The sequence below is a fragment of the Globicephala melas genome, chromosome 16 (genome assembly GCF_963455315.2).
Source record: "Globicephala melas chromosome 16, mGloMel1.2, whole genome shotgun sequence".
Classification (NCBI taxonomy): domain Eukaryota; kingdom Metazoa; phylum Chordata; class Mammalia; order Artiodactyla; family Delphinidae; genus Globicephala; species Globicephala melas.
In genome coordinates this window covers 61,044,673-61,187,506 of record NC_083329.1, presented here as the reverse complement: position 1 = coordinate 61,187,506, position 142,834 = coordinate 61,044,673, and positions in this window count along the sequence as shown.

Here is a 142,834-nt window from a genome sequence, read left to right as displayed (position 1 = left end):
TGCTGTGGGTTTGTCATATATGGCCTTTATTATGTTGAGGTAGGTTCCCTCTTTGCCAATTTTCTGGGGAGTTTGTATCATAAATGGGTGTTGAATTTTGTCAAAAGCTTTTCCTGCATCTATTGAGATGATCATATGATTTTTATTCCTTAATTTGTTAATATGGTGTATCACATTGATTGGAGTATATTGAAGAATCCTTGCATCTCTGGGATAAATCCCACTTGAGCATGGTGTATGATCCTTTTAATATGTTGTTGGATTCTGTTTGCTAGTATTTTGTTCTGGATTTTTGCATCTATGTTCATCAGTGATACTGGTCTATAATTTTCTTTTTTGTAATATCTTTTTCTGCTTTTGGTATCAGGTTGATGGTTGCTTCGTAGCATGAATTTGGGAGTGTTCCTCTCTCTGAGATTTTTTGGAAGTTTGAGAAGGATCGGTGTTAGTGCTTCTCTAAATGTTTGATAGAATTCACCTGTGAAGCCATCTGGTCCTGGACTTTTGTTTGTTGGAAGATTTTTAATTGCAGTTTCAATTTCATTAGTTGTGATAGGTCTGTTTATATATTCTAATCCTTCCTGGTTCAGTCTTGGAAAATTGTACCTTTCCAAGAATTTGTCCATTTCTTCGTGGTTGTCCATTTTATTGGCATATAGTTGTTTTGTAGTAGTGTCTTAAAATCCTTTGTATTTCTGTGGTGTCAGTTGTGATTTCTCCTTTTTCATTTCTAATTTTATTGGTTGGCGTCCTCTCCCATTTTTTCCTGATGAGTCTGGCCAAGGGTTTATCAATTTTGTTTATCTTCTCAAAGAACCAGCTTTTAGTTTTATTGATCTTTGCTATTGTTTCCTTTGTTTCTATCTCATTTATTTCTGCTCTGACCTTTATGATTTCTTTCCTTCTACTGACTTCGGGTTTTCTTTGTTCTTCTTTCTCTAGTTGCTTTAAGTGTAGGGTTAGATTGTTTATTTGAGATTTTTCTTGTTTTTTGAGGTGAGATTGAAATGCTATAAACTTCCCTCTTAGAACTGTTTTTGCTGTGTCCTATAGATTTTGGGTCATTGTGTTTTCATTGTCATTTGTTTCTATGTATTTTTAAAATTTGTTCTTTGATTTCTTCAGTGATCTCTTGGTTATTTAGTAGCGCACTGTTTAGCCTCCATGTATTTGTGGTTTTTACAATTTTTTTCCTGTAATTGATTTCCAATCTCATAGCATTGTGGACAGAAAAGATGTTTGATATGACTTCAATTTTCTTAAATTTTCTGAGGCTTGATTTGTGACCCAAGATGTGGTCTATCCTGGAGAATGTTCTGTGTGCTTTTGAGAAGAAAGTGCATTCTGCCACTTTTGGGTGGAATGTTCTGTAAATAATTAAATCTATCTGGTCTATTGTGTCATTTAAAGCTTGTGTTTCCTTATTTATTTTCTGTTTGGATGATCTGTCCATTGGTGTAAGTGGGGTGTCAAAGTCCCCTACTATTATTGTATTACTGTCAATTTCCCCTTTCATGGTTATTAGCATTTGCCTTATGTATTGAGGTGCTCCTATGTCAGGTGCATAAACATTTATAATTGTTATATCATCTTCTTGGATTGATCCCTTGATCATTATGTAGTGTCCTTCCTTATCTCTTGCAACAGTCTTTATTTTAAAGTCTATTTTATCTGATACGAGTATTGCTACTCCAGCTTTCTTTTGATTTCCATTTGCATGGAATATCTTTTTCCATCCCCTCACTTTCAGTCTGTATGTGTCCCTAGGTCTGAAGTGGGTCTCTTGTAGACAGCATATATTTGGGTCTTGTTTTTGTATCCAGCCAGTCTGTGTCTTTTGGTTGGGACATTTAATCCGTTTACATTCAAGGTTATTATCAATATGTATATTCCTATTTCCATTTTCTTAAGTGTTTTGAGTTTGTTTTTGTGGGTCTTTTTCTTCTCTTGTGTTTCCCACCTAGAGAAGTTTCTTTAGCATTTGTTGTAAAGCTGGTTTGGTGGTGCTGAATACTCTTAGCTTTTGCTTGTCTGAAAATGTTTTGATTTCTCTGTGGAATCTGAATGAGATCCTTGCTGGGTAATCTTGGTTGTAGGTTTTTCTCTTTCATCACTTTAAGTATATCTTGTCACTCCCTTCTGGCCTGCAGAGTTTCTATTGAAAAATCAGCTGATAACCTTATGGGGATTCCTTTGTATGTTATTTTTTGTTCTTCCCTTGCTGCTTTTAATATTTTTTCTTTGAATTTAATTTTTGTTAGTCTGATTAATATGTGTCTTGGTGGGTTTCTCCTAGGGTTTATCCTGTATGGGACTCCCTGTGTTTTTTGGACTTGGGTGACTATTTCCTTTCCCATGTTAGGGAAGTTTTCCACTATAATCTCTTCAAATATTTTCTCGGACCCTTTCTTTTTCTCTTCTTCCTCTGGAACCCCTGTAATTCGAATGTTGGTGCCTTTAGTGTTGTCCCAGAGGTCTCTGAGATTGTCTTCAATTCCTTTCACTCTTTTGATCTTTATTTTCCTCCTTGGCAGTTATTTCCATCATTCTGTCTTCCAGCTCACTTATTCGTTCTTCTGCCTCAGTTATTCTGTTATTGATTCCTTCTAGAGTATTTTTCATTTCAGTTATTGTGTTGTTCATCTGTTTCTTTGGTCTTTAGTTCTTCTAGATCTTTGTTAAACATTTCTTGTATTTTCTCAATCCGTGCCTCCATTCTATTTCTGAGATTCTGGATCATCTTTACTATCATTACTCTGAAATCTTTTTCAGGTAGACTGCCTATTTCCTCTTCATTTATTTGGTCTTGTAGGTTTTTACATTTCTCTTTCATCTGTGACGTATTTTTTTGCCGTCTCTTTTTTTTTCCTTTTTTTTATGAGTGGGATTTTGTTCCTGTCTTGCTGGTTGTTTGGCCTGAGGCCTCCAACACTGGAGTTTGTAGGCTGTTGCGTAGAGCTAGGTCTTGGTGCTGAGATGAGGACCTCTGGGAGACCTCACTCTAATGAATATTCTCTGGGGTCTGAGGTTCTCTGTTAGTGCAGTGGTTTGGACTTGGAGGTCCCACCAAAGGAACTTCGGCTGGACCCCCAGCTTGTGAACCACGATGCCGCAAGCCGTGTGGGGTGGCAAAAAATAAAAAAGGAGAACAATAGCAAAGTAAAAAATAAAAATAGACTAGGAAACTAACAAATATGTTAGAAAAAACATAAAAATAAAAATATAGATGAAATAACAACTGGAAGGTAAAACAGAACCACAATAGTAAAAAAGAGGAGGAGAAAAAAAAAGGTGGAAAAGGCCTTGGCTGTGGAGGGCGGGACCTAAGCAGGGACAAAGTTTGGGTGGTGGGCGGGGCCTATGCTGAGGACCCACAGGGCTGGAAAAGGCCCTGGGGGGTGGAGGGAGTGGGGCTTAGGCTCAACAGAACAGAAGGGGCCCAGGTGTGCCTCCCACCTCTGGTCTCAGAGGGTGGAGGACCCCACCTGGGAGCCCAGCAGGCTTCCTGAGTTCGAGTGGGCGGGGCAAAGCCCTCTGCTCCCCTCTGGCTCCTCCGGTTCCGGAGAGCCCCTCCCACCTGCCTCTCTGTTTTCTCCTGGCCTCCCTCCTACATCCCCAGGACCAACCCGGCCCAGAGGGGACCTCTGAGGGCTAGGACCAGGCCGACTTCCCCTGCCGACTGGGCAGGGGAAATGCTGGGCCTGCTCCCCCTTGATCCGAGCCCCTGAGGGTCCCTCCAGGCATGGGAACACTTCCCCCATCTCAGCCACCCCTCAGCGGCGCAGGTCCTCTCTGGCCTCCACTTCTCCTCCCCCCCTCAGTCCCTCCACGTCCTACCGGTTCGCTTGGGGGTTCTTTCCATTTCCTTGGACGTCGGAGTCCCCCACCTGCGTCCCCAGGCGCCCTAGTTGCGGGGAGACACGAACTCTGCGTCTTCCCACACCGCTGTCTTGACTCCTCCCACCCCCATTACATTTCTAATTGGCTATTGCTGGGTGTATAGGAGAGGTGTGAATTTCGATGCTATCTTGCCTCCAGCCATGCTGGTGAACTCTCTATTTAGTTCTAATATTTTTCTGTGGCTTAGAAGAACTTTGAAGCAGTCACGCCTGTCCCATATGGGACAGGATGGGCCTTCCTTAAGAGCCGAAGGCTCTGTGTACCTGGATGGCAGTAGTTGAATGCACTGACCCTGTAGGGCTGCTGTGGGGACTGCTGCGTGAGCAGAGCTTTTGAGCAGATGGCCCTTAGCTCCCTTCCAAATCTAAGCTTTTACGAATCCATAATTCTGGTCCCTGTGTCTGTTTTCATGCACTGTCTCTCCAGTTGCATGCTAATTGAGGGCAAATTCCCCTCCCTCCCTCCCTCCTTTCCTTCCTCCCTGTATTTGTTTGATTTCCACATACCAAGCACTGTGCCAAGTGCCAGGAAGGCAGGGAAGGAGATGTTGAGGGGATGGGTGCAGGTATCAAATGCTTCACATCCTTGGGAAGCAAGCAGTGTCACTTAAAATATTCTCAAATGAATTTAGAATGTGGTAGAGGCTCTTCACGCCCAAATGACTGGAAGGGCAGTATATACTCTGGGAGCTCCTCCCCCAGTCTGTCCCCTTAGGGGTTCTCAGTTGGGATGGTGGTGACAACAGCAGTTTTGTCCCCCAGGGGATAGTTGGTCTTTTGCCATCACATCCCAGGCTCAGCTGAGCACCTGGCTCAGACGGGCACTTAGTAAATGTTATCAAATAAAATGAGGCATGAAAGACAGGTTAGGAGCAACCCAGGGGTCCTGGGCACTCTCGGAAGTGGCCGCTGGTTTTCAGGATGAGGTGTCCCCCAGGGTGTGCTGGCCAGTGAGCCACAGGGCGCTCACTCCCTTAAGTCCACTCCATTCTGGGATGGCTCCAGCCATCTGAGAAGTTCTCAATGATGGGCGAGGGCTTAGACACGTTCAATTGTCTAAGGGCCACTTGTGACCAATGGCTACCATATTGGATAGCACAGGTTTAGACATTAGATATAGAAAGTCCTAGTTTCTTCTTTATGGGGACAAAACCTGTCATCTAGATAAGATGAGTCCTTCCCAAGGACAGAAGGGAGTTTTTGGCTACAGCAGTAGAAACCAAACAGTTCAGTTCTTAACGAGTCTCTGCCATACTGAGACCCAGTGTCTTCTTTCAAAGACCCCTTGGTCTAGAGAAGGATATGGTCACACCACTAATGCAGGTGACAAGTGCTACCTTAGAGGGATGTGGCCGGGCTGCAATAGAGTGACTCAGAGTAACTCCACATGTGGGTGATGGTGAAGTGGATGCCTTGAAGATTCACTAGGAATTGGCCAGGCAGAGACAGGGTGTGTGTGTGTGTGTGTGTGTGTGTGTGTGTGTGTGTGTGTGTGTGTGTGTGTGTGTGTGTGTGTGTGTGTGGCGGGGTTGGGGGGGTATGGACCCTTCAGGCAGAGAAGGCAGCCTGAGCAAAGGTCAGGTGGCCTGAGTCCAGGTGTGGCCTGTTCCTAAGAGTCCTCAAAGAGGCTGCCATGGGAGCCCTGTAAGAGCTGGGCTTGGAGGGGTTGGGAGAGGCTGATGGCGACAGGCTCTGCATGTTTCTGTGGTGGGCTTCCCTCTTACAGCCTAGTTCAGAGCTCTGCTCAATAATGCGGGGGAGGGCAAGTGGGATGCTGAACTTGGACTGGGGTGGTGGGGAGGGGATCAGTTTTGCTTCCAGCCATCCCTGCAATGTTTCTTTCTAACAACAGGGGGCAGGACGACCTCAGGAAACGATACCCATTCTTGGGGTTTTAGGCAGCCAGGTGAAGTCCTATATTAGATGAGACCTTTCAAATGTCAGTGGACATTTACTGAGCCTCAGGCTTCGTGCTGGGCTCTGAGGGCACTAAGACAAACCCCACCCGTTGCAGTGTCCCAGGCCACATGGACTGTGGGGACTGCAAGACAGCCATGGTCAGTTCCGCCAGGGTGGAGGCCGGAGAAGTAGCCCAGCTTCCTGAAGGAGGCGACTCTTGAGCTGAACCAAGATGAGAAGTTGCCCTCTTGGCTGCCAGGGTTGGGAGACATGCCATCCCAAGGGGACAGAGCACGACGCATGAGGTGTGGCAGAGATGGCAGTGTCTGGTTGCTGACGGCAGTCCCAGGTCCTGGAGCGTCAGGTACAAGGGGCAGGGGTGCTGGGACCAGCAAGGCGTGGTGCAGCTGTGGGAAGCACTCTTGCAGGGCCCTGGAGCTGTACTAAGAAGCTCCTTCCTGGTGCAACAGGGAGGATGAGACAGAATTTTCTTAAAAAAAAAAAGTTTTCATTATGAAAATTTTCAAATATATACCAAAGTAACGTCATATAATGAACCCCCATGTGCCTTCCAACAATGATCACATTCTTCCATTTTTTCATCTTTTCTCCCTCCAGATTAAATAAAAACCTTTTTATGAGAGAAAATTTCAAACACACACAAAAGCAGGGAGCTAGGATAATGACCCTCACAGACTCACCACCCAGCTCAACAGTGAACAATTTGCCGAGCTCATGTCCGCTCTGGCCCGACCCCCCTCCCCCACTCAGATTACTTTGAAGCAAATCACATATCATTTCATATATAACTATTTTGGGATACATGTCTAAAAGTTAGGGACGCTTTAAGAATATGTAATTGCACTACCACGTTCACATCTGAACAAAGTTAATAGTCATTCTTTGATTTCATCCCATACCCAGGTCACTGATGCTGCCACAGTCACTTCTGGTTGACCTTGTAACACATCCTTAGGTAAAGGTCACTCTTCCCCCATACTTCCCTCCCCACCCGCCACCCCACAGAGCCCCTGTCTGTTATCAGGGTGGGTGACAGAGGGCACTGGGGCGTCCGTGGAGCATCCCTCTTTCTGGGCGGCAGCCATCAGGAGGGCTTGCCGTTGGGAGCAACGGGCACACAGAGCTCTTGCCTACCTCAGATTGCAGATCGGAAAGCCAGGTGTGTGGGGAGCCTCCGGGGCTGGAGGTTAGTGAGCCCATGGTCAGGCCCACTCTGGCTGACACGGTGTGAGTCTCGGGCCCTTTCTGGGCCCCGGTTTCTCCAGCTATGAAATGAGGCGTGGTGCCTGCCTCATGGAGTGGCTGTGAGGCTCCAGGGAGGTCACCTCTGGAAACTCACAGGCAAACTCTGAAGTAATCTGCCTGGTGATGAAGAGGGCGTGGCTAGCTTTATTCCTCCGTTGCCTCTGGATTCTGGGGCCGAGATCTGCTGTTCCTTCCCACCCCGAGGTCAGGTGGGTAGAGGGGGCTGGGTGCGTCCACCCAGAGACCCTGCACGGCCGCCCTCTGGGGCTGCAGCCCCACCTACTCCATGGACAGGTTTCTCAGGGGGAGGCCTGAGGATCGTCTTCCCCACGTTAGTTCCCTTTCCTCATGATAATCACCCTTCCGTGCAGCTCCTGCCCATTTAACAGTTCCACTAGTCCCAGCCCTCCTACCTCCTACCTGCCCTGCATCCCAGGGAAGCCCACCTGTCTTCATTAACCAGAGATTTTGGCTGCCAGTGTGGTCCAGAGCTGGGGCCTGCGAGGAGCGAGCCCTCCTGACCTATAAGCCGCCCAAGGCCCGTGCACCCTGGGCTGGAGCTCTGGGGCCAGTGGCTTGAAGGAAGATGAACACAGCCTAACTGGTGTCTCTCTGTAGCCCGGTGGCCCAGGGAGACCAGGCAATCCATGTTTATCGATGTCCGAATCAGACTCCTGTACACCCAAACCAGCCCGAATCGTCAGGGCTGCTCCCCCAGAAGCCTCAGTCATGGCTGCCCCAGGGCCACAGGGACATTAGGGTGCTGCCTTATTTGTTCAGTAGATGAAGAGATAGATGACATAGATGACCACAGGTGAGGGACTTGCCCAAGGTCACTGCCTGCTGGTGGTACAGTGGGCCAGGGCCCAGGTCTTCTGCTTTACTGCTTGGGTTCTTCCCTTTACAGTGGGCCACCCAGACATGGGAGGAGCTGGGCAGGCTTGCCCCCCACCCAAAGATCCTGGTGGGGCTCTGCGGGGCTGGACCCTGCTGGCAGACCTGGGGCTCTTAGAAGACCCTGCAACTTCAGAACCTGGGGATCCTTAGGGCTCACCTAGCCCAGCCCCATCCTCATATAGCAATTGTGGAATAGGGCACAGAGAGGGGAGCCATCTGCCTGGTCACCAGGGCACTGAGGATCTCCCCCTCTCTGTCCTCCTTCAGAAGCACCTGTAGGTCGAGGGAGGGAGACAGCCGCCCCCGCTGCCTCTGGCTCAGCCCCCTCCCCCTCCTCCTGCAGGAAGGACTAACAGGATAGCATCTTTCTCCCCCTCTAGGTATCGGACCCACTTCAGTGCTCCCCCTGGACCCTCCCAGCTCAGCTTTGGGGTGGATGTGGGCAGCTGCTGCCCTGGTTAGAGTACTGGATGGGGAGTCCAGAGACCTGGATTCAAGTTCTCTCTCTGCCCATTGCTGTGTGATCCTGAGTAAGTCACTTCACTTCTCTAAGCCTTCGTGTTTTCACCTGAACGATGGTAATAATTCTACCAGCCCTGCCTTGATCAAGGGGGTCAAATCTGAAAGAAAACACTAGACAAATGTAAGGGGTGGGCCTGTTCTGAGCTGGCCAGAGAGAGGCTGAGAGTATCAGTGAGTGTCCAGAACATGGTTCCTTCCTGGGCCTCTGAAGACTGTGAATACTGACTCCAGCTCTGTTGCTGATTTGCTGTGTGGCCCTGGGAAAGGGGCCTAACCTCTCTGTGCCTCATAAAAACATGGAGATCAATGTTTCTCCATGCTGTGGTATTGACTTCCTGGCAGCAAGGGGAAGCTAAATACAGAAGAGCTTTAAGATCCTTGGAAGAAAGGCCATCTATAAACGTAAGAGATTATTAACAGCATCCAATAATCATGCTGTCTGCTAACAAAAGTAATGCCGCCCTAAAGTCAGGCAGGGAAACCAGCCCAGTCAGCATGGAGGCAGCTCCTAGCTGGTCTTCCTCTCGGGCTCTGAGGGCTAATAACCCTCTGTGTTTATGTGGTGCTTTGCCTCCTCAAACCAACGACTAATTAGTCCCTCCATGGGCGTGCCCAGGAGGCAGGCAGGAGGGGCATGGGGTGATGAGAGCTGAAGCTCTGGGAAGGGGGGTATAGCCTGGCCACCCAGCTGGTTAGGGAAGGGCTGGGTTGGGAACAGAAGGATCTTCCGGTTCTCAGCACCTACTTCTGCCGCTGGTGAAGTGAGCAGCTGGGCAGAGAGCTTGCCCTCTCTGGGCCTCAGTTTCCTCACCAGAGCTGCCAGGGCAGGAAGGGGTGAGGTATCATGGGGTACGTGGCCAGATCGCCTGCTGGCTTGCCCACCGCCCTTTCCTCTCTGCCCACCTTGATGCCAGGTGCCAGCACCAGGAGGGCACCCAGGGCCCCTGCAGCTGTAATTCTGAACCCGGGGTCCCACCGAACATCCTCTCTATGGCCAAGTTCTCTTGGTGGAGCCCAGGAGCCAGTAGGCCTGCCGGGAGACTCTCTGAGCCTCAGTTGCCTCATCTGCCACGTGGGGTTGTAATTCCCATCCTGCCAGCTGTGGATGTCCAGACCCTGGGCTCAGTGAGCAGGGCGGGCATTATGACCGGGCAGCCCTCCCGCAGGGCTCAGCCCCTCCAACCTGGACCGAATGTGTGAACGTGAGGCTCGGGTCTCTGCCTGTGGGGAGATGTAGCCGCCTCCGTCTTCCCTGCCGCTGTCTTCCTCTCATCCTCGCTGAGGCCTGCGGGGACTTTCCTGGGGTCCCCAGCTCCTTTACCTCCTCTCTCTTTAGATGACTGCTCTCATTCTGTCTGCCTTTCACCACACAGCCTATTTTTAACTTTCAGCATTGTGGGAGGGGAGGAAGGGCGCAGGCAGGGTGTTTTTTTCCTCTCCTTTTTCTTTGTCTCATTTCTTCTCCGGCCCTCCTCCCGGGGTCCCCGCCTGTTCTGCCCTCCCCGCAGCCCTCCTGTCCTATCCTCTCGGCCTCTGACTCCCAGCGCTCTGTCCTTCTCCCCCCAACCAACTGCTCCCCCCTCCTAGGGCCCCCCTTCCCCCAAGGCTTCTCCTGGGTGGGAGCAGTTCTCGGGTAGTGCCCCGTCTTGTCACCGTCACACTTGACTGCTGGTGGCTAATCTAGAGGCCCCTTTGTGGCAGCAGCTGACACAGTGATCGCTCCCTCCTTCTGGAAACCTGGTCTTTTCTTGGTGTTTAAGACTTTGAATGCTTCTAGGTCTCCTCCCCCTCTTCTAGACAAGCTTTGTGGGTGCCACTCCATCCCTGCCGTTAGCTGCTGGTGGTGGTGGTGAAGCAGGCAGCTGTGGAGGTCTCTGCCCAGTGCCCACCCACCTTCTTTGGCCACCAACACGCGGATTTTCCTTGGACCCCTCCCACCCCTTACCTCGTCTCAGTCCCTGTCGTTTGAGTAGGTCTGATCCAGCTCTGGGCTTCAGAGACACATGTGTGACCAGGCCTGGCCAGTGGGAGCCCATCCTGGGTTTTACCTGGACCGGGAAGGAGGGTCTTTCCTCGTGGCAGGAATGTGGGATGTCGAGTGGGAGCTGCCAGGGTGCCTTGGCCGCCACAGGAAGAGGCTGCCTGAGGAAGACGTCAAGGGGGAGGAAGACATCAAGGGGGAGGAAAACAGAAGCACATGATGGAAGGAGAAGAGAGTCCCAAGCCCTCAACTGAGCACCTGGACCCAACTGTTTCTGATGTTTCCATCACATGAGCCAATGTATATTTTTTTCCTAAAGCCATTCGGAGTTTTGTTTTGTTTTGTTTTGTTTTGTTTTTTGAGGTACGCGGGCCTCTCACCACCATGGCCTCTCCTGTGCGGAGCACAGGCTCTGGACGCGCAGGCTCAGCGGCCATGGCTCACGGGCCCAGCCGCTCCGTGTCATGTGGGATCCTCCCGGACCGGGGCACGAACCCGCGTCCCCTGCGTCGGCAGGCGGACTCTCAACCCCTGCGCCACCAGGGAAGCCCCGGAGTTTGTTTTTTGGCACTTGTAACTGCAAGGGTCCTGACTGGCCCGCTACCCTGGCTTCTTGTCCCAGTTCACCCCGTCCCACTCCCTGACCCTTTCCTAGGCTCCCTCCCGCCCTATGGCTGAGAATCCCCACACCCTCGGCCCACACCACACTGCTGGGCTTCAGCATGTATCTTCAGCTGCCCTGACGCTTTGGATGCGAAGCCTTGCAGAGGCACTTGAAATGCAGCCTGTCCCAAACTGGACTCATGCTCTGTCCATCTTCTAGGACTTTCTGACTTGGGGATTCATGCTGCCTTCATTCCATCCATCCACCCATCCATCCTTCCTTCCTTCTTCCCTCTCTCCCTCCCTTCATTCTTTCATCCATCCATCCATCCATCCACCTCCTCCTCATAGCTACAACAATGATGATGACAACAGCCCATGTTTAGGGAGGGCTTACTTGGTGCCAGGTACTGTTCTCATCAAGGTACAGGTACTCATTTAATCCTTAAAACAAGCTTATGACACGTTAGTATTCTTATCACCGTCTAGAGATGAGGAAACTGAGGCAGAGGGGTTAAGTGATTGACAGTGAGGAAGTGGAGAGCCAGGTTTCCCTGTTGCTCAGGACCGTCCTGGGAGCTGTCTTGCATGTCCTGGGCACTCTGGGAGTGGCCGCTGGTTTTCAGGATGGGGTGTCCCCGGGGGTGCTGAATGCCTCTGCCCACAAGGCGCTCACTCCCTTAAGTCCACTCCATTCTGGGACGGCTCCTGCCATTCTGGATGATGGGTGGGGGGCGTGTCACACACATTCGGCCGCGTGAGAGCCTTTGTTTAGCTCAACACCTCTGCCCACTTACCCTCGACAGTCTGAAGGCCCCCACACTGCTCCCTCCCCGACGATTCAGGGCAAAGAGCCTGGCCCTGGGGGAGCTGGGGGGCTCCCGGTGCCTGCTGCCACCCCTCACGCCAGGTGGTTGCCCCCACGTAGAGACCCATCTGCGCATGCACCACGGGAAACCATGGCTGGGGATAACTTGAGGGGGACCAGGGACCTGGAGCCCACCTTGTGGTCCACAGTGATGAGTCTCTGGGCATCTGGTGACTCCGGGCTCCTGTGGGACCTGGGCGAGCACGGGCCTGAGGCACAGGGCAGGCCTGGGAGCCGGGGTCCTGCTCTGAGTCAGGCCATCCCGCCCCGGCCGGCAACACTGCCTTTGGGCCAACACCACTGTCCCATTTTGGGGAGGAGATAAGGATGCTGAGTACGTGCTGGGGCTGCCCAGGAGGGGCTGAGGCAGAGGAGGAGACCCCTTCCTCTGTGTGTGGGGGATCTGCCAACACCCGGAAGGGCTCTGCCCCAAGAGGCCAGCGTAGTGGCCACAGAGGTGCACCAGTCACATGTCCCTGTGAGGGACACGGTTGGCGCACCACTCCCGGCACTGCATCTTCAGGACCTGCTGCGGCATCTCACCCAGCCTTCCTCTCCCAGGCTGCCTACCTGGCTAATGGCTGAGCACGTCGAGGGTACTAGACCTGGACCTCGTTTTCCCAGTGCAGGACCCCTCCATTGGGTGGTCTTTGCTTGGAGATCCCCTCATCCCGGCCAAGATGGTCCCTGGGCTATGCTGAGTCTGGGGCTCAGTTTCCTTGTACATAAAATGGGAAAATTAAAACCCACCTTGGATATTTGAGGATGACCCAGGAAAACATATGGAAAGTGCCTGGGACAGCGTCCGGCTCAGCGTGGCTTTCCCCAGCCATCTGAGCTGCCTCTCCCCTCCCCTCCCCGACTGAGGGTCTGGCTCAGGGCTGAGCACCCAGGAGATGTTTAAAATCCAGGTGTTGAAATGTGGGGAAATAGCAGGAGGGGGCTGCCCAGGTGGGCTCTGCCTCGGAGCCAGTGATAGTTATGTCAGCTCTCAACGGCACTCAGCACACACTTCTGAGTGCAAAGCTCTGCGGGGCTGGGCGGCTGGGGTGCAGCCAGGGAGAGGGGAGCAGGGAGGCGGTGGGGGAACGAGGGAAAGAAGACACACAGACGCAGAGGGATAGAGGATGAGAGAGAGAGGAGATGAGAGATACAGAAAGAGACCCGGAGGGAGAGACTGGCAGAGAATGAAACAAAGACAGAGCGATGGAGAGAAATTCAGAGTTTAGAGAAGCAGAGAGCCAGGAGAGAGGGCTGCACGCTCAGGAAATGGAGAGAGAGAGAGAGAGAGAGACAGAGACAGAGACAGAGACAGAGACAGAGAGAGAGAGAAAGAGAGAGAGAGAGGAGAGAGAGAGAGAGAGAGAACGAAGAGAGAGAGAGAGAGAGAGAGAGAGAGAGAGAAAGAGAGAGAAAGAGAGAGAGGAGAGAGACAGAGAGAGAGAGAGACAGAGAGAGAGAGAGACAGAGAGAGAGAGAGACAGAGAAAGCGAGAAAGAGAGAGAGAGAGGTGCCGGCCAGGTCCCCTGGCCCCTGACAGAGTGAATCTCCAGAGGGCCAGTGGGAGACTTCCTTTTGAGTGAAGGCCTTTTGAGGCTGTCGTTTTCCTGGTCAAAGGCCATACCCATTCATGATCCTAACAAGGGCTGGCGAGGGAGCCTGCAACCCAGGGCTAGCAGCCGAGCAGTGGGCTGTGACCTGATGGATGGGGGCTCTGTGGGCCCTGGAGCTTCGTGGCAAGCGGGGCTACCAGCCCCTGAGAGGGGCCACCCCTGCCACATCCCGTGTCCTCTGGCCATTCAGAGAACACCGCTGAGTGCTGGAGCCCTGGTGGGAGGGCTGAGGTGGCGCACAGAAGGGACATTTGTGAACGTACACAGCCAGCTAGCCCCGCGGTGAAGGGAGAAGGAGGGGGTGAGTGACCAAATGTCTGAGTCTCTCTGGGATGGGAAAGTCCCCTCTCATCATTCTACCGCCTCGGCTTGGGTGCCTCCAGGGTCAGGCAGCCTCCCCCACCCCCAAACAAGAAAGCCTGCTCTGATGCTGAGAAGGGCTTTTCTAGGCTGACGCTTTCCCTCTGGTCTTGGCCGTGGTGTGTGTGTGTGTGTGTGTGCGTGCACACGTGTGCTGGGGTAAGCTGTAAGCTAGCACATGAGGTCACAGGGTTGCCTGTGGGGAGAGAATTCTAGGAACTTTTCTCCACGCCCCAAAGGGAAGCAGGAGTGTGTCTCTTTGGATCCCTTATTTGATCTCAGCCCTCTATCGCCCCAGAGAGACTTCTGACAGATTTGTTTATACTGAGATGCTAGGAAATTACATTGTAACTTCCTCTAAAGAGGGCAGTTTTTAACCCAAAGGGACACTTCACTTATGGTGGAATGACAGGCAGTGGGAAGCTGGTGGGGAGAGATTTAGATGGGAGGTGCTCTCTCTGGCTCCCATTTCCCACTGGAATCTCTTCCTCTTTATCTTAACTGGAGGTTCTTGGCAGGTGGGGGCCATTTCTTCTGTTTCTTCGTTGTCCCCCATCAGGGTCAGTGAGCCCCTCCGCCCTCACCCAGGGGCCTCCCTGTGAGTGGCAGCGATGGAACAGTAAGCACAGCCTTTGTACCCATGAACCACATCACCAAGCAAGACCCCAACCAAGGTATGAGTCCTGGCTGTGGGTGGCTTGCTGTGTGATCTTGGGCAAGTCATTGCCCTCTCTGGGCCTCTACTGCCCACCTGGGTAAGGCAGGGTTTGGACCAATGGTCTTTGAAGGCCCCTCCAGCTGTGGTGATCAAAAGTTCTGGGTCTCTGACCCTCCTTGGGTTGCCAGTCAGCACCTGGGCTAGGCTCTGAGTGCGGCAGGACAAGGTGGATGGACTCCAGATGACCCAGTGGCCCTAGGCCAGCCAGGCAACCAGACTCCTCCATTCAGAAATAATGGGCCAGATCTTAGAGCTGGAGGCCTATAGATTCTCTTGTCTGCCTCCCTTGGTGACAGACAGAGAAACCAAGGCCTGGGTACAGGGGTGGCTTGCCCAAGTCCCTCTGCATATTAGCCTTGGGTAGGAACTAAAAATAGGCCTCCTGCAGCTCTGTGCAGTCAGTTGGGTCTTAGGGGTAAATCCTAGTGGGTTCCCTGATAGAGGTGAAAGCTAAGGTAGGCTCCAAAGGAAAGTGTGAGTGGAGAGTTGTCTTCTAGGGAGAGGCTCCAGGGGAAGGGAAAGGGGTTGGATTGTTTACCTGTCCTTGGCCTGTGCGCCTCCTGCATCCTGGGGTTCTAGAAGCCCGGGAAATGGCTGATGTCTGAGTTGGCCATTCTGCACCTGGTCCCTGGTGTGCAGTGACGGAAGACACCTCTCCCTGTGCTGTGGGCTGCCCCTGGGCCAGCGGCTGGACTGGGCTGGACGCGGCTGTAAATCACCCATGGAGCCGGGCTGGTGGAGATGGTTTATGCATCTCAGGCATCTACCCTGCAACTCAGAACGGGCAGTAACACGTCATTTTAACGAGGTTGCAAATTTCCTTGTCACCCGGGAGTTTGACAGACATGGCCACCACCATCTGGCTTATCCCAGGCCCCTCCAGGGAGTGGATGCAAAAGGCAACGGGGCCACGGGCCCAACTAACCAGACCTGGGAGAGAGGTGGACCTGGCTTGACTTTGGGCATGCCACCCACTTCCCACTTTGCCTCACTCTGCTCTCCAGGCAGCTCTCCCCTTTGGCAGCTGACCCCACTGTCCTTGAATATGCTGTGTGGATTTTCCTCTCCAGATCTCCACTCACAGTGCTCCTGCCACCCGGAGCACCTCTCCTTTCCTTTCAACTATCCAGATTCCTCTTTCAAGGCCTAGGTGAAGACCTCTGCCTTCAGGAAACCTCCTGTGGCCAGCCCAGCCATAACCCTTAGACCTCTGGGGAGGTGATCCCCATTTGCTTGCTAACGCCAGTGGCCAGGCTGGGGGCTGTCTGGAGCATGAGGACACAAGGACTGGGGAGGCTACATCCAGGCGCAGCTGGAAAGAGGTGTGTGATTGATTAGTGATGTCTGCCAGGGTCAGGGAAGAGAAGACTGGGCCCTCAAGTTTGCTTCCCTGCAGATGCACCTGGGCCATGTGGCCATTTATCTTAACAATTGCGCACGTGTTGACGCTAAACTTCTCTCATTTCTTTACCCTCTGTCTACCCAAGGGAGACACGAGTTCTTGATAGCAGGCACCCTGCCCATGCTTTCTCTGTGTCCCTCATAGTGCTAGGCACACGTGAAGACTCAACAAACCCTAGACAGATGGAGGGGCAGTGAGTAAAATGCTGTCATTTTCCCTGGAGCTGGGAAATAAGTCATAGGGCATCAGAGCCATTTACAGAGGAGAGACCTGGGGGGCCCAAAGTGGGAAAGCATTTTCTCAAGATCCCAGAGGGAGTGAGTTCTGGAAAGGTCTTTGCTGGGCACTAGACGTTGCTGTATTGCTGAGGGGTGTTTCTTAGACCGGTGGGGCAGGGCCCAGCACCCAGCCAGGCTTCGGGACCCCTAGGCTGCCTCCCTGGCCCCTGTAGATGCTCCTCTTTTTCTCATCTGAGACTCTGGGAACATTCATTAGTGCAACATCCTCCCACATGTGGGAGCCACACCTGTCATTATCCCCATTTTACTGATGGGAAAATGGAAGGAGCGTGGGGTTCATGGCTGGACCCCAGGGCCCAGCCCACCCAGCAGGTTGGTGGTGGCTGGAGTGGCTCTGGTTCCAAACATAGGTGGTCTCAGCTCAGGCCTGTCCCCAGGCTGGTCAAAGAGGCAGGTCTCCTCTTATGGACGCTGATGCAGAGGGTGAGTTAGAAAGCCACTTACAGGCCATTAGTTCTGAGCCCCTTGTGATCCAGATGGAGAAAATGACGCCCAGAGAAGGTCAGGGGTTGACCCCAGGCCACACAGCCTGTCCATTCCTGACAACCAGGTCTCACAAGGAATGCAGAATAGAGGGTGAGCCGAGCTGTGTGCCTGGGCCCTTGCTGGGGTCTCACTCTGCCCAGACCCTAAGACACTGAAGAGAGGGACCCGCAGAACTGCTCTGGCAGCCTGCGCTGGCCTGCGTGGCACTAGTACACGCCTTGCTTTCCTACCAAGTCAGATACTTTGACATCCTTCCCATCCTGTGAGGGTAAGGAGAGCAAGCCCTAGGCCTGGGGAGGCCAAGCAGCACGCAGACCAGGCTACAGGCCTGGGGCTCAGAAGGGATGCCTGGGGCACCCGGTCTCTGAGCCTTGCTACCTCATCCCCAAAATGAAGCGGGATCAGGGCACCTCTGCAGGTTAGTCCAGCTTCAAGTTCTCACTATGGTACAAATGACTGAGAGTAGAACCTTTCCTGAAGCCATGTTGGCAGGAAGGGGGAGGGAGAGGCTGAAGGCGGGAACAGGGTGCTGGGGTTCTGAGATATGGGTCATGATGTGGTCCAGAGAACAGGTCTGGGGGCCAGACACTTCCCTGCTTCTGAGCTCCTCCCAGGCTGGCCTTCCTCTTCTCCCTCCTCTCCCTCCGTCTCTCCTCGCCTCCTCTGTTCTCCTGCCGCAGCTGTTAATTCAGTCCTCCCCTCAGCGTGGAGCACCATGAAGAGCTGGCCTTCAGCCAGATTTGCATTGGTAGTTTATTGATTTAATTAAACAGGGGCTGTAAGCAGCGCCCCCCTCCGTGGAGTGAGCCGGGCAGGGGCTGGGCCGGGCACCTGCGGGGCGGCTGACGGGCACTAGAGACCCAGGGAGGCTGCTGATATCAGGGCAGCCTGATTCAGGGACCTGTGCTTCTTGTGACCTTTGTCCCTTTTGGACTCTATCAGAAGTGACAACGCAAGTGGCAGTGACAGCTTAATCAAGCCCAGAGCCTCTGCCAGAGAGACGGGGCCTCACTGGACAGCGGGCAGAGTGAGCCCCGGCCCCAGCTCAGCAGCACCTCCTCCTGCAGATGCCCCGCCCAGCGCCCCGGGAAGGCTGTTCTTTTGTCCTCTAAATGGAGCCGTGGTTCCGGAGGCCTGTGGCGTGCTCCCCGTGCCCAGTCTTGCCTGGCATCTCCAGATGCCATCGTGGAGCAGGCATTTGCTGTGTCTGCAGAAGAGGCAGGAGTGACTTTAAATGACCTCCACGCTCCCCACCCCTCCCTGACCAGGGAGCTCTGGCCAGGGGGACCGTGTGGCCTTCCTCCCAGCTGCCTTCTCCCGGCCTCCATCTTTCGGGATGTAAGTAAAGTTTGGAGTCAGCATTATCTGAGGTCACTTCTAACTCCTTGGTCGTCCTTCCTCTTGTGCCCAGGGAGCTGTTCTTATGCCACGAGTGCTAGGCACTGGGCTGGGGGATTCTCACACTTCCAGGGTCAGCCAGTCCTCATTCCAGCTTTGGAAAGTGGGCAGCCTCATCCCTACCTTAGAGATGAGCAACTCAGGAAAGGTTGAGTTACCTGCCGCAGGCCACACGGCTCCTAAGTGGCAGACCTTCTTGGCTTGAGCCCAGCCAGTTTTAGGAGGGGTGACCATGATGTTGATGATGAACAACAATGATGTTGTTCCCGTGGCATCCTCCCCCCCCATTGCCACATCAGCCCCTCCAGTCAGTCACAAGACACCTCCCTCCTCCCCAGAGCTGGAAGAAAAGGTCTGCGTCAGGGGAACAGGAAGGACCCTGGGGGACAGAGATGCTGCAGGCAGGCAGCCTTTGGTCCTGTCCTTTGGAGAGGAAGATGGAGACCCTTGTGGCCCAAGTTGGCCACATTTCCCACAGGGAGCCAGGAGGCTGGGCAAGGGGTGGGGCTCTGCAGAGTGGCATCTTTGCAGGAGTGGGACTGTGTGCAGGGGACAAGCCTTGGTAGCTCAGAGCCTGATGGACCTGGCAGGGTCCTTGAGGCCCATTGCCCAGATAAGAACACTGAGGCCCGAGGTCACACAGTCTGGGTGGCAGGCTCCCAGGAAGAGTCCAGCCTGGACTCTGCTGACCCTCCCCCCATGTATAGCCCTAGCCACCAAGAACAAGGTGGGCACCAAGCGGGTGCAGGAGGGCAGGCGGGCACAGGCACCTGCCCCACAAGCCTGTGTCAGCAGCATCTGTCTCATGAGTTCACAGCCACTGGCGAATACCTGTTCCGTCTCCCACCCTGACACCTTCTGCCACCCCACCTGCTCTGCCTCTCTCTATAGCTTTCTCAGTTTCTCTGTGTCTCTGATTCTTTCTCTCTCCTCCCTTGCTCATTCTCTGAGTCCCTCAGAATTGGTCATCTCTGCCCCATCCACTGGGCAATGCCAAACTCTCCAGGGCCCAGGACCCCGGGGGAGGTGTAGAGTCGAGCGTGACAGGCCAGGCTTGGGGACTGCAGGGCTGGCGGCTTTGCCATTCCCTGGCTGACCACCCTGAGCTTCCATCTCCTCATCTGTAAAATGGGAATAATAGTTCTCACCTCAGAGGGCCATTGTGGGGCTGAGGACAGTGCCCGGCACCTTCCAAGGCTCCCTCTTCTTCCCAGCTGGGTTCAGGGTTACTGCCACAGTCATCCAACCTGCCCATTCCCCAACTTGGACGTGCCCAGGACTCCTGGGCAGCCCTGAGAAGGTACAAATTCCCAAGCCCCATTCTCCCAGCTCACTTGTGCCCAATTGGTTCCACCATGCTGTAACCCTGCCAAGTTGTCCCTGAAAAGCTGTCATCTACCTCTGGTGTGTCATGATGGTTAACAGGGTTAGGCTAACAGACTGGGGTCCTGGGGCCACGACTCAATTCTCCCAGCCTCAGTGCACGTCTGTAAAATAGGAAGAACAAAGCACCCTTCACAGACTTGATGAGAGAGCTCCTGTAAAGCCCTCGGCATAGGGCCTTCTGCGGACATCAGAAAGCTCAACAAATGGGGCTGCTTATTCTTGCTGAACTCCGCCAGGGGCAGGGAGCTCAAATCACCCCCCCCCGCCCGAGACTGCTCAGAGAGCTGGGATGGGATAGGAGGGGGAGCCCATTCTAGATGACGCCTTGGTGTGTTGAAATGTTTCAGGGCCCCAAGGAATCCTTGCCTCTGCCTACTTGTCCTTTTTCTCCTTCCAGAAGCCTCCCCCACCTGCCCACGTCGCTGACTTCTTCCTCTGGCCTCTTGCAGCGTGACTGCCTAAGCCCACACCTGGCATCTGTTTCCTGCTGGTTTGCTCATATGCTCTCTCACCTGGGATGTCGCAAAAGCCTCCCAAGTGGCTGTCCTGGCTCTCCCCTGCCCTCTCCACTCCATTCTCCACCTTCATCTGGAAAGATTAAAAAAGAGCATTTTATTGGAGCATTTCTTTTTTTTTTATTTTTATTTTTTTAATTCATTTATTTATGGCTGTGTTGGGTCTTCGTTTCTGTGTGAGGGCTTTCCCTAGTTGTGGCAAGCGGGGGCCACTCTTCATCGCGGTGAGCAGGCCTCTCACTATCGCTGCCTCTCTTGTTCTCTGCGGAGCACAGGCTCCAGACGCGCAGGCTCAGCAACTGTGGCTCACGGGCCCAGTTGCTCCGCGGCGTGTGGGATCTTCCCAGACCAGGGCTCGAACCCGTGTGCCCTGCATTAGCAGGCAGATTCTCAACCACTGCGCCACCAGGGAAGCCCTGGAGCGTTTCTTAGTATAAAGTGCTCAAATCTTATATGTGTAGTTCGGTGGATTTCTGCATGTGTATACGCCATGTAAATGTCCCATCGACTGACATACAGCCCAGCAGGTTCCCTGTGTCCCTTTTCCAGTCAATAATCTCCCTGGAGGTAACCAGTATTCAGACTTTAATTCCCAAAGTTAATTTCATCTATCCTCGAGCTTCGTTTAAATGGGAGCACATAGCATACAGTCCTTCTGTCTGCCTTTCATTGAGCGTCATCCGTGAGGTCCAGGCACACAGTTGCCCGTATCAGGAGTTAGTTCTTTGTCATTGCTGTGTAGCACTTCACTGAATGGGCGTGTCATTTCACATTATTTCTCCGCTCTCCAGTAGATGGACATTAGAGTTGTTTTCAGTTTTTGGCTGTGATGTCCATTTTTGTACACATCCATGGCGGTCATTGGCTTTCATTTCTCTTGGGTAAATAAATACCTGTGAGTGGAAGTTAGATCATCACACAGGCATGTGTTTCGTTTCAGTAAATACTGCCAAACAGTTTCCCAAGGGGCTGAACCAATTAACACTCCCACCAGCAGTGTATGAGCCTTCTGGTAGTTCCACATCCCTGTCAACCCTGGGAGTTATCATTCCTTTTTCATTTTAGCCATTTTGGTGGGAGAATGATGGCATCTAAATGCAGCTTTAATTTGCATTTCCCTAATGATTGATGAGGTTGAAAACTTTTCACATGCTTATTGGGTAGCCAGAGATCGTCTTTTGTACACTAAGTCTTTTGCCAGTGTTTTGTTTATTGGGTTGTCTGTGTTTTTCTTGATGTGGAGATTTTTTTCTTTCTTCCTTTTAAAATTCTGTATTTGATTAATCTATTGGTTATATGCACAGGAAATGTGCTTTTCTATCTTCATCACCCACTTCCCATCCTCTCAGAACCCCTCGCCTTGCCACCACTGAGCCTTTGAATGTGGGGTGCCCTCTGACAGGTGGAATCTCCCCCTCTTCTCCGCCTCACTGGGGCTTGCTTTTCAAGACCTAAATCAAACTCCACCTCCTCTAGGAAGTTGGCCCCTCTTGCTCCCTGCTCCATAGTTAATATCCCCTGTGTTTTGTATACATCAGAGCCCGTAGCCCATTGGAGGCAATAGATGTATGCTGAGGGGCACCTGGCTTCTGTGTGCATCTCTGGGGCAGGATGGTGTCTTCTTTGTCACAGCTGCCCTATACCTCACACGATGCTGGTTCTCAATCAACTCTTGTAGTAGGTTTTCAAAGGTAGGATGGAGGCATAGCCCAGTTTGCCTGCAACGGTCCCAGTTTATACCTATTGACACAGCATGGTTATGATAGCCCCTCCTGGAAGCCCTGAGGGGAGGGGAACAGGAGGGGGCGCTAAGGGAATGATGGGGAAGAGAACATTTGTTTCAGGGACAGACCTAGTCTAGTGCTGACCTGCTGCCAATATGTTATGTGCTCTCAGGTAAATCTCTTAACCTCTATGCCTCAGCTTCCTCTTCTGTGAAATGGGGAGAATGAGTCTTTCATCCCGTGTCTCACCGGGTGGTTATAAGGATAGACGAGATGCCAGATGAGCGTGTGATTGGAGCACAATGCAGATGCGCCGAGAAGCCACTCCTGCCCTCGGGGAGCCTCTACCTGGGAGGGGAGATGTCAGGCACCCCAGCCCCGCTGCAGTCGTGTGAGAAGGGCGGGGCCCTGGGAGAGGGGCACTGAGCACGCTCAGAGGCAGCAGAGGCATGTCGCAGTGGGGGCAACCTGGCGGGATATTAACATCAGTTAGATCCAGGTGGTGGCTAAATGTCCTTTTTTGATTGTTCAAAACATTTCATAATCATAAAACATTTTAATTAAAATATGAAGGCATAGGTCGGGCCCCTCCAGTCCTGCGGGTGCGTGTGAGGAGCCCCCCTCTGTCGCTCCTTGGAGCAACACCTGTCGATGGGGCCGGGCACCGTGAGGGGCTGCCACCTGCACCACGTGTAGGACTCAGCTCTGACAAAGGAGGACCCACGCCCTGTGTGATTAGTCCGCACGCTCCCTCTGATGCCGCCTGGCTGAGGACAGGTGTGCTTGGGGTTGAGGGACAGCGACTCCATGCCCGGGCGCTGCTGCCAAGAGCCAGGTGCCAGGCCTGGGGAGGGGACGGAGGTGGGAAGTGGCAGAGGCGAGCTCGGCTGACTTCCAGGGTCAGAGTCAGGGTGGGGCCCCTTAGAGGTCCCAGTCTCATTGCACAGATGGGGAGACCGAGACCCAGAGGGCAGACAGGACTTGATCCACGTCACATGGGAAATTCTAGGGGCCAGATTTCCCCACTGACTCCAATTCCCACCTGCCCCACGCTTGCCGGGGCCAGGAGGCATTTTTCCGAGTTCTGCTCAGGTTTCAGAAGCCTGACGCTACCTAGTAAACCCACACACGTGGGGCGACCTCTGTGTCTTGGCGCTGGGCGTCCCTGAACGGAGAGCCTCGGGGTCATGGGGAGTCTGGGAGGCCGAGCGGGCCGCTGCGGTGCTGGCGCTGGTCACCTGGCTTCCGGATACGATGATCAGCATCTCTCCCCAGCTCCCCAGTCAGGGCCTAGAGGTTGGTGCCCTGAAATCGGCCACAACGGTAATCCTGACACCAGGGAAATCGACGAGTGGTCCAAGGCAGAGTGGTTCCCTGCATGCTGAGCTGCACGTTTACCAGCACACCACTGCCTGGGCCCCATCCCCCTCCAACACGCAGCTCCACTTTATCTGTTCTTTACGCTGGGTTCTGGGTGAGATTTCATTTGGAGGAAGGTTTAAAATTTTTTTTGAAAATCATTGTTTTGAACCATTCTGTTCGTTTTCATCTGTCCTGGGTGTGCCAAGGAAACCTACATGTTATGGACTAACCTGGGCTAATGTGTGTGTCCTGAACTGACCCTGATTCTGGGCTATCCTGGGCTAGCGGGTGTTCCAAGCCAGCCCAAGTACTCTGGGCTACCAAGTGTCTCTGGGCTAAGCCTGGCTAGTGTGTGCTCTGGGTTAATAGGTGAGCCTGGGCTAAGCTGTGAGCGAGCTCCAGGCTAGCCTGGGCGGACACATGTATTCCGGCATAACCTGTGGGTTCTGGGCTACCCTGGGGACTTGTTCCAGACTCACCTGCAGGGCCTGAGGGGGTCCTCATTCCTCTCCTGGAGACAAGCACAGGATAAGAGCTCTGGTCCCAGTTTTCAGTGGTGGGAAAGAGGCCCTCAGTTTTCCTTCTGATAAATGAGAACGACCAGAGGTCAACAATGAACTTGGAGCTCGGTGGGGAGCAGTCACCTCAAAGGGCCTCAGGAGGACCAGAGCCAGCCTCCTCCTGGGCTCGTGGGTGAGGGGGAGGCCCGGCCACCTCCTGTGGGGGGCAGGCAGGACTGGGCTGGGCGGCTGAGGGACAGCGGGGCCGTGGTGGGCTCTGCGGAGGAGGACAGGCAAGAGGAGGGCTCCCTGCCCTTCCCGACTCTTCCTGCAGAAGGAAGGCGGGGACCTCATTTAAGACTTGACTCCATCCGCAGCCTCACCAGGAACCATACCCTCAAGGAGACCTGGCATTCATGCACAGCTCTGTGCCAGCCAACGTCACCCCGGGCCACCCATGGTTTTGGGGCATGGAGGATCATCTCTCCAGTTGACAGATGAGGCAACTGAGGCTCTGAGAGGAGAAGAGTCAGGACAGAGTCCCAGGTGCCCCTAGCTTTGATGCCAGTTCTTCCTAGACTCTGTGGCACCTCTCAGAATGCCTGTCCACGTGACCTCCCTCTGCCCTTGGTCCAACTTCCTCTGCCTCCCCCGGGGCACCAAGGCCAGAGCTACTGTGTCCCCTCTCTTGGTAACTTCCTTTCTGCCCCAGACTGAGGGCCTGCTTTCTTGGGGCTCTGCTGGGCCTGCTGGGAGAGAATTCCCTCCAGCATGTGTGCCCTGTGGGTGCCGCCACATCGTGTTGGCCAGATACAGTGACAGCAGCATCATTGCCCCCAACACCACTGAGAAGGCCAGTGCTGACCTCAAAGTGCTACCCATACCTTGAGTTAGGGACACCCCTCAGCCATCTTCCCCATTGGGCACATCTGTCCTTCCCACCTTCCTCCAATCAAATCCACTCATTCCATCCGTCCTTTAGTACCTAGTTCCTGAGCCCCTCCTGAGGGTGGGTGCTGTGTACGCCAGGCAGATGCCGCCCCTGTCCGCCTGCAACTTGCAATTCCTGAACCCACTCCAGCCTTGCTTCTGCCACTCCCTCTACGTGCAAGACTCTCTCCTCATCCCCTCTTCCAGGAAGCCTTGCCTCACATGGCCCCCTTGAAAACAGCTCCCTCACTCACTGGGTGCCCTCCTGGCAACCCCAGATCACTTCCTAGGATGGATGGGTCTGGAAACAGTCTGGTCCATGTGAGAGTTGGGTCCACTCCAGGCTGAGATCCTTCAATCCATCCCCTCTTCTGGGAAGGCCAGCACTGCTATCGAGGCCACAACAAAGGCCCTTCTCCCATGTTGTCTGGGCCGGCCAGGGCTGGCACAGGGGTCTCTACACCCACCAGTTGTGCAGGACAGAGCAGCACCTGGGGACCGTGGAGAGACAGGCCATCTGAGCCTTGTCTTTATGGGTGGGACTTTTTGCACCCAAATCACCAGCCTGACCTAGTGTTTCTGTTTCTGGTGTCTCATTCACCCCTCATTCCCCCTGTTTGGCCAGAGCTAGGGATGGGTGGGCAATCCTTTATGGAGGAGTCCAGGGTCCTGGAGGGTGGGCCTGCCCACCCTCACCCCCAGCTCCCACAGAAGAGAGGCTCCTGGTAGCCCTCAGGATAAAATCCTGACCGCCTCCAGAGGCCTGTGAGGTCAACAGGGTCTTACCCCTGCCTGACCCTTCAGTCTCGGCTCATAGCACGCACCCCACCTCTGGGCCCGCTCCCCCGTCCTCAGGCTGCCTCCCCAAGCTCCCCCCACCAAGGCTTTCCCTTCACCTCTCCCTATCTTCTCTTCCTCCGGAAAACACAGCCTCAGCCTTGAAGGGGAGGCGGCACAATGACTTCTGAGCTCGAGGTCGTAGGCCCCCCGGGGGGAAGGAGGGAGAGGAGGGCTGCGGGGAGGCAGAGCCGGGGAGGGTTTGGAAAGGCAGAGAGAAGGTCCGGGAAATGAAGTTTGGGCTGCGTGGTAGAGGGCTCTGGATGTCAGCACAGACAGGGGTTGCTTCATTCCACTGGGAGCCATTTAGGGTTGATGAGCAGGAGACGGACATGACAGGGCAGGCCTTGGGGGTCACTTAGTGGCTACGAGTAGGAGAGGGGCGGACCCGGAGGTGCAGACTAGGTTATGTCCACGCTGGGGTCTGAACATGGATTTAGGTTTGGGGGTGACCTTGGGCTTCAGTTTCCTTTTCTGTCAGGTGAGTAATCATCCTAACCTTGTGGAAACAGACCGTTTTACGTGGGCCTCGACCGGCCTCATCTTCTCTGGACACCATGGCCTGCAATTCTGACACTTGCCGCTAGGTGGCAGCCAGCTTCCAGGAGCCCCACCTGCAGCCCCAAGCCTGGGCTGGGGGGCTTTCCCCCTAAGGGGACTGGGCTCAGAGCTGCCTCATCCCAGCCCGCTGTTTTTTGGTGGAATCGTCTCTCCTTACCCACCCACCATCTCCAGTCCAGACGGAGGCCTCGGGGGCCTTGGGGCCCAGAGGGGAGGCCATGAATGAGAAACTTGCTGTCCACACTGCCCATGTGGGAGCCTCTCTCTGGGACGGCTCTGTGCCAGGCACAGAGAGCAGGGGACAACTTGTGTAGGGTTGCCAGATGTAGCAAATAAATACACTATTTGGGACATAATTATGCTAAAAATTATTCATCATTAATCTGAAATTCAAATTTGTCTGGCAACCCTGGCCCTGTGGCACCGGCCATCCTGGGGGACAAGCCTAGTCATTTCACACATCCGCACTGAGCACAGGGCTGAGGGCTGTCAGAGAGGGAGCTGACACAAGGTGGGCCAGACCCAGCTTAGGTCACAGTCACCTTCCCCCGGATGCTTCTCCATCTATTTGTCCACCCATCCATCCAGCCATCCATCTATCCGCCCACATCTCTGAGTCACTCCTTGAGGACTGGCTAGGCTCTGAGGACATAGAGACTACCAGCCACCGTCCTCACATTCTCATGGGCTCTAATTCCGTCTTCCTAGTTCCAGCCCACCTAGCTTCTTTCTGGAGCCTTTGCAGAGCCTGGTGGTGGAGCCAGATGGCATCCACCATTCCTGCCTGCGCTGAGGGCTGTGCCCACCATTCTGGCTGGACACATACACTCCACTTGCCCCCTCGCTGGACTGGGGTGTTCAGAGGGCTGGGGTGGCTCGGAGTGTTGGCAACTGCACCTTCACCGGGTAGTCGTGCGCATGAGTGGCGCCATAACGATCAGGGAAGGGAAGGGGGAAACAAGGGCTGAGGGAAGCCCATTCTGTGGGCAGGTCCAGAGGAGGGGCCGTCCATGTGGAGACACCGTCTGTCTCTCCTCACCTCCCCGGGGAACAGGGGGCTCAGGACTCAGAAGGCCAGCTCAGGGATGCTTCCTGGAGACCAGCCTCATCTCCTGCTCCCACGATGAAAGATGTGGAAACTGAGTCCCAGAGAGGGGCAGTGAGTGACCCAAGGCCACACAGTGTCCTGCTCCCGACTGAGCGTGTTGCCCTGTGTCCTCCAGTCTCTGATCTGCTCTAGCTCTCGGGCTCCATGAGGCACCTTGTGTCCCCAGGAGTCCCCAGCAGGCCCTAGACTAGGCCATCTGCAGTGATGCAGCCTGGTGCCTGAAGAGCTGTCCTCATCAGCCCTCCTCACCGGGAAGAAGATTCATGAGGCAGGTGAGTTAGTTTAAAGGAACCTGCAGTCTTTTTATCACCTTGATGGCTACAATGGATTTTGTTTCAGGGAGTAGCTGTAAGACTTTAATTAAATCAGGAACTCAGGCCCCGCCAGCTTCCTTGCTGCTTATCAGCTTCTTAAGGCCGTGATTCATTACCCGGGATTATTTTTTTTCATCCCTGAAATAATCTTTAAAGGCCTTCTATCAGGGAGATTAAAGCCCTAAGTCATACACGCATGCGTGGATGCTTTCTTTTCGTCGGCACACGGTGGCGTAGAGCCCCCCAGAGGACTGGACCACGTGCTGCCCTGGCTTCCTCGGTGCCTGGGGACCCTCTGCTGTCCAGGCCGGGGAGAGGAGCAAGTGGGTGTGGCCCCCTGGCTGGGTGGGGTTTTGGCTGGGGGTGTGAGTGCTGGGGTAGCCTGGGTGGGTGGGAAGTAGGAGAGAAAGGAACTCAGCATCGGGCTTCCCCTTTCACCAGGGACACCTGACGTCCTGGGTTAGAAAGGCCAGGCCTGTCACACATCACCCGCTACCCTCACCAACAAAATACAAAGGAAAGCAAGGGACAGAGAGACTGACTGAGCTGCTCTCTCGACCTGCGGCTTACCTTTTCCTCGTACTCTTCATCCTTTGCTTGGTGATTTTCTCCTTCTTTCATTTAACAAACATTCACTGGCCCTGCAGTGGGTCGCTGTCTCTTCTGGGTGCCGTGCAGGGCAAGATGGATGAGAGACCTTTTAGGGATACAGACAAGTAGTGAGTGATGACACTACATTTATTTCTCTCTTCGTCTCTTTGCCTCCAGGTCCCCCCTTCCCTGTCTTTCTCTGTCTCTGTCTCTCAAACCAGAGAAGCAAGGCTCTCTTTTCTAGTGAGAGGCAGGATTGTTACCGGAGGTAGTGGCCCTGGACTCATCTCGAATTGCTCACCGTGACTCTCCCTGGGCCAGCTTCCCTGGGGCAGAGTGGTCTAAGCCCAGGTTCCCAGGCCCTTGAGGATGAATGAGGTCCTTGGTTCAGCCTCTAATGGGGATAAGGGCAACCAGGGGCATGGAGAGAAGAGGGCAGCCTGCCTGGAGGATGGGGCGATGGGGCCTCGGGTCAGGCTGCAAAGAGTTTGGGCCTGGAGCATAACCTGCCTTGCCCTGGCCCCCAGGCTCTAACTCCTAGGCCTCAAGTGCCTGTCTCATCTCTTTTGGGGGTGAACTATGAGGTGCTGAGACTCAGCTCTCGACAGACTCTTCCCATCATAGCCCTTGTCCACTGCCAAGTTCAGTGAGTTGCTGGTCACACCACAAGTGTCATGGCTTTGGAGATGCCACAGTTTGTGCAAAGTTGCTTCGAGTCACAGGTGCTGGCACGGATGGCAGGCTCCCTTGGCCTGTGGCTTTTGTGTGCGTGGGGGCAGGTGGGAGCCCAGGAAGTCTCACGTGGAGCTTCCGGGTAGGTCTAAACCGGGACTCGAAATCACACCACACCTGCTGCTTGCTGGCCTGGGAGCAGCCCCAGGCACCAGTGGCAGGAGTTGATCTGCAAGGGGGTGCACGTGTGAAGAAGAAGTTCCATGTGTGGATGTGGTGGACAGGGATATGGGGTGAGGGGACCCAGGGAGCTGGGAACCTGGGGTGGGTTGCCGCCCCTGCCCCTAGCACATGACTTTCCTTCCGTACTCTTCCACCTCCAGGCCTTGGCACAGGCTGTTTCTGCACATCTCCACCCCCATGTCTACTGGGGTCATCCACCCACCTCATGCCGCAGATCACCCAGATGAGGCCGCGTTTACCCCCCCGTGCACTGTGCGCACCCCCAGAGGCCTGAGCGGCACTGGAGTTGATTTGGGCAGGGACCTGGTGGGGCTGTTGGCCTCACAGGGAGGACCGAAGCGATCGGTTCGCTCCTGGGCCCCTCTGCCTGGCACAGCGCAGACCCGTGATGAAAGTTTGCCAAAGGAGAAGACGCGTCGAGGGAAGGGTGCGGGTTCCCTGAAGGGATCTGGAGACACAGAGTTCCCAAGAGGGGCTGCTTTGGGTCCCTGGTGATGCAGCATGGCCCAGACCTGGGGCCAGAAGCGTCCCTAGTCCACGTCTGCCCAGAACACAGAGGTCTCTGTGATGCTGAGAACCAGCCAGGCTGGCCCCAAGAAGGGATCAGATCTGACACCCCAGCTCCTTTCTCGTGGGGCCACAGGTGTGGCTGGGGCATGAGCACACGGGAGAACCCCCTTCCCTTCCCAGCCTCCCCAGCTCTTCTTGGGGTGAGGTGGGGCTGCAGGTGGAGCTGGTGAGCTGGCACGCTCCGGGGGCTGCCACCGCTGTGACCTGCTTCACAGTCACGCTGGCCAGGCTGCTGGACATTTATATTTATATTGATTAGTGTCACACATGAGGCCTTCATTTTCTGAAACGAAACTCAGAAATGTATGCCGAATTTTTCAAATCCAGGCCATCCTGGTTTTCTGTAACATCAGCTCCCAATAGTGTGTGTGTGTGTGTGTGTGTGTGTGTGTGTGTTGTGTATGTGCACAAAGCCCCTGGATTTTATTAGAGAGTGATTGAGTTTCAGGGGCTCTGGGCTGACCTGTGGTTCATTCAAAAGTTGGGGGTGAAGGCTGACCATGGAGAGGCAATTAGCTCGTAATCTCTGGGAGGGCAAAGGGCTCTCCTTGTAACGATAGCTTCTGCTTATCGGGCACTCAGCGAGCCCTCTGTGGGGAGTGTTATATGTGCATCGTTTCTGGACTGTATAACAACCTTGTGGCATAGTTGTTGCTGCCCCATTTTATAGATGAAGGAACAGAGAGGCCAGGGTGCTTCATTCGCTCATTCACCCATTCATGCACGCACGCATTCATCAGAATCCTTATGGCGGGCGCACTGTGTGCTGGGTCCTTGCCGGGAAGTGAGGGAACTGGCCTGGAACCCAGCCCAGCTGGGACTAGACCTGGTCGTTTGCTCTATTGCAGGCCTTTCCCTGCGTCACTCCTGCTCAGAAGGAGGTGCTGCAAAGGTGCTTGATAGAAGCCTGAGGATTGGCTGGGTTCACAAACCAAGGAGATGACAGTGCAGGGAGATGGGGTCCTGGGGGTGCTGGTCTGGTCACAGCTCAGAGACAGGGCCACTTGGGACTGCCCGGAGATGCTTGGAATCCAGCCCTGGTCTGGTCCCAGCCCCGAGCCACCCTCGCCTGCTTCACTCCCACAAAATCCTGCCTAAAAATGGAAAAACTCAACAGTCCCTTATCTTTCTGCCTCTCCTGAGCCCTGATTCTCCCCAGTCCTCTCGGTAGCTGCCCAGGCCCCTTGGTTCCTGCCTTGGATACAGCACGGTTGAGGTTCTCAAGACCTTTTTGTCGTCTTGTGTTATATCAACACAGCAGAAGCAGCGGCAGCAAGGCCGATACAATAACAAAGCTGCTTATTTGTGTCAGGTTCGGTTTCATATCCCTGATCCCATTTTGTTCAATGACCCAAGGAGGGAGGTGCTTTTATCATCACGCCCATTGTCAGCTGAGGAAACTGAGCAAGGACTTTCTTTTCCCCGTGGGTGTTTCTGTGCCAAAATTTGGCCAGAATTCACTTGATACGGGGTGGAGGGCAGGAAAGCTGAAGGCGGCAGAGGCTTGTAGCTGGAAGAGCAAACTTTTGCAGTCACAGTCTTGGCATTGAAGCCTCAAGTGCTCTGGGGCTAATGAGAGCGTACCCCCCCCCAACCCCACGTGGCTCTTGTGGGATGAAGTGAGATGCTGTGTGTGTAACGCCGCCGCTGGTACAGTGCCCGCACAGAGTAGGTCAGGATAAAAGAGGATGAGGAGAGAGGAAAGGGGGCGAGACAGTGACTCCCTTGCTGCAGAAGCTAAGCTAAGAAGCGTGGGAAAATGTCCCCGGAAATTCCTGGTCCCAGCTTTCCCAGCCAGAGGGAGGAGGCCAATGGCACCATGTGCTAGGCCTGGAGCTAGGGATGTGGGGTCAGATACCCTCCCTGAGGTGTCTTTCTGCCTTTATGAAATGGGACAGGCTGAGCCACCATCGTCCGCCTTTCCAGGGCCTGTCAGCAGCTTGAACTATGTCACAGATGTGAAAGCTCTCAGAAAAGTTCCCAGCATTGCTCAAATCAGAGGACGATTGGTGTTTCCAGTACTACCAATAATTTACTCTGTTTCACCTCTCAAATGATAGAGACTCCTGCCAGAGGAAGCTTCCACCCCGAGATGATTCATCCCCACACTGTGAGCTCCCGCAGCCTGCTGCGGCACCATTCCACCCGCACCCCGCACCTCCAGCCCTCTCTGCTCCGAGGATCCGATCCTGGTTGTATCTTTGGGACCCTGGGATCTGGTACGATGGCTCCTGGAAGCCATGACACCACCAGCTTGCTGGGCGACTGCTGTAACCTCAGGGCTTTTGTCAAACGGCTGGGGTTGCTGGGAGGGTCCAGTGTGGTGGTGTATGGACATAGAGGCTGGCATGTAGCACACAGCGGGTGCTTAAGAAATAGTACGCCCCCCTTTCTCGACTCCCCAGCCCTAAGTCTTCCCCTTCTGGAATATCAGCTTCTTCATCTACAGGATAAGGTGGTTGGAACTTGAAAGGATGGCAAGGCATGAGGCCATTCTCGGGGCTACCCCACACTCTCCAAGGGGCAAGGCAGACATCACTAATCAACTGGAAGCAGCCACAGAATCCTTCTTAACCTAGGATCCAGGAAACCTCAACCAATCAGTTCATGCAGGGTTTGAACTTCTGAGGGCTAGAACAGTCTTGATATGGGAAGGCTCAACGATTCTACAGGGGAGAGGACCTAAAGCTTGCAGTGTGACAAGAGAAGAAAGAAGAGGTGGAGGGGAAGGGGGGGAGGAAGATGATAATCCCTCTGTAAGCATAAGACCTGTTGCTTCCAGAGGGTGCCCTGAGATATAAGAGGGCCTGCCTGGCGGGCAGGTACAGGTTGGGGGCAGGGAACCCCAGGCCTTGGGCTCTGCACCCATGGCCCTTTCCCAACCCTGGGCTCCAAACAGGCTCCAATGCAGGTCATCACCACCATTCTTTACTGAGCGCTCACTCTTGCCACGCCTTGAGCTGGGCATGTGGGTCGCGATCTCACTAATCCTCACAGCCCTCTGCATCCCCATTTTACAGAGAGGCAGAGGCTAAAACACAGTGACTCGGTCGCCAAGAGTTGCACAGCCAGACAGGAGCAGTACTGGGAGGGCCCCCGTCTGCTCCTGCTGGATTTGCTCAGGCCATTAGCCAGGTCCCTGACATCAAATGAATTCTATAATTTGTAAACGCAGCTGAGTGGCTTTTACAGAGGAATGTCGGGAAGTGATAAAAAAAATATCTTCGATAGATTTACGGAGCCGCTGAGTGCCAGCATCTTGCCCCCTCCCGCTTTCTCCAGGACCCACATGTGACCGGAGAGGAGGCCCAAGAAGTCTTTTGTGGCCGGGCCTTCCATCGATTTCTACAAGACAGGTTTACGGCAGCCTGGAGACCAGGAATGCAACGCAGGAGGGAGAGGGCTGTCTCGGTCTAGGGCTCAGGCAGGAGTGTGACAGGCTGGCAGGTGAAGTCTGGTGGGGTGCTAGAAAGTTCTCTGGATAGGAGGCCAACAGGTGCCTTTCTGTGGCTGTTTCTCCCCCTCCCCTTCCCCTGCCTCAACCCCATCCCCAAAGCACTGAGCTTGCCTTTGCACAGGCTGCCCCTGTGCCTGCCCCTGCAGTGCCTGCCCCTTTTTCCTAGGTCACCACCCTTCAGACCCTTGAGGCTGAGCTCACCCCCACCCCGGGGGGCATCTGGGTCATGTTTTCTCCAGCCAGTGCCTTCTAGGCCCCTCTGTTTTCTCCAGCACATCAGGGGTGCTCCATAACAAACAAGCTGCCTGATGTGGTGAGCTCCCCAGAGCTGGGGGCATTCAAGCAGAGGCTGCAAGAATGAGCTGAGGGGCAAGGCGATTAAGCTGGATGGCCTCTAAGACTCTTCCTCATCCTCTTTGGTTCCAGCCTGGCGCCGGCATACACGGAAGCCACTGAAAGAGTCTGCCAGGAAGCTAGACGGGGGTTATCAACTTGGTTTGCCCAAGACTAAGGGATTTCCAAGGATGTGGGACTCTCAGGGCTAAAATCAGGAAAGACTCTCTCTGTTCCTCTTTCTCTGGCAGGTGGGCAGAGAGACGAGGGACCTGCCCTCCACCAGTTTCCTGGGTGTTGTCTGCCCCAGCTGTCTGTCAGGCTGTCCCCAGCCAGGCCCCTGGACACTGTCTGTCACCTGCCGGCTTCCTCCTGCCCCGGCTTGCCTGCTCCCTGCAAGGCGGAGGTGGAGAGGGTGCAGACTGGGGTGGGCTGAGGTGGGAGACTCCCCCTGTTCAAGTCTGCTCTTTACAGCTGGAGGGCAGACCTAGAGTGTGGAGGCCCCCAGGCCCCTTTGGAGAAACGGAGCTGCCATTCAGGTGTCAGTCCTCAGTGTGGCTGGGCTGGGGCCCCGAAGCTCACCATAGCTGGGCTTCAGCCCTCCGTGTGGCCTGGCGCTCAGCAGAGGCGGGGTGGCAGCAGATGGCCCCGGGAAGGAGCCAGGAAGCTCAGACCCTGTGGACCTCACCACTGAACTTGCATAAACCACCGCCTCTCCCTGAGCCTTGGTGTCCTCATGGGGGTGGGAGCAAGTCCTCCCTTCCTGCCATTTGCTGTGTGGCCCGGCTGGCAGGATCTGTAGCTCTGACACCTCAGGGGATGCAGGGGCTGATTCTTAACACGAACACCCTATCACAGGCCTGATTCTTACGCAACTTAGCGGGGGGTGGACCCACAGTCTTGTTCATCACACACACACTGAGCGATATGCAAATTCCCTCATGGCTTCCACATCCGGCTCTGCACCCACCCACACCCACCTCCAGGCGCCCACATCCCCTTCAGCCACACAGCCACCCCTTCAGACACTCCCGTGCACCTTTATAGCCCTCCATGCCTTCACACCCTCATGCACACACACATCCACCCCACCCCCGTCCCCAGAGCTACCTTCCCAGGGAAGGTGGGGAAGCAACAGAGAGAGATGACAGGTCAGGACGAAGAACTGCTGGAGACGCTTTGCTCTGCAGCACGGGTGGGACTCAGAGATTTTGGGGAGCAGCAGGGTGGGGAGGTGGGTCAGCAGGGCACCCACGCCCTGTCCCCTCCGACCGAGCCCTGCGGTGGTGCCAGGGGGCCCTGCTCCCCACCTCACAGCCTGGTTCCCGGCAGCGGCTGGGCGCTCTCAGCTCCACATCCCTGACCCCAAACTTTAAGCCTCTTTAAAATGCAGGAGGAAACAAGGTGGGAGAGTGGAGGTGACTGGTCCAAGGTTGCGCAGAAACCAGGAAGGAAACCAGATCTCCCCTCAGAGGCTACGAGATGCACTAGAAATGTGACACGCAAAGGTTGTGTAGGAGACTGCAGGAGGGCGGGCTTTCACCTGCTGGGGGCACCAGAACATTTTACTCACAAAGGCCAGAGGCTCCTCCAAGGGGCCATAGATCCAGGGGCCCACTGGGAGGAAGGTCAGGCGGAGCCGGGGGCCCGCAGCTCCGGCTGCTTCTCCCTCGGTGGTCTCTCCATCTTCCTCCCCTCTCCCACCTCCCGGTCCTGCTTACCTGTTCATCTGTCTTGCTCTAGACTCTTGCTCTAGCTCTGGCCACAGCCTCAATCCAAATCCCAAAGAGCCTTGTCTGGGGCTACCGCCCCACTGGGCCGCCCTTGATGATAGACCACGTGATCTGCCCCAGGCTGCCACGTGTTCACTCCCGGTCCAATCAGTGCCATCTGGTGGGTGTGGGCAGGACCATTACAGCTTGACGGGGACATTGGGTAAGGCTTCCTGGAACAGGGAGTCAGGGCCCTATCTCGAAGGAGAAGCAGGATTCCAAAGAGTGGTGGAAGTTCTGTTCGTAGTTCAGGGGATGCTAGAAATGTCGGCTGGGGAATGGCCCGCCTAGAGGCCCTCCGCAGCCATGGAATGAGTCAGAGCGAGTGCAGGGTGAGAAAGGCGGGTTGAGGGTGCAGATCACGGAGGATCTGCACTGAAGGAGTGGAGAGGGAGCCAGAGTGGCTGACAGGGACAAGGGTTGCTTGGGAGGTGGTGGAGGATTAGAAGAGGGCTGTGCCTCCCCAAAGCAATGAGGAGGGGTAGCAACGTCAGTTGCTGTAAAGGGGCCCAGGGTGACAATTGGGAAGCTGCTGGTGACCCTGGTCAGAGAAGCTCCGTGTGTGTGTGGGCACGGCCTGACTGCAGGGGTGAGGAGTGAGGGGAAAGTGAGGGGTGGAGACAGCAGGCATAGATGCCTTTGGAGGTTCATGGGTGAGAGAGGGCCCTGAGTCCTGCCTGCTATGCACCCCTGAGATGAACAGTGGGCTTGCTGCTCAGTGCCTGGCTCTTCTGCGGGAGGAAGGGGGGGCACAGGAGACAACAGTGCCAACAGCAGCCGTCAAAGCTCTAGGGCTCATGCTGCATTAACAGGTGGCATCGGTCCGCTCTGCTCAGACCACGGCCCGGGGACTTCTTCCTTGGACGGGCATGAACAAACTGCTATATGTCCCCTGGAGGGCAGTGGTGGTGCCCGGGCCACAAACACTGAGCTGGGGGCAGGATGACTGAAGGAATTCTGGAGTTGGAGGGGAACATGATGATTGCTTTCAAATGTCTGAAAGTCTGTCCCTTCAAGCAAGAGGAATTCTACCTGCCCAGGGCGACTCCTGAAGGCAGAGCTAGCTCCAGAGCTGGGGAGAGTCAAGAGGTAATTTTCAGCTCAAATGTGGAAGTCTCTAGGTCAGCAGTGTCCTCCATTGGCTGCTGGGGGCACAGGGACAGCTGTGAGAGTCCTGTCACTGGCAGTAATGCAAGCAAAGGATGCTGCTTTGTCATACTTCTTGCACATCCGAGGTACCCAAAGAATATGTGGTCCAAGGGACACCCAAGAAATTCATGACATGATCTCTGCTCTTGGGGGCTGATGGCATCATCTGGGAAACTTGACTGGGACAAAATACCCGAAAGGAATTAGGGGAACGTCAAGGAGTGTCAGGTCCATTCCATGTTTCAGGAAGAACTTGGGCCCAGTTAGAGCTGTCCTGCACTGGCACAGGCTGTCTCGTAGACAGTAAGCAGCCTGTCCCTGGAGGAATGCAACTGGGATGGGGTAACCTTGGGCAGGGGGTGCAGGAAAGGGATTCCAGTTTGGGGCATGAGGAGGGAGTTGGATGACCTCTGTGGCTCCTTGAGTCCAGAGCTCCTTGGCAGAAAAAAACATCCACAGAACTCTGAGAGGCGCGCAAGGTTACCGAGGACAGAGCAGAGATCCCAATATAGCTGGCGGGAGGAAGGCGGCGGCGGGCGAGGGGAAAGTAGGTCCCCTGAACAAATGAGGTGGGGCATGAAATTAACGAGGCTGGAAAGGGCTGAGCTCAGGGACTCATTTTTAAAAACTGCCTTTTAGCAAGAAAAATGAGGGAGAGAAGTTTGGGCAATGGAGATGTAATGGAGGTTGTGAATGCATCTATCGGCTGCCAGCCAATTGGCCAGAGAGAGGGTCCTCCTGGAGAGCAAGGAAGAGGTGCAGACCAGTGGGTCTGGGGTGACTCCTACATGCCATGCAGGGCAGAGAGGAGCTGGTGATGGAATGCGGGTGACAGCAATGTGGGCGACCACCTCCTACCCGCACTCACAAGGCTCTATAGCCGGGCCATTGTGTCCCCTGCCTGCCCTCAGGCACCATGCACTGACATACTTCTCCTATCCCCGACCTCCGCTCAAGCTATCTCTTCACTTGGCCGCTTTCCTTCTGTCCAGTGGGGGGGTTTGTCCTGAATGACCTCCAAGGATCCTTCTGCTTGGCCTCTTGAATGGTGGGTAGAGGGGCTGCCCGAGTCACTCCCTGGGTGACTAAGTTGCCTTCACCCTTGTCTCTTTGGGAAGAGTAGATGCTGGTGCTTTGGGGCCTTGCCTACCCTGCTCTGTCCCAGGGCAGTTGGCCTGTGGCTCCCTGGAGACAGAGGCTCTGTTGGATTCTTTCTGGTATGCCTGGACCCTGGTCTGGCCCCAAGGGCAGAGGGTGTGCTGAATGGATAGATGGATGGATGGGTGTGGAGGATTGGGGGGAGGGTGGCTGGCTGGCTGGATAGATGGAAGGAGCAATTCAATCGGACCACCTGTATGCCATCTGGCAGAGGGCACAGTTAGCTGTGTTAGAAGGATTCTATCCTTCACTGGGTGGGGCGCGTGGAGGGAGAGGAGGAGGGGGAAGCAGGGAGGAGGTAAGGAAGGAGGAATTGGATAATCGAGCTCAAATCTGAACTATGGGCCCCGAAGAAGAGGAAGGCTCCCTTCCTGTCTCTCCCCAGGTCAAGGCACCACGGCTGCTGCCACTGGCCTCTGCCAGAAGGGGGCTAAACTCTAGGAGCAGGGGCCAGGAGGGGAAACTAATTAAGAATTGGCAGGCTTGGAGGCCCAGGGAGGGGAGGAGAATCACACAGCACAGGAGAGGGGCAGAGGGGAAACAAAGCCCCCATTGTCCTGAGCTTTCTTAAGGCACTGCCATGGCTCTCCTGGGACAGCGCCACTTCTCTGAAATCCCACACCTTCTTCTTTTAGGCAGTTCCCATGAACCACTCTCTTCTCCAGGTGTGGGAGGGCTGGAGTGGAGGCTGGTTCGGGGGACGCTGAGCTAAATCATCCCGACTGCCAGAGTCCCTCAGGCTTGGTCGGCAGAGCGGGCGGAGTATGTGGGACAGCTCTCTGTTCCCACTGTACTGGCCCTCAGGAAACTCAGGGTCCCTGGACGCCCCTGCTACATTCTCCTCCCTACCGAGGTGTGGAGATAGAGGTGGTGGGGCTGGAAAGGGCCCCTAGAGGCTGCCCTTTATCTGGCCAGGGGGATGCCCAGGAGCCCAGGCTGCCCCCATGCTGTGCTGTGGGCCTGGGGAGGATCCTTCTGCTCCCTGGCCCAGCCCTGCTGGCCGGGCTCCCTCCTGTGGCCCTGCAGAGGTGACAAGGCCCTGAAAGAGGTACAGCCAGCTGGACTCCTCAGAAGCTGTCGCCAGGACCCCACGAGGCAGGGGGCGGAGGTAGCACAGAGGCAGCAGAGGCCCTCCTCCAGGAAAGGAGATGATCCTGGGAGGTATGGGGGAGCCTGGAATCCAGCAGCCACTTCACACCTTGCCTGTTAATTGCCAGATTGATTTCAGATCCCAGTCTCCAGAAAGACCCCCAAATCCATCCCTCCACTCCTCCCTTCTCTGGGCTCAGGAGTTATCCTTAAAACCACAGCTGTCCCAGCTGCTTTGGTTAAGCCCCCTGTTGAAGAGCAGGCTTCGGGTTCCAAAGCAGGTCCAGGGTTCTGTGTAGGAAAAGTTTTACCCTGAAGGGAAGCATGGTAGCCCATAGGGTGTGATTGGAAGGGTGTTAAGAAGGCCCTTTTGAAAGAAACTGGGTCATTTGTTGAGACGTGGATGGACCTAGAGACTGTCATACAGAGTGAAGTAAGTCAGAAAGAGGAAAACAAATATCGTATATTAACACATATGTGTGGAATCTAGAAAAATGGTACAGATGAACTGGTCTTCAGGTAAGAAATAGAGACACAGATGTAGAGAACAAACGTATGGACACCAAGGGGGGAAAGTGGGGGTGGTGGTGGTGGTGGTATGAATTGGGAGATTGGGATTGACATGTATACACTAATATGTCTAAAATAGATAACTAAAAAGAACATGCTGTATTAAAAAAAAAAAAAGAGAGAAGTCCCTTTTACCCAAATCCCCATCTTACAGAGATGCCCTGATGTCCATAATTCCACCATTAGGAAGTCATTCCTTTGGATGAATTAGGCCAACATCATGTCCATAATTCCACCATTAGGAAGTCATTCCTTTGGATGAATTAGGCCAACATGATGTCCATAATTCCACCATTAGGAAATCATTCCTTTGGATGAATTAGGCCAACAGTCCAGGAGTCCAAAATGTGGAGGCACAGGAGAAGGAACAGAGAAGGCTGAACTCAGGCCCAGACCCTGGTGATGGTTGCAGGCGAAGGGGCCACCAGGAGCCGGGTAGGGTCAGTCTATGCAGGGCATGTTATTGTTCCCCAAGGAGGTACATACCAACTTAGTAGGTACATCGAATGGCTGGGCAGCCACTGTGTCCCAGTCCTGAGCCAAGCACAGTGACATTCTCTAATGTCAGCACAGCCTTGTGAGAGGGCACTATTAGCCCCATCTCCTAGTTTGGGACACTGTCGTGCCCAAGGTCAGGTGACTCATCCAAGGTCACATGGCTCTCACACACAACTGGGACTCAAGCTTGGGTCTGCTGCATTCCAGGAACTACTTCAAGTCTGAGGAGGCTTCTAGGAAGTCAGGAGAGCTGGACTGAGGTGGACGTGCTGAAAGGCGGACCTGAGCTCAAGCACTCCGCAATGCCAAGAAGCCAAGACAGTGAGGCTCTTCAATCCGTTGATGTTACAAGCCAGGCACACCCAGCCTTGGGCTTCTGGCCTCAGCCTCTGTGACATCCTGCGGGGGCTCAGAGCCCCACGGGTGGGAGGGGCTGGAGGCAGCTCTGCAGCCTCAGCCCAGCTTCGGCTCACAGCTATTCTTTCATGGCCTTAGAGATGCGGGCTCTGGGCAGGGCCACTCTAGGTCAGCTCTCGTACTTGGGGAAATGACATCATTGCTCATCCCCTCTTTGCGTGGACCTGATTACTAATACAGCACTCTGTGTTCCCACAGCCATCAACAAGGGCCTCTTCCTGGTAGCATCACAGATGGACAGAGACATCCTCCCCCAGCCCCTGTGCCCAGTAAGTCGCTGGGGGAGCTCCCTGAGGTCAGCATGTTCCTTTCAAGGTGTGTCCTTACTTTGCCAGCCTGCTCTGTGTGTGTGTGTGTATGTGTGTGTACGTGTGTGTACGTGTAAGTGAAGCAGCAACTGTGAAAAGTTTGGTGCAGTTCCCAAGGGTCTTTGTTCAGCCTGTTAGCCTCATGAGAGCAGGGCCATGTCTGTTTGGACCCCTCTCTCCCACAGTGTGCCTGACATGTGGTAGGTACTCAGTAAATATTTGCTGAGTGAATAAAGGGCTGAGTGAATGAATTAGAACTCTGATCCCCCAGCTCAGGAAGGCGAGGACAGTGAACTCTTCCTCCCTCTCAGAGGGAAATCTCTGGGTGACGACCTCAGTGCTTGCTCGGTCATGGCTGTGCTGTATGGCCCTAGGTGAACAGCTTGATATCTCTGTGCTCAGATCCCTGGGAATGGTGCTCACTGGGGAGAATGGCTAATGACATACAAGTGTTGGGGGGATAGAGTGGACAAGAGGATTCTGCCTTTTGTAGAAGGTGCCTGCAGTGGGAACCACAGGGGAATTGGGGGCCTCTCTCCCTCCCCCAGGGCAAGGCTGACACAGGTTAGAACACAGCAAGATCCTGAGGGGTTGGGGAGGAGGAAATCCCGGGCCTGGCACAGTGCCAGCACATGGACAGGCACTGGGACTAGGGGGTCCAGAGCAGGCTGGATTGGGGGCTTGGCCAGGGCTTGGAGTCAGGGGCTGGCTCTAGCAATGGCTGAGGGCTCACACTGGATCCTCAGTGAAGAACTTGGTCAGGGCCTGGGCTGAGTTCTCAGACAGAGTCAGAGTAGAGGTCGGGCCTGGGGCTGATTTTAGGACTTCAGCCCAAGGCTGGATCAGAGGCTCCCTCAAGTAGGGACAGGGTCAGCCTGGGGCCACAGCATATTTTCTCTTTGATGGGAGTTGCTAGGAGCAGCTCTGCTGCCCTGGCCTCATTTTCTCTAAGCAGCAGTCAGCTGAGTGGGTGGATACAGGAGGTTTTCTGAGGGCATTGGCCTTCGAGGTGTCTTCCCTGTCCCAAAGGTGTTCTCAGGGAACCTCAAGGCTGCCCAGGGACCCAGGACCATTTCTTCCTGTGTATGCATTGTGACGGGAAGTGCAGGAGAACTGCCCCGCTAGCACTGACTCTCCAGCAGCTGAAGGGGATGGCATCATGATTTCCACATGTGCACAGCACCTTACAGTTTATAAAACTCCTTCCTTTCCAGCACCCTTTAATCATCTTCACAGAGACGTGAAGAAACAGGCATGCCAAGAGATGATGCTCATTTTACAGATAAGGAAAATAGAGGCCCAGAGAAGCTAAGAAGCTTGCCCAAGGCCACTCAGGAGGTAGAGGCAAAGAGGCAAAACAGCAAAAGTCTCTAACTTCCCATCTGGCGCGCTACGGCACAATTGCCTGATTGCTGCCTGGTCCTGCGTTCCCTGCACGGGATACCATCCCCAGGCACTCACATCCATGGCCCTGCTGCTCACTGATGCCCTGCAGAGTTTAACAAGGCGTGCCTGCCCTGCAGCCCTTGCCACGTCTGTCCAAGTTGCCTCAGTCATCAGCAAGTCATATCGCTGACATCATGACCGCATAAAATTAATTTATTTAGTTAAGGAAGGTGTTAATTAAGATTTCTCCTTTATTGTGTCTTTGCAGACAGCTCTCGGGGGCTTCTGAGTTGTCAGTGCTGGTGACAGCAAAAGCTAATGGTATCACAAGTTATTAATAGAACAATTAAAGAGGGGGAGGGGGCAGGAGCTGGGGCGGTGGAGGATGGGAGGGAGGGAGAAGGTTGGGGGAGGGGAGAGCACGGTCCCCTACTTCCTTCTCCATAAGTGGGCTTCCCTCTGCAAGTCCATCCCATTGCAGACATTCCCTGGAAGATCTGGGGTTCCCTGCTGGGCCCTGTGGTGTTCAGATGTGTTGGTGGAGATAAGACTATTCTGAGATGGTAAGTGGACTGCGGTCCTAAAGGGAGGCACGCCTGCAAGAGCTCAGCCCCAGCCCATTGCTGCCCACGCTACCTCATTCCTGGTGTTTGCCTTGAGGAGTGTTTGCTCTCACACAAAGAGGTCTTTCTTTGCTTGCTTGCCCCCCTTATCCCATCCCTGAGCATCTTGGGGTGCAGATAGTGACTGGGTTGGCTCTGGATCCCCAAAGCTTAGCACTGAGCTCAGGGCGTCATGGGAGGTCGGCAGACGTTTACTTCTTGCTGAGAGACCCTGAGGTCTGGGGAGGGAACTGTGGCAGAGAGACTCCCCCAGCCCTCCATCCCCTCTCAGACCCCTCAGCCTTGCAGCCCCGGAGTTCAACACCTGGGGAGTGGATAGATCTTTGCTGATGAAGGTGTGGGCAGCCAGGTGTGGGGAAGGCTTGCCAGGGTTAGGGTAGTGGGGTGGTTGGGGAAACTTCAGTAAACTCTGTGCAAGGACCTCCCTCCCCCACCCATGGGAACAGGTGGGAAAAGAAGAGATTTTTTAATTTTTAAAATTGTTTTTAATTGTTTGGCCATGCCGTGCAGCATGTGTGATCTCAGTTCCCTGACCAGGGAGCGAACCCATGCCCCCTGCAGTGGAAGCGTGGAGTTTTAACCACTGGACTGCCAGGGAAGTCCCAAAAAGAGGTTTAAAAAAATTTTTTTTTTGGCCACGCCATGCAGTTTGTGGGATCTTAGTTCCCTGATCAGGGATCGAACCTGGGCCCTCGGCCATGAAAGCACTGAGTTCTAACCACTGGACCACCAGGGAATTCCCGATTTTAAACTATTTTAGGTAAACAGCGATGGCTGTAAGGAAGCCATTTGGTGCAATGGGAAGAACACAGCCCAGGAGCTCAGACCCCCAGGTCTGTCCCTGACAGGCTCTGTGACCGCTCTCTGGGCCTGAGTTTGCTTGTCTGTGAAACAGAGTGACTGGGCTAAAATTGGCAGAAGTCCCTTCTGATGCCCGATGCATCCCACAGCTCCCGTATCCCATACAGTCACTTCTGGAGAGCACCAGCCGCCTTCTAAGAGGTGTGCCAGGCCCTTCTGTGGTTATCATCTTGAATGCTTATAGCGCCCTGGGAGGGAGATACTTGTATTGTCCCCCATCACAGTTGGGAAAATTGAGTTTAAGATGGGAAAACAGAGGCTAAGTGACTTGCTCAAGCTCCCAGGTGGTCTTCAGTTTAGGTCAGTGCTCTTTCCAGAATATCAGACCATCTCCATTGATCACCTGGGGTGGGATGGGTACAGAGGAGACCACAGTTTAGATGTTGGCTGACTGGCCAGGGCAGGTAGGGTTGAGGGAAAGGAAGACAGAGCACCCTATGTGACTCACTAGGCCCAGTTGTCAGGCTACTGGAGCCTGGCAGAGACAGGCCTGAGACCATCGTGGAACCAGACACAGCCTGCCCTGTAAGGTCCAGCAGCCAACCACCTGAGCTGCCTTCTCTCTGTCCTTCCTCCTCTCATCTCACAGACAGACTGTCATTCATTCAACATACATTTATTTGGGGGCTGGTCTGACAACTAAAGTTGAGTTCGGACTGGTTGCTGCCCTCAAGGAGCTCAACACTTAGTGGGGAGAAGCCCCCATAGACAGATAATTCCACGATGGATCACGGGGGTTGGGATAGAGGCAGGCTCAGGTCTGTTGGAGGCTCCCTGACAGGATGGGTCACTTTCCTGAGGGAGGTGGTCAGGGATGACTTCCTTAGAGGAAGTTACCCTTGAGTGAAGTCTTGAAAAATGAATTGATGTTCACCAGGTAGAGGGGTAGGGACTGTGAGATGGGCCAGACATGTGGAGGGAGCTGTGTGGGTAGAATTCTGCAAGTATGAAACTACTAGATTGAAGCCTAGTAGGAAGAAGGGGGCCCAACATTTAGGTGACTGGGCTCAGAGCACACAGGGCATCGCGTGCCAGCTTATGGACTCTGGACCTCATCTGGAGGGCACTGGGGAGCCACTGAGGGATTTGAGTAGGAAAATGGCTTCTGCACCCTGATCAGATCACCCTGCCACTTTCCTGTTCTGGGTACCAAGGACACTGTTGAGAGTGGGGATGAGGGGGGTTAGTTTGGGTTCCTCCAGAAGCCAAGCCTGAAGCAAGTATTTAAATGCAGGAATGCTAGTAGGAAAAGAAAGGCAGTGAGACCACTTTTGAGCCAGTTACCATGTAGGTGAGTGGAGCTGGGGAGCTCTCAGAGCTGGAACAGATCACGCTCCAGTGTTGGACCACCCAAGGAGGGAGGGAGCTGGGGTGTTTATCCACCAGCTCCCATCAGTCATTGGCTGAGAGCTGCTCCCAGGAGACATCAATTCCCTGGCATATCTGGTCTTCCCTACACAGTCAACAAAGAGGACCCCAGCTGTGAGAGAAATCCTCAGGCAAAGAAATGAAGATGCTGGCAGTTGGCAGTTGGGCCAATGTGCTCTGAAATGGTAAGGATGACAGCACATGGATGGGGCACCAACAGCATCTGCTGCCGGGGCTGAGCAGGAAGAACTTCCTAGAAAGGAGGGCAGAGGTTAGTTTCCACTAAACCTCAGTCATCAACTGCCTGGTTGAACAGATCCCAGGGTCAGCCGCTGATGGAAGAACTGCCTCCATGTTCACCTTCACCAAGACATCAGCCTGGGGGCTTGCTCTCAGGACAGGAGGGAGGGGAAAATTTGGTCCTAAGCTCCAGCTTTGGAGAAGTTGATCTGAGTTCAAGAGCTGATTGCCATTTATAAGTTGTGTCCTTGGGCAAATTACTTAACCCCCTTGAACTTCAGTCTTCTCTGAAAAAGGGGAGATAATAGTACCTATACATGGGATTGTTGTTATCAGTAAACAATGAATGGGATATATTTAGCCCAGTGCCTTGAGTACATGACGTGCCAGATAAATGTTTATTATCATTATTATATTATTATTATTCCAGTGATACATAAATAAGGGAGGGACAAGATAAAGCCTTGCAGAAAACACTGCCATCTTACCAGGCCAGAGCAAGCTTTAGTGGCCCATGTTCTTCTTGGGAGTGAAAGAGCAGATTCCCATAGCACTTCTGGACTTTGGGAGCTCAAATTGAGCCATCGGCAAGTGACCTTATATATCTGTTAATGTAGATACTGGCTGTGACAATCACTTCTTTGTCCATGACACCTGTTGTCTCCTCAAAAACTCAAAGATCAGCTTCAGACATTATCTTGTCATCATTTTATTATCTTTAGACTGTCCCTGAAGCTGACTTTGAAGATGTGGAGCAGAGGAAGGAACACTGGACAAGGAGCCTGGATTCTAATACAGGCTCCAGAATGAATGTCAGATTCCTCACCTGGAATGCGGGACTAAAACCAAATTGTCTCTGTCTCCAACTAGCGTTGTTTAAGAATTAAATAAGATTATGAGGGGAAAAAAGGTCATGAATATGGAACTGTTTTGAAAACTACAAATCACCATCCAAAGTCTTTACCAGTGGCAGAGAACTGGGACTACAGCCAGGTGACTTGACTCCTGACCCTAGGCTTTTTCAAAGGGTCTTAGTAATCACAGACACTGGAGAAGCCACAGATGTCATCAATGCCACACCGAGGATGGTTCAGCCGGACCTCTGGGGCAGGCAGCTAGGGAAGAAGAAGGGTACCTAGGAAACCCTGGGCCTTGGAAGAGAGGCTTGAATTTCTTGCTCAGGGACATCAGTGGGGGATCCTCTCAGCTGGCTCTCAGAGGATGGGGAAGGAGGAAGATGGGATTGGCAGTTATTAAACCAAGAGGTGGTGTGGTTATCTAGGAAGAGTTATAGCCAACTGGGGATAGGTTTCCTCATTTCCCTATGGATGCAGGGACCTCTCAGGATGTGGCTAAAGGGCCTCCTGTCCACACCCCGTCAGTGAGGCCCAGGGAAGCTGGCTCTGGCCAGGTAGGCAACACTAGTGGTCTGCTGGAAGCCATGCGGCTCCCCCATCTCCCTGACCATAGATTGACCCACCCTGGGATTGGCTGGGATCTAGCCTTTGATCCCAGCCAGAGTGAACCCAGCTCTAGCCCCAGGTCAGTCTTGGTGTTCTGCAATGGGAGATCACAGTGGGCTGGAGAGGACATAGGGCTGGGGATGGTGGCCTAGAAAGAGGGTTCTCTGCTTACACAAGTAGCTCTAGACCCATTTCCAGAGAACCATTCAGGGAACCATTTTCACTTTTGCTCAGAGAAGGAAGGTTACAGCCCTAGTGGGGGCAGAGACAGGAAAGAGCTCATGCCCCAGCTTGGGATGTCTGGGTGGGACGTATTCTCTAGAAGAGGCCAACAGTTTTCCACAATGCCAGGGGGTGGAGAATACCAGGCTGATGCATCATCACTCTCTCTGAGCTCCCTTGGTCCCATAAAAAGTACCAAAGTGGACAAATTTGCCATCCTTCCTGGACCCCACTTAGAATACCATAGCCCTTGCAGGGCTGGTTTGCACCCTGGGGGTATTTCTCTGTGACTTCTTAATTGAAGAGATCCAAGATATAGAAGGAGGATTCTTAGTGCCATTTAGAGCCCCTCAGCCTCCTGAGAAAGTCCTGTATCATGGAATCCCAGGTCTCAGACATGACTGGTTCAGGGCCAGGGAATACAGTATTGAGAAGATTTTGCTTAGGTGTGGGTACTAGTTTTCAGTTTTAATCTGTATTCAGGGACCCAGTCAAACTGATTCCCTGATATTTTATTTTATTATTTTTCAATGCATAAACCTCTATAAGGTTGGCTCATTTGTAGTTTAGGTAAAAACCTTCAGATCTGTGGCTTTTCCCCTTTTTCTCCTATGGCTTACATCCACTTAACACTCTGAATCCAGAATATGCTTTGTGAACTGAGATTAGGAAGGAGGCCAGTTTGGAAGGACGAGGGCCGCAGCAGCCAGAGGCTCAGGGGAGGGGGACCTGGGAGAGGAGATTCAGGAATGTAGTGGAGGAGGCAAAGAGAAGGTATCGGTAAGCAAAAGAGTAACAGTGAAAGGTGAATCATCCAGTGGGCTGGGAGAGGGAGGGGTGACAATTGAGAGGAGAAGGGAAAAAGAGAGAGGAGAGAAGAAAAGAGGAAAAGGGAGAAAAAAGGTGCAGTAAAATGTGGGGAAAAAACATGGGGGAAAGAGAGAGGCAGAAGAGAGGGGGATGAAGAAGGTGAGGCAGGGGAGGGGAGGTGGAAGGGAAGTGAAAGCAGGGTAGGGGCAGGGACATGGAGGCCCCAGATCTGGAGTCCTTTTCTCTGCCAAGCATCTGCACAGCAGATAAATACCATACAGCTGGGCTTTTTTCTCTTCTTAATTGACTTATTTGAATCTGTCCTCACTTGACAAATCAGGCCATTTATTATTAGCGATGACAGGGATAAATATCACAGGCATTCACTTTACATCTGGGCCCCCTGATAATAGAAGTCAACACAACAGCCTCTCTCCCCGCTGCCTCCTCACCTCTTCTCTAGGGCTTCTTGGCAGGGAAACTGAATGGCCAGGAGCTGTCTGAAGCTGAAAGCACCTACAAACAACCTAGTGGGAAGCTCACGGGTGGGAACTGTCCACGATCAGAGTGGTGCTGAAAGCCCACTGCACCCTGTGGCTCCAGGGGAAGGCTGGGTGGCTGGGAGCTGTACCTGACCTGTATACTGCTGAAAGCATCCACTAGTGCCAGAGGGGTCAGAGATCTCAGGGCTGGAGTGGCAGGAGTGCTCCTTCTTGGCATAGAACACATACTTCCAGCACAGAGTGAACAGTGGCTTAAATTTACCATGCCTGGCCCTGGTTCTAAACACCTTGGATGATTTGAAGCACGTCCTTCCCTTCTCTGGGTCTCAGGCTTCCCACCTGTAACATGAAGAGCTGGATTAAGTGTCCCCTTAGGGCCCTCCAAGCTCTAGCCCTTTCTGCTACTAAAAGCCTTTAACAGATTCCCTCTGCTTATAGGATCAAGTTGTAAATTCCTTGACCAGGCCCTGAAGGCCCTCTCTGATCCCTTTCTACTTCCTCACACTATCCTCATTCCAGCCAGAAGAGGCTTCTTTCTATGCCCAGACACAATCTTCTTTTTCTCCCCTGAGCCTTGGCCATCTCCACAGCTCGACCCTCTCCTCTGGCTCTCTCCTTTCTTAATCTCTGAAAGAGCTGACTCTCTGGGCCCCTCATTAAGCAACCATAGCCTTACACTTAGTGTGATTCCAGCTTTTTGTGTCAGAGACTTGAGAGCAGGCCTATGTCTCATATGGCTCTACAGGGCCATATGCTGACTCAGACTTACGCTCTGAGTCAGCGATCAGCGGCTCACTGGAGTTTCTCATGACTGTGTGAATGGGTCATGGGTGACTACTTGTGGTACTTTGACCCACCAAGCACTTTTAATAAAACCACTATTGGTCTTTCAAGATTATCAATGAAGGAAGAGTTAGCTGAGGCTTGTGTCCCCTTCTCTGAGAGAGAATCCTTCTGGGGCTCTCACTCCATGTCGGCCTCAGTGGGCAAGGTTGCGTTCATGTAGACACAGGACCCTGCCTCCTTTCCCCCTGAGGTGGCGGAGACATGCCAGATCATGTACACAAGTCTTCATCTCCCTGTTTGCTCAGAGCCTTTGGGAGTTGACCCAACATCCTCACAGTTATCATGGCTGCATCAGTTTTAATCTTAGGAACATTTCAGGGAGCTTCCTATTCACCCACCCCACTGGGACAGCCCAGACTGTTCCATGGAGAGAGGCTCTTTCTTTGGAACTCAACCTTGGAGGGTCCACCGTGATTTTGTTTGTGGAGATAGGAATGTGCTTGTACACTGTTGCAATACAGATGAGTTGCCTCTCCCCCTGCCCTCTGAAAACCAAAGGGCTTCCATCTGTTGAGGTGAACAAGCAGGTGGAAAGGTGGGAAGAAAAGAGAGGTGACTCTCTTTGCTCCATGAAACCCACGAGGAACTCAAGATGGCCCAAAAGTGGGCATTTTGCATCCCTTCTCCATTTCAGTAGGGAAGGCAGAATCATTTCCCGTGGGTCTAGGAGACCCTTTGGAAGAAATCACTCTCCTTCCTGCGTCTATTATCAGCCCAGACACCAAGGCACTGGTGTGTGACACTCTGCCCACTGCTTGGTAGAGTCCCTGAGGCCATGATTGGTAACTGGAAGTGCTATTTGGGGACCACCTGGCAAGAAGTGGCTTAGAGGGGAGAGCCATGCTCGTTAACTGATATGATTTTGTCTCACTGACCTGAGCCATATGTTTTGTGGCCTCAGTTCCTACAGAAGGAGTGGGCTAGAGCACTGCCTTTCCCCCAGAAATACTGGCATCTTTTCAGGACCCCAGGGTTCCCCCATGTCACCTCATAATATCGGATGTGAAGAGGCTTGGAGATGATCTAGATTCTAGATCAACTCCTTCACTTAAAGATGGGAAAACTGATGCCCAGGAGATGGAAACCAGTTGCCCAGGTCACCTAGCAGAGAAAGGAGCCCCTTCAATGCTTGGCTCCGGTCCTGCACTCTTCCTCCTCGTGCGGGAGGTGTTTGCATCGTAATAGACTTGTGGAGGCGGAAGTGCCTCTGTGACCCCTCTAAATGGTGGGACTCCAGGCATGGTGACCGGTGGTGAGACAGCTGCTGGGGATACATCCTGAGGGGCTGGTGCCTCCTGCCTTGTGGAAAATGCCCATGACCTCAGGCAGGAGAACTATACAGGGAGCAGGGACAGCAGGATGGCCCTTTAGAAACTGCTCTTAGGGCTCCGAGCCCTCCCAGCCTGATGTGGGTGGGAGGGCTTCACTGTCTCTGCACCAGGGGATGGGCGGCTCTGGAGAAGCTAATGAAGCTGTCTTCCCACCGACGCGCAGAGACAGCGACGGATGGCTCATGGGGAGAAGGCAGGTGTTGGCACATGGCCCATTGGGCAGGGTAGAGAGCAGCATGTCCCTCAGTGTCATTGTGGGTCACAGTGACTGCTGGGTCCCCAGGGAGGAGATGTGTGGGCTCTGGGGTGCAGTGACAGGGATCCCCGGGAGAGCCAGTGCCTCCCATAGCCCCCTTTGTGTGACAGGTAGATGAATGTCAAAGTTAGAAGGGACAGAGCAACAATATAGTCCAGACTGCTTATTGTCTAAGTGGAGATGTACAGACCCAGGGAAGAGTAGTGAATTGACCAAATTCACACAGCAAGCCAGGTGTCCCAGGTGGTCCGGGAGAGGGAGAAGAGAAAAAGATGATTCTGTCCTCACCTGCTGAGGGTGGGTGGGAGGGTATGGTCCCAACTTCTTGCCCAGAACTGGAGGCCCTGATGATCTGTCTGCCCCTTCTCTTCCTCCTCACGCTGCAGCCGAAGCCATCGGCCTACACCCCACGAGGGCAGGTTGTCTTCCAAGCCCGCTCCTGTCTGTCTAATAACCTATGGGAAGCATTAACCCAAATGCCTTTTATAGTAGCACTTTCTACTTGGCATGTGGAACTAAACCCTGCACAAGCCCCCACTGGAACAGCATCACCCCCTCCATTATTATTCAGGGAGAACCTCCTCAGAGAACTGTCTCTTCCATGGCAGCCATTCCTGAAATTATTGGAAGCGTGACTACTCGAGATGCCAGAGGCCCGCTTTCCTGATGTGTGGGGGACAAGACAGGCCCAAGAAGGAGAGAGAGATTGAAGGAGAAAAGGGCAAGTGAGTCCTTGGCCTCTCTAAGCTCAGAGCAGTTTTACCACAGTCTTAGTCACTGGGAACTTCACTTTCCACTGGTCCAGGTGGTCAGTCTGGCCTGAGATGGGCCTGTGGGGTTTGGCTGAAGAGACGGGAGAGAGAGCAGTCCCCAGCTGTGGTGGCTTCCTTCACCTCTGTTAGGGGCTCCCTCTCATTCAAAGTGCTCTGGTGGTCATTAGCTCACCTGGCCGGTGCCACTGGAGCCCCAGGAGGTGATCTGGGAATCATTAGCTCTATTTCCTTGATGAGGACACTGGGGTCCAGCCAGGGAAATGACTAGCCCAAGGAGACAAGTGGGTGAGTGGCATTCGGTCACTTATTCATGATGACATATATTTCTTAAGCACTTACTATGGCCAGGCCCTGTGCTAGGTGCTGGGAATATGAAGGTGAGCAAAGCAGACATGGTCCCTGCTTTCAAGGACCTTTCAGAGACCCCAGGTTCCTGCCTCACTGGGTCTCTGGCCTCTGGAAGGACACACATTGACCTCTGTCCTGAGAGTGTGCCCTTGAAGCTCAGGGTCCAGATTTGTATTTTAGAGCTTGTCTTCCTGCCCCTGGGGCTTTCTTTCAGACTCATCTACAGCATCCTTGAGGGTACCACTTCCACTCTCTCTGAAGCGTCCATTGACCCCCTGCCAGTACTCTGTCTTCAGCTCTCCTCCTGCCAGTGACCCTTACAGCTCTTGAATGAAGGATAGGAAGTAAAGACGCCTCCCATCCCTCCAAATTCCTGCTGCCTCAGGCAGATGAATGGAGACATCCAGCCAATCTAGGGTCAACATTTCCTAGGGTTTGGGGAATGAAGGGGCCCTCGTTTCGATGCCACTGCAGCCTCTTCCCTCCCACCCTCACTCCGTCCTCCTCATCTTCAGCTCGCTAAGACCAGATTTGTCTTGCAAAGTGGCATCATTATAAACACATCAGCCTCCTCTGGACGTCTGCACCCGTTCCTGCCAGCCCATCCAGGCTCGATTACTTCTGAGGCTGTCTGGGGTAATTAAGTGACATTAGGACTCATCCCCCGCTGTAATGCAGTGCTCAAAGCCCTGGGCTCCTGTGACCTGGGAGTCACAACTGCACCAAGGCCTTGTCTGCCTAATGCACTGCGCTGTGATTGTGGCTAATTACTCCAAAGACAGGCCTCATTAGTGGCGGGTTTGTGCTGGAAGGTGGGGAGCAGGCTGCCACTCTCACCTCCCGCAGCCCACCAGGTCACAGCCTGGTCTCCCCTCTTCCCCTGCAGGTCTGGCTTGCTTTGCTCTGCTGTTGGGTGAGATTAGAATAAGGCAAGGGCATTCCCAAAACAGGGTGTACAAGGTCATAGACTGAGCTCCAGGGCCTTCAAGAACTTTCTGACTGCCTTATTCAGCTGAGGCCCAGAGGGGGTTACTGACTTACCCAAGGTCACACAACACAAGTGAAATGTGCCACCTTTCTTAACCTGCCTGGCTTAGAGGTGAGGATGGACTAAATGAAAGTATGCATAGCCAGGACCTATCTGGGTCCATAGTAGTGGGAAGAAGGGCTCAAGAATGCCCAGGAGAAGGGCTTCCCTGGTGGCGCAGTGGTTAAGAATCTGCCTGCCAATGCAGGAGACATGGGTTTGAGCCCTAGTAAGGGAAGATCTCACATGCCACAGAGCAACTAAGCCTGTGCACCACAACTACTGAGCCAGTGTGTCACAACTACTGAAGCCTGTGTGCCTAGAGCCCATGCTCCACAACAAGGGAAGCCACCACAATGAGAAGCCCATGCACCGCAACGAAGAGTAGCCCTTGCTCGCTGCAACTAGAGAAAATCTAAGTGCAGCAACAAAGACCCAACACAGTCAAAATAAATAAATAAATAAATATTTAAAAATCTACAAACAATAAATGCTGGAGAGGGTGTGGAGAAAAGGGAGCCCTTTTGTACTGTTGGTGGGAATGTAAATTGATACAGCCACTATGGAAAACAGTGTGGAGGTTCCTTAAAAAACAAAAAGTAGAACTACTATATGACCCAGCACTCCCAATATTGCTCATACACCCTGAGAAAACCATAATTCAAAAGGACACATGTATCCCAATGTTCATTGCAGCATTATTTCCAATAGTCAGGATGTGGAAACACCCTAAATATCCAATGATAGATGAAAGGATAAAGAAGATGTGGTACATACATACAATGGAGGATTACTCAGTCATAAAAAGGAACAAACAAAATTGGGTCATTTGTAGAGATGTGGATGGACCTAGAGTCTGTCATACAGAGTGAAGTAAGCCAGAAAGAGAAAAACAAATATCGTATATTAACACATATGTGTGGAATCTAGAAAAATGGTACAGATGAACCTATTTGCAGGGCAGGAATAAAGACGTAGATGTAGAGAACAGACATGTGGACACAGGGGGGGAAGAGGAGGGTGGGACAAATTGGGAGATTAGGTTTGACATAAATACACTACCACGTGTAAAATAGATAGCTAGTGGGAACCTGCTGTATAGCACAGCTTGGTGCTCTGTGACGACCTATATGGGTAGGAGCAGGGGGAGGGAGGGAGGTCCCTGAGGGAGGGGATATAGGTATATATATAGCTGATTCACTTCATTGTACAGCAGAAACTAACACAACACTGTAAAGCAATTTTACTCCAACTAAAAAAAAAAGCATGGACAGCTCCTACCTTGATTTCTTGGAGCCATGAGCTGCCATGTAAGAAATGTGAGTATGCCGAGACTGCCATGTTGTGAGGAAGCCCAAGCTAACCATGTGGAGAGGCCACATTGTACATAGAGGTAAATGGGTTCTAGAGATAACCCTTCCCTGAGGTAACTTCTCATAACCATGGCATGATGTTGGGGGCACATCCCCAAACTTGAGGCTGGCTTTGACTTAGAGGGCGTGAGCAGTTCCCTTCACTTTGTGACTTGATGGGGACGAAAAGTCCTTGAATTTTCAAAATGTCTCACCCCTTCCTAGACTACCAAGGAGACAGAGACCCCCAAAGAGCTCATATCTTGGCATTAGAGCATCACATCCAGAAGGCTCCTCTGGAAAGGCAACATCGTCATGAGGGGGACTACATGTAGCAGGAACTAAGGATTGGATTAGATAGACTTCCCCAAGTTTCTAAATACTGGGCCCCCAGGACAGGTATGTGTTGAAACGTGCAGAAGAGAGAATACCCCAGCCCACAGTGGTCTTCACTCATCTGTCTTACCGTTGTTCTGACCTGGCCCCAAAGTCCTGCCACTAGTCCCCGTGATACCTAGTACCCTCCATCCTTGGCAAACCGTTTCCCATCGGTCCCTCAGCTGCCAGGTGTGATCGTTTAAGGGGGACCCTCAGGAAGCAGAGGGGACATGACTGGATAGACAGAGGAGCCAAGCCCTGTGCAGTTTGAGGGGGCTTCACGGGGAGGATTACCAAGAGGTTTCCCAAGGCAGTTGAAGCAACACACATTTAATCACGTCTTACTTTCCCTGGGGTTGAGCCTAGTTCTGTTGTAATAGGCACTGAGTAAGGAGCAGGGAACCAGACACATGAGGTCCCCAGGGCTGCTATGGCTCCATAAACATAAGTTGAGCTCCCAAGACTTCTCACTCAGGGGCAACTCTCCTGTCCAATTCAGTCCAAACTCAACCCAACTCAACAAGCTCACCACCCTCCATTGGCATTCATTGTAGCTTAAATCCATCTTTTACGCTCAAACCCACCCAGCTCTACCCGAACCAACCCAACACCAAACCTGAGGGGCTTAACTCACTTTACTGATGAAGGGATAGGGGCTCACTTGCCCAAAGTTCCACAGTGGGCAGAGCTGGGGCTAGGGCACAGCCCTGCTGCCTTCAAAGCCTAAGCAGACTTTAGGCTTTGAGGCATCGTCCCCTCCCCCTGCCCTGGGCATGGAGAGCTGCTCTGAGTGTCTATCGATGTTGTGGATTATAATTATTAATTGCCTTGGGTGACAGTGGCTGTGGGCAGTCAGCGTCACCAGGGAAACCAAGCTGAACATTCTCTTTCTTCTCCCCATCCCTTTTCATACCTGCTCTGCAGCTCCCTGGCTTCCAGGCACCCTGGGCCCTGTGCCAGGCTTGCTGACGCTGAGGAGTCCTTTCCCTCTCTGGGCCTCAGTTTCCTCACCTGTTAATGGGGTGGTGCTGAAGCCTAAGAGGAATGACAGGTGGGAGATGGCTGGCACACAGTAGATGCTCAATAAATGTTGGTTTGTTAAAAGAGCACAAGGCTCCTTCCCTGCCAGCAGGGGCGAGGCCAGGATGGGGGAAGTAGCTCCTCCACCATGCAGCTCTTTTCACTGCTTCTCCCGAGGACCACAAATCATCTGGAAAACCATCTTCAACTCTGCTATTTCCTAGCCAGTTCACTTGCTGCTTCCACTTCTGACTCGTAGCATCCTCTGACTGTACAGCACCTGAGAGTCATCCTGTCCAGCCTCCAGATTCTAGTGAGACCCACTCCTGATTTAGCAAGGTGCCATCCTGGTACTTCCCTGGTGGCGCAGTGGTTAAGAATCTGCCTACCAATGCAGGGGACACGGGCTCGAGCCCTGGTCCAGGAAGATCCCATATTCCGTGGAGCAACTAAGCCCGTGCGCCACAACTACTGAGCCTGCACTCTAGAGCCCATGAGTCACAACTACTGAAGCCCGCATGCCTAGAGCCTGTGCTCCGCAACAAGAGAAGCCACTGCAATGAGAAGCCCGTGCACCACAACAAAGAGTAGACCCCTCTCGCCACAACTAGAGAAAGCCCGCATGTAGCAACGAAGACCCAATGCAGCCAAAAATAAATAAATTAATTAATTAAAAGAAAATTCCTGGTGGCACTGTGCCACCAGAAAGGTTAGGGACGTGCCATCCTCGGGGGTATGGAATCCCTAGGGAATCCCCATCTTCCTTTGCTGGGCAGTCTTGGTCAATTCTCTCTCTCTCTGGGACTCAGTTTCCCCCTCTGTAAAGTGATGGGGAAACCCCAAGGGTTTCAAACTGTGCTCTGCAGAGCTTGGGAACTATAACCAGGGAGAGTCGGGGGCAGAGCCAAGGGGCTCTGGGCCCCAGCCTATGTGTCTCGGATGCTGGATTCTGTTTACTGTTATATTGAAGAAACTCTGCAGTTACGAGAGGTTTGAGAAATACCGCTCAAGTCCAAACCTCCTGGTGTGCAGACAGGAGACTTGAGACTCCGAGGACTTGCCCAGAGCCACCCCAGTCCTGGTCAAGTGCTCTTTCCACACCATACCCAGGCCCTCCTTTCAGGCCTGTGACCTCCAACCCCAGCCTGTGAGTCTAGCCCCAGGTCAGCCTGAGCATCCCAGACCGTAATGGACACCTCTCCCAGGCAGTCCCACACTGTCAACTGATTAATAACGACATATTTGAGATGGTAGTACAAATTAATTTTTGAATCACGCCATTAATGTGTAATTAATTTCTTTGCCCTGGGAAATGAAGATATCCCTGACGAGCATGTTATCTCAATCTATAAAAGGGGAGAAACGCTGAACAGGCAACTCCATTAATGCAAACATTGATTTTTTTCCCCCACTTCTCCCTCTCTTGTGTGAGGACTCTTCCTCCTTTATCATCCTGCCCACTTTTTGGGGGGCAGCATCCATTTTCCCAAGGAGGGGTGGGGCCCCTTGGAAAGGGCTGCCTCTTGATACCTTCAGCGGTAATCAAAAGATCATGTGTGCTCACTGCAGCCAAATAATGTCCTTATTGGATGCTGTTAAGGATACGGTTGCTGTGGAAACACAAGATCTCGACCCTCCAGGTTTGGATGCCAAACCTGGAACATGCATTTTTCTGCAAGCTGCTGGGGGCCTGGGAGTACTGGGAGGAGAGAGGCAGCTGAGCTTGGAGGTTGTGCTGTGGTCTTCCACACCGGCTCCTCCTTTAGAAGGTGGCTGCCTATTTTAGGAAGTCCTCCAAGATTAACACTTTTCCTTGTGTCACCCACTCTTCCCCTACCTCCACCACACCTCACAGTGGCATGTTTCCCAGGTGGCCTGGCTCTGGGTCTCCCACATCAGCCTCCTTCATGCACTTCCTGGACTGTCTGGGTTTGTCCTCCCTGCTCTAACATTCTGAGCTGTGTGACTGTAGGCAAATTACTTAGCCCTCCTGTGCCCCATTTCCTCATCTTTAAAGGGGGTGCTAGTTGTCCCATTTCTTAAGCTGATTATGAGAATTTAATGAGTTAATGACTGTAAAGTGCTCACACAGTGTCTGGCCTGGGGTGAGTGGTGATCAATGAGAGATATTACTATGCAAGCGAGGGCTGAGGGTCTACCAGGGGCAGGAACAAAACTGGAGTTGGATCTGACTTGGGTCTGTGTCCCGCCTCTGGCCCCCTCGGCCTCTGGGCAAGTTGCAATCTCTCTGACCCTTGGTTTGTCTTTTAAATGGGGACAAAGCCGATTGTACAGGCGGGTGACTGTGCCTCTTGTTTCGTTGGAACAGTCCTGGTTTGCACCTGTCACCCTGGCATACTATTAACAGTGGACTGGCCTGGCCCAGAAGTTGCCTCATTAGCTCAGATTCCAGGCCCCCAGGGGCAACCTCATGCAAGTCTCTGCTCTGAGGTCAGAGACAACAGGCCTAAAGGCGAGACAAAGGCTGCTCACCCCATGCCTGGCTCCACACATCAGCTCTGGTGGGGCCCCGTGGCCCCTCTGACCCAGCTCAGCTCCAATTAGTGTGCTGGGAGAGAGGCCTGGCGGTGGCCTCCCGGCCGCAGCTTCCTGGGGTTCCCTGCACACCTCAGCTCATTCACATCCTGGCGTCAGCCCTGACCCAGAGAACTTGGCCGTGCCCAAGTGCCTGCCCTGCCCCCCAGCTCATTAGTGCCTTTTGGACCAAGGGCATTCAGATGCACATGGCCCTGTGACAGTTGTCATCAGGCTGCCTGCAAACACGCCTCTTCTTAGGGCTGCATATGGGATATTTGTTGTTCAGAGGACCACATACCACCATTCAGAGCCTCAGGCTCCTTATCTGTAAAATGGGTAAAAAAATCCCTGCCTGGCTTGGATCAAACTTTACAACGCATGAGCAAGGGCTCTGTGCTTGACATCCCCATGTCCCTGAGAAAGGTGGCTGCGCTGAGTGACTCCCAAAGCACTTGTCTGTGAAGCCAGCACAATGCTGGTTCCCTTTTAAACCGTTGGCTTCTGTAATGAAGGTCCAGCCTCTCCAGGAACAACAAAACCCCATCCACTCCTACGTGTGGGCAGAGAGGTCACTCTCGGGGGCCAGGAAGCCGAGGTAGCCGTTTTGGCTCTGCTCCTGACCTGCCAGGAGAGCTTGGGCCGGTGCCTCAGTCTCCCCGATGCCAGCTCTGCCCCTCTCATGGTTCTTGTGAGTAGCTAGACAAAGGCCGAGGTTGCCTGAGGGCACAGCGGAGACCAGAAAGGAACACAGGCGGTGCACTTTCCCCGAGGCTGGGGACCTCACCCTCTTTGCCTCAGGCTCCTCTTTGGCCAAATGGCACTGAATACCCATCCTGTAGTCTGTGAGGATTAGCAGGGATGATTAGAAGGGTGTGAAGGGCCTGGCTCACAGTAGGACTTGGAAAGTGTGACTACTGCATTGTTATTGTTTTTCACACTGACAAGGTTAGCTACCCAAATGAGGGACATCACTTTTATTTTACAATCAGCTGTGTGCCTCCAGGCTGATTGTTTGGTGCCCTGGATTGGAAGCACAGAACTCCTGGTCCTAAACCTGGCTTTGGCCCTTAAGTACCCTCATCACATCCTGCCTCCCTGGCCCTGGCTGAGGGGGAAGGGGCTGGGGTTCAAGGGGATGAGGCCATGGAGACAGGGTGGGAGGGGGAGCTCGAGGTCAGCCCTTGGCTTCATGTTTCCTTCCCCAACCCAAGAATAGTTTTCTCAAGTGAGAGAGTAGCATGGACATATATACACCACCAAATGTAAAACAGCGAGTGGGAAGCAGTCGCATAGCACAGGGAGATCAGCTCAGTGCTTTGTGACCACCTAGAGGGGTGGGATAGGGAGGGTGGGAGGGAGACGCAAGAGGGAGGACATTTGGGGATATATGTATATGTATAGCTGATTCACTGTGTTATAAAGCAGAAACTAACACACCATTGTAAAGCAATTATACTCCAATAAAGATGTTTAGAAAAATGCTAAAAAAAAAGAATAGTTTTCTCAGGCGACTGGCCCCAGATCCAGGAGTAGGCAGGTAGACTGAGTGAGTTCACTACCCCGGTGAGTGATTATTTTCTTTGTCACTTGCAGCTGGAACCAAGTTTCAGTTTCTGGGGGCAGTGGCTCTCTAGGGATTCTTGAGAGCCTGGGAACTTCCCCAGGGGACGCGTTCAGCTCTCAGCTGTGAGCCCTGATAGTTCTCAGGCTCTCACAAGTCCCCTCCCTGGGGGTCTAGGGTGAGAGGGGAAGGGGGCAGAAAAGGCCTGTGACCTGTGGTCCACCCGAGGTGTGAGTGCAGGGGAATTAACCAGGTTGGTCACAAGGGGATTATGGATGGGCGCGGGCTCCTCAGGGGCACTGGCGCTAGAGGCTAGGCTGCTGGGGGCAGGGCTGGTTCAGAGGGGTCCCAGTCAGAGAATCTCACTGATGGTTCCTCCTTCTCCCCAAGCCCCCCTTCTGGGAGAGCAAAGTCCTAGAACTGGGAGGCTGAGAGTGAGCTGTGGGGAGAACGGCCCTAGAGGAACCAGGCCCCTGGACCCCTGGCAGAGCAGCCTTGGCAAGGAGGCAACTTGGTGAGCCAGCCTGGTGGTGGGGGAGAGCCTAGGCTCCGGGGGTCAGAATCCCTGTACTTCTTAGAAAGTACAGCTGCACTTCTTAGCTGTGGACCTCGGGCAAGTACTCAACCTCTCTGACCGCAGTTTCTGCACCTGTAATGTGGGGCTAGTGGTAACTACGTCATAGGACTGTGGCGAGTATTAGATGGAATCACACATATACGATGTCTCACATGGTGCCCAGCACAGAACCAACTGTGCCTATGTCTTCCTCACACCTGTTCTGTGATGTTATGTTGGCAGCTTGAAATCAGCCATGGTGGGAGTATTTACACCAGGGAAGCTGGCAGACGCTACAAATCAGGGCATTTCCATCCCCTCCCTTCGACTGCAGGTTGTGAAACATCAGTGTTCCTCTGAACCAGAGAGCGGAGGCAGCTGTGAAGTATCTCTGCCACCAGGTCATTTGCCAGCAAACATCTGCCCGTCTGAGGCCAGATGGAGCTGCACCAGCTGCCTGCCCAGAACAAACAATATCAAGGTCGACTGGTTTGTGTTGGGAGCCCTCTGAGGATCTCAGGTCCAGAGAAAGGTGGAGGTTTCCCGGGACCCTTCTCAGGTTTTGGGGCACCCCCCAGAGCATTCTCATACAGCCTTGGGATAGCTGGAGGGAGCTGGGGTGGGCATCATGTCCCTTTAACATTTGGAAAAACAAAAGTCTCAGAGGTCAGGTAATTTGCTTGACATCATTCAATTCAATTTTTAAAAACCAGCACCCAGTTGAAGAAAGTGTATGGTTCCACCACCCCCAAATTTCCCCTTCTGCTTCCTCCCTGACATTTCCTTCCCCACAAAGTGTGCCACTATTCCGGCTTCTGTCATCTTAGTTTAGGCTGATTTAGGACTTTATATAACTGGAATCATATAATGTGTTCTCATCTATGTCTTGCCTCTTTCCCAGCATTCTGACACTCACGTGAGCCTGCTGTGTATGGCAGTATTTCATTCATTTTTCCTGCTGTATACTATTTCACAGTGTATCTACTCTTCATTCATGGACAGGTGACTTGTTTCCAGTTTTAAGCTACTGCATACTGTTGCTTGGAATATACAAGAACAGAGATTTTGGAGACCATATGCACACAGTTCTGCTGGGTGTGTGCCTGAGAGTAACATTGCTGGGTGTGGGGATTGTTGAACGCAGTTTTGATGCAACAGATAGTTGTTGAGTCCCTTTGGTGTATGAGTTCCTGAATGAGACTCCCTGGACTGGATAAAACTCCTCTCTCAAAAAGCTCCCAGCCTGGAAGAGGCGGGTGGTGTGTAAGGAGGGTGGAGTGGGGACTAGACACATTCAGCAAAAACCAGATCTGAAATGGAGGTGCCAGCAGAGAAGAAAGAACAAGAGCCCTGGGGGTTCACAGTGCAGGGGCCACCTGTCTATGTGGGGATCTGTGTGGGGAAATGGGCAAGTCTGGAGGAAGAGGCATTGGGAGGACTTGGGAAAGATTTCAGACCACAGAGATGAGGGGCTGGCTTCCAGGCAGGGGACTGCAAGGGAATGGTGTGGAGGCAGGTAAACCGAGCGAACTTGGAGAAAAGTGAGTGTCGCCTTCTGGCTGGAGAACTGGGTCTGGGTGGGGCAGAGCGTGCTAGTTAGGGTCTGACCGCTGATCACGAAGGCCTAGGAGTTTGGGATCTGGGAGACCACTGCGAGCCTCTGACAGGGGAGTCTACTGGGGAAGACTGTTGGGGGGGGGGTTATGTCTGTGGGGGGATGCTGGATGCAGGGAGGGGTACTAACAAAGTCTGAACCCGGGAATGGACGGAGTGGGGAGGATGGGGGGAGAAACAAGAGTGATCGGAGCGAGGCCTGCAGAGCTGGACAGCACGGCCTCTGTCTCCACCAGAGCCCAGGCTGAAGGTACCGATTCTTCTGGATGAACGGGGGTGGGGCGGGGTGGGAGTGGGGATGGGCAGCTTGCATTCAGAATCAGGAAGCTGGGCCCCAGTCCCAGCTCCTCCTCCCCCTTTCTGGGTGATCCTGGGTGAGTCCCTCCCTCCCTGGCCTCAGCTTTGCATCTATTACAGGGGGTGGCACTGACTGATCCCTGAGGCCTGGCCTCCTGCAGCCCCTACCCCGGGCCTCCCTCAGAGGGTGGAAGGCGGGCTGTGGGATAATTAAAAGGATGATGGATGGGAGAAGCCTGGAGGAGCCCAGAGCGCCAGACAAGTGTAAGGGGAAATTAGTAGTCACCCTTTTACTTAGCACGTGATCTGGCAGCCTCACGATTTACTACAGGCATTATTATTAATGACATTAATAATGACGATGACAACACCATCCACTGCTTGTACCAGGTTTTTGTTTTCATTCGAAACATACTCTCTCCATGATCCTCACCCCTCCTTGTGGGTGCAAGGTTTTACAGCCTAATGTACCAATGAGTAAACTGAGGCAGAGAGCTGCTGTGTGACTGATTAGACAAGGTCAGTGAGTAAGTCAGGGAGGGAGCCCAGCTCTATCCATTCCCAGCCCAGGGTTTTCACCCCCAAACCAGCTGTCAGCTCTCACCCTCTCTCGTTTGATTCGAGTCCTGTAGTCCTTTCCTGTGTGTCCCCATCAGCAGCTGGGCTTAATCTGATGAGCCCTGGACTGGGGGGCTGACAGGCCTGAGTTGAAGCAACCTTCTCTACTTGCTGGCTGTGTGGCCTTGAGCAAGTTGTGTCCCCGCCACCCCAGGCCTCAGTTTCCCCATCTGCCACACTGGGGCACCTAATCCTGCTGGTGTCGTGGTGAGGGTTAAGGACGTTGTTGGAAGTTCAAGCTCGGGAACTGGATGCTGTCCAGGCCCCTGAGCTGCACCCATGTGTCTCTCCCTCAGGTCAGAACTCAGCACATAGGGGTGGAGGACTGTTTCTTCACTTGAGCTGGGCTGAAAAGTCACCCATGGCCTTCAGTGACAATTTTGCAAAAGCTCCCTTTGCATGTGCAAGCAAGGGAAGCAAGCAAGCATGTGTGTGTGTGTGTGTGTGTGTGTGTGTGTGTGTGTGTACTGTCTGGCCAAGGCCAGTGGTAGTCTTATACTACATGAAAGGTCCCCAGGTGACAGCAGTATGACAGCTGGTCCATGTTGGGACCCTGGTCTGTCCCCGACTCCCTGCCACAAGCTGAGTGATGAGTAAAGCGAAGGCTGACCCTTTTCCCTTCAGACCCCTGGTCCCCAGCCCACGTGGTGAAGCAGCTGCTTCCAGCTCCTTGGGGCTCCAGGAAGGAGGAGGAGCTGTGCCCCTATAGTGTCACCTGCGCAGACTCAACCCCCTGGCTGCACACCCGAGCAAGTGAGAATCACGGAATATGTTCCCAGCTTCTACTCCCCTGGTCTCCCCTCCTCCTGTTCTTTCTCCACCGTGAGCTTGGCTGGCTAGGGTACCTGTCCCTGCTCACAGCCCTTCCGTGGCTATCTGCCTGTATGCCCCTGGCAGCCTCTCCACAAACCGGTTCCTCTCTCCCTTTGTGCTCTGTGTGCCAGCCACTGGCTTGGGAAGACCTCAATGGTTCCACGTTCCCTCCTGCCACAGGGCCTTTTACATGCTGTTCCCTCTGCCTGGAATGCCTTTCCCTTTGCCTGGAATGCCTTTCCCTTCTCCCCAGATTTCAACCACTCACCCCTTATTCTTTATATCTCATCATATATGTCACTTCTTCTGGAAAACTTTTTCCAATTCCCTCCAGAGGCTGAATCATTTCATACTCCCCATTTCATATTCTTATAGCTCTTGTACTTCTTTAGAATCCCTGTCCGAATTTGTACGTATCTGTTTATTCATTTAGTGATCATTTCTCTAGTCCCTGTCTCCCGCTAGAGTGTCCACTCACTGTTGAATGCCTGGCATCTAGCGCAGTGCCCAGCACCAAGCAGGGACTCATCTGGCCAGCTGGTGAATGCTTCAGTGAATGAATGTGGTGTGTGTTACTCCAGCTCTTCAGCTTGGAAATTGGGGCATAATGAGGTGATATCGGTTGGCCAAAGTCTCACTTATTAGAGCCAGAAAGTTGCAGTGCTTGGTGCCACCTGGTTCCACCCCCTCCCTGAGGGCAGGATCCCTGCTCACAGGTACTAATCTCTGCTTACCTGCTTCCAAAGACAGGAGTTTTACTCCCTTGAAGGGCAACAGAGGAAGCTGGTGGAGGTCCTGTGTTATTCATGCATCAGTCCGTGAGGTCCGGATGTCCCTAAAATCTCTCCTGTCCTTTGTGCTGGATAACTGGGACCTGCTGCCCGGGAAGACTGTGCAGCAGACATTCTGGCTGGCCCCTGAAATGGACACAAGATTCCACGAGTCCATCTCCAAGCTCAGCAGAGCAGGGGATTCCGGGACCCCACCTGGATTCACTCTTCCTTCCATGCCCTCTTCCTAATATCTATGCATCTCTCAGGGCTGGTTCAGGCCCTGCCTCCTCTAGGAAGCCCTCAGGGCCTGCTCTCTCCTGTGAGCTGAGCAGTCTGGGGCTTTTCCTGTGTCCTATGTGAAGGAGGGAATCAGAAGGAAATGTAGGGACCAGCTTGTCTAACCCCTCATTTCATACATGGATTTGCAGAGGACCAGGGAGGGGAGGTGACCTGCCAAAGTCATACAACTGATTACCTGCTGATTTGGGTCAACGATGCAAATTTTGTGGGTTTTAGAATTTCATTTTGTTAGTTTCTTTTTTTAAAAAAACCATCTTTGAGGATGAGGGAAAATGAACAACCTCAGGAAATGTGGTAATAGACATCAAAACCTTTTTTAAAAGAATGTATCCTTTCTGGCCTAAGGATGCAATTTGAAATGGGTGCAAAGATTTATGTACAAGGATGCTCATCACAGCCTTGTTTATGACGGCAAAAAACTAGAAATAGCTTAAAGGTCCAACAGAAAGATTGGTTAAATAAATTATGGCACATTCATGGGATGGAATACCATACAGCCATTAAAAATGATGGCCCAGTAAAAGAATATTTAACGACATGGGGAAATGTTCACAAGATACTGTTAAGGAATAAAAAAAGCAAGTTGCAAAACAGCATGCTCCATATGCCTCTGACTTTGCTAAAACCATTATTAAAAAAGAAAGCTTAGGGCCCCTGAGGTTATTTATGATACTGTTTCACTGCCTCCAAGACACCAGCCTCATTAATTCCTATTTCAGTGTGGCTCAGCGGAAAGCATGAGCATTTAATGTCTGGAGGTCTGATTCTGAGTCTAGTCTGTGCTACTTATTCACTGGGTGACCTTGAAGCTATGGGCCTCAGTTTTCCTCATCTATAAAATGGGGATAAGAGTCCTCCATTTGAATGATGTGGAAAGGATTTCAAAGATAATGTGTGTATGTGTGAAGGGCCTTGGTAAACCATATGGAGCTGTATAGATATTGAGAATAATGGGTATATTATTCCCTAATTAAACTGAGGACTCCATGAAGGCCACACGAGGTACCATTCCTCCCTGTCACTCTGCAGCCAGCACAGTGCCTTACACACTGATGTGCACAGAAATGTGGGTGGACCCACCTACTGAAACCCCAGGCTCGCCCCTCCACACCTTCTGGACATCTCTGTATGCCCTGGGGCTGGGCTCAGCATCCCCCACGGGGAGTGAGGTTGCAGCTGTGGGTGCGTTGAGTGCTGGGGGTTATCTGGGGGTGTTCCCAGCACCCCCATTCCCCAGCCCTTGCAGGACCAGGGAGTGGTCACTGTCTGGTACAGAGGGTGTATCAGGAGTGGCTTGGAGGCTAGGGCCCAGCCGGGAGACCATGGTCCTCAGCACCCCCGAGTGCTTTAGCCCCCTTCTCCGACTCCTTGGGCTGTGAGCAGTGTGGGTGTTGCTGGGCTACAGGGGTACCTGCCTGCCACCTCTGGGGGCCTTGGGCCAGACCCAGTCTGGGCCTGCCTCGTCCTGACTCCTACAGTGCAGGACGGGTCAGCCACACCTCCCCTCTGAGTTTTGTGAGCCCCAGATACAGGATGTGACCTGCCCTGAATCATGCAGTTGCTGACTGAACACCAGATCCCAGGCCCAGCTCTTCCCACTGGCACTCCCCTCCCAGACCCTCAGCAGAGGAGGGACTTCCAGGCAACTCAGCCAGAAACCAGGGGTTTCTTGTGGGCGCTCAGAGGGCACAGCTGGTGCATTCACATTTTCTTTTTGCATTCGTTCTCTTTCTACACGGAGTTTACATGTTTCCACTCTGTCCTGGCTCCAGACTAGAGGCTGGAATTGTTTTTGTTTTTGTTGTTTTTTGTAGAGGGATGGACAGTTAAAATCTTTCAGGCACATGGGAAGAAAATGATTAAAGGGGCCCGGTGTGGTGACAAGATGCTATAGAAAGTGCTGTTGGGCCCACCCAGGGCCCCTTTGTCCAAAGGCCCACCTCTTTCCCAGCTGCTGTTCAGTGACCAGCGCCTACAACTCCAGAGACTTCCAAGGGCCAGCCAGGACTGCTGATGACAGAGCTGGGAAGGCAACAGCCCCTCCTCCTTCCAGTGCCTCTTTCCAGTGCCTTCCCACGGGAGGACAGGAGCCTGGCCTCTGCCTCAGGCAGGATAACTTTGCTGAGAGATGATTTACTCTCCAGAGCCTCCCAGTCAGGCCAGACCAGTCCTTCCCTGAGACCCTTCCCTCCCCCTCCTATCCTGCTCCAGCCCCTCACGCGGGTTTTCCTGAAGAAGCATCCCCTCTGTAATCTTGTGCTCCTGAATCCCTGCCTCAGGCTGTGCTTGGCGGGAAGCTGACATGAGAAAGATGGGGACAGAGACATGCCGCATCTAAATATATCTAAATATAACCGCGTAAACACTACCCATGGAGGCTCTGCACTTCACTAGAACAATACCAAGGCATGTTGTTTTTGGAAAGAGAAAATAACTCAAATGTACCAGAAAGCCTAGTAAAGACTGGATTGGAAGCAGAGCCTAGAAATTCACTGGTTGAACACACCTGGTGGGAGCTAACACATCTATGGCAGGTGCCCACACGAGGAGGACCAGGTCTGATGGTGTGTGTGCTGCACGCGCAGAGAACACCAACTGAACTCTGGCGTGGCAGGTCCACGTGGCCCTTACTGGACTCTAGCCCGTGGAACAGGAAGTGCTAGGCTAGACTGCATCCAGCCTCTGGTGGTCACTCGCCCAGCCAGCACCCCAGGGGCTCCTTCCAGATTGTGCTCATAGAACCCACAGGGAATCCCCCTGGTGGATCAGGGAGTGCCAAATGGAATCCTTTTGGCCTGGTCACTACCCATTACCTTTCAAATCTCAGCATCCTCCGGGAAGCCCACAGGGAATGCTCCATTCTTTAAGCATGTCCAGCCCCAACTCTCAGCAGGCTTCAGCTGGCTCAGTTATGAGCAGCTAGCAACAGGAGTGCCTGGAGGAGAGGACACTTTTTGAACTCGTCTGTGTGTACACTTTTTGAACTCATCTGTGTGAACTCATCTGTGTGTACAGTAGGAAGTAGTTACTGGAGAAATATATACCTTTCAGGGTGGGCAGACTTGGATGGTTCCCCAAGCTCCTATTCACCCTCCAGGTCACAGTGTAGATGTTACCACATATCAGTCACCATCCTGTGACCACCACACGTGTAGCATCTGTTGCTTTGAGGGCTGGAATTCTGTCGGTCTTGTTCTCTGCTCTGGGGAGCCCCCGTAAGTTGGGGTTCTTGCAGGAAACAGACGGCACATGCCTAGGGGTTATTTGAGGGGAGTTTAGCGGGAGCGGTGTGGGCTGAGGAAAGGCGACAGGGGTGATGTAAGACCTGGCTATCCACCGTGGAAGTATTTCCATGGTGGCCTGAGGGGCAGAAGGAGGAGAGGTTGCACACCTGCAGAGAGAAACTGTGGGCGCAGCAGGCCTGGGAGTTACCACATGGGTAGAGGGCCACCTGGGGCCACCTGTTGCTAACTGGCTGTCCAATCCATTGTGGCCCGGTGGCTGGGGAGAGAGTTCTGCGGTACGAAAATATACCCCCCTGCTCCTGGGGCTGGGGTGGGGCAGGCGACTTGGGCAGCTCAGACTGAATGAACCGAGAGCTCAGAGTGGTGCTGAGTGGGACTAGCTGGAAATTATCTGTTAGGTGGAGGCAGAAGCATCCAGGAGTGGGGAGGAGGCTGTGGCTTGGCCCAAGCCAGTTATGCACATGGAAGGCCTGAGGCTCAGAGGGCAGGAACCGTCCTCGGAGACCTGCCTTTCTCACTCCCAGGCTCGGACAGGGCACCTAGGCCCACAGGCTGTGCCCTCCTCATGGTGGCATCCCCCAGCCTCCCATAGTCTCCCAGTTTCCCCATGTGGCTCTGACACCCCCATCCATCATTGGGTAAAAATCCCTGGCTTTCTTGCATAACCAATAGGTGCTTTGTGGGAAATTACCTAAGTTATAATCCAATTACACAATAATTACATTGGGATGGCTCTGTAACTACAGCATTAATTAACTTTGATGGCTCCCATAAATTATGTGGGAGATTGATAGTGGGGAGAGGGTTGGTGCAGTCTAGTGGGTGGGAAGTGGGCTGGGAGTCCTGGAGGGGATTGGGGGTAACGAGGAGGGGGCAAGAGATACAGAGAGGCGATACCTCAGACTGGGTGGGAGTTAAGGCAGACAGGGGACAGTTTTCTGAGAGCCGAACTGTGAGCTGGGCAGGAAGTTCTGGGCCCTTTGAGAGTGGTAGGGGGTCATGGAACCAGCTCCCTTCTGGACTGCAGAGGTCAGCTCCCTCTTCTGCCTCCACGAGAACACCCTCTGTCTTCCCTCGACGGCCCATTTAGGCTGAGCACGGCATCCCTTTGACTTCCCCCCAAAAAACCCCTTGTCCAAGTGTTGCACTAGTGAGCAACATGGACTTCCCTGGAGATGTTACAGAGGTGACAGAAGTCACTCCCTGGGACCTACCAGCATGACTCTAACCAAAGAGATAGGCAATACCAGTGTGGGCTGGAATGTGGAGCAGCTGGCTCTCTCCCTCCCAGCTGGTGGGCTGTGAACTTGAACAACTACATTAGAAAACTGTTCTGCGGTATCTACTGAAGCTCAACACGGGCACGCACGGGTCCAGCAATTCCACCCCTGGGTGTATACCCCACAGAAATGTGTACATGTGTTCAAACAAAGACTGTTCAGAGTAGCACTAAGCTGTCAAAAATGGAAACTACCCAAATGTCCTTCCATGTAGAATAGTTAAGTGAACTGTGGACTGTCCATCCCATGGAATACTCTACAGCAGGGGTCTCCAACCCCTGGGCCGGGGACCGCTACCGGTCCTGTTAGGAACCAGGCCACACAGCAGGAGGTGAGCGGCGGGAAAGCAAGCGAAGCTTCACCTGCAGCTCCACATCCCCCCCATCGCGCTCGCGTTACCGCGAAAAACTGTCTTCCATGAAACCAGTTCCTGGTGCCAAAAAGGTTGGGGACCGATGCTCTATAGCAATGACGATGATAAAACTGCAGCTACGCGCAACAACAAGGCTGAATCTCTCAGACAGAATGTGGGGTGAAAGAAGCCAGAGATAAGAGCACATTGTACGTTCGCTTATGCAATGGTGAAAACAGGCAGAACCAATCTGGTGCTAGACACCAGGACAGTGGTGTCTCAGAGGGCAGGAGTTAGTTGGGAGGGCCCGGAGGGGCTTCTGGGTGCTTGCCATGCTCTGTATCTTCATCTGGAATTAGCTCTACAGTGTCTTCACCATGTGAAGATCCATCGAGCTATAACCGTGTGATTTGTGGGTTTTCTCTTCATGTGTTACATTTCAATAGAAATTTAAAAGAAAAGTCGCATTACCTAAGTCTTCTCTCCCCAGAGGCCCTCCTCTGTCTTGGCACTACTGGGTCCCACGGTTTGTCTTTATCTCCTCTTTTCCCCATGCAGAGTCAGCCCCTGAGCTTCCTCCCCAAAAGCCTGCCTCGCCCCCTGCATTTCCCCCAAGACCTGGCATTTCCACCCCTAATTATGGAGAGCTTTTAGCCTCACCCAAGCCCTGCCCCGCCCAATTCAGCTCCACCAACAGGCACAACACACCACAGCACGGGAGACTCACAGACGGGGGACTCACGGACAGGACCCAGGCTCCATGGGAAGGCAGTTCTGTGGCCACAGTTTGTACCATTAACCTGTTCCTCGGGGTCTCATTCCTCACCCCAAGGGGCAGACCAACATATTTTTTCCAGCTAAATACAGTGCTGTCTCCAAGAGGAACTGCCGAGAGAGTAAAAGTGTCTCCTCATTCCTCTTGTTTTACAGAAGGGCAGACGCAGTCCCCAAGAAGGTGAGGCCTTGGCAGAGATGGGAACAGAACCAGGGTCTCCTCACCTTCCGCCCAGTGCGCCTTCTCTCCAGGGCCGGGGCCATGCGTGGGGCGGTAGTGGGGTGTGGGCTGCAGCTGTGGCTGCCCAAGCTTTGCATACGGGGAGGAAATGCCCCGGCGCCCACACCCAGGCTCATTCGTTTGAGGGGTTGCATCTGCAGACATGCACTGCAAATCTTGGATAGTGCGGACACATGGGCAGGCAGGAGAGCTGAGGAAAGGTCAGCGAGCCAGACACGGGGCACTCCAGACGCCTGGCCCATTAGTTCGGGACTCCGAGCCCTGGAAAGTTCCCAAACTGCAGGTAGGCATCATGTTTACATCAAACTGCAGTTTCCTTCCTCCTGATCCTACAGCAAAAGGGGATCTCCTGGGCCTCACTGGTCCAGGGCTGGAAAGAAATCAGGAGAGGAAACGAAATGAGGCAGCACACATGTTAGCCTTGGGATTAAAAGGGGACCTTCTTCTTAGCCTCTCCTCACTGATTGCTAAATTTTGTAAGCCTTCGGCAGTGGTGTGCTGCTAAATATTTAACAACTGGCTCTCTAGGAAAAAAATAAAAGAGAGAAAAGGAAAGAAAAAAGAAGAAAAAAAGCCCTGCTTTGCAGTATTTACTGATTTATATGGTGTAAATGTCTCACCATGGCCCATTTCCCGCTATCAGCCTAAGGTCAGTTGGCTCTCAAAATTTCTGAAAATTTAACAGTTGGGGGAGCTGGCTCCAGCAGGAAGCCCTGGTGAGGGGAACTGGGACTTTCACATGCCACATGCTAGTAGGTTTGGGAATCTGTCTGCAAGGCCATTGAAAAACATGCAGCTGTGGCTAGATGACAGCCTCTTAGGTCCTAGGGCACGTGGTGGACCCTTTGCTTCTCGGGCATTTTGTCTAGCTTTGCCTGAAGTATGAAGGAGTTGCCAGTAGGACTGAACACAGAGCATAGAATATTCTTGTGAAGGAAAATGTGCCAGCAGAATTAAAAAGCCAAAGGAAACTTAGTACTCATCCTATTAAAAGCACCCCTTTTCAAGGTATTAAAACAGTGATTTTTAAAAAATACTGATCTTTCATCCCTTACATGACAGAACGTATCACAGCTGACAAAGCACAAAGTACCTTCACATGAATTATCTTGTTGGATCCCCAAGAAGCACTATAGCCTGACTAGTCCCGCTTCCCGGGTAGCACAGGAAGACCCTATACTTTATCATCCAAACCAGGAGAGTTTTGTAACAGGCAGGGGGTACTCGTCAAGCCAGGACAACAGGAGTGAAATGGGTCCTTCCCATACACCCTGTGGGTGAGGTTGGCTGACTTCCTCAAGGTCACACACAGCAAGCCGGATGGGGTGCTACTCTGGGCTTCACAGAGGAGCAGCGACCTTGGGGTGATTAAGGGTGGCTTGTGTGTCTCCCCAGATCTAAAGACTCCTCAGCAGTCACTTACAAGGGGTGTGGGCACTCTGCTCTTTGGAGCCTTTCCTGAGAGCCAGTCCTGAAGGGTGGTGGCACGGAGTGCCTGTGGTGAGGCGGCAGCAACGGGGTGCGAGGACATAGGAAGGGGAAGGCAGACTCCACCAGCTCGTTGTCCTTTCTCTGCACTGAGTGGTTTCAAACGGGAGCCCTGACTTTGGAAAGCTTGCTGTGCAGGCAGAGGTTGGGGCGGGAAGGGGCAGGAAGAGGCTGCTTGTGCCTTTCCTGTCCTCTCTATCTGGCCACATAGACTCTCTGTCTACACCAGCCTGCCGCCTGGTTTGCAATGGGAGAAGCTGCCCCAGGGAGCAGCCTCTCCCAACATGTTTGCCTCCTGCTTTGTGCTGGATGGGGAGGATGGGGCATCCTTACAATGGCCAGGAATAAACAGTCTCTGTCAGGCCACTCTGCACATCCCAGTTTGGAACCCAGTCCTCGTCCTGCAGGGCCACATCAGCCAGGAGCCCCAGCATCTCCCCTAGGAAGTCTTCCCAGAATGCTTCCACTGGAGGAAGAATAAAGCCCCCTTCCCTGAGATCTCAAAGCCATGGTTATGCCTTGTTATTGGGCTGGAATGTGCCCCTGTCTCTCTGTCCTTCTAGAGGGCAAACCCCTATGCAGGCAGCCCCTCTATCTCATTTAGTGCTCTCCCTTCCAAGAGCCCTTTGCAGAGGTGGCTCTCAGCAAATGTGCAGGAGTCAGACTGGTAGAGTGAGCCTAGGACTTGGTGTGACACAGACCTGTTCTGTGCCACTTTTCATAACAGTTAATTTAGTCAACACTTGCTGTATGCCAGACACGGACTTCAGACACGCCATGTATTAACTCAATTAATCCTAGCTACCTAGGGCACTAGGTTATTTTTTCCCCCATTTGTTAGATGGGGAAACTGTGGTTCAAACTTGGGGAAAAATCTAGTGTAAGGGTGTGGGATGCAGAGCCAGATGACTTGCATTTATGGTCTGGCTCTACTGCCATGGGCAATTAACCTCTCTGTGCCTCAGTTTCCCCATGAGTCAAATGGGACTACTAATAATTCCTTTCCCTGCCTCTCCCAGGGTTTCTGGGAGGATCAAAGGGGATAATGGATGTGGACGCTCTCTGTAAAGCCCAGAATGCTGTACAAATATCAGGCATTAATATGTGTTGACTCGAATGCCCTCTCTCACAGTCCCTCTGCACTTCAGAATCATGGTTCTTCCAAAAACCAATCCCCTGGGATCAGAACTGGCATTTCTTAATCCCCTGAAAGCATGGAGGCAATTTGATGTCCACAAAAGACTTCTTAGGAGAATTCGATGACCTGATTAAAAAGGAAGTTTTGGGGGCAGGTGTCTATCTCGTAAAAAACATTGCCAAGGCCCTGTCTTCAGTAAGGCTGTCCAAGAGGGGGTTGCTATTCCTTTTCGGGGGGTGGGGAAAGTATTTTTAAATTACTAAATAATGGAAAGATTAGGAAATGCAGATTAGCTGAAACATGAAAATTAAAATATCCTATAGTCCCACTACCCAGAGAGAATTATTCTGAGTTCCAAGTGAAGTTTCTGGTGTATTATGATACCAGATAGAGCCAGGCATGCAGAAATTCCCAGGTTGTGATCCCCTAACCCACGCTCCACGCTGAGTTCCTGACCAAGAAAGTCATGTCTGAGAAACAACAGCTGGATGGGACTCCAACTGCTACTCTACTCATAAATTTATTAATAGATCTGGGACTCTGATAAGGGTTGGGATGAAGAACCAGGCCTGGAAGACTTAGAGGGGCTTTCTGCTCCTTCCCTCTGAAATCTGAGATAGCTGTCTCTTCAGGGCAGGACCAGCCTATCTTCCGAAGCTGGGACAGGAATGGAGGAAGCAGAACAGTGGATTCACACACTAGCGCTTTTCAGTGCCATGAACTTGCCCTCTAGTGAGGGTGGCCCCTCAAATCCTGGGCTTGGACCATTCCTGGTAGAAACTCCTCTTCCATTATGGGATGTAACAGAGGAAAGGCAGTGGGAGGAAGGGCCAAAGCATGGGAAAGTGTGGGAGTTCCCTTCCCAGCAATTGCCATGGTTATTATTGTGGATAGCTGTCCAAAGTCTATTTTAATTATTTTCCTGACAAAAATATATTTATACATCATTTTGTCTTTTAAACCTTAATTGATTTTATTTTTAATGGTTAATATATGCACATAAATAATTCAAACAACACAAAAGAGGATTGAATGAAAAATAAATTTCCTTCCCATCCCTGTCCCTCCAGTCCTTATTCTCCTTCAAAGGGGCCCCCCATTGTTACCAATTTCTTGAGTCTTTTGAAAGATGGCCTAAAGATGTGAACATCTATACGTCATTCCTCATGGGTCATCGTATTCCAGCGTAGGGAGGTCCCAGGATTCATTTGACTAATCCTTCATTGTCGAAAAACTAGGCATTTATTAATAACTCTTCATCAGCATTTACATAAGCATCCTTAAGGCATTTCTTTGGATAAATACTTAGGAATAGGATCACTGGGTTAAAAAGTGTGCACATTTTAAAGATCTTCAGATCTTCCTGTTCAGTTACTCTCTGGAAGTATGTGGCAGTTTTCACTCATACCCACAATGTTCCATCACGATGATATTTTCCTGACATCCAACCAACACTGGGTTTAGAGACTCTTTGCCAGTTTGCTAGGTGATAAATTGCATCTTATTATTTTTTGAATTTGTGTTTCTTGGATTATTAGTGGAGCTGATGATTTCTTTAAATTTCCTTCTAGTCTATTGGCCATCAGTCTTTGAATTCTTGTTTTTATTTTTTTGTGTGTGGTACGCGGGCCTCTCACTGTTGTGGCCTCTCCCGTTGCGGAGCACAGGCTCCGGACGCACAGCCTCAGCGGCCATGGCCCACGGGCCCAGCCGCTCCGCGGCATGTGGGATCCTCCCGGACCGGGGCACGAACCCGTGTCCCCTGCATTGGCAGGCGGACTCTCAACCACTGCGCCACCAGGGAAGCCCTGAATTCTTGTTTTTTTCCCAGTGATTTGAAGAGCTCTTTCTAGTAAGACTATTAACTCTTTGTTTCTCATATTTGTTGCAAATATTTTTCCCAGTTTGTCTTCTGCCTTATGACTTTGTTACAATGTTCTTGGGAGAATATAATAGGATTTCTGGTTATATAATATCTGATATAAAGTGGAACTTTTTCCTTTCGCTGAGCATTAAACAAGAAAAATGAAATTGAAGGGAAACAAAGAAGATTTAATGCTGACTTAGGACGGACACTTCAGCTGCAGGACTCTCCAAACTCTAAAGGGAGTTACTGTGGGCCATTCACAGTCTCTGTCTGGGTTCATTAGGCTAGGGGTGGTGAGAAGCAGGAGGAAGTAAGGTCGAGGCTCCCAGCGGACCCCCCCCCCCCCAGTTCTCACCCGCTCCAATAGCCTGTCTTCAGATTGTACATGTAAGCATTTAGCCCAGCCTCTGGCTCGTAACATGCACTTAGTAAACAGTAGTCGTTTAGTTGTCCATTCACTGGACAAATATTTCTTAAGTGACAGTTATGTGCCAGGCATTGTTCTAGGCCCTTAGGACCCTGGAATGTCTTGTCCAAGACAGACACAGGTCCCTGTCCCCTGGTGGAGCTGACATTGTAGAGAAGGGAGAGAATTGTTCCTGCTGTTTGTTTTTGAGGGTTCCTGGGTGGGGACAGCTCAACTCTGGAAAGGAATTTAGAGGTTACTTAGTTCAATCTCATGGGCCAGATGGGGAAACTGAGGCCCAGTGACAAAGTGACTTGCCAAGGTCACAGAGCCAGTCAGTAGTACAGATAGAACTAGAGTTGAGGTCAATTTAGGCCAAGAGTAGCTCCCAGGCACCATTTTCCTACAGGAAGGTAAGTGCATTGTTATGAATTAAACCACCTGACACCCACTGACTGTGGCAGGGAGTGATGGATGGTCAGCTGGCAGTGGCTGGAGGTGAGGCAATGGCCCTGTTCTGGAGGGGCTATGAGGCAGGAACGGGAGGTAGGACAGAGACAGACCCTGGCTTCCATGAATTTGGAGAGATGCCCACCCACCATCCTACTTCTGGAGGCTGAGAGACAGAGAGAGAGAGAGAGGCAGGACTAAGCCGGGGGCTGAATTCACTGCCATGACCAGCTCCACCTAAGGTGCTTGAACCAGGGACCATGGAGATATGGGGACCCGCCCAGCTCAGCCACACCTCCCATCGCCAAGCTGGAAGTGGCTGCAGATCTGGCCCTTTACTGCCCGCATCATTCTTCTGTTGGGCCTCTGGCCTTTAGCACCAGAGGAAGCCACTCTGGTGGGGGTCCTTGGCCCGTCACTCTTTAAGGACACTCATGCACCCAGCCTGCCTGGCCTCTATCTGAGGGCACAGGGCTAGGTCCCCTCCCCAGGTAGACGGGGAGTTGGGAGATGCCTGGGCCAAGTTCCCTGACTATACATCCTCAGCGCACCAGATAAAGGGATGGTTCCTAGCAGGGGCTTGATGAATATACTGATTCATTAATAAATAAATGATGATAATGATGTTTGGTGAAGAGTCTTAGCTCATAAGGATAGGAACATGGAATGGTTTAATTTTTTCCCCAATAACTGTGCTCCGTTACACGCCAGCCCGGAGTAGCGAGCTCCATTAACCACATCCTTCTGACTTGACTGTTAAATAGCCTCACTCCTGCTGTTTGAAAGCCAGTTCTGTTCATTTAAAACCTGCAGCTCCCATTTAATTCAATATTAGTCTAGTCCTCTGCATTTTTGGTATCTGGGAGGGAAAACACCCCCTTTCTTTCTAGATCGCCATCTCCTCTGCCGTCGGTGGTGGTAGTGGTGGTGTGTCTGCTGCCCCGGCATGTCATGGAGGGCCCTTCGGGAGCTGGTTCCCCGCTGCAGTTTCTCTGGTGTCAGAATGTGGGCCCTTTCTGACCTCTCTTCTCAGCTGTGGGCCTTGGACATCGTTCTCTGGCCAGCAGGATAGCCCCGTCCTGCTATCTCCATCCATTATCATAGTAATGACCATCATTCACTGAGTGCCTGGCACTGTTCATACCTGAGCTCTCTTTCTGGTGACAACCCTGTGAGACACCTGTGTTCATCCCCATCACAGCTGAGAAGATGGAAACCCAGGGAAGTGCAGCACTGGATCAGGGCCACTCAGAACCCAGATTTGTACACCAGTCTGTCGCCCCCAAGGCCCTTTGCTCCTAGAAGCCTGAATGGCTGAGCACGTGGCTGCTTCTGCACGTCTGAGAGGGCTGGATTTTATCGGGTCCTCCGGGAGCCATGATCTGCCCCCAATGCCCTCATTTCCCAGGAGGGTCAGGAGCGAAGGTTGTGGGCCTGAGACTCATTCTATCCTAAAAACAACAGAACAAAAATCGGACCCTCTGGGTTCTGTGCCAGAGATGCCATGGGCACATTTAGGCTAGAATGAAAAAGAATTTCCCATCCAGTGGTTTATCAGAGCTGAGGCAGGGGTTGCTGGGGGCTTTCTGGGCCATGCCCAAGACGCCCTGGGGTCCTCACTGCTTCCCCTCCCCACCAGGAACTCCCAGTGTGGCCCAGGCCGGGGAGGGGCAATGAATCAGGGGATGCTGGTGTGGGGACAGCAGGGAGTAGCCCAGGCATCCTCCCTGGGCCCCAGCAGTCCCGAGAGCCTGCCTCACAGTGAGCCGTGGGCTCACTCCTTTAGTGCAGCTTAATTATGCCAGTAGGACAGGTCTGCTTCGGCAGACGGGAAAGCCTTTCTAGGGGTCTCCTGGCTTCATGGCTGATGTGTGCAGGCCTCACTAGAAGCTCCTGACCAGGCTCCATTCATTATGGCGAGACAGGTACAAGAAGACCATTTTCCAAGACAGACACAGGTCCCTCCCCATGGGCTTCACTATGGTCCCCCACCCCTACGCCAGGGTGAGCGCAGACCCTCCGGTCAGCCTCTGGCTATCCTCCCCCTACTCATGAGTAACTCCTGGAGCATCTTTGCACGGAGGTGTCATCGTCACAGGGGGTGGATAGCCCCAGGAGGGCCTGGGGTTGCAGGCTGAGGTCGACTGGCAGCTCCCCAGCCTTTGTTCGCACTGAAAATGTCTAGTTTGAGTTCTGCCTTCACACCTTGAAGCAGGCTCCTGTGTACACACCTTGATTCACTCAGCATACCTCTTGCTCCAGCCACTGCTGGGGTGACCTGTTCTGCACAAGTTTGGCCAGCTTCCCCCAGGTGCAACCTGCAATGACCCCCTTACTCCAGGTATGAGCAAGGCCACTCGCCATGCATGGGATACCCGCAAAAACCCATGTGGCACTCCTGCATATGCAACCGCGTGTGTGTGTGCGTGTGTGCATGTGTGTGTTTAAGGGGCAGTTAACACATGTAGGGCAACCTGTGACTGCTGGGAGTTGGGAGCTGATGGATAAATATTCCCTGCGTTTATTGCACTCTGAGACAGTTGTGAACCATCTCATAAGGCTTCTCAGATGGAGCCCCAATCATCTGTAGCAGTTGCCAATCTGATAACACAGCATTTAGCATCTCCCTCCTTCCCTGGTTTGCTCATTCTGTTCCTTCCACCTGCTCCCTGGGACCACCTTCCCCCAAATCACCTCCAAGCAAGACTTGCCCCAGGTTTTGTTTCCAGGAGAACCCAGACTAAGTGGCAGACTGGCCTTAGAAAGCCAGCCAAGCCCGAGGAAGGCACCTGGAACTGGGTCACTCGTCAGTCAGCCACAGGAGCTCATGGCTGCCAAGTGGTGGTGAATCCTCTGGCTTGCAGGAGCATCACACGTCCTAAGATGCCCAAGAAATTACATGACAAGGTGGCCCAAACTTCCATGGCACCAAAAATGCATTTCTCTCAACTCAGACTTACGTTTGCATATAGCAATCTCTAAGAGCAACTGATAGAGCTAGGAAAAACTCGGATCAGTGCAGTAAGTCAGTGCTAGCCCTGCACTACAGCCCCACTCAGCGGGCCTGAAGGACAGTGTTGAGGGCAAATTCTCCCATGGGCAGATCTGCATGCGGTGCACGTGGCCATCCACTCTGTAGGAGGGAGACAGCCTGTCATACACATATACATGGACTCTTGGGCAGTGGCAAATAGCTTAGCTGGTTGATCAAGGTCACAGAAGGTGCAAGATTGGATGACTGGGTACCAGGAAGTCTGGGAAAAAGTTACGGATGGACCTATGGGATGAGCTGTGGCCCTGCCCTTCTTGACAGCCATGGCTCTTCTGGGCCACATCGTTGAGGAGTTGGTGACAGGCACGGCGAGGGGAGCTGATGTTCCTTCAGGAAACCCTCTTTTGTGCAAATGGGGAAACTGAGGCCCCGAGGGGGCAGGCAATGTGGCAGCAGTGCTCAGATGAGGAAAAATCACTGACCTAGGAGTCAGAAGACCCAGGTTTGTATCCCAGCCCCTTCACGTGCTGTCTGGGCCTAAACTTTCCCGGTCTCTGAAATGGAGATCGTTGTCTCTGATCTGCCTAACGTGAGCAGGGTCTGGGGCCTGATGTAGTTTTGTTTGCATGACCTTGGCAAGCTGTCAAATGCTGTGTTGGCTGAAGCCTGACAGAGGGCTGAAATCAAGAACTATGGACGCTCAGCACAGTGTTCTTTCCTCTACCCTGGAGGCCTGGGCCCAGGAGATGAGGAACAGGGTGAGGAAGGAGGAGATAGGAGCTGATGGGAGATGAGCCCCGGGATGCTTGGCCTCCGTGGAAAGGGGCTTAGTTCCCCGGCCAGTTCCCCGAGCCACAGGGACCTCAGGAAGTCGTCCCCCTAGCCCAGGGCAGAGACAGAGGCGGGGGAGGCTGGAGCCCCAGCCATGTGCCAGAGTGAGACTGATGCACAGGCCTGTCCTCAGCCCCCAGACTCCTGCTCACTAAGTAAACACCTGGCATCAGCTCATCACTCACCTCCTCTAATTAGCTCATCGCTCTCCCTGCTCTCCATCTGTCTTCACCTTGCTGCCATGGACTCTGGCGTGCAGTTATTTTTGTACTTCCCAGTAAGCACACCGGCTGGCTGGTCATTGGGGACCAGTGCAGCCTGGGCAGAGCTAGAGTTAGGGCTGGGGCTTGATCACCTCCGCCTGGAAGTCCCCGGCCTGCCTGCAGGCACTTCCGACCACTCCTCTGCCCCACCCTCCAGGGCAGGAACTCCTGCCCCACCCTTGGGAGCTGAAAGGCTGGGAGTGGGGGCATTGCAAAGCACAGTTCAATCTAGTTCAGGTAGTATTTATTAGGCACAGGCACTGCGCTAAGCACTGGGGATACCTCCAAAATACCCTTGGGGGAACGCCCCGTTTCCTGGAACACAGATGTTCAAGAGAAACTTCAGTTCATATGAGATGTGCTCCATCATCCATGCAGGATGGGGCAGAGGGACTTCACCTAGTCTAGGGGCTCAGGAACTCTCCCAAGGACAGGCACATGGGCAGAGCGTACAAGGATGAGGGAACTCTATCAGACAAAGATTCCAGCTGGGGAGTCCTGAGACCTGAGTTTCAGGGCCCAGTGACCGTGGGTGAGCTACTTCTCCCCTCTGGTTTCACTCCTGTGACACTGAGAAGCATGAAATGGGCTTCTTCCAGACAGACAACAGCATCTCACCAGTGCTCAGGTGGGGTGGGCCTGCGAAGTTCACTTCGTCTTCACCCCATCTCACACGTGCAGAAACAGGAGGTCAGAGAGGCTCAGACTCATCCTGAGGCCGCACAGCTTGGGCAGCGCTAGAGCTAGGATGTGGCCATGCTCTTCCTGACTACAGAGTCCCTACTCTCTGTATCCCCTGCCCCGACTCTTCCAGCCTGACACCGGGCAGCAGGCCGTGTGAGCCGGAGAACAGTGGCCCCTCCGGTAGGAGACACTCAGCACCCCGCCTATTAAGGGGAGGGCCAGCCCTCTGCTCTCTCCTGGCCATTGTCCTCCAGAAAATTAAGTCATTCCACTGGGCCCTGTATGCCTTTTTGGAGCTGGCTGTTCCCAAGATCTGAGCCAGACTGCAGCTGGAAGTCTGTTATTATTCATTGAATCTCTCCAGGGCGGCTGGGAACACGCCTTTTAATTGTCTCATCTCTGTCCATCCAAGAAAGAGACTAAGGGGCAAGAATAATCAGTATCTCATTATAGAGCAGAGCCTAGAAAAGGAAGCTCCTTAGCCAGGGCCCTCCACCCCATCAAAGAGGCGCCCTGGTCAGGAGAGGAGCAGGCTTCTTTCTTCAAGCCCTGCAATTCGCATGCCAAACTCTTTCCACCAGCCTCAGCAGGGGGACTGCCCAAGGCATTTGGAGTCCAAATGGTCATGAGACAGGGCTTGACATATTTGGGAATGGAGGCAGTGGTGGGGGGCACCAAAAGGGAGGTCAGAAGACACTGATATATGGGCCCCAAATCTTACTCTCTGTCTTTCACTGCCCCAGAGAGTATAGAGAACCTAGAACTAGAATTTAGAGATTATCTTGTCATCTATCTGTCCATTTATCCATCCACCCACCCATTCCGCATCCATCCATCTGTCTGTTCATCTATCCATCCATCCATCCATCCATCCATCCATCCATCCACCCACCCACCCATCCATCCAACGGGCTAGAGAGACACTGGCATTTGTCAAGCATATCATACTTTGCAAAGCAACTTCCCTTCTCTCATCTCATTAGATCTATCTCCACAACTGTTTGGTCACGTTTGACAAATGCAGAAACTGAGGCCCAGAGATGGGCAGGGGTTTGCTCAAGGGGAGACAGTACAGAGTAGTTTCCAGGATGGTGGCTCAGCCCGAAGTCTCCAGGCAGAGTCAGGTACAAAGACCTGAACCATGGGGCAGGTGGGGGCTGAAATCCAGTCCACGCTCTGCTCACCAAGCGGGAAGGAGCTGTGTCTGCTTGGAGGAAGGGGAGTCTTTTTCTTTGCACAACGGCACCATCATCTTGCCAAACTCAGACCTCAGCTGAGGAGCTTTTTCGAATTTTCATGAAGAAGTTGTGTGGGCTACTGGCAGCCCTGAGCTGATGGGTCCTTAGCTGGAGGGGAGGGAGCAGCAGACTGGCCCATGAGGCGGACCTTCCCTTCTACCAGAGCTCAGGAAGGGGCCGTGCCCCATGGTGCCATGGCTTAGCCCACTCAGAGAGGGAACAGTCTCTCCCTCCCTCTAAGCCAGCCACTAACCTCATGCTAAATGGCAGCTTCTAGCTGGCCATTCTTTGAGGTCACATGCTCTTTGGGGAGTGCCAGCTGTTTGGATTGCTCTGGTTGGTAATTTTTTTTTTTTTTTTGGTGCTTGTGTTTTGATTCGGTTTTCGGTCAACTTTTTGGAAGTAAAATTTATAGACAATAAAACGCACCCACAATAAGATAGAGTTCTATGAGTTTTGACAAATGTGCACACTCACGTAACCACTACTACAGTCCAGATAGAGAATATTTCTATTACCCCAGAAAGTCCCCTTTGCTCTTTGCAGTCAGTCTCCCCACCCTAACCTGGTCCCAGAAAGCAAACTCTGATCTTCTTTCTGTCACTAGTGACTAGACTTCCCTTTTCTAGGATTTCACGTCAATGACATCATGCAGCATGTACTCTTTTGTGTCCGGATTCTTTCACTTGGCATATTATCTCGGAGATCGATCAGTGTTGTTTCATGTATTGGTAGCTTGGTAGTATTCCAATGCATGGATATACTTCCATGTATTGATCCCTTTACCTATCAGTAGACATTTGGGTTGTTTTTAGGCTTTGGCCATTATAAGCAAAGCTATGTACAAGTCTTTGTGTAGACAAGTGTTTTTGTTTCTCTTGGCGAATGTTTAGGGTTGGAATTGCTGGGTCAAGGACAGTTATATGTTTGGACTTAGGAGAAATTGTCACACCTTTTGTGAAGTGGTTATACCATTTTACATTTTCACCAGCAATGTGTGAGTTCCAGGTGACCCACATCCTTGCCAACACAAAAGGTAGGGTTGGCTTTATGGGCTGTGCAAGTATATAGTGATATCTCGTGGTTCTCATTTAGGGGTCTATTTTGAGGACCCACCCTTTGTCTCACCCACCCCTCCCTCCTGACTGTGAGATCCTCTGGGACATAGACTGACACCCTAGTCTCACCTAAGACACCAGCAGGCAGCTGGGCCCAAAGCAGGATGCACACCATCCCTGCCCTGGCTGGTTCACAGGACAGTTTTGAGCTAAGGATTCAGCGAGCTGAATGGAGTACAATCACTCTGGGGACAGTGATGCCAGCACTAGCAGGAGCTCACGATGCACTAGTGCGTGTGAACACCTCACAGCCCTCCTCACTCCCACCCCACCCCCTTATCGTGTCCATTGTGCAAATGCAGAAACCAACCATGGCTCAGCCAGGCAGAGGGGCACCAGGTCTGTGTGCCCCCAAAGCCCGCACTCGTGGCTGTAACATGAACCACTGTGCCGCAGAGTCACCCGGGACCAGCCAGGGGGTTATCGCCGTCACGGTCAGCAGACAGACCGTTGCTGGCATGTGCACACACCCGTGTTCCTGCCACCCCTCCTGCCAGCTCATCCGGCAGCTCTGGTCCCTGGGGCTCGATGCCACGTCGTCTGTCGCTCCATTATCCTAAGCGGCCTCCCCGATCCCATTACTTCACTGCTGTTATTATTTATTCATCAACGGAGCCCTCAGCCTGCGGATGGGCACTTACCTTGATGTGCCTGACAGCGGGTCAGGAGCCCCACTAAGGGCGTATTAATCACCAGCAGCGCCGGCAGGGAGCCTGCTTCCCCGGAGACAGGAGATCATATTGCAGACACAGAGGGGTCTGTCAGCACGTCCATTTTCCCATGGAGGAATCCACCGCCTGGCGTTTTGGAGCTGGATGAGCCCCAGAGAGCATCTGTGGAGGCAGGGAAACTGAGGCTCAGAGACAGGAGGGCATTCCCCAAGACCCTACGTCTCACTGAAATGCTAACTGCAACTCTCTCCATATACAAATGCACAGTTATTATAACTCCATTTACAGGTAAAGGGCTTTACAGTTTCAATCTATTCTCCTATTGGATGCTAATAATAATCCCTCGAGATCAATAAGGGCTTTTAATCAGATAGATAGATCGATAGATAGATAGAGATGATAGATGTAGAGATGACATAGATATAGAAACGGAAGCTCACAGAAATTAAGTGACCTGCTGAATGTCACTGAAAGCTAGGACTGAGACCCAGGTATCCAGGATCTGGCTTCAGCCAGGAAATGCAGGATGTGTACCTTGGTCCTTCTCTTTCCTTCTGATCCTCTGTGAACAAAAGAAGTCTTTGATTGTCTGGAATAGAATCCCCTCGGGAGCTGGGTCTTGCCTCACCCCGGGAGGCTACAAAGGGGTTTCTGCCCAGCCTTGCCCTGCCCACTGCTGGGCTCTTGGCCTGTCATCTCCAAGCTCTCGGGAGGAGGTGGCTCATGGGCCACTGGCTGGACACCTGCTGGACACACTGGTGTGGCTGGAATTGGAGATGACTCTGCCTTTCACCAGGAAGCAGATACAGACGGCATTCGACACTAAAGACAGAGCTGCCTTGGGGCGTGCAGCATCCAGGAGCCATGCCAACATCAGCGAGCTCTGGGTCCCCTCAGACTTTCAAGGAAGTCTCCTCTGAGCCCCTGATCACAGGACTCTTGCCCCATCTGAGCCCCTCTATCCCTGACTGAGAGTCTGGTGAAGTGACAGATGGAGATCGCCTCATGGCAGCCCACGCCCCTGCTCTAAAGCATTCCATGGCTCCCCATTGCCCTCTGAAAAAGGGGTGGCAGGGTCCTGGTAGGTTAAGGCCAGCTTCTGTCACTCCCTCTCACATATAGTGAAGGAAATCTGGTATTGAGGAGCTCCTGAGCCTAGAACATTCTTTGAAGAGTCTTTTTTTTTAAATATGCATTTTGTGGGAGATGAAACTGAGGCTTAGAAAGGAAAGATAACTGACTTAAGGCCATGCTGCTAGGAAGTGTCTGATACAGGAATCACACTCATGCACTCGGGCCCAGACCCCAAGCTCTTTACCCAGCTGAAGGAAGATGTGTGGGAGAAAGGACAGCTACGTCCGGGGTGGCTCCAAGGGCAAAGCTAAGAGCACAGGATGGAAGTGACAAGAAGCTGATTTAGCTTAAGCTAAATAAGACCTCCCATACTGTCTGAGTGTCCAGGATAAAAAGGGCTGCTTGCCAGGGAGGTGAAAAGGAGCTCCCCATCACAGGAGGTATGCAAGTGGGTAATTGCCAGCCATCTGCCGAAGTGTCATGCAAAGCCTCTGCCCAAACATCAGTAGATGGCTTGTCCAAAGCCAGCCAGAGAGTTTATTGGGTGATATTCACTGGGAAGCAGTCCAGCTGACCAGTCTGGTTTCTAGAATCACCCCACCCACCACTGGGCCCAGAGTTCCCACCATCTGCTCGTTCATTTGTGCATTCCTTACTCAACAACCAGAACTCCCTTATCAGACCTGGGGGAGGAGATTGCTGTGGACACGGCTCCCCTCCCACTCCAGCCATTGGCATCCCTCCCTTCCCCCAAAGGCGGCCAGCACCACCCGCCAACTCGATGAATGCCAGCTGAGAAGATTCAACATGGGGCTGGGATGTGGGGGGCACAGCCCTGATGCAAGGAAGTTGCAGTCCAGCTGGGAAGGGGCGGGAAAGGGGAAATGACTGGGGAGTCCCTGGATACCAGTCGCCTTGCTTTAAAGCCAGCTCACCACCATGAGAAGAGTGCCAACAGTAGCAACCAGCACTCACTGTACCCCTCGGTGGCTCTGCAAGTCACCGCACAGCCACATTGCAACAACACAGGAAGTGGGGGGGGGCTTTTATTAGTCCCCTTTTACAGATGAGAAAACTGAGGCTGTCACTGGCCCAAATCAGTTCCTAAGGAGTGGAGCTAGGATCCATCAGCAGGCTGTTGGAGTGCAGAGCCTGAGCCCCTAGCCTAGCAGGCAGAGTGAGTGTGGGGGCAGGCAGGAGATAAAACCAAGGTTGCAGGTGCCCAAGGAGGCCAAGTCTCCGTGAGGCCAGGGCTCAGGCTCTCCTAGAGGAAGGGGGCCTAAGCAGGACTTCCAGAACCTTCGGAGGCACAGTGCAGACCATGAAACCAGCACCCACTCTGGAGACAGCCAGACCAGCATTGTTCTTGCCCTTTACTTGCTGTGTGAGCTCAGTTGAATCACTTCACCTCTCTGGGCCTTAGGTTTGTCCTCAGAAAAACGGGGCCAATAATGCCCACCTCCTGGTTACTGTGAGGGCGAAATGAGACTAAATGACAGTTTCATGGCTCCAGGAGAGACAGGAAAGGTGTGCCTCCCATTTCAGGCCATGGTCCCCACACAGGGGTTTTCGTCCTCTTTGTGCTCCCAGCTCCTACCGAGTTGAGGGCCTGGGCCCAGGCTGGGCTCAGTGGCTGTGCTTAGGGGACAGGGCAGGGAGCCGGTGGTGCATCTGGATGATTTTTCCTGCAGCAAGTTATTTTCTGCTGATCTAGGTCAGCCTAGCCAGGGGGCAGCATGAGCTGCCTTTCAGTCCAGCGGCAAAGAGCAGGTAGGCTGGCCCATCATGGGACTGAGGTCCTGGCTTGAAACTGCATCCTGGCTCCTGGTTGCCCAGAGAGGGGAGGTCCAGCCGGGACCCTGAGATCATGGTCTCAAAGCTAAGGACAGAGCCTTTGGGGCTCCTGACTCCTGGTGGCCCCAATCCCAGGGCTCTGACCCAGGCTTGCTGTGTGGACTTGATGAGTCCCTTCTCCTCCCGGGGCCTTCAGCATCCGATTGCCATCATGGTGAAGGCTGAGGAAGGTGAGGGGTGATGGAGATGTGCAAAGGGTAGACCCCCAGGAACTCAGCCCAACCTGCACGCCCGCCCCCGGCAGCTGTGTGATATTGAGCAAGTCACTTAATCTCCCTGAGAATTAGTTCTACCCACAACATGGGGATAGGATCTGCTTTGTCTTCTTCTCTGAGCTATTGTGGGGCTCAAATAAAGGGAAAAGGTCAGCTTTACTTGGAGCCCCTCAGCTGGATCCAGTCCGGGAGACAGGGGTGAGCTGGATGGGGCTCCTGGTCTCATGGGGTTTGCTCTGGGTATGGATGGTGGAGCCACACTTTCAATGGGGGCTGTGGGGACCCGGGGGGGGATGTTGGTGGGGGAAGATTTATCTAAATGAGAGTATCAGGGAAAGCTTCCTGGAAGAGACATGAACAGGATGGTGGGCAAGGTCATGGTCAGGCATGTGCAGAGCTGGCAGGGAGGCAAATAGGAACAGCAGGATCCACAGAGTATCAGCACTGGGGCTACACAACTGTGACCCCCAAACCAGCAAGCAACCCAACAAAGCAACGCTGTCCCTACCCTCCTGGAGCCTGCATTGTGACAGGGGAGACAGACATGAATGAAATGCTCATCAAACATTGCAGTTTTATCTGAGGGGGCAGCGGGGAGTAACAATGATCTCCGAGAGTTTCCTACATGCCAGGCACTGTGCCAAGCACTCTGTACGTATTACCTTGTTTAGTCTTGACTATGGCAAACACAGTCGGTGTCTATGGAAGAGGAAACCGAAGACCAGAGAGGTGAAGTAACGTGCCTGAGGCAGCACAGCTGGCAGGCAGCAGAGCAGGATTGGAACCCAGGCCGTCTGACTCCAGAACCCCCACTTAATGTAATCACTAAGCTCTTCTGCCTCTATGTGCTTAACATGGCTGATCTCTCCCTTGTGTTTCTGGTTTCCCCCTTCCCTCCCCCTCTTTGACCACCAGGATGATGCAACAGAACAAAGTCAATTCCTGAACGACTTGGGGCAGAAGCAGCACGTTACAGGTGTAGCTGGAGACCTTTGCTAGATGGCGCCCCACCTTCTCCCCAGACTCCAAGAGTCTCCACGCCTGGCAAGGAGGAGGGGAGGAGAGTGAAAGGGCAAGACAGGAATCGCTGGGTCCCCGAGGACAGGTCCTGCTGCTGCTTCCCTGCCTCTCCTACCCCCACTTCGTGTGAGAACTCCCAGGGCAGAGAGGATCTGTGCCTGCCCTTCCCCCTAGCCACCTGGTGGGACCCCCAAATTTCCCTCTGCCTGGCATCACATGGAGCAAAAGAAATGTCTGTGTGGAGTCTCCAGGGCAGCATGGGAAGTGGCAGGGGGCCTGGAAGGGCCGTGGGCTCAGGCTGTTGTGATGCAATGACCATGGTAGGGGTGGCAGAGGCTGAGATGGCACTGGAATGAGGATGTGAGAAGTGGACAGACGACAGTCCTTCCCTGACACTGAAGCACTGGGGGACCCACCCTCCATTCCCCCACACCCAGGCCCTCCCTGGATTGTGACAGAATGCCAGGGCAAGCAGAAGGACCCTGAACTGCCGCATATTACGTTTCAGATTCCTGGCAGAATGGGGGCTTAGAGCAGAAATTAGGCTTAGTTACAGAAAAATACAGTCACATTTTTGTGCCCCGATTTTACTGACTCAGAAGCACTGTGAAAGAGACATATGGGCCACCATAAATTTGACCTCAATGGGGAAGTCAGGCAAGGCTTCCTGGAGGAAATGATTCTTGGGCTGAGTTCTGAAGGAAGAGTAGGAAAAAGGGGTGGAGAGAAGATCATTCCAGGCGGGGGGGAACAGCATGTGCAAAGGCCCTGTGGCAGGTGGGAGCTTGGTGGGAGGGAGGGAATAATGAGATGCAAACTTCCTATTGATCCTACCACAAGCCAGGACTCAGCCAGTGCAGCTCCTGGCAGTTAATGTTGGGATCCAGGGGAGTGGGACTCTCAAAACCCTCCTGTCCATGGTCTTTCATGTACTCAGACTTTGTTTTTGCCAACTCTGGCACTCCTGACACCTGCACCAGACTCAGAACATAAAGCAGCAGGGGAGGAGTCCCAGGGGCATCCTTACTGTCCTGCTCAGGAAGCCGAGACCAGAGAAGGCAAGTCAGTTGCCAAAGGCAACCCAGCCCACCACCGCAGAACAACTCCTCCGCAGAGCTGAAGCTCTGGCCTAGAGGGACAAGCCTCCTGCCACCAGGGAAGAGGACAGGACCTGGCTGTTCCCCAGCCCTTTCCCAGGCCTGAGAAGCTTCTAGTGGTCAGAGTCAGGAGGATATGGTGGCAGTGACCCTGCAGAGATGTGGGCCAGCCAGAGTTCACAGCCACCCAGCTGTGCTGGTCACAGCCCCACAACCACACGATGACCACTTCAATAGTCAAGAGAGCTGAAAGGGAAGGGCAACCCAGCTGAGTCTGATGCTAGCTCCTCCAGCAGAACCCCAGCCTGGCCCTGGACCCCATGGGTCCCAGCAGACTCTGGCCCTCTGGGGTTATGGAGGGCAGTGAAACATTCAAGGTCAGCAGGAGGCTAGAAGCTCAGAAGCCCAGACCACCAGAACGGCTCCACCCGTGTGAGAAGAGCCAGCCCTACCTCCTCCACCAGCGCCTCTGCCCTCCTGGGGCCCCGGGGAGCAGGTGGTCCGTCCCAGGGGAGAGGAGAGAGGGTGGGGACCCAAGCATCAGCCCCCTGGGCTTGCCTGCTAATTATGCATTAGGAGCTAATATTAATAAAGGCTCCAGGAAAGGGAAAAGATCTCATCACCAGATTATTGCACATGAGGGAAATATCAGGCCCCCAAACTGTCTCCATCCCTCGCCCTTCATCTCTAAGCAATCTGCTGCTTTTATTAACTGACTGGATTTTCCCAGGCTGAGGGTAGCGGGGGGCAGGGGGAGGGTTGCAGGGGGAGGAGGTACAGGGAGAGGTAAAGCAGGGAAATTTGGAACAGACTTTGGGAAGATGGAAAAGTACACAGGACAGATGCCTTCCACCACTGCTTCCTTGATGCCATCCACCGGCACAGCCCAAGAGCATCCCTGGGGATGGAGCCCACAGCTCTGCCCAGCCCCGGCTCCATCCTGCTGCCTCCGGAAATGGGCCCCCTCCATCCGCTCTTCCTCTCTCCCTCCTCCCTCCCCTCTCAGCGCCGCCCCCCCCCACTTCTTTCTCATCTCTTCCTCCTCCAAGAACCACAGTCTGAGTTTCCTTCCCACCTGGATCCCACCCCAGTGGCTCCAATTCCTTGAGTTACTTAAAGTGACGCTGAGGTTCAACTTCTAGGAATTTTTCCAAAAAATGAACCGAGTAAAAGCCATATTGGAAGAAATCGAAATCTCCATCAAGAGAGGCTTGTTTGCTAAATTACAGTACAGCCATACACTGGGACTCTCTATATGTAACAAATAAGGAATAATCTACAAGGTACATTGTTGAGAGAAAAAAATCAAGGTGCAGAATGCACGCATAGCATGCCACCTTCTGTGTTCAAATACACACACGTCCCTATACATACATAGAATAGGACTTAATTCAGTTGAAGTTTGTTATGGAGACAATGTTTGGAGGAAATGCTTGATGTGGTATCTGTTACGTGGTAGATGCTCCATTCGTGTTTGCTGTTGCTGACATTGGACAACTGACTCCAAAGTTCCTTCCCATTCCGCCTTGATGCCTTTCTGGAAAGGGCATTTTCACGGACAACCCTTGAGAAGGTCGTGGGTTGTAAGTGAGCGGAGACCAGTAGAGGTTTCAGGGGGGCTGTAGGAGGGCGTAGGCTGGTAGAGCCCCTCAGGGCTCCGCTTGCAGCCCTGGATGGTGCCCAGTGGTCCCAGGGCCTCAGGAGGCAGACACGGGAACCAGCACAGGACCTGGTGCAGAGGAGGTGTTTGCAGCGAAAGGAGGGAATACTGTGCATGCTGCTTCTTACTAACTATTTTTACACCAATGCAAATGGAGGCTTGTCAGGCTGTGTGACTCATCTCAGACCCACCCTGAACCTGGTAGGGGCTGTGGGTTCTAGACTAAAGAGGCCTTCATCTGGCTCTGTCTCCTGGAGTCCTTGCTATATATATATATAAATGAGCCAAAGATGACCTCCGTGGACTGGCCCCTAGGTTATTTATCTCTTCCCTGCAGGCCGAGATCTGCTAGCTCAAAAGACTGCCAGTGCTCATCTCAAATTGCTACACATCCAGCAGTTTAAAAAGTAGCCCAGATGAGCAGATTTTTAACTATTTAGGCCCTGCCTAACTAGCTTTGACTACCCCACAGCGGCTGGCCACTGATAGAACAGAGTTCTCCGACCCAGAGAGTCCCCGTCTTGCTACAGAGTGACAGCACCCAGACACCAGAAGCCCTCCCTCCTGCCCCCCTTTCTCCCCAGGAGTTCCCTCGTCCTCTTCGCCTCTAGATGGCGGTCCCCTTGCCACAAACTTTGGACGGTCTCATGCTGTGAAGGGTTTCCCTTCTCTTGCAACCCCGTTCGAGTACCATTCAATAGAGCCTGTGTTACTGCTCTTCATGGTTATGCAGTTGTGAGGCTTAATTTTATGTGTCAACTTGACTGGGCTAAGAGACGTTCAGATAGCCAGTAAAACAGTGTTTCTGGGGCATCCTTGAGGGTGTTTACAGAGGAGCTTAACATTTGAATCAGGAGACTGCGTAAAGAAGATCACCCTCACCAATGTGGGCAGACATCATCCTATCTTTTGAGGGCCCAAATAGAACAAAAGGTGGAGAAAGTGTGCATTTTGTCTCTTTCTTCTTGAGCTGGGACATCCATCTTTCCTGCCCTTGGACATCAGAGTTCCTGGCTCTCAGGCCTTCGGACTTTCACCAGCAGTCCCCCTTTGCAGGCCTCCGAGCTCTGACTGAATTGTGCCACCAACTCTCCTGGTTTTCTAATTTTCAGGCAGTAGATTGTAGGACTTCTAGGCCTCCATAACCACATGAGCCAATTCCTATAATAACTCTCTTTTTATATCTATATCTATATCCTACTGGTTCTGTTTCTCTGGAGAACCCCGACTAATACAGTCTTTTCCCCTTATCAGCCCCCAAGTCCCTCAAACTCCCATCAGCCCCTCTGCCTGAGGCCAGGCTGGAGCCAGGAAAATCCAGACACTCCTCCTCCATCGGCAGCTGCCTGGGCTGCCAAGACAGAGGAGAAGGGAAGAGAAGAGGCAGAGAGGGTAAATGACACATCCCAGATACCTGTCCTCAGGGAAGCATGGTGGCCCCATTGTGGGAAGCAGCAGCTACTGAAGAGGCTCTGCTATTCTGCTCCCTGGGGAAGACAGAGCGGGGGGCAAAGAGAGGAGGAGAAGGCTGTGGGCACAGGGAGAGGATAAATTGCATGCCACGTGGTGCGGCCAAAAATTTAAAAAAATAAAAAAATTTAAAATAAAATGAAGGGCAAAAAAAAGAAAACATTGCAGGAGAATATGTGCAGAGTGATCTCACTGATATAAAGAACCAAAGCAGACAAATTAAACATGATGGTTCAGGTGAAACCACAAAGAAGGGCAGGAGCAGGCTGGAGACCTCTGGTGGGGGGAGGGGAGAGCAGTTGGGGAGGAGGATGTAGGGACCATGTAAGGCAGGGATTCTCATACACTGATGTGCACACGGGATCCCCCTGGAGTCTTGTTAACAAGAAGATACTCATTCAGAGGGTTTCTGGTGGGGGCTGAGGGGCTGCATTTCCTACAAGCCCCCAGGTGAGGCGGATGCTGCAGGGCCGGACCACACTTCAGGTAGTGAAGCCAAGCCTGGTAACCATGATGGTCTAGCCCAGGGTCACTCGACCCTGTCAAAACATCAGACTCCCTCAGGAGCTTCTCCAAAGCACTGATGTACGTTGGTGCAGCCATTATTGAGAACAGCATGGAGGTTTCTCAAAACACTAAAAATAGAGCTACCGTAGGATTCAGCAATCCCACTTCTGTTTATATATCCAGAGGAAATAATATCAAGATCTCCAAGAGATACCTGCACTCCCATGTTCACTGCAGTATTAGCACAGTAATACTGTGAATATGGAAATATTCCATATGCAGTATGGAAATAACCAAAGTGTCTATTGACAGGTAAATGCATAACGAAGATGTGGTCTCTATCTGTATCTATATGGTGGAATATTATTCAGCCTTAAAAAGAAGAAAATCCTGCCATTTGAGACAACAGGGATGAACCTGAAGGACATTACACTAAGTAAAATAAACCAGACACAGAAAGACAAATAATGCATGATCTCGTTTATATGTGGAATCTAAAAGGGTCCAACTCATAGAAACAGAGAGTGGTTTCTAGTTGGTGGTTTCCAGAGGCGCAGGGGCAGGGAGGGGGGAATGGGGAGATATTTATCAAAGGGTACAAAGTTCAGTCATGCAGGATGGATAAGTTCTGAAGATCTAACGTACTACATGGTGACTATAGTTAGTAATACTGTATTGTATACTTGAAATTTGCTTAGAGAGTGGATCTTAAGTGTTCTTACCACACACACACAAATGGTAACTGTTAGGTGAGAGAGATGTTAATTGGATTGATTATGGCAATATTTCGCAATGTATATGAATCATCGTGTTGTACACCTTAAATATATACAATTCTTATTTGTCAATTATATCAAAATAAAGCTGGGAAAAAAACAGTGATGCCAGGCCAGTTAACTGAGCATCTCTGGGGGTGCAGCTAAGGCATGGACATTTGTCAAAAGCTCCCCTGGTAGTTTTGTTGTGCAGCAGGTGGAGGGCCACTGTTCCAACCCTGGAGCTAAGGGGTGGCACACCGATGTTCATTTCATTTTCATTCTTTCGGTTTTTGTGTATGTTATCTGTATTCCTTTGTATGTACGAAGCATACAGAAAATAAAAAATAAAATTTAAAAAGAGTGTGAGGTGAAAAAGCTGAGCTGGGAGATAAGGGAGGAGAAAGAGCAAAGAACCCAAAAGGATTCCTAAAAATGCTCTCCCCCATCAACCATGAAGCCTGTCAGCCCACTGGGCCTGTCAGTCAGCACAGCAGGCTGTGGCCGTGTTGATGGTTAGCCAGCTGTCAGTTCCAGGGTCAGCCAAGCAGCAGCACAATTGTCAAGCAGTGCGTCAGTCCGTCAAGCTGGCAAGTCGGGCCGACTATTACTGAGTGGGCCGCCTGTCTGCTTTAAAGTCAGCCAGCAAATTGGGCTGTTAGTATGGTGGTCAGTCTGGCAATATTTTAGTCATTGCTGTCAGGCAGTCCATTAATTATGACTAGGTCAACCCTACCGTCAATCAGTGCGTCTGCTGCCTATTGCTGTGAGGGTTAGTGTGAAAGGCCCGCTGGGACGTGGAGTGGCCAGGCATCAGCATGTCGACTGGTAGTCAGTCAGGTAGCTGGTCAATCATAATGTCAATGAGTGAGAGTGTGAGTCAGTCATAGGACAGTCAGTGATAAGACAGTCAGCCCGGCAATCAGTGTGTCAGATGGACATTCTCTGTCAGCCAGTTAGTTGGGGAGACAATGCTTAGTCGGGGAATCCCTGAGTCTGTCAGGCAGAATAGTCAGGTGGTGGGTTTGTTAGTGCAGAGCCAGTGAGATGGGCAGTTAGGCAGCCCATGAGCCTGCCAGATGCTGTATCAGTCGGTGAGTCCACGAGACAGCCTTCCGTCAGTCAATCCATATGTGTGTCATCCATTCACCAGCAGCCAACCCTCGAGTCTGTCCGTCGGACGCTCACTGTGTCTGTCCGTCACTGCCTGTGTCAGTGGGTCAGTGGGCCGGGTGACTGTGGTCAGGCGGTCAGCCAGCCACGCCGCTGCGGGACAGCTGCTCCTCTCCGCCCTGAGCCCGCTCCACTAAAGGCCACACAGGCTTGGGGAGAACGCCGAGGCTCTGCCCAAAGGTGACGTTCTGTTACTATTATTATCTGAGAAAACTCCCAAGGCTCCAGAAAGTGGAAAAGGCCGTCAGTTGACTGCTCTCCCCTTCCCTCTCCCCTCCTCTCTCTCCATTAATGAGGTTCCGGCCACAGAGAAGGGGCGCTTACCCGGAGGCCGGAATTGGAGGAGGGGGCAGGCGGTTGGTGAGGTGTTCCAGTCAGCCCTGGGCCTGCTGCTCAGGCATCCCTGCTTTGACTGCTGGATGGGGGGTGGGAGGTGTGAGAGGGGGTGTCCTGACCAGGAGCTCCTTCCCCTGGGGACTCCACATCCTCCCACCCAGACCCAGGAGTCAGCTGTCCCCTCTGGACAAGGGGGGGGGCAGGGGCAAGTAGCTACACTAGCCCTTAGGAAACACAGATTTCATGTCAGCTCATGCTCTTATCTGCTATGACCCAAAAAGAAAAGAAGAAATATCGTTGCTGAATCTATGTTTCACTTCCATGGAAGTTCCATTTACACTGTCTCAGGTAACCCCCACAACCATCCAGCACGACAGCGTTATCCCTTCATAGATGCGGGCAAGAGGCTGGGAGAAATGAGCACTGACCTGAGGGCAGTTCTGACCAGGTGTGTCTGACTCCAGAGTCCACACTCTTCCCTTTGCCAGGCCGCCTCTCTGGGGCTGGCTGGGGTCTCTCTGCTCCAGGTTTCCCTCTCCCCTTTTTCCCATGGGGCTGGAGGGGAGATTTCTCTGTCTCTCGTGATTTTTTGCTACTAGAAAACAACTCTGCTCTGGATTGGTACTTGGGACCCGCTACGTTTGGGGCCAGACTGGGAGAGACTGTAGAGGCTGGATAGCAGCATTCCTCAGCTGTGGGTCGGCAGTGCTTGGCCCACTCTTTTATATACTTCTAAATTTGTGGAGCTAGAAGGGAGCCTGGAGCTTGCCTGGGCTGCATCTAGTCTCACTGGAGGCAGGATCCCTCCTGCAGCCACGCAGTCAGCATCTGATCCGTGCTTACACATTCCCGGTGACTGGGAGCTCACTACCTAAGGAGGCTTTTCTATTGTGGGACAGCCTTGGTCCTTGGAAAGTCCCTCCATGTCTTAAGCCCAAACCTTTAGGTCTCAGTTCTTCATTCTGGTGCTGCCCAGACCAACCGTCATGCTTCTCAAGAGGGCTGGCCCTGCTACCCAGACTTGGAGAGAGACCACGGGATTCCCTCCTTGTTCAAGGCTTCAATTCTTTGCAAGGGAAAGGGGCAGAATGCTGGAAAACTGTGGAAAGTACAATGTTCTTGGGGCAGTGCAGTAGACTGATGGTGTCAGTGGCCTGAATTTGTCATGCCTTGCTGTAACTATGGCTTTAAGTAGCGCTCTCCAACAGTGACCTGCTCTGGCCAGTGGGGTAGTAACCAACTTGACACAAGCCGAGGCCAGTTAAAATGCTCACTCGGCCCTGCTTCTTCTCTTGGACTCCTGTCACCTCCATGAGAACAAACCCAGGCCAGCCAGCAAGACGGATACAAGAGACACACAGAGCAGAGCCCAGGTGTCTGGGCTGAGGCTGCCCTACAGCAGAAGCCCAAGTGGATCCTCACCACAGACTGAGCCCAGCCATGTTGGTCAAGCTTAGTTCAGATCAGCTAAACTCAGAGACTCAGGACACCTGGAGACTCATGAGAAATAAGTTCTTATTTTAAGCTACTAAATGTTGGGCTGCTTTGTTACATAGCAATAGCTAACTAAGAGAGTCAGCCAGCCAACACTGCTCAAGTTGCAATCCTGCCTCACCCACCCTTTCCTGGCAGCGTGTCCTCAAATAAAGTATATCACCTCTGTCAGTCTCAGTGTTCTCATCTGTTAAGTGGGCTACTAAGCCTGCTCTTCCTCCTTCAAAGGAGACAGCCAAAGAGATCAAAGATATGGAAGTGCATTGCTAACTATGAAGGGCACAGGGAAGGGACTTGGGCTCAGGTGGGCCCCAGGGGCTGGCCTGGATGGGCTGGTGTCCCTGCGGCTGCCTGTCAGAGCTCGGCGAAGCAGAGGGCACTGTGCTATATTAACCCAGCTCATCTCCCTGGTCAGAAGCAAGCCTGGCAGGCTGAGTGATGGGGCCAACTGGAGACTTATTTACAAACACAGCCCTTTCGCCTTCACTTCTTGGGTAAGCCCCGCTGGCGGCAAATAAATGAGAATCAATAGGCCAGTTATTAAACCGTAAATATCCCTCCCCTTGGGGTGTTGGGCCAAGAGCTCTGAGACTCTCAGCTGAAGGCAACAGGGCTGGGAGCCCCTTGCTCTGAGCCTTTCAGCTGAGACAGGGCCAAGTGCCCCTCGCATGGGGCCTGCCTCAGCCCCCAGCCCAGCCAGCCACTGCGAACAGATGAGAGGCTGCTGCTGGCACTGTGGGCAAGAAGGAGGCCTGACCTGTGCAAAGCCACCTTAAAGGACCCTCTACGCACCACACAACACCTATAGTTTAGAAGGGAGGAGGGCCATGTGAGCAAGGACCAAACCCCTCTCCTACCTACGCTGAGACTCAGAAAGGGACAGAGAAATCTTCCATCCCTGCACCTACACAGCCTGTGGATGGAGGGACAACTCAAACTCCCAAAGAGAGAGTGACTCATTCAGGGACACATGCCCAGAAAGTGACAGAATCCTGACTCAAAACCAGAGGCGAGGCCTCCGGCCTGTGCCTTTATCTGGGACAGGATGAATTGCCGTGTGGATTAAACTTGGTAGATGGTGACTTTGGGAAGGGCCTAGATTATGAGGCAGCTAATGGGGTCCAGAGAGGTAGGAGTGGGTAACCCCAGCACTTTCTCAGAAGCCTGAGTGTACCCCATTTGATCATCTGTGCTGGAGGCCAAGTTACCCAGAAAGTGGCTCAGAGAAGTTGGGGGTAGATGAAGGGAAAGACAGTGTGAGAGGGAAGCAGGGGCTGGTGAACTGGAGAGTTTTGTAGTTCGGTGTAAGCGAGAAGAGGACACACACACACACATACACACACACATGCGCGCACGGCAGTTGGGGGCACTGGGAGGCTTCCTGCAGTCCTTGACTGTGGGTATCAGGGAAGCTATATGCAGGAGGCTGCATTTGAGCTGGGCCACGGAGGATGAGTAGGCCTCATGCTCAGTTACACCCCTTCGTAAATGAGAAGGCAGTGAAGGGTGGTCCAGGAGGAAGGGCCAGAATGAACAAAGGCATCAGTGGTGGTAGTGATGATGACGGTGAGGATGGTGGCAGTGATGATGAAGATGATAACCATGACGGTGGTGATGGTGATGATGGTAGTTGGCACTTTTAAAAAGACTTTCTGTGTGCCATGACCCACACTAGGCATTTTACATCCTCCATGTTATTAAATTTGCACAGCAGCCCTACACTCTCTACACCCAAGTCCCTGGCTGCTCAGTGGTTCCAGTCCATTGCCTTGTATTCCATCTGCCTTGTATTCAGCGGTGTGTGCTTCTCCTGCTTCCTGAGGATGGTGGCTGGGTCTCCCTTGTGTGAGACAGAGGGGAAGAGCAGAGAGCGCCAGGAACACAAGCCCAGGAGCCAAACAGTGGAGCTCAAGCCTGGGGTCTGCTTCTCGCTAGTTGCCCAACCACGGGCAACCTCTCTGGTTTTGTTCTCTTGTTGGTGAAACAGTGGGGATGGTTATAATAATAAAAGTACTTTCCTTTTAAGGATACTGAGAGGCCTCAATGAGATGATCCATGACAAGCCCTTAGAAGAGAGGCTGGACCATAGCACGTGCTCAGGGTGAGCTGTTATTTTTATCTGCATCCTGCCCGTGACCTTGCTGCACATCTATGCTTGCCAAAGGTGGGTTGCACTGAATGGGAGTGGCCACTAGCATGCTTTTCCCGGCCCAGATCTGAACCTTCTTTCTGTTTGGAAGATTTCCCACTCCTGGTGGAAGGCAGAGCTTATCTGCTGTTACAGAAGGTGAAAATCCCAGCTTGTCACTTTCCCAGCCTCTCTTGCAGCTCAGGCACAGACCCATTAGCTGAGGTCTGCCAATGAGGTGGGCCACGATGCAATTAAGCAAGACTCTAGGAACACCATTCTGGTGTTAGGTGGGGCCACAGGGCAGCTACGTGAGCGTCTGGGGTGGCTCAGGCAGTAGGCAGCAAGACACAGTCCTGTGGGCCTGGAAGCAGAGCACTGGGTGACCTCCTGTGCTCTGTGGCAGTGCCCTCCTCAAACTGCCTTGGTGGCATGGTGGTTCAGCCTACAGTCTGGCACTGTGTCTTCCAGCCCTTCCCAGAGATTCTGTGATGCCCAGTGTCCATTCAGTAGATCCCATCTCTGCTCAGTAGGTGTGTACTTCTTCTGCCTGAAGGTAGAACCCCGACCGTATAGAGAGGAGGGTGGAGTTTCTGTTGGACCTGCTACGCGGCTCAGACACAGGTGAGATCCTGGGCCAGGCCCGAGGTGCTGCTGCGCAGGGAAGTGCAGCCAGGACTCACGTCACTGTGTGCAACATCCCAGGCCGCTGGCCTTTGCCTCCAGCACTTCTGGTGGAAGACTCCACGGAGGGTCGCTCCAGAGCACAGGCTACAGGCCCAAGGGAGTCAGGTGCAAGTCCCGCAGAGAGGGGGTAACTTATGGTTAAAAATGTCCCATATACAGGGAGGAGGCTGTAGCTCATTCTCACCTGCAGACAGAAAGGCCTCAGGAAAAGTCAGCTGACCTGGAAATGGGATTCCCAGCCAAACTCCGAGCAGGGCCATGTCACCACACTATAATGATTGGAACCTCTTGCATTTACACGAGCTCTGTATTCTCACCTCTTTATCTCATTTTTGCCCATCCTACAGAGGGAGAAACGGGGGCTCAGAGCTCACACTGGCTTTCCCAAAGTCCCCAAGCAATGAGTCGTAGAGACTAGTCTCCAATGCAGGCGTTCTAATATCAAAGATGAAAGGGACCTTTGAGGAAACTGAGACCCAGGAGGGAGTGGTCGAGGGAATCCATCACGGGGAGGCAGATTTTGAACTTGCACTAAAAACAAATGAAAAAACAAACAAAAAAAAAACCCTTTCTTATGACCTTAGAATGAAATGTGCACCATGGGACTAAATGAGCTCCCCGTTAGTGGAGGTGTGCAAGAAGAGGTAGGGACCACTAGGTGGGGATGTGCTGAGAAACAAGGATTCCCACACTGACGAGGGGGGCTGCCATCTCCTGGGGGCATGTGGTTCACTATAAATTGGGGTGGGGGCTCCTGAAAAGATGCTGGTTCTTTTGTGCTCTCCCTCTGCTTTGAGCCAGTTCAGCCCAAGAGGACTGAGACACGCACAGAGGTTGGCTCTGATGTCACAGGCTATGTGGGAGGTCTCGAGCTGCCTCCAAAGGCAGAGCAGAGACCCCAGAGTCATAAGAGGTCAGTCTCCCTACACACACACACTCACATGTACAGATGGAGAAACTGAGACCCCGAGAGGGGAAGTGAGGGACCCCAAGCTAGCCAGAAGTAGAGACAGGGTGAGAACTGAAGCCTTCGGCATTCGGTCTAGAGTACAGCTTCTCAGAGTGGGGTCCCTGACCAGCAGCCTCAACATCCCCTGGAAACTTATTGAAAAGGCAAATTCTCAGGACCCACTGGCTCCGAAACTCTGGGGGAAGGCCATAGTCTGGGTTTCATCGAGGCTTGCAGGGGATTCTGATCCATGCTAAAAGCTTAAAATCACCGGCATAACTGCTTTCTGTGTTACAGCATTCACTGACTTGAGACCCATGAGTGGGACATCCTTCCTGTGATGTGCCTGGCCTTATTCCACTTTCTAAGCCATAAAAGGAAATGTGACTCTCCCTGGCTTATAGGCTACACACACTTTATCCACATGGGGTTAATGTCCCAAGCTCAGAGATGTGGAACAACCTGGCAAAGTCACACAGCAACGTGTTGGCTAACCTGGGATTAGAACTCACAGCTGCCCAATTTTCAGCCTGGGATGGAGTGGACCTCTTGGGCCTGATCCCTCCTGCCCCAACGCACATGACATCATATGGCCCTCACCTCACCTGCACAGAGGACCCTGGGCTTCAGCACTCCCTGGGCTGGGAGCAACAGGCTTTTCTCCAAGAGTCCTGGCTGCTCCGGGCAGTGCAGGCTGGCCTGCTTTATTTATTGCTGTCATTAATTAGTTTTGTTGGGGATGAAAGACAGGTCCCCGGAGAAGACCAGTGCATTAGAGCCCATTATTCCATCATTGCTCTGAACTCGTCGGCAAAAAGCTCAGCCCATCTCTGCTGTCAGCCCACTACAATTAATTAGCCCACAGCGCAAGTGGCGGTCTTCCTGCTCCCCCTAGGCAGGGAGGGCTCTGTTCTGGCATCTAGTATCCTCCAGGGCTTCTCTGCCCCAATTCGAATGGGGGGGTGGGGGCTGGTGACAGCCCTGTGGGTGGGGGATGAGCTACTGCAGTTGCTGGGTGCCGGAGGGAGGTAGGGATTCCCTTACCCAGTGATTCTGTTATGAGTGCATTCCACGATGTGTCAGACACTGGCCTAAGTGCTTTAAACTCATAGTTAATTCTAACAAATGTCCTGTGAGGTATGCTTTAATTTGCCAGATGAAGAAACCGAGGCTCCGCTAAGAGGGACAGACTTGCTTGAGGACCACAGCGCAAAACTGCAGAGCAGGATTTCAACCTGGGTCTGGCTCCTGAGCCCGGATTTGCCCTTTGCTCACTGGGGCTTCTCAGTGTGGCTCATGAAGCCAGGGGCCCAGCCCCTCCAGAGGGAAAGGAGGCTAAGGGCAGGGGAAGTGTGGAATGAAGCAGAGGATGGGCTATGTGGTATGCTTGCAAGGGCTTTCACTGGGCAGAGAATCAGAAGCGATGAGTCCACTTCTGACCTGAGTGACCTTGGGCAGGTTCTCAGCTTCCCCTTCAGTGCAAAGATTCGGTCCAATGACATGGGTTCTTCTCTAGAGAGGCAGTATAGCCTAGGAGTTCAGGCAAGGTGACCTTTGGGTGTTACTTATCTCTCTGAGCCTCAGTTTCCTCATCTGAAAAGTGGGGATAGCCTCCTGGGAGTGTTGTAAGGATTAAATGAGATAATACATGAAAGGGCTTAGCACAGCATCTGACACATCACAAGGGCTTGATCGTTATTTACAAAGACGAGAATGATGATCTGAAAGGACTTAGTCTCAGGCCAACTTGCCTTGAGTCTTGATCAAGTTAAACCAGTAATTACAGAATCACTCTGTGCTGTGTACACATTGCGGCTTAATCACCTTATGATGAGAAGGCATGGGTAAGGCTCCGGAAGGTTAAGCCTCCTCCTGCTTGCTCAGGGCTTGAATGCTAGGCCTGGCTATGCCCCCATCTTACTGTGTAACCGTGAGCAAGCTGCCCAAGTTGCTTTCTCCCCTCAAGGCCTCGGTCCTCCCATCTGTAACATGGGCAGGGAGTCGGGTCAAGCAGGGCACTGGCCCTCGTCTTGTCCCCTCCACTTTGGCAGGAGCTGCCTCTCCTGAAGGCCGTCTCTGGCCCTCAACATGGCTGACTCAGGCTTTGCCCAATGGTGGAGGCCAGGCTGCCTGCCTGAGGGTACCAAGAAGTTAATTAAACCCCCAAGAAGCCATTTGTTAAGAGGGGAGCGATGGTATATTCAATACCAGCCAAAGGGTGGTGCAAAGTAATGAGGCTTTCTTTAGCTGTGAATAATGTGTTCTCTCCTGTCGCAGCCCCTCTCCCCCCATCTCTGAAGGATCGTCCTAGGGAGGCTTATTGCTCATCTTAATAGCCTGGAAACTGAGGAGTCCAGTGGACTGGTCTCTCTCCAGGATTGTCACTTTCTACTTGGGCTTCTGTTTCTGTCCCACTCATGTTCCTCTAACTCTTTTCCAGGAGGGATCTGGGGCCAAGATGATCTCTGTCTCTCTGTCTCTCTCCCCACCTGCTCCGCACTTGTTCCTTCCCTCTCCCCCAGCCTCCGAGGAAAAGCTGAGGGCCACCATGTTGCACAACCCCACCGCACACACTGTATGTGGGAGTCACAGCCCTGCCATGTAGCGCGTTCAGAAACAGTTTGGAAGAGGAAAGAAGAAGAGGAAGGGGAGGTGATGGCCTGGCTGCCCCTGAACCTCGAGGGAAGGTGACTGGCCAGGAGACAGGAGGCAGCTCGAGGTCAGCTTGGGCCAGTGTGCTCCAGCTGCTGCTAAACCCACCCGCTCCCCACATCCATGTGCCCGCCCTGCAGAGGGCAGCCTGCCGTACACTCTAAGACGGGTGTCTGTGGGAGGCGGCCCAGCCAGGCACCGAGGGTCTGGCTTTGGGGACCAGGGCTGGTGTGAATATGGCTGGCTCCCTCAACTACTCTGAGCTTTCTTTCTCCCCAACTTCTATAAAAGATGGGGCTGGTTCTGGTCCTGCTCCCCTAATGGGCTCTGGGGACAAAGGAGATCTTAACAGGGTCCCTGGGGAAGGTGGAGCAGTACCCATCTCTGCGTCTTTGTCTTGTGCACCCTCACCCCCAGGGGCACCTCGTCTGGGCAGCTGTCCGGGATGGGTCCTCTCCTGGTCCTGTTGCTTATCCTGGACTGCCGTCTGCCTGTCAGTCTCTCTGTGGGCCCCCCCTCCCAGCTCATTACAAAATTCTGGCATTCACAGGCAGAGACGGCCACAGCTGAGAAGTGGGAGCCCTGGGGCCTCCCCCTCTCCAGGTGGGGCCTGGCTTTGTCCCCCTTTGTGCTGGTACAAAAGGAAGCCAGGCAGGGGAGGGAAGGGGTCTGGGGTCTAACAGGTGTCTGTCGCTGTCCTGGCAGCCAGCAAGGGGAGTGGTGGGAGGGGCTCGGGCAGCTGTCATTCACCAGTCAAGCTGGGGACAAGGCACCTTGATTAGGCCCCCAAGATAATCGTCGCACACCTGGGCTGGCACCCCAGGGCCCCCCCCTTGCAGTCGCCCCTTTGTCTGTCTGGGGAGTCTCCCGCTTCAAAGCCCAGATTGCGGCTGATAGATTGGGCTGAAGCCAGGTGCTGAAACCCGAGAGCCTGGTAGAGGACAGCAGTGCAGAGGGGCTTTGGGGATGGGGGTTCCTAGAGCCAGGAGAAGGGGGGCAGCCTGGGTGATGGAAGGCCCAGGTCCCCTACTTCTCTGGGCCACATAGTGACCAGGTGCACAGGAGCAGAGAGGACCAAGGTGGGGAGAACCACTAGGATGGGTGCATATGTGTGTGTGAGCGTGTGAGTTTGTGTGTGAGTTTGCGTGTGTGCGCACAGCTTATACATGGATATTCACACAGCCAGGGTGGGACGGGACAGGTGGCTGTTGGATGCCCCCTCACTCCTCCCCAGCAGTCACTACAGCCCTGGCGGGGTTGCCCATGCACAGTGTCTCTTCTGGAAGGAGCTCTTTGGTTGAGGAGCGTGCTTGGCCCTTGAGGGGAGCAGGACAGATATTCGTGGAGCTGATCATCCTCAAGCAATGAGGGATGGGAACCAACGGATAGATACCTTGGCACCCTTACCCCTTGAGAAGGACAGCAGTTCTGAGGTGTGTTCTTCCCAGTCTTCCAGAAGAATCTGGGTGGAATCAGGCTCCCAGCACAAACCCATCATGAACACACACTTCATCCCCTTTCCTCCCTCCCTGCCTCACCCCTCGCTCCCTCACCAAGTCTCCTGGGATCACCTCCCAAATAAACCACTTGTGCCCAAATTCTTAACGCAGGGTTGCTTGCATGAGTACCAAAAGGGCAATGAGGCACGTTAGGTCCTGGTGGTGTGCCCTGCATGGGGTGAGGGGCAGCGCAGAGCCAAGAAACAAGCTGCACACTTTTCCTGAGCACAGAGGGCTCAGAGCCTACGCCAGGCTCCATCTCCCAGCGGTGGGGGGGGGGATGACAGCCTCGTTTCCTGGGCATGTACTCGGGGCCACATGGAGCCGTGCCTGCCTTGACCAGTGACTGGGCCTGCGGGTGGTGGGAACCCACGGTTGGGGGACTTGGTGTATATCCGCATATTAGTGTAGACACCTGTGAATGGGGGTAGATGGGGGTGTGTCTGTATATTGTAAATGTGCGATGTTGCACAGGACCCTGTACTCAGGCACGTGTGTGTGTGTACACATGCACACATGTGTCCATATACACGCAGAATCAAGGGGCTTCTGGCTTTGGGAGTCTTGGCAACTGGCCCTGCCCCACTGGCTACCCACAGACCGCAGTGGTGGCCAGCAGCAGGGTAGGGCGTGACACCTCAAGGTGGAGACTGGACCAGCCTCCTGGGAGGACATGAATATGGGGTGTTGCAGAGTGCCCGTGTTGTCATGTGGCTCCCTACTCCGCCCTCGGTGCCGGCAGGCCAAGCCAGGGTATATTTATCATTGCGTTGACTGGGGACGGCATCTCTCAAGCGCCCCAGCCCAGGAGCTGCAGAGCCAGGGTTGCCAGGAGAAGCACAATATCCATCTCTGTGGCTGCCTTTCATGCCCCCACCATCCACCCCTCGTCTGCATCACTCAGCCACAGCAGACACCCTGATTTCTCTCTAAAAATGAAACAATGACCTTGGCTGTGTGTCATGGCGGGGGTGGGGGAGGAGGACTTTCTACCCAAGTCAGGGGCTGACAAGTGGCCAGCTTTTTCCAGAGTAAGTGGTCATCTCCTAGTGCCAGCCTCAGGGGGGTCCCCAGCATCCCTGGGGTTGACTCCTTTATCCTGGGGAGCATCAGATTTAAAATACAAATTTCCACACTTCGTAAGGGCCTGCAGAGGTCAGCCAGGCCCAGCCCTCGTGTCTCATGTGAGGAAGGTGAGGCTCAGAGAGGGAAAGTCACTTCCCCAGGGTCACACAAAGAAGCAGCTGAGGGCAGGATTAGAACGAGGGCTCCTGGATGCTGTATTTGCCTCTCACCACCCAGCTCTGCAGGCGGAATCTCACACTTTTCTGGCCCAGTTGGCCCATCGCTCAGTTTTTCCTACACTTACCGGAAGTTACACAGACAGGCAAACTACCTGCTAATAGTGGGCCCCAAAGGCCGAATAAAGCTCCAATCCGCCATCCCAGCCATTCCTGCCAAGCCCTGCACTTTTCAAATAGGCTCAGGTCAGCTCCTGCCGGCCCTCCTGTACTGGTGTCTCCTCAAAATTCATGTACACCCGACACCTGGGAATGTGTCCATATTTGGAAACAGAGTGTTTGCAGATAAAATCCATTAAAATGAAGTTATCCTGGATTAGAGTGTGTCGTAATCCAATGACTGATGTCTTAAAGAAGAGGGAAATTTGGGTGAAGCATGGACACACAGGGAGACATCACGTGACAGTGGAGGCAGAGATCGAAGTGATGCGGCTATAAGCCAAGGGATGCCAAGGATTGTAGGCAGCCACCAGCAGCTGGAGGAAGCGAAGAAGGATCCTCCACAGAGGCCTTCAAAAGGAGCACTGCCCTGCTAACACCTGGATTTCGGACTTCTGACTTCTAGAACGGTGAGAGAGTACATTTCTGTTGTTCTAAACCACCAGTCTGCAGTAATTTGTTACGACAGACTCCTCTCTGCACAGCTCCACCCTCTTTCTACCCTGCACACCACGGTCATTCCCACCCTCCAGCAAGATGAGTTTAAGCCACACTGGCTCTCACCCCAGACTTGATCTCAAGTCCCTTGTCTGCTATTCCCTTTGCCTTAAACACCACTTCTGACCCCTCCCAGACTCGCTGCTTGACCCTTTCACCTTGGGATCCAGAACTGCTAGAGGACCCCATCCTGACAGCTACCTGTATGTCCTGGCTGCCCCCTTCTTGTCTGGCTGAGTCACACCAAGGCTCCAAAATGCTGCATCTTCTCCAGCAGCTGCCCTGCTTCATTGGCCTTGCCTGGCCCTGCAGGCTGGGCTGGGAACCACTTGTCTGGACGACCCTGGGTCACACTTGTTCCCAGCTCGTCACATGCGGCATCGTAGCATAATCACAGTCAGTTCATTTGGGATCTCCGCTACCGGATGGAACTCCCTGTGGGCAGAGACCATGCTATGCTCTCCAGGAAGCTTGTCACATAAGAGAATGTGCTAATAATCCAGCCCAGCCCTTTTCTTTAGAGATGAGGAAACGGAGGCCCAGAGAGCAGAGGCAACTTGCCCAGAGTCACACAGCCACCCAGGACCAAGGCTAGGGTTCTTCTTGCTATTGAAACAGCATCCAGGAATAGTCCTTCTGGTCCCCCTGAGGGACGTGGGAGCCACTTCCTGGGTACCAGAGGACTTCCTGCACTTCAGGCCTTTGTTCCTGATGGAGATCCATGGTGTGCTGGTCAAACTGGGGGTGGGTACCATGCCCCAGGCAGGACCAGAGGCTCATGGGGAGAGGAGTCCTCTCTGGGACAGACAGACTCTGGGATGCTCCCTGGAGTCAGCCTGTATAGCTGCAGGGACTGCCTCTGCCACTGCCTCAGTTGTCCCAGGCTCACCCAGACCGGGAGCAGTTTAAGGACACACAAAAAAGAGCCAAACGGTCATAAGTTCGGATTTCAGCTTGGACACATCACAGTCTCTCTGAACTTAGTTTCCCCAGCTATCAATGATGGCGATTAAATGAGGCACCCAGAGAGCCAGAAACCTACAGGTTCATTCACACCCATTTTCTTCCCTTTCTTGTACAGCAGCCCCGCCCTGCCACATGCTCCCGGTGTGCCTTGGGTCCTCCCCTTCCCCTGGGGCAGAGGCGAGAGGCTGGAACTGAAGGTGGATTGGGCCCCTCCTGGGCCATGCACACACCAAGTGGAACGCTTTTCAATTTTTACAACAAATCTGAGGCAGAGACTATAACCCCCATTTTACAGAGAAGGAAACTGAGGCCCAGAGAAGCTCACTCACGTGGCTAATGAAGAGGAGCCGTGTGGCCAGGCAGGGTGGCCACGAGGCATTTACTCCCTGCCTTAGTTTATGTCTTCCCGCCACCTGCCAAGTTTCTCTTGGGCTCAGACTAACGTTGGTGACACCTGAGTCCTGAGATGATCTGTCTGAGAAGTGACTAACTGCCATGTGGTCTGGGACCCCAGTCTGTCACACAGCACTGTCAACCAGACCACACTCAATCTGGCATTTCAGAACAGTTGGAGACCCCAAGTCCCAGGCCCAGCGAATAATCACCAGCCTCTAGCCCTGCTAGACTCTGGACCAGGTGAAAAGTCACAGGGAGGAAGCCCCCCCAGGCCAGCACACAGGCGCTGGAGGAACGTGTCACCCTCCGCCACGTAGATGCCTCATCCAGGAGCCCATGCATTTCACCTGTTCCCTGTGTGGGACGGTTGGGGTGTCCAGGAGATGAAGAGCCTATCCCACCGTCCACCTAGATGGCTCTGCCAGGCCAGGCAATTTTGCTGATGCCACCTCCCAAGAGATATTAAATATTGATGATGCAATAAATTTCCCTGCACCCGCTATGGCTCATGTCTTGGTGTGCCAAGCAGAAGACAGGGAGGCTGAGGTGCCTCCGTTTAGGCTGACGGGCATCCACTCTCCTGGCACTCTGGGAGTCATAGCCTTTTTGTGCTTAAAGGGGCTTACAGAGGTCGTCTGGTCCCTCCCCATGCTGTCAGGCTGTAGCCTGAGATGAGCGCTCTCTGAGGAAGGGAAAATCTTCTGGTTAGCATATTACTGCCTTTTTCTTAGGAAGTTCTTCTTTAAGTCTTACTGGGATTCACAGTGAGCAGGAGGCTGACAGGTAAGCCCCATATACCTTGACAACCAGGTAACTGCTCATTTCTAAGGAGCAGAACACTTGGAGGGGATCAGAGTTCTCACCCTGACCAATTTCTGACTGCTTACTTGCTGTGTAACCTTGGGCGATTACAATGTCTCTGAACCTCAATGTCCTCATCTGTAAAATGGGACCGCAATCTCTGCTCAGGTTGCTTCCCAGGACTGTGGGGAGCAGGGTTTCCATGGCCTGGATGCACACCTTGGTAAGTGGAGAGAGGACTCCTGGACCAGTTGCCCCCTGAAGTAAACAGCCTGATCAAAGAAGACAATAAATGTGGAAATGCTTTACAAATGGAAATTGCTTTGTAAATGTGAAGTGTTGTGTAAATGTTGGGGATAATTATATGCTTCAAAAATCAGGAGCAGCAAACATCCTTAGGAAGGAGAAGGCTCCTAAATTGTTCGTTTATCCCTAGTCCTGGAGGCTCTGCACAAGTTTGTTGGCATGGGTGGGGAGCCCCCCGGAGTGTGAATTGTGCTCCTCCTTTCCCAGCCCTTCTCTCCCCTAGGGCTTTAAGCCAGGCTCAGCTCCTGATTAAAAAGGCTGGGGAGTGAACAGCTTATCAGTTACACAGAATCGATAGGCGTTTTCTTTATATTTTTCAATTAAAAGAGCCGACAGAGAGAAGAGAAAAACTCAAGTGCCCCAGCTGTCAATAGCCATTGGGGCGAGGGAAAGTGCGGGTTGTGGGGAGGCTGGGCCATTTGTCAATGCCAAGTTCTGCCCGCCTGGCCTGCTCTCTGCATCACCTAGATGCACCCAGGAGAGGGACCAGGAGGCACTGCATCTTCCCAGGGCGTCCTCAGACTTTTTGGCTGTGGGAACACTGTCTCCTGGGCCTTAATTTTTCAGGAAATAGCAGGATTGAACTGGTGCTGCAGTAAGAAACTACTGTAGTCGGTGATGGGTAGATGGGATGGCCATCCACTGCTATGACCAAACAGCTTCAGAGATCTACAGATGGGGCGGGGGACTTTGGGGGTTGTTTTGAGGAAAATGCCCACCCACCGTTCTCATAGCCAGTGACAAAACACAAAGAGAAAGTGGACTCAGGAGGCAGCAAGCAGGATGCAGTTCAGTTATAAGGAGGCGTCTGGAGACAGGAATGGGCCATCAGGAGCCTGACTCAGTACTCACGAGGGATTTCTGCTCCCTGAGATATCCTGGCTGAGTGCCTCCATTTAGGCCAATGGGCACCATTCTCCTGGCACTGTGGGACGCGTAGCATTCTTGTGTTAAAGGGGGCTTACAGAGGTCATCTGGTCCATCCCCTTGCTGTCAGACCCTAGCCTGAGAGGAGCGGCCCCTTCAGCCCTGGGGTCTGTGAGCGGCAGGAGGGCAGTCTGTTCCTGCCATGAATGTCTATCAATGGGGATGCAAGTCAATAATCAAATGTCCCAGGCTGCTGTCCTTTGGAGAGACTCTCCTGAGGGTAGGGCTGGCCACGGCGCTCTGCAGTGGCAGCAGCAGCAGGACAACCCTGGATTGGCTTCTCCTCTTTCCTGCCTCATCTCCCACATGAATGACCTGCGTGCACCCAAATCCTTCTCTTGTGCTCTGCTCTTGAGAGAACCCCATAAGACAGGGGAGAGATGATGGTGGCTTGGAGTAAGTAGGTGATGGCAGAGGCAGCAGAGATCTGGAGATGGATCCAGGACGTATTCTGTAAGCTGGGTGACAGGACAAGCTGATGGGCTAGCTGTAGAGGGTGAAGGAAAGGGGGAATCAAGGATAGCTCTGAGGATTTCAGCCGGAGGGTTGATGGTGTACTGAAACGGAGAAGAATGAGAGGACAGGTGTGTGGCAGGGATCAAGGGTTGGCTTGGCCGAATTAAATTTGCAATGCCTGTGATGCCTCTAGGTGTAGATTCCCAGCAGACACTGGAGATATGAATTTGGAGCTCGGGGCAGAGGTTAGGGCTACAGACGTCAATCTGAGAGTGAGTCATCACCTTAGAAATGGTATTTTAAGCCATGGGCCTGAGTGAGATCACCTGAGGAAAGGGAGCAGCTGGAGAAGGAAAACAAGTTGAGCAGAAGAAAAGGAGCACCCTCATCTGTCCTACTGAGCCCAGGCTCAGAATCCCATGGGATCCTCGGCACAGTCCTTAGAGGCAGGACCCAGGAGGCCTGCCATGTAGAGTCGCACAGGTTTGGCACTGCACAGCTCCCAAGGGTGCCGCTTATATAAGCTGCAATGTGAAAGGCGCCCCCTAGAGTTGTTCAGGTTACAATCTTCCCAGCCATGAGTACCTCTTTGCAAGATCAAAGTATGGGCAGAGCCATATGTAAGCCCCACAGAGAAGAGCTTCTGAGAGCTCAGTGGAGGAAGAAATTATGGCAATTGGGATAATCAGAGAAGTCTCCCTGGAGGAAGTGGCGTTCGTTGTCAGGCTCAAAGAATGGAGAAAGTTTCCACCTTTTGAACTGCGAGGGAGGGAGACGCTCCGGCAGAGGCAATTGCAATGGGCACCATGCCAAGGACATGCACAGTTACCTGACTCAGTCAGGGTGACACACTGAGGGAGACTCAGAGCCAGGACTCTGATCTGGGCCAGACCATGTGCCCCAGACTATGCCATCAGGACACAGTGGCCTCTTACCCCCCCAGTTCCCATCATCCCCTTTGGCAGCTTCACAGACCCAGGAAGGGGTGAGAGCTGTCTTCTCTAGCCTCCCTGTGCCCAGAGGCAAAGAGGCTAGCTCTGTCTTCCTTTCCCTGGACAGTGCTTAAAGAGGCTCCAACTGTCTCCACCAAGAGCCCAGGTTATCAAAGGAAGCAGATGCAGCACTGTCACTGGGTGGCAACGGCCTGGGAATCCGGGAATTAGCTGGAGCCAGCTCTCCCCAGGTCAGGGGTCTCCCAGGTGTGGGGTTGGTTTGTCCTCCTTACCTCCGGGCATAGCCTCTGGGTAATGTGGCCTACAGCACAGATGACCAAGCTGGGGACACTCAGGCACCAGAGAAAGTGCTGGGGGCAGGGGATATCTGGTGAGGGAATGAAGGTTCCAAAGAAGGGATGAGACTCATAGGCCCAAGGTGGATCCTCACCCAGGAGGGGTTGCATTGTAGAAAGGGAAAACCAGGATTCCCTTCACCTTTACTGTCTGTAAGACCATGGAGGGGAAGACAAGCCAGTGGATATTTTGCTCCTCCCTCCCTTTCCACAGCATTTATTGAATGCCTGCTGTGTACTGAGTACATGCTGGGCCCTGGAGTTGTGACAGGGATGAGGACAGACAAAACATCTTTCTCTGTGGTGCACACAGGCTGAGACAACAGATGCAAAACAGGAAATTATACTAGAGCAGGACAGAGCCATGATGGGGGCTGGGGACCCCAGAGCAGGGCACCTAAATAGATTCTGGGGAGCAGAGAAGGCCTCCTGAAGAAAGTGACATTCAAAGAGATAGGAAGGAAGAAGTGGGTGGAGTCTCAAGCCCCGGGCAAGAGACTGTCCCATCTCTGAAAACTGCAACATCCGTGGGGACCTGGGCTTTAGCGAAGAGGGAGGACTGAGGCTGTGGCTGGCTCTCATCACTCTGGAGAGAAAGCCTTTTCCACTGAGAAAGCACAACTTGGAGTGCTCAACTCAAAACCTGATGGAAGCTGCTCTGTATAGGGCTCTGTGGACACCTAGTCCTGTCCTCGAGGTGCCGGGGGGTCCCGTGGGGAGACAGGCAGAGCAGACTGTCTCTGGGAGTCGACTGAGCAAAGCCCTCCCAGGGGAGATGGCACGTGGGCCAGACCTGCATAAGTGTGCAGGGGGAGATGGGCGTGTATGGGAAGGGTGCGCTGGGAGGAGGGAATGGCAGGAGGAAGAGCTAGCTTTGGGAAATGCTTTGTCGCTGGAAGCACACTGGCCAACAGGACACTGGGAGGCACGCCTTCATCTACTCTGCACAGGTAGAGTGCCCAGGCCCCTCCTAAGTGCTCGGGCACAGATGGTGTGACATCCTCCCTGCCCTCAAGGGGCTCTCTCCATCCAGTGGAACAGACCATGGGACCCACCATGGCAGGCACATAATAGGTGCTCAGGAAACACTGGTTGCCGGACAAGAACAGAGAAATATGCTGCTGTTAACTTTAGAGGAGCCCAGAGAGGAAGGAGAGGGCCCAGCAGGCTAGTGGGAAGGGGTGAAGTCAGGAGCCTTCCTGGGGAAGGCAAGGCTGCAGCTGGGCTTGGAAGGATTCAGGCAAATGATGAGATCTGGGGAGGGGAATGGGCAGTCGCTTCTGCTTGGACCTTCCCATGTTTGGGAGAACATCACTGATGTTGCAGAACTGGGAGTCCAAGAGCCGTCTGAAGTGTGAGAGTGTGGAAGTGTGTGATTTACGTTAATGTATGAGGATGTGCGCACAAGTGTGAAACTGTGAATGTGTGAACAAGAGCAAGTACAAGTGTGTGTGCAAGATGATGAGTGTGAATGCATGTGAGTGTGAGAAACTACAAGTGAATGTGAATGAATGAGATTATGTGGGTGAGTATGAGCTAGTGTGAGTATGCTTGTGCAGGCAAGACTGGGAGGGTGTGTGTGTGAATTCGTGTATGTATGTGAGTGTGCGAGGCTGTGAGTGTGTGACTGAGTGTGTGTTAGTGTGTGCCACACAGACAACAGAGCCATGGCTATGCTTGTTTCTCTAATTGCTACGATTTGTTGGATTTCAGCCAAGCAGTCAATCCTCCATGACATAAAGAAAATGAATTTCATGCCCTGGGGACACTCTGTCCAACCCAATGGACAAGCACACGATGTGCTCAGTGGTTACAGAGCAGCAGACATGAGGCCTTTGCTCATGCAGAGGATGGCTCCTCTGGAAGGGCCCGCCTGGGCCCTAGGAGCCCACTGTGTCACCTTGGCCGGGTCCCTAGCTCTCTCTGGGCTTGGCCCTTGCCCAGGTGAGAGAACGATGCAGAGAAACATGACTGGCAGGAGGACAGGACCGCAGCAGTAGGCTTCCCATCCTGCTCCTCTCCCAGCTTTCTGCTCTCTCCTGAAAGGTACACACACTCCCACAGGTTGCTCATCTCCCAAGGAAGCCTGGAAGCCCATTTTTAGGACCTGCTCTAGCTGTCTACTGGGGGCCAGGAGTGTGGGTAGAGGAAAGAGCCTGAGCTTCAGAGCCAGATGTTCCTGGTTCAGACCCCAGGGCAGCCACTGCAGTGACAGTAATTCAAGTCACTATTTAACGCAAGCTGCAACCGTGTTCATCTCCATTAACTAATGTATGTCTCGCAGCAGCCCAGTGAGGGAGGTATGATTAGTCCCATTTTACAGGTAAGGAAACTGAGGCTCGAGACGCCTCAATGACATGTTCTGAGCTGACAAGTGGCCCTGTCCACCCTGCTGAATCACCTTCCTGGGCTTCACATCTGTAGAATGAGTGGTGACGCCAGCTCTGTGGGCTTGTTTTGGGATGAAATGAGGCCCCATGGCTGGGAAGGGGCCGGCACTGTGCCCAGCTCGTGGTGGTGAACATGCCATGAGTGAGCCTAGCTCCTCTATACAGGAGACAGGCACTGAAAGGGAGGAGGGAGGCCTGGGTCTCCAGGAGCCATTCTTCCCAGCCCCAAGCCACAGGGTTGGGGGGCAGGCTGGGGTCCCCACCTCATGCTCAGAGGACCAAGACACTGAGCGCTCTGATGGAGAAACATGCACCTGGGCCTCAGGAACAAAGCCCTGAGGTGCTGCCAGCCCACGGTGCTGGCCGGGGGCAGGAGGATGCAGCCCCGTGTCCACAGAACCTGCCTCCTCACCAAACTCTTGAGACCTGCACAGAGCAGAAATCCTCGCCTCCAACCTGCTGATGTGCTGGATGCCCCAAATTAAATCCAGGAGGGGAGGTGGCAATGGGAGAGTTTAATTGATTGGGCCTGGTGTGGTATGATAAGCAGCTATCCAGGTTCCTGGGAAGGTGAGCGTGTGCGAATGTTTGTGCGGGCCTGGTTGTGGAGTCGGCCAGCCCTGGGCTCTGCTCCTAATCTCCATGGAGGCCTGAGGCTGCCATCTCCCCTACCATGAGGCCCCCTTGGTCAGACCTCCTCCTTCCAACCTGGAGACTAGTCACCCCTCAGGAGCCCTGCACTGAGAACCACCTTCCCTCAAACCGGTCTCCTGGCCCAGCAGGTTGCCCCCGTCCCTGACCTTGAGCGGATGCCTAGTTGAAGGGTCCTCCCCAATCAGGGCTCTGGCGGTCAGGCCCAAGGTCTCTCTCCAAAGGGCCTCTCCCTACTGGAATAGTGCCGTGGATGACGGGAGTGTTTGGGGGACGTGGGGGACTCCATGCAGGGGTGTCCTTTGAAAAACTCAAGGTAAAAATACATGTGAATGGAGCAAAGATAGGCTTTTCAACAAACGGAGCTGGAACAACAGGACATTCCCATGCAAAAAATGAGTCTAACCTTACACAGTTCACAAAAATTAACACAACATGGATCACAGACCTAAATGTAAAATGCAAAACTCTAAAACTCCTAAAAAATAACATAAAAACATTCAGGAAATCTGAATGACCTTAGGTATGGTGATGACTTTTTAGATACTACACTAAAGGCATAACCTATGAAAGAAATAATTGATAAGCTGGACTTCATTAAAATTAAAAACTTCAGCTCTATGAAAGACACTGTCAAGAGACTGAGAAGGAAAACCACAGACTGGGAGAAAATATTTGCAAAAGACATATCTGATTTTCCAAAATATACAAATAACTCTTACAACTCAACAATAAGAAAACAAACAGCCTGATTTAAAAAGAGGGCAAAAGACCTGAAAAGACCTTCACCAAGAACATATACAGGGCTTCCCTGGCGGCACAGTGGTTAAGAATCCACGTGCTAATGCAGGGGACATGGGTTCGAGCCCTGGTCCGGGAAGATCCCACATGCCACGGAGCAACAAAAGCCTGTGTGCCACAACTACTGAGCCTGCTCTCTAGAGCCCGTGAGCCACAACTACTGAGCCCGCATGCCACAACTAATGAAGCCCACGTGCCTAGAGTCTGTGCTCCGCAACGAGAGAAGCCACCGCAATGAGAAGCCTGTGCACCGCAATGAAGAGTAACCCCCGCTTGCCGCAACTAGAGAAAGCCCGTGCACAGCAATGAAGACCCAACACAGTCAAAATTTAATTAATTAATTAAAAAAGAAAAAAGAAGATATACAGATGGCAAATAAACACATGAAAAGATTCTCCACATCATATGTCATCAGGGAATTGCAAAGCAGAACAACAGTAAGATATCAGTATACATCTATTACAATGACCAAAATCCAGAACATTGACAACACCAGATGCTGGTGAGGATGTAGAGCAACAGGAACTCTCATTCACTGCGGGTAGGATTGCAAAATGGTACAGCTATTTTGGAAGACTGTTTGGTAGTTTCTTACGAAACTGAATATACTCTTACCATATACCACCCAGCAACTGCACTCTTTGGTATTTACCCAAAGGGGTTGAAAACTAGGTCTGCACAAAAATTTGCACACAGATGTTTATAGCAGCCTTATTCATAATTACCAAAACTTGGAAGCAACCAAGATGTCTTCAGTAAGTATATGGATAAATAAACTGTGGTACATTCAGTTTGGAATGGAATATTATTCAGTGCTAAAAAGAAATCTACCAAGCCATAACAAGACATGGAGGAAACTTAAATGCATATTTCTAAGTGAAGGAAGCCAATCTGACAAGGCTACGGACTGTATGATTCCAACTACATGACATTCTAGAAAAAGCAAAACTATGGAGACAATGAAAGGATCAATGGTTGCCAGGGATTTGGGGGTGGGGAAGGAGAGATGAATAGGCAAAGCACAGAGGATTTTTAGGGCAGTGAAAATATTCTGTATGACACTATAATGGTGGATACATGTCATTATACATTTGTCAAAACTTGTAGAATGCACAACGCCAAGAGTGAGTCCTAATGTAAATTATGAACTTTCGGAGGTGATGTGTCAATGTAGGTTCATCAGTTCTAAAAGATGTGCCACTCTGGTGAGGGATTTTGATAGTGGGGGAGGCTGGGGAGTAGGCAGTGGGTACGTGGGAAGTCACTCTAACCTCTGCTCAATTTTGCTGTTAACTGAAAACTGCTCTAAAAGATAAAGTGCATTTAAAAAATATGAATGACAAATACTTAAATTTCATGCCTGTTTTGATTGTAAATTCATGCAACATGACCCGGGTCACATTCCCACTGACTGGTCACTGGGACTCTGTTCTTACTGTTAAGTGTGGCTGTTACTATTGTTACTAATGGTCATTGAGTATCGGTCAGGATCTGTGCTAATCACTTGACTGTGATGATCTCATTTGATCCCATGACAACCCCCTGAGGTAGGAACTGGTACCCCATTTTACAGACAAAATGACTGAGGCCCAGAGAAGTGAGCCCACTTGCCCATTATACAGGTGGTGGTGATGGAGCCAGGTTTTGAACCCAGGTCTGTCTGGATCCTGAGGCTGAGCTCTTCATGTCGTGCAAACAGTACAGTAATGATTCAGAACGATTTCTATTACATTGTCTCATCACTCTCTCGTTTGTTTTCATTGTTCCCGTTTGATGCGTGGGAAGCTAGCAACAGAGGTGAGGCACTTTGCCTGCCTTAGCTCCTTTGCAATCACACCGTTGTTTCTGGGGCTCTCTCCCCTGTCTCTGGAGTCTCAGAGGTTCCATAGGAATGAAGGAAAATGTCAAGAATATTAAATTTATAATTGAGTAAAACCTGAGAAGAATCATTAAATCGCAATTTAATATTTCCCAGATGGTTCATTGACATTTTGGGAGACGTGTCAAACTCTTTGTCTTGTACATCCTGACCATGTGGATGAAAAGTGAGTGTTTATAGAGAGGCTAGCTGGAGATCAGGCTATATACCATCAAAACAGTGGTATGGATTTGAACCCAGAGTAACATCCTTCACCCTCACAAGGACCTTTCAAGGTTATCCTACAGGTGAGACTCAAGGGAGACATGGCAGTCCAGGCACGTTACATAAGCATATACAATTGCAGTGTGTTAACGACCCCTGAGTTATGCAGGATGCCAATTCATTTCCAGATATCAAGTTCCGGATGCTTTATTCATGAAAAAGTTGACATCAAAAATGTGTGTTTCCTAGAACCCAACTCTTGTTTACTAATAACATTTTCCAGTAAAAGGGACTGGGATCCTTGAAGAAATGGCTGATTCTAGGGCTGGGCCAAGAAAAGTTAAAACGATCCTGGAGCATTTTGTGGTGCCAGAAAGTAAGATAGTGTTAAAAACAACAAACACCACCCCCCCAAAAAATCCAAAAAGTCACAACAGACTTGTATCTTTAAAAAAAAAAATAAATCTGCCAAAAAACGAAACACAAAAACCTGATAGGGCCATGTCAAGAGAAGAGAAGGGTCAAACTGCAAGAGCTTCCAACAGCCAAAGCTGGAACAATTTGAGCAACACGGTAAATAACAACAAAAATATTGAATTCCAGCTATTAGAGTAGAAGGAGTGAGTAAAGCAGAAAATCACCATTAGGACATCAAGGTAGGAACTGCTGCAGGCTGGACCCAGCCATGGATGCTAACATTAGTTGGCAAAACTTTAAGGAGAAATAGGACATGTGCATAGCCTCAAAGTAGCTCCCCACCCCCCCAAAATTTATTAATTACTATGGTGGTTTTAACATATGTCCGCAAATGCATTGATGTTCAGGGGGTGGATCTCAATTCCTCTCTTCTTGAGTGAGGGTTGCACTTAGAGACTTGCTTCTAAGGATAGAATATGGAGAGGGAAAAAATAACACAGCAGTGGAGAAACCTGGCAGACACCACCTGAACCTATGATCAAGGTTAACCTCACCAGTGAGAAGTCCTGTTGATGTCGTGTGTCATGTACCCTGATGTAATGTGATGAAACTCCAGCTTTTACCAATAGAAAAACTGGTGAAATTTGAAGTTAAGCAAGATGTTGACATTGTTAGCATAAGAGAGAGGTGGGTGAAGTGTCGTAGGAACTCTCTGTGCTACCAAAGTTATTTAAAAATTTTTTAAAAACCATATGCCTTGTTCCGGATTCAGGATCCCCCAGACATGGAATGTTAAAACATTGGCCTTAAGTTAGGCTATTCTGAGAGCAGCAAATTCAACCTCTTGTTCCCTCTGCAATATATAGATATATTGCATACATATGCACACATATAACTATATAGTTACTAAAAATAGTGCTGTATCCATTTTTTATAGCCTGCTTTATAGTAATCCATTGTGAGTGGTCCAAAAGGCTTATCACAAATGTGTCCCAGGAACTACAGTTGAGAGGGGTCTCCCAGAACTTCTGGGCTCTTCCTTGTGCCCTGTGGAAGCTCTATGGTCTTCTCTCCATACCCCAGCATTGCTCCGGCCCCCCCGGATCTCAGCACCCCAGAACATAGGACAAAATCCAGGAGAAGCTGTCCTGAGGTCTTCCAGAAAGAACTCTGAACCAGAAGCCAGAGACCTGGGTTCCTGTCCTGGTGCTGGGGCTCTAGGCAAGTCACGTGCCCTCTCTGAGCCTGTTTGTTTATCTGGGCAATGTGGAGGAAATTCCTGGCTTTGCCTCTCTCCCAGGATCATAGGAGCATTCAAAGGAAGCCACCCATGGAAAGTGTGGGTGAGCACTGTACTAGCTCTGCATCTGGGCACCAGAGTTCAAATTCCTAGACTGCCCTTCCTGCCTGAACGACCTTGAGCAAGTGGTTTAACCTCCCTGGGCCTCAGTTTCCTCCACTAAAAATAGGACTGTTGCTAGTACCAACCTCACAGCGCCTTTACTGTGAGGAGTGAAGGAGAGTGTTAGCATTAATGTGTGAAGGACACCGAGCACAGTGCCTGGTACAGAGTCGTAATCAGTGGCAGATGCAGTGATTGCTACCTGGGTGTTAACCAGACACATTCAGAGTGAGCCCGCGGGCTTCCCAGCACAACTGTGTGGTACCCCAGATGCCAGCAGTGGCATGCAGCCCTTCCTCTCCTCCTTGGAAGCAGCCCCAGTTGGCACAGCCTGCAATCTCCTAACTGATGACCAGCTCCCAGATGTCCAGGGTCTCCTAGCCCAGAACCAGCTCCTGCGGGTATTGCAAAGCTGCCTGCCTGGGGCAGAACCTTGGCCGGCCAGAGAACAGGCCTATGGGGGGTGGGGCGGGTGGGGGGGGGGCTGTGCTGCTGATGGTTGGGGAAGGAGCAGAGCCGGGGGAGGAGGGGGAGCGACAGGCCATCCTCAAACGTCCTCCAACCTCCCTGGAGATGTCACAGGCTTAGCAGGGGCTGCTTGACACATGTCGGATAAAATAAGAAAAAATAAATAACAATGTTTATAAGAAGATTAGCGAGAAGGCGGCAAAATTTCTCTAGGGAGCCTCCTTGGCTACATCTCAGAGTGACAGCTCCCACTGCCTTATCAGAGACATAATGAGTTGCCAGGATTTGGGGTCATTAAAAATCCTCTCTGGCTGGGCCCCCTCCCTTGCCTGTCACCTTTGATGGTGGAGTCAGGGGGCCTGGTGGCAGCATGGGCCTCCTGCCCCCACCACGTTGTCTGCCCGTTACTGTCCCTGTTCGCCGGGGGATGGAGGTGAGATGGTGGGGCCCAACTTGGCGGAAGTAATGCAACATGACGGCCCAATTTGTGCCCGCTGCCCCTCGGGCAGAGGACCCATCTCCCTGGTGCGGATTAGGCTCCGTTTTATCTTGGCTGCCTTCAGAGACTAAAGAGGGGGCTCTGTGTAGATGCATGTACATCCACAGCTGCAGACTGCATTGTGAGGGAGGGAGCCCCACTGGCCATCTTATCCAATGCCTTGCTTTGCACATGGGAAACTGAGGTCCCGGGAGGGGCAGAGTTCAGAGGTAGCAGTATATTGGTGGCAGAGAATGTTTTGAACCCAGTTTTCAGATTCCCAGTCCAGTGTTGGGCATGTTTAGTGGGTTACTGCATTTTTGTAGAGGAAGCAGAGTGGAGAAGTGATGATAGGAATATACAGACAATTCAATTCAGTGAGAACAAATGTATATTGATCTCCCACAGCGTGTAAGTCACTGGGAGAGACACAGTGAGCTCAGAAACCAGGGAGGCACAAGGGAGGGATGGCTGCAGAAGCCAGTGTCCACAGGCCAGCATCTGTCACACCCACACCCATCTCAGACATCCTGACCCACTCTGCGAGGATCCATATCAGTGCCACGGAGAAAGCGCTCTTGCCTTTAATCACCTCCCTCTTTGTCAAGAAGCTTATCTCCAAGGAGCTCAAAGCACTTGTAGTGTATTGATTTTCTCAACCACTCACTGACCTCATTTCCCCTGAGAGATGGGGAGCTTGGAAGATGGAGGATTAGCCTTGTGTTTCAATTCAGGAAACTGAGGCTGGGAGCAGCCCACAGTGCAGTCCACTCATGGTGCCACTGGCCCATGTGGTCGCTTTGTGCTCTGGGCAGATACAGCCCCATGTTGGAGAGTGTGGCTTGGTGAGCAGAGTGAGGCTGGATTCCTGCCCCATTATCACCCTTTCAACTGGGCACTTTTGTGCAGTAAACAACCTGCCCAGCTGTATGTGGCAGCCCTGCTGTCATATCTAACTGCCTAGGATGGTCCTGAGGTCTCTTTCAGCTAGACCTCTGGCAAAATGGTAAAGCCAGGAAGGTCCTCCCTATTCTGGGGAATGCACCTAACCTCTTCAAGCATCAGTTTTCTCGCCTGTAAGCAAGGAGTGATAAGAGCCTGTGAAGAAGTTGGATTGATTTAATGAAATACTAGATGTTACTGTGTTTTGTAACTGTGTTTTAAGTGCTGCGTAAATCTTAATTTTGTTTTTTCGTAAGGTTGCTTTTTGGAGCCGGTAACCCACACTCTCCTTCTCAAGCCCGAACCTGCTGCATCCCAGGCTGTGTCTTCCAGGTTTCTCCCCAGAGAGAATCCCAGCCCAGCCGGGGTCTCACCTGTCAGCACCCCAGGGTCACCTAGTACATAGAAGCCAGGGCTGGCAGGGTTCCTGAAGTCCCCATGTCATCCTCTACCTTGGAGCACACCAGAGGAAGGAAGAGAACAGTTCCATTTCACAGGCAGGAAAGCCAGGGCCTGTCAGGCCAGCTGTCTCCACCTCAAATCTGCCGCCCCTCCTCTCTCAGCCTTTGCTGCTACGGCTTTTCAGTTGTTTCATCTGGACGGGATCTTAAATCACGGGGAACTCTAGTCCAGTTCTTCCTTCCAGGGTGGAGGTAACAATAAGCAGAGCAAGGAGGGAGAGTGCCAGTCCCGCCGCAGAGCCCCGACCCCGAGCACTGCTCTTTCTGCAGCTTCAGAAGCTCCTCATGGGCAGTGGCCTGGGAGATGCAACTTTCCTCAGCAGGAATCTGTCTGCTTGAACGTCTCCTGTTCTAAGTCCAGAGCCTCTGAGGTTCTCTGCTTACCTTAACTCAGCCCCGAGCCACTGGGGGCCCAGGCTGTTCCCTGAGACTCAAACTTAGGCAGTAAGTGGGGGGCAGAGGGGGCGCCTCAGGCTCAGAACAGGGAGTGTGGCTGGTGGCCTCCCAGCTGGGGACTGGGGTCTTCCAGCACAGCTTGCTCTGTCACAGGCCCAGCTGGGATGGCCAATACCACACAGGCCCCTGGCGAGGGCACGGCTTTCACAAGACTGAATTCCAGGACTGACAGATGGAGTTTCCTCTCTGCAGCTCATGACCCCTGGGTGTCTGGTGGCCTGGGACAGCTGGTGGGTCCCTCAGCCCCGGTTCTGGACCCCACACCGGGTCTCCATCAGTCAGGGGGGGTCTTAGTGCCACACTCACCAGCAATAACAGACTAGCAGTTTGTACATAATTTACTTTGAAAAATAAGTGAGTCAACTCAAGGCTCCCCTGTAATGCTGCTTCTCTCAATTGCTTGCATCCCAATACTGAAGGAGGAGATTCTGATAATAATGATAATAAATCATAGCTAATATTTTATTTACAGGGTACTTACTGTGTGCCAGGCACTATGCTGAGTGCTGTATCTGCAGGACCTTTGCTATTTCTCTAACAACACTGAGAGACTGGGGCTACTGTTAACTCCATTCTTTAGATGGCAAAACTGAGGCTCAGAGACATTGCCCTGTCCTGTACTGTGCAGCTGGTATGGGTTTGAACCCACGCCTGTCTGACCTCAAGCCCTGTCAGTTGCTGGATGGAGTCAAGCCCACCCTGGGAACCATGCCTGACCTGGTCCCCACGGGCAAGTGCTGTACTTGGAGGGGTCCAGTGGGTCTGGATAGAAGGGAGGGCGACAGCCGAAAGCTTAGCTCACCCCACAATTCTATGGGCAGCATCAGAAGGCCAGGAGCCCCTCCATGGCGGAGCCCCTCTCCTCCCTGCAGCCTCACCCACTGAGAACCCTCCAATACTGTCTCCTTCCTGTTTCTCCCCTCATGACATGACGAGTCATGTCCTGAACCATGGGGTTTCCATATCTGCTGTTCGTGAGAGGCCAGCTGACAAGTTCTGTCCTCCAGTTTGGGGATCCAAAGCTCATTAGCTTCATGAAACAGCACGGCCACGTCCTAGCTGCTGCAGTCTGGTGGGGCAGGGGTTTGCAGAAGGCCTGGCACTTACCACCTTTTCCTTCCCACCCCCACTAGGGCCTCCAAGCACTTTCTTCTTGCAGGGCGCACAGGGAACTGCTTGTTCTGATCTACATGGGGAAACTGAGGCTGCTCTCCCTGCAGGAGTGCTCCCTCCTCTTGGTCCCGGGGAGCCTCAGAAAAGCCCCTGGCCCCCATGCCTCTGCAGCCTGGGAAGCATTCGCCTCTCCTCAACAAAGCAACTCATTTCTTTAGGCAAATGAGCTGGAGAGGGAAGGACATGGCTGGAGACCAGCAGTGATTAATTAGAAAGGAAATGAGTGGTCTGCAGAGAGCACAGCGGGGCTGAGGGGCAAGGGGCCAGGCAGGCGGGAACGAGCAGGCGGAGGGTGGCCTCAGGGCAGGCTTGGCAGGACAAGGAGCCCAGCCCTGAGCAAGCACTGGCTGTGCCCGGCATGGTCCCTGGGGGGAGGAGGAGAGGGCAGGCTGCCTGCCCTCCTGGAGCTTACAGCTCGGCTGAGGAGGCAAGACCAAGCTAGAGGCACAGAGGAGGGAGGTTGAAAAGAGGAGGCAGAAGGCCACACAGGGAGCAAGCGTGTTTGGATGTCTGGCTCCCCCAAGGCACGAGTCAGTGCAGGAGTCCGCCTTCCAGGATGTCCCCTTGCTTCCCACCCAGGTGGGAAGCACTCAGGCTACCCACAGCTCCTCTGGGACTTTCCCTCCCCTTCACATCTAGCTTTGCCCCATTCAATGCCGTCAAACTAGTCTAACCTGTGTCCCAGTCCCTTGTGGCTAGATCTGCTGACAAATTACATTAAGAGAATAGTGTACATAGGGCACATCGGTATGAACTAAGAACCTGGGATAAATGTCCTGTTACAACCATAGGGTTCTAGTGGGCAAGAAAATGACTTGGCTGCCCTCAGGCCCTGTGAGAGGTTTGACCAGAGTCTTGGGTGATGTTCTCAGCTCTGACCCCACTTGGGTTCATGTCACAAAATGCCAGAGTATAGGGATCATTGAGTTGAACGCCTCAGATGTAGTCCAAGGGCCAGAGAAGGGCTGACTTATCCTGAGCCACACATATTTGTGGTAGAGATGGGAATAGGTTTGGTCTCCTGATTCCTGCAGGGCTCTTCACATAATCTCTTAGACTGTCTGCTTCAGAAAACCGTAACAGCGGATGGAATTCTCAGCCCCTCTCCGCTTAGGGCCACCTACCTCACCTGCAAGTTCTCCTTGGGGCCTTGGTTATTGCATCTGTCCAGTGAGTGTCCATCCAGGGTGCCCCTTATGGGATGCTCCTTTGACTCCAACTTAAATTTCCAACCTGCTCCCCTCCCCAGCTACAAGGGGTTTCTCCTCCAGTTCTTTTTTTTTTTTTTTTTTGTAGTACGCGGGCCTCTCACTGTTGTGGCCTCTCCCGTTGCGGAGCACAGGCTCCGGACATGCAGGCTCAGGGGCCATGGCTCACGGGCCCAGCCGCTCCGCGGCATGTGGGATCCTCCCAGACCGTGGCACGAACCCGTGTCCCCTGCATCGGCAGGCGGACTCTCAACCACTGCGCCACCAGGGAAGTCCTCTCCTCCAGTTCTTTGTGGCTCTCTGGCCCTTGCAGGGTTAAATCTGGCAGCTCCTCCCTCCCTCCCCACTAATGACACGCTTCTCTCCACATGATGGGTTGATGGCTAAGAATAGAGTTTGCCGCTCTTGGGCTCTGCTTGGAAAAGCTGCCAAGACACGAGAGTTTTCTGCATCTGCTGGGCCACCGCGCTCCAGGCCTGGGACCCTGGTGCCTCTTCCTGGGCTCCACTAGGCTGGGTGGCTGAGGGCCAGCACCCTGCTAGCCCCTCTCTGTGGCCCAGATGGGGTGCAAGAGGAGGAGCCAAGGGGAACTCACTTCCCCAGAAAATCCTGTGACTCAGACTCTACTTCACAGACACTGTTGAGGGGTCCCCCTCTGCATGTGCCAGGCCCGTCTGATACCTTGTGCATCAGATCTTCACCATTTCACAGCCAGACGACTAAGACAGACAGGGAAAGAGGCTTGCCTGAGGTCCCACGGCTGCTAAGTGCCAGGATTTGATCTCACAGCCTGTTCCTGTCCTGGACACAACATCCCCAGGATGACACAGGTCTCCTCTCCCCACTTCCCCTACCCAGTTGCTGTCTTCTTACTGCCTTTCTCATCCTAGCCCCAGCCTTTGCCTTCTACGATGAAGGATAGGTTTGACTGATGCCAAGAGCAGAGAAATATCGTGTGAGATGGTGATAATGACGATGGTGGTGGTGGTGTGTGTTAAAGGCAGTTAGGAGCACGGATTCTAGTGACAGGCCACCTGGGTTTGTATCCTGGCTCCACTACTTATAGCTGTGTGACCTTGGGCAAGTTATTTTAACCACTCAGTATACTCATCTGTAAAATGGGAGCATCATAGTTTACAAGGATTAAGATTGTTATCCTTAAAATGAGGGCCCCATAACTCTTTATTATTGCATGCCTGGTAGGATGAAAGCACTGGGTATAAGGTCCTTGTGTGGTTGTGATGTGCAGAGAGAGGGCCTTGGCATGAGCAAAATAAGCCTCCTTCCCTGGGCTTCCTGGATACCTGGGCAGTACTAGCCTGCAGTGCATGTATGTGTGCGTGTGCCTGTAAGCACGGTTGGACAGGTAGACTCCTAGAGTGAGAAGGGGCACACAACTCACATCCTATCAACTTCCTCCGCCACACCCAGTTCAGAAACCTCCTCCAGAACATCTCTCACCTGTGTTATCTTAGGCTTTGCCCGCCTGCTTCCCATGACAAGAAATGTGTTCCACCAAAGGCAGTCTGTCACCTTGTAAGAAGTTCTGGCTGTTAGAAGGAACTTCCCTATGCTTTCCCCTCCTCCCTTCACCTAGGAAGCCCCAAGTTAATACAGCTCTCTGGAAAGAATGGAGCGGGCTGGCCGCAGCCCCCCTCCCTCTCCAGGGAACCCGTCCTGGATCGCCCCGGCCCACTGAGCTGTCCCCTCCTCTGTCTGTCTCCTCCACTCACAACATTTCTGTTTATCATCAGACCTCTCATCATACGCGTCCTGTCTCCCCAGCTAGACACGCCTTGGTTCTGAATGAGATGACAAAGAGAAAGTGCTTAGAACAGTGCCCAGCCCGTGATAAGTAAATGTCAGCCATCATAACAAGAAATGCTGTCATTCTTATTATTACCATTGTCATGCTCTCCCTCACCATCACCATCTACCATGATCTCAACTACGACATAAATGAGTCAACCACACAGGGACCTTACATCCTGTTCCCTCATCCTGTCAGCAGGCAGTAATAGAGCAAAGAGTTATGGGGCCCTCACCGTGTGCCAGGTACTTTCCTAAGCATTTTAAGTGTGATAACCCCATTAATCCTTGCAACCCATAATGCTTTCTTTTTGCAGATGAGTAAACTGAGGCACCACGCTGTAAAACAGTTTACCCAAGGTGGCACAGCTATAAGGAGCAGAGCTGGGATTTAAGCCTCAACAGGCTGTCACTAGAGTCAGCGCTCCTAACTGCCTGTGTCCCCACCACCTCAAGACTCAGTGAGAAAGGTGTGACCTTCGGGGGTCCACGTGTAAGCAAGACAGAGGTGCATCCTTGGGACCTGTTCTCTGATACTGAGCCTCTCAGGGCTGGATCAGGATGTCAGCTGCCATCGGCTCATCCCCCTGCCCCTAGCCCTGGTAGAAGTCCTTGAAATTGAAAGCGAGCTTCTTGAACAAGGTGATTTGTCGTGCATTCCCTGTCTTCCTGGGGCAGGATGGGAGGGAGGGGAGTGCCGATGAGTGGGCACCTACGTAAGAGAGATGTAGACGTTCCAGGAAAGCAGAAGCAGCCCAGCTCTGGAAACCTGTCCTCCCATCATGAAGTGTCAGCACACAGAGCGCCCAAAGCCGTGGCTCTGTGGACCACCCATCCTCCCGGAATACACACACACGCACGCACGTGCACACGATATTAAAGTCATATTTTTGGTTGCTGGGAAGGCGTAGTTGCCACTTCCTCTGCCCTAGGCAACCCGCTGGCCCAGCTCCCCTTTTACTTCCCTGCCCCACCGTGAGCGCCATCCGTTTGTGTTTATATAGATAAAGGGGCCTGGCTAATTAAAGTTCTCTTGCTGGAGAGCGAGGGAATTAATAAAAGAACTTGGAAGGGAGCCAACCAAAAGCTGGGCGCTGTGAGCCAGAGCCAGAATCCGCAGCAGCAAAGGAGGACGGAGGGTCCAGCCAATCGCTCTGCCCGTCCAGCAGGCAGGGCCATGGGAGCCTAACCCCACCCTCCTCCAGGGGTTGCTCTGGGACCCCAGGAATGAGGGTGCTGGCAGAAGCTGCTTCACTGTATGTTTCATGCTATGATGCTACAAAGGTGCCTTCTCTTACCCTCAGGGTGTGTGGCTGCAGCACTGAGTCTTGAGGCAGTGGGGAAACAGGGGAGGGACTAGTGACTGGCTCTCTGGGCTCAAATCCTGGCTCTACCACTTACACCTCTGCAACCTTGGACGAGTGATTTTACAGCTCTGTGCCTCAGTTTACTCATCTGTAAAACAGGAGCATCATAGGTTTTGTGAATTAACAGGGTTATCACCTGTAAATTGCTTAGAGTAGTACTTGGCACATGGTGCGGGCCCCATAACTCTTTGCTCTATTATTGCTTGCCTAGCAGAACGAGGGCACTGGATATATGGTCCCTGTCATTGTGGTGTGCAGAGAGGAGTGCTTGCCACGAGCAAAGAGGCCTCCTTCCCTAAGCTTCCCAGATACCTGGGCAGTACCAGCCTATAGGCGGCCCAGTTGGGCCTCCACCCCCAACACACTCCAGGCAGGAGATTCAGGAGCCACCTCGCCTAGGATTCCCCTAGCTGAGCCCCCAGGATGGGCTGTTTTCTCTTGCTAAGAGGCAGCTGCCCCAATCCCTGCCTGAGGTCTGAGGACTTGCCTGAGAGAGAAGTTCTGACTCAGCCCTGCAGCTGGGGCTTGGGGATGGCTGCGGCTCCAGCCTGGGGCTGTTGGACTATGCCCCCATCCCAATCTCCCAGCCTCTTTTCCACCACTCTGGCCTCAAAGACCTCTAATGTCCTCGTTGCCCTTGGGCCGAGCTGGGAGAATAGGCCACCAACTCCTCATGGAGGTGAAGGCAGCCTGGAATTGTATCCCTCACAACCCTTCCCTTTCCATGTTCCTAAGCCTATGTTCGCAGAAGGCAGGGAGCCTGTGGGGCTGGAGACCTGCATGGTCCCCGCTCTGTTACCAACAGGTTGTGTGACCTGGGCCATGTCCAGCCCTGTCCACACAGGCTGGACTTGTCTGCATGCAGCTTTCTAGCTCAGCCCTCCAGGATTCCAAACATGGTCCCCAAAGAGCAAAGAGGGAAGAGCCACCATCACAGGCTGGGATCTGACTGTCCAGGAGTCAGCTGGTTCTGGGAGGACTCGGCTGTGTGAGGTCTTGGACTTGAACTCAGATTCCTCCTAAGGCACCCAGGGCCTCCTCAGGCTCAGAGGGAAGACTGATGGAAGCCAAGTTCCTGATGGCCTGAGCTGGCAGCTGGCCCCTTCCACCAGAGCCCAGCCCCTGGGGGGCCCACGCCCGTTCTCCAGCAGTTAGCAGGGGCCCAATCTTCCTAACGCACCTCCTTCTGTCCAGCAGGCCTCAGCTCAAATGTCCGCATTCTCTGACCACACGGTTAGAAGCAGCCAACCCCTGCCCGTCTCTTATGCCATGCGTTTTTTTTGTTTTTGTTTTTTTTTTTTTTTGCGGTACACGGGCCTCTCACTGTTGTGGCCTCTCCTGTTGCGGAGCACAGGCTCCGGACGCGCAGGCCCAGTGGCCATGGCTCACGGGCCCAGCCACTCCGCGGCATGTGGGATCTTCCCGGACCGGGGCACGAACCCGTGTCCCCTGCATCGGCAGGCGGACTCTCAACCACTGCGCCACCAGGGAAGCCCTGCCATTCGCTTTTTATTTTGTCTTCATGGCACTCAACTTTATCTACAACTTCTCTATTTGGTTACAAGTTTGTGGTCTGCTTCTTCCAACTAGAAAGAAAGTTCCTCATCTTCTCAGGGCACATCTTTAGTGCCTGGCACCCACTGAACATTTTTTAGATAAGTAAGTGACTGAGTGAGTGGAGATCTGGATGAACCCCTGAGGATATGGTCACCGATGCAGCCGGCAGGGGAGGAGAAGGTCAGCCCAGCTGCGCTGTGGCGGGGGCACCTAGAGGAAACAGCTGAGCCTGTTGGAGCCAGAGGCCCTGCGACTGGAGCCTCCTGTTTGTCAGCCTGTGCAGGCAATGGTTTGGTCCCCTGAGCCCTAAACGAACACAGGAGCAGAGAAAGGGCAGCCCGAGGAGGAAGGATGAGCCAGATATAACTGAGGACAATGAGAAAGGAGGGCCACAGGAAGAAACAGAGAGGGAGAGGAAAACTCTGACAATACGCAGGACCATCACTCATTGGCAGGATAGCCCCCGTCCAGGTGTCTCTCTGGGGCTGGCTCATCCTTCCCGTTATCTCTCAGCATAGTGATGCCAGGAAAGCCCCTCCCGGCCAGCCTGGGGCCCTCCGCCCTGGAAACCTCAGGGCCGGTGGAGCTCACCATTGTGCTGGGCCGGAAGGTGAGGCCCAGAGAGGGCCAGGGACTTGCCCAGGGTTACAGAGCAGAAGTAGCCAGAAACAGGTCTCCTGGCTCTCTTCCCACGCCCCAGCCTGTTGCAGGGGTGTGCACATCAACACCTCACACCACCCCCATCACCCCTGCTCACCAGCGGCCCCAGCAGAGCCCCGCTTGGGTCTCAGATACCTATTTCCAGGCACTTGCTGTCCAGGGCCTGGTGTCTGAGCATGAAAGCCTAAAAATAAAAAGACAGATTGTCCACTTCGGCTGTAATTACCACCTAAAAAGACCCAGTGGGGAGAAAGAGAGAGAGAGGAGGAATAAAGGAAAAAAAAATCTCAGAGCTGAGCATCCATCACGGGCAGACAGGCAGGAGGAGGGAGGGTCTATGGGTACCTCAGTGGGCCTGTCAGGCCTCCTGTCCCCCAGCCCTTCCTCTCAGCTCACAGAGCCAGCCACCATCCCCGGTCCCTTCAGACAAGGTGGAGACAGGGCAGGCCCTGGGGATGGGTCCTGGATGGGTCAGCTGCCCCCAGCTCTGTAACCATCACCAAACAGCAGCCCTCTTTGGGGACTCAGTTTTCTCACAATGGTATCTTTCATTCACTTAACAAATACGGACTGAGTGCCTACTGTGTGCTGGAGATATAACTGGAAACAAGATGGGCAAACCCATCCTCATGAAATGTACATCTGTCACGTGGGGAGTAGAGTTATGTCCTTGGGGACGGGAAGCTCCTTTAGACTGGGGCCAGGACAGGCCTGAGGACCTGGGCAGAGCACTCCTGGCAGAGGAAAGCCCTGAACAGGAATGAACGGGACATGTTCAGGGGACATAAGAAGGCCTCTGTGTCTGGAGCCCATAAGCAAGGGGGCAAGGGGGCCAGTTAGCAGAGGCAGGCAGTGCCCAGATCCAGGAGAGCCTAACAGGTCCCTGAGAAGAGTTTGGATTTTGTTCTAGATGCAGTGAGAAGCTAGGGGAGGATGTTAAGGATGGGGTGCCATACCCTGACTCAAGTTTTACAAAGATAATTCTGTCCACCGTCTGAATAGGTAGAAGTGGAGACACCATGAGTAGGTTATTCCAACGGTCAAGAAGGGAGATGGCAATGGCCTGGCCTGGGATGAAGGCAGTGACAATGGAGGTAAGAGGATGGTTTGGGGATAAATTCAAGAGATGAGCCACAGATTGGATGCAGCGGGGAGGGAGAGGGGAGGAACTGCCGATAAGATTTTGGGTGGTTAGGGGTACAAAGAGAGTTCTGTTTCGACCATGATGGACTGAGATGCCTGCGTGGTTATCTATCCGCGTGAATACACTGGGCAGGCATTATGGAACAAGCGTGGAGCCAACTGGCATGGCTAGGCTGCAGGTAGAAATGTGGAAGCCATCAGCAAGTGGTTGGTCTTTAAAACCAACCTGGGTGAGGTGATCTAGGAAGAGAGTGTGGATAGTGAAGAGGAGAGGGCCTGCTGGGACCCTGGATCCTGAGGTCGCAGGGCTAGTGGTGCGCACAGGGCTGGTCCTCTGGGGATAGGGGCACGGGGGATGGTGGGGGCAATCAGGAAGGGCAGAGTCTAGGTGGGAGAGAGCAGGTAGTCCAGAGCCCCATGGGAGTGAGACCGGCCTGGAGCAGAGAGAGCCCCACTTCTTACCCTGCGACTGGTTGGAAGTGCACTGGCCTAATTCGTCCTGAGAACCGTCCCTCAGGCTTTGCTCTGTGTCTCAGGGGGACTGGCTCCTGCGGGCTGTGTCTCCCAGGCCCTGGCTCAGCGGCCTTCGGACCCGAGGGGCCAATGGGAGGCACTGGTGGAGGCTGAGGGCAGGAGGCAGGAAAGCCCAGGGTATTGCTCCCGCCCTCTCTGTGACTCCAGCTCCTGCAGGACATGCCTGTGAGCCCCCAGCCTCTCCCTGTGTCCCCGCAGCCTAGGATGGCAGCAGCCTCGTGCCACCTCTTATCCCTGCATTGCTGCACATCCTGTTTGGCCTCTCAGCTCCTGCATCACCTGTGAAACAGATTCCCTGCACTTACTCTGTTGTAAACACTTGAGGGCCCTTTTCTTTTCCTCGCTGGAGCCTGACTGCTACGGCAAGTGGCTTGGCTTCTCCAAGCTTGTTTCTTCACCTGTAAAGCGCAGAGCTACCATGAGGAATAAATGAGGTAACGACTACAAACATGCAGCACTGGGCCTGACGTATGCAGAGCAGCGCAACTGAGAGCTGGAGGAAGCTCGATGTTCATTTATTCCATACTCACTTCTTCAGCTCCCGCTCTGGGCTATGCGGTGGGGACACTCCAAAACTCATGCCTTTCCCCTGGCTTACAGGCCTCAGCGCCTGGAGGAGCAGGCAGATGCGGAACTACCTCAGTCTGCAGGCTGGGAAGGGTGGCTAAGGTGGGTGGAGGGGACTTTCCGGTGCCTTGGCCCAGCATGATAATGCTAATGACAAGGAACAACACACACGGCCACCCTTCCCCCAGAACTCCCCCTGGACCAGCACAGGTGAAGAGCTTTACGTGCACTCCTTCCAAATCTCACTGCAACTCTAGGATTAAGTGCTATTGCATCGCACCCTTCGTTAGAGGGGATGGGGGAATTAGGTGCTCAGGGATAGGAGACTGCCAGACCGTGGGACTAGGAGGCAGGTGAGAAATCTGAGGGTGGGTGGGCATGTTGCCTCAAGCACAGTAGACTCCTTTGCTCAAACGGCATCAAAGCAAGGTGGGGATCGTGGCCTGCAGGGTGCCAGGTGTGGCCTGCCCTGGACAACCACAGGGTGCTATTACAACCTGCCCAGAGGGAGGTGGGGAGGGGGCTTTGGGGGATGAGATGGGACCACCCCACAGCAGGCAAGATGAACCAGCTCCAGCAGGGGAAGGTGGCAGAGCCACACGGTGACTGGGGAGCTCCAGCACCTGCCCCTTGGTCTTAGGGGTCAGACAGCAGGAAGGCATGTCAACTCACATGGGGCCAGCCCAGCAGGGTGCCCCAACCCCTCATCCCACTGCTGGCTCCTAAACAGGCCCATGCCAGAGCCACTGCAAAGGAGCCACCGAGGCCTGCCCAGGGCCTGACCCTGCGCTGACAAATTCTGGAAACTCCACAACCTTGGAAGGCAGTCAAATACCAATAAAAACAACAACTCCCTCTTTGAGCCCCAGGGCATTTGAGATATTATCTTTGTGGTTTTATATTCTTGATTTTCATTAAAAATAAAGTGTTCAATGAAAGCATTCAGTGCAGTGTGGCCTCTCTCTGGGCCTCAATTTCCTCATCTATAAAACGGGCCTATTAATTCTGTCCTGCCTTCTCCCTAGGGCTGCTAAAAGGGTCAGATGAGAAGAGATGCAGGAAGGTAGAGTGTGTGTGAAACTGTGGGGCACGGGTGCACTTGACTCTGTTCTCAAGGACATGCCTTATTCATCTATATGCTTTTCCCTCCTCAGCTCCACAGAACCACAGTCTATCAGGAGAATGCAAGTCACTCAGCTTTCCTCTGCCTTGGTTTCCCCTTCTGTGTACTGGAGAGAGTGCCTATCTCTATTTCCCCAGATGCAGGCAGCACTCAATGATGGGTGCAGAGGAAGAAGAGGAGATTAGTAAGGGGTTGGTGGGTCCCCTCTATGTTCAGAGCATGAGTTGTTCCTTCTGGAGTTGGGCAAGGCGGCGGGGCTGGGGGCTGGGCTCCCAGAGGGAGAGGTGCTCTTGCTGTAACCCCAACCCAACTGCGGCAAGATAGCACACCCTCCACACCCTCCCCACCTCCCTAGCCAGGCAGCCCCCTTCCAGTGGGTACAGCTGAGGACAAGGCAGGGCCCTCTCTCTGAACTGGTGCCCCTGTCCCCAAACCCCCACTGCTCTGCCTGGGGATGGATGGGCTGGGCACACGGTGTCAGCAGGGGATGTTCTTAGAACCACTGACATCTATCAGCCCAGGCTCAGGCCCACTCTTGTGCAGATATGCTCCTCTGGGCTGTCCCCTTCCTGGGCCTGCTCCCCAGCAGTGCCAGCCCTGCCTGTGTCACACAATAGTCCTTCCCTGGACAGCCATGAGGCTCTGAGAGCCCCAAGTGCCCTCAGAGGTTATTGAGCCCCACCCCCGGCATGTCTAGAGGAGAACCCCAGGCTCAGAAAGTTTGCTATAAGGCTGGTCTGGGTTTTCCATTGGGGTTTTCCCCTGCTCTTTTCCTGCGGCCTCTGCAAGTCCAGCCCTGGGTCACCTTCCGGCAACCACAGCTGCTGTTGTTTAGACCAGTATTCCTGACATCACTCACCGAATAAATGGGTAATGATGAAAGCAAAGGGGACCACCACACCATTTCCAGCACACCTTTGAGCTAAGTACCCTCTACATTCTTCGCACAGGATGTCTCATTTATCCCTCATGATGCTCCATGAACAGGTCCTATTATTATCCCCATTCTATAGATGCGGAAATCAAGGCTCTGGGAGGTTACATAACTTGGCAGACACCACACAGTTAGTGATGCAACCAGCATTCCAGCCCACGTCTGCTGGACTCCATGACCACCACCCCATGTGACCAAGGCACTGGGGAGCCTGGGCTGGGGGTCACAGCTGCCGCTGGGTCCTCATCTTCTTCCTCAATAACCACTTAAAAGCTCCTGCTCTGTGCCAGGCCTAACACCAAATCCTGGAGATACAATGATGAATAAAACCCAGTCCCAAGTCTCAAGGGGCATAAGAGTCCCAGGGGTGAGGCCAGAGAGGCAGGGTTTTGGATAAAGAACCATGTGGTTAACCATTAACACAACACTTTGTCTTTCCTTCCCCTCCCCCATCTGTGAAATGGGCCTCAGAGCCTTCAGCTAATGAGCTAATGGCTGGGACCACTCTGGGAAGCACCTTAAGTGCTCTATGTCTATGGCCCCATTAAAGCCATTATCTGCTGGCTGGGTGTCAATGACCTTAGACAGGCACCCCACCTCCAGAGGCTGTGTGGAAAGGGGCACTCCTCTTTTAAAGTGGCTCTCACCTAGGGGCACACCTCCCTGATGTGTCTCAGGTAAACCTCCCCCAGCCCCAGGCCCAGCCCCAGTGAGCCATCAAGGGAGCTATTGTGCGTCTCTGCTCAGGCCACCATCCTGGCATTTCACTAATGCCCTCTAACGGGCCCATTTAGCAGCCCTGTCTGGCTGTCACCGCAGCAGTTAATTGCTACTCCTCCTCCAGCCCCACTCGGGCCTCTGCAATCAGCCAGCATTAACTACCACAGCGACTCTGCCATTCCACCCAGCCCAGCTCCCAGGCACTCAGCCAGTGACAAGCTTCTCCAAGCCCCCGGCTCCCACGTTCTGCCTGTTATTTCCAGGGGCCCTGAGGCGCCCTACAGGGAGCAAGCTCAAGGAGCAGGAAGGAAAGCAAAAGGGGGAACCGAGGCAATAGGCACAAGGCACCTGGGCAGGCAGGGGTGCGGGCAGGAGCCTCAGAGACCCTGCAGAGGCGCGAAGCTCAGGCTCTGTCCTACTGCAAGGTCTCCCCAGTGTGGACTCTGGGACAAAGATCTGAGTGCAAGTGGTTTGTTTAGGTTACAGCCCCAGGAAACACCATCTGAAAGGACAGAGGGGAGGCAAGAAGGGGTGGGAGAGCCCCGTGAAAGAGCGCGTGGAGAGGCAGGTCACTGCTCTCACAACTGCAGCCGCCTCGCAGGATCCCTCTGAGAGATGGTGTGGAATGGACCTGGAATTTTCCCACAGGGGAGCGAGGGAGCCTGCATGTTTATCCCAGGGCCACCCTTGAGGTGTGGAGACTCCCGCACTCCTGGCTGCTCTGGGCACAGGGGAGGCAGAGCCCTGTCAACAGCATGTGTGGCCCTGAATGCCGGGACCTCCAAGGAAGCCTGGTGGGCAGGCCTGGGCAGTTCTGCTACGGGCTCCCCAAGCAACTGTCCATAAGCTGACTCAGCACCACCTTCTGGGGTGGTCTCCGGGCTTGCAGAAAACAACAGTGAACTAAGGCCACTGGCCCTGCTCTCCAGCTGCAGCAAAAGAATCCTAGCTCCCAAATCCAGGGAGATGTTGGCACCGCCCAGCGCCAGGCTCCTCTTGTTCCTGTTCTTCCCTCAGGCTGACCCCTCTGCTGGACACGTCCTCCCCCTGCCTCTCCCCTGGGGAATTCATGGTGGCCCTGGGCTCAGTTGCACCCTGCGTCCTCATGGGGCCAGTGAGGAGAGTCAGTGGACCCTCTGGAGTCAGAGGGGCTGAGGTTCCATCTGGTGGGGAGGCAGAGGCACATGAACTGCCTCCCACCCTGGTTAGGACAATCCCACCTGCATTAAGAACAACATCCCTGGGACTTCCTTCGTGGTCCAGTGGTTAAGACTCTGTGCTTCCACTGCAGGGTGCATGGGTTCCATCCCTGGTCGGGGAACTAAGGTCTCGCATGCCACGTGGCTTGGCCAAAAAAGGAAAAGAAAAGTCCTGGTCCTCACTCGAGCCCTGGCTGGGGGTTCAGCAGGGTTTTTGCCTGACTGCATGGATGCCCAAGATTTCTCAGCCTCCTTCTATCTGCTCACCCCAAGATTCTTCTCAAGATTCCAGGCCAAACTTTCTCCTCCTCTCTCTCTCGCTTGCCCTCCTCTTTGGCGAAGCCATCTACTAGCAGCTTCGCTATCCATCGTTAGGCTGATGCCTTCTGAGTCTCCATCTGCAGCTCCGGCCTCTCTCTCTTCAGCTTCAGACCCCATATACTGGGTGGCAGGCAGACATCTCTGTCTGGAGGTCCCTCAGGGACTGCAATGCCACCAGTCCCAAAGTGACCACAGCTTCTCCTTTTCTGAAGTCCACTAACTGCATGTACCACCAGTCTGGTACCCAAAGCAGAGTCCTAGGGGTCACCCATGACTTTCCCTCCTGCTCCCCAGCCAAACAAGCATGAAGTGCATATATCACTTACTAAATGTCTGTCCTCACTTGTCACCTCCACGACCACACCCCTAGTGCAGGTCCTTGTCATCTTCACTCAATGAATGCCATCCAGCTCCAGCTTTTCCGCTGTTCCCTCTCTCTTTCAACCCATGCAGCACATGAGAGCTAAAGAGATCTTTCCAAAACATCATCCCAGTTATGTCCCCTTCTTATTTAAAACCCTTCAATGACATCCTAACCACTGAAGATGAAGTTCAAGCTCTTTGCTATGGCCTATGAGTCACTGTAACTTCCTTCTCATCACCTCCTGCTTCTAATTCAAGGCTCCAACCATAGAGGGCACCTTTCTTTTCTCTGAAAGGGCTGTGCATCCTCTCACCTATGGACCTTTGCACATGCTGTTTCCTTTCCTTCGAATGCCTGGGCATCAGGGCTTCCTAACAACCCCAGATTCTAATCTATAGACTTGAGTACACAAATATATGTGGAACAGACATTGAGAAATGGTTATATAATGCATGATCGTATGTTGAATGAGAGTGTGAAAGAGGTAGCCTATCTAGTAGTTAAGAACACAAGCTCTAGAATCAGACAGACAGGGCTTCCCACCGGACAGATCCTGGCCTCTACCTTACCAACCTGGACAAGTTGGCCTCTCAGAGTCTCCATTGCATCACATAAGATGAGAAAGATAATGTTCACCTTTTGGGGTGCTTGTGATTAAACGAGGTGATCCATATCCTCTGGCATCCTGTCAGCACACAGTAGGGCCTAGTTAATGGCAGCCATGATGAGCATCACCTTCCTGGCCCAGGCCACCTGCCTGGCCAGCCAGGGAAACACTACTGCTGGCTGTTGGCCTCCCATCTCCTCTCAGCCTGGCAGACTCCTTCCATCTCCGCCGGGTGGATCTGACTGTCATATGGCCTAACCATGAGGATGGTAGAACTGTCCTGGGTGCCTCACACAGAGGGGCAGCAGGGGCCCTGGGGAGGGCAGGCGGAGCAAGGAGAGGCTCTGCTTGCCGCCACAGGCAGGTTGCACACATTCACAAGGGCAGGTGATGCAACGCAGAGAATGAATGCAGGGCCTCTTCCTGTGTTGTGCTGATTTGTCTGATAGTGACACCTTGGGGCTGGGGCCGATGCGTCCTGACAACCCCTTCACTCCTGGGATCCTGGGAGCAAGGGTGTTGAGCATGTGAGAGCTCACCAGCTCCCAAAGGCTCCCCCAGCCCGCACCAAGGAGGAAGGTGGCTTGAGTGTTGGCTGAGAGGGGACCTTCTGGGATGGGCCAGGCTCTGCTGCTCCCCTGCACCCTCCACCTGCATTTACCTGGGATGGCTGCTGTGAACAAGCCTGAAGAACCTTGTGATCATCTGCTCCACCCCCCACATGCTGCAGGCCCAGAGGGACAAGAGATTAGCCTCGGTCATCTGGCAAGGTCAAGGCTAGCCCAGGACTTCAGACACCCCAGGCCAGGGAGACGGGCAGCCATCCAGGGGCAGCCTGGGCACCCCAGGCCAGCCTTACCCCAAGGATCCCCTGAGCCCATCTGCTTTCCATTGCTCCATGTGCTGGTGACATCAGGCCAGGTTCACCCAACTCTAAGAATCCATGGGGCAGGACCAGGTTTCAACCAGCCCAGGTCCTAACAAAGCAGACACAGCTCCTAACACTCGCCTCCCGCCATCCCCCCGCCGCCATCCCAAGTCAGACCTCCCTAACACCCTCTCCTCATTGACAGCCAAGGCGGGGCTCTGCCCCAGAGCCACATCTTCAGGTCTTACTGGATAGAGCCTGACAAGGGCCCCAGGGAAGCCACCATCCAGGTGTCTGGTCTGTGTCATGTGGCCACAAGAGCCCACTCTGCTCCCAGCCCTGGCCTGAGCAGCAGTGGCCTCCTTCATGTGCCCTGGCCCCTCCTCTTGCTCTCCACCCCCACTTCCTTACATCCCTCTGAGGCAGATCTTGTCTCTTTATGCATCAATTATTAATTTGCTCCAGCTACATTAAGCCTGGGTCGGTCTGTTGGCTCCTTTGTCATTCTCCCTGGGGTGGAGGTAGGTTGGGGGAAGCAGCGGGTGGGGCTAGAGGAAGCTAGATTAGACAGTCCCAGAGGAGTCGGGACTCCTTCTGCCCTGCAGACATCTCAAGTGCACAAAGCCTGACTTAGAGGACCCTTCAAGATCATCAGATCTAACAGGAGGGGAAATTGAGGTCCAGGGAGGGGAATGTACTTGCCAAGGACACAGGGTGGTCTGTGCTCAGCTGATCCCAGGATACTTGATCATAAGTCTGCTATGTGGCTCTGACACTGTCTTCTCTGTTTGGTGTCCTCTGTTCTCTGCTCTATCTGACCCATACACACCCAGGGGATGCCCTACGAGTCACAAGAGGTCAAGTGGGGTTTCCAAAGTCATAAGCAAGTGATGCACAAAGCAGGGATTGCCCAAGAAACAGCTCATCCACCAGGCCAGTGTTTCCCAGTTCTGTTCCTGTTAATATAAACATGTTTTAGCAGCTCCTTCCCCCCAAACACCCCTGGTCAATAGGTTAGGAAACACTTCAAACCATATAACCCTTTTCACAGAGCCACACATGCCTCAGGGTGTATAAAGGCTGGAGCCTTTACAGAGAAGGTCTGCAGGGGAGAAACCTGTGCAGCTGTGACTGACCTAGGGTGCCCCAAGTTATCTGATGGCAGACTGGTCTAGACTCACTGTGTCCTGCAGACCCTAGGCCTCACTGGGTTTTGGGGAACCTGTGCAGGGGCAAGTTGAGATCCCCACCTCCCCCCATACACACACACACACACACACACACACACACACACACACACACACACGTGCATCTGGTAAGAGGCAAGGTGAAAGGGATGCCTGGGTAATGACCCCAAGGGGAGAGAAGCTGGAAGCTTGGGGCTGGACTCCCTGGCGATACCTTCCCTGGCTTGAGTTAGTCACTCAGCTCAACAGGCAGGGTGATGGGGTGAAAGAATTCTGGGGTTTCTGGACCTCACAAACCTGGTTGCAAATCCATTTGCTTTACCAACTATAATAAGCTCAAGAAATACAGGTTTCCCCCGCTATCAGAAAGTAGAGCGTTCCTATGAAAACTTTCATAAGGTGGACCCGCAAAAAGCGAAGAAGCAACTGCCTTAGGACACCTCTTGCTAACAGATGCACAAAATAAATGAAGAGAAAGCACAGATGCTCACACTCACAGTTCAGAGCTCTGGGGCTTGATGCTGAGATGCTGAGTGTGGTCCCTAGGAAGGAGCCTGGCAGGGCCACTCTCTCTGCTCGGGGTGCACTGCCTCCATAACGGCATTGGCAAAAGCAAACACTATTTTCACTTTCCACCTTTTTCCCATAAAACAAAAATCCTCTTTGGACTTCTTTGGTTAACAAAAACAGGTATTAATGTAAGTCCTTTGTAAAAGCAAAGCGGTGTAAAGCAAACTTTTGAAAAGCAGGGGATACCTGCAGTTAGCACGCATTGAATCTTTCTAAATGTCCCTCCCACACATTGTCTTGCATTATCCTGTTTTTTGTTTTTTTTTCCCCCACTTGGAGAAAACTGAGACTCAGCAAGACCTAGTCACTTGCCCAATGTCACACACATTGTTGGAACCTCAGTGGCCTGGCTCCAAACTCCACGCTGTTAACCATTATGCTGTGCTGCCTCTAGAAACAAATAATACATCTCTCTGGGCCTCGACTTCCCCAGCTTTCAGCGGGGGAATACAGATGCTTCCTTCTTAGCCCTGTTAGGAAGAAAGTCCTCCCACACAGTGCCTGGTACATAGGAGGAGGCCAACAAATGGTAGTTTTCTTTTATCCTTCTTTTGCATCTTGCCCTTAAAAATATGATGAAGTCTTTACCCCTGTCTTCTCCAACAAAATGGACTGAGCTTCTTAGGGCCACCGTCAGGGCCACTAGGGTGTGTGAAGGGAGAGGCCAGGGAGAGGGTGTCGATCTGCTCCCAGGTCTGCAGGCCAACCTCCTGCTGCAGCCAAGGGCCCAGCTCTAAAACACGTTTATAATGTGCCTTCCTCCTCCCCATATACGAAACCAAATTTTGAAACGAGAGGGGTCAGATGGCATAAATATTGTTGAAATCCACAGCACAGAATGGTTTATACATTGTGACTCATAATTCAACTGGTGCCTGGGTCGCCGGCTCTCTCCCTGCCACCAGCTCTCCAGTCCCGCAGCCTGCATGAGTCCCTGGTGAAGTAATAAACTGGGAATAAGAGACGCCGTGCTAACTAAATTTCACTTGTCAGCTTTAAGCTTTCATGCTGTGTGTGAAGTTCGCACAAATATCACAAAGTGTGTATATATGTGGTTTATATACACACATACATTCATACATATATTTGTATATGTAAATAAACTATCCTGCTGTTACGCAATTCCCTCAGGACAGAAAAACCTTTCCTGGCAAGAGCCTTGTTTCTCCAGCCTTACTGAGGCTTTGGCAGGTTAAGACCCCTTTCTTCACTCCCCAACAGCCCTCTCCCCAAATTTAGGAACTTCCTGTAGTTTAGTCTAAGAGTCCTCGTGGGGAGGGAGATTTCATGGGTCATCCAGCCCCACCCTTTGTTTCCAGGCACCAAAACGTAGTTGACAGGTCAGAAACAGAAATGAAGACCTCACCGAGCCAGGTGGCCTGGGAAGTGACAATGAAGAGCCCTATAGCTCAGGGGCCCTGCTAGCCCCTGTCTTGGGGAAATCTGAGACTCAGTCCTGTACTGGTGTGACTTGGCCCCTTGTGAGTGGGCCCTCGTGCAGATTCTGAGGGCAGGTCAGCTGTTCCCGAATCAGGTATTTTGGCTTTCCCTTTGCATTTAGTTATAAAACCAGGGGTTCTCAAATTCTTTGATGCAGTGAACTGTGTGTATATATGTGCGTAGGGCTTTGGGGAGGTGAGTGGTGAGGAACCTAGATTTTTTTCACCCACCAGCTTTGTGACCTTAGGAAAGTGTTTTAACTTCTTTGAGCCTCCTCCGTGTGTAAGGAGAGGGCAATAAGAGGCCCGGAGGGTGGCTATGTGGGTTTAGTGCAGAGATGCCAAGCACACTGACCCACCCTGAGAGAGGGAGAGAGCCAGTGCCACGGGCTCTAGCATCTAGAGGCAGGGGCTGTGGGGGGAGGCACCTGTCCCAACCTGGCCCATTAATCCTGCCAACAGGAGGAACAGCCTTGCCTGGGCAGTGGGGAGGGAATAAATGTGCGTTCATTCTAGGTAATGAAAAGCGTCAGCAGTAAATGAAGAAGTTCCTAATTACCCAGACGTCCCTGGGAGGATTTGTGAGGCCACAGGCAGAAGCTGAGGTCCTGGGGCTGAGGGGAAGGCAGGGAGAGTGTGGCAGGCTGGGTTTGTGGGCCAGGGGCCCCCTGTTGCATGGAGCAGGCTCTGACCCCTGCAGACAGAGGCCAGCCCCAGGGAAAGAGCCACAAGCCAGTGGTCCAGGGCTGCAGCTGGCTGCCTGAGGTGCATCCTCTGAAAAATGGGGAAAGGCCTCTATGAACAAGCTGGCCCTAAACATCACCTTTTCTTTTCTGACACTAGTTTCCCTACCTGTCAGTGGCCATAATGATGATGACTACCTGGTCAATTTGAGGGGTGGGGTCCAGGGCCCAAAGAGACATGGACTAGAGATGTACTCACCAGACAACAAAGGGCTCACACCCCTGGGACAGGTGAGTGGCAGCTGGCCCAGGCAGCCCACCTGAGTGACTCAACTCAAACTCAATATATTAACTCTGCAATTGCCAGGGGGACTTCGTTTTTCCCAGGAGGGCTTTGGAATCCTCAGGATCATAACTGAAGTCCCCACTGAACCTCCTGAGCCTCTGCAGAGCCATGCTGGGGCCACCAAAGTCCTGTTTTCTGACTGTGGTTTTTGACTAGCATGTCCCCAAAGGGCCTCTGTAGGGAATGGGGCAGGGAGAGATACTGGAAAGCCTTCTGTGTGAGAGTTCACTTGAAAACACTTAGCTGTGAGGCCATTTTAAGACATTATTATCAAATGACATTTTCTATTATGATGATCATTTTCATTGTCCCCATTTGCCAGGTGAGAAGACTGAAGCACAGGGAGGTCGCTGATTCACCCAAGGTCACACAGCAGTACCCATGTCTCTGACTCTCCTTCTGAACCCTATGGCCTCACCTTCTAGATCTACCATCAGTGCCTTCTCCGTTCTCTCCTGTGTTTGTCAAAGAAGGCTAACTAACACGCCCCTCTCCCATTTTATGGACAGGGAGACTGAGGCACAGAGCAGGACTCTGTTAGGCGAGACCTGGGCTGAAGTGGGGCATGATTCTCTGCAGTCACCCCTCTTCTGTGCACCTGTGCCCATTGATCTCCCATCCAGTTCCGTGCCCTGCTCCCCCAGCTTCATCTCCCCCACTCGGATGGGGTGGTCCAGAAGACCCAGTGCAGAGAAAGGGATGACAAACGACTGCCGGGGAGAGATAATCCACTATTAAAACATGCCTGCTATTCTAATTATAAAGGAGACCAAATTGGGTTTAAATTGGAATTAATTGGATGCTCCCTTATCCACGCCATCTATCTTGCACTCACCAGCCCTTCTGGACGGGCGGGATGGAAGAAAGCGGAATCTCATCTTCTCCGCCACTGAACACACATCTCTGAAGGCAACCTGCGCCCAGCCCCCAGCCCCTAATCCCTTTAAACGTTTCAAGGAGCACAGACAATGGGAGCTGGGGTGCCTGTAGCCCTCTTCTGCCTACCTCGCCAGAGGGTAATGAAAAGGGATTAGGTGACTCTGGGAAG